Here is a 105,837-nt window from a genome sequence, read left to right as displayed (position 1 = left end):
ATTTTCAATTTCGCGGGCTGGGGAGTTTTGGCCTTTATTTAGTACTTTTGGACCTCTGGACTCAATTCTATGTAGTAACAACTTCTATAGTATTTCTATTTTTATCCTCAATGTGATATACTGCAATAATTTGAAGCGAGATTGTTGGCGCTATATCTGAAAACCTGCTTAGCGAATTGGTTATATAGCAAGAACAGGTCCTTTTTGTGATTAAATTGCTTTTTTAAACCAGGTCGCCATGTTTCCACCTAAATTTATCATCACAAATAATTAAAAAAAAAAGCGTTTAAGAAATCTCCCCTAAGCCCCCAAGCATCATATCTACAGGCAAATAAATAGAAAACAAACAAGATGGGTAACCTTCAAATAGTGTACAGTGATCTGTTAATTTTTTTTTTAGTATTTATATAGGGTAGTACTATTTCAATTTTTCTTTTACCCGGGAGGTTGAATTACGTGAGATAAAATAGTTGTATTTTACTTTAATATATAAGAATAAATACAAGTAAATGTGAAGCTTAGATATATCCTTCGATTTCTTTCTCTGTAAATTCGTTTATTTTAAATTACATGAACGACTTACAGAAGATACAATTCCATAAATGTCTATTTTATTGGTAGAAAATATTCCTTCACGGTGGACATCTTTGGGAGAACATTATTGAGAGAGCAACGCAAGGTTACAGCAGGTTACACTTTTAGAGAGCTTTCCGCATAGCTGGCAAATAACAGGTTGTTTTCAATTTATGATGTGTAACTCAATGCAAAATAAAACTTTGAAATCTATTAATTTCAATGTTTTGTGTGTATGTGTGTGTGTGTGTTTTCCCCGTCATTCTGCAACCGTACCACACTGACTCGGATGTACTCCCATTTTTAATAACTGATTCCTATTGCCATTTAACTAATTTCGGTTAACCATACTATTTACAATATGGGATACACTGCCAAAAATTATTCATTTAGCTAAACAGAGTCAATTGCATAAAGAGTAATGTATTACAAGCCAATATTCAAGTTCCATTCGATGCAGAATGGTCCTATTTTTAACAAATATATCTATAGATATTATATTATATCTAATAGCGACGACTCCTACACTGTATAGCAACCTGTCAGACTTAAAGGGGATGCTATTTTGATTGTCTGGTCAAAATTACAGTAGTTCTTTAACAGTATAGTGTTGTGTAAGACGTTACGCAAACGCATACTTCGGAACACTTTGGCCGTTACAAGAACTAAACAAAACGGAAAAATACAAATCCAGGATCAACACCAGTTACTAAAAGGACTAGTTAAGTTTCCAAGCAAAAAAAACAATAGCTAATGCGCCAAAAACAGTAATACACATGTGCATTGTGTGCGTGTGCGTGTGTGTGTGTGTGTGTGTGTGTGTGTGAGAGAGAGAGAGAGAGAGAGAGAGAAAGAAGAGAGAGAGAGAGAGAGAGAGAGAGAGAGAGAAAGAAAGAGAGAGAGAGAGAGAGAGAGAGAGAGAGAGAGAGAGAGAGGGGGACTGCATATTTCTGCAGGTGTGGATGATATCGTCTGGAAAATGACTGCAGCCATTGCTCTAACAAAATGAGATTGTCTGACAACCTCGAACCATTACTGCTCTTGGTTAACATGTCGGTGCTAATTAGTAAAGTTTAAGCTTTTTAAAGTTAATTTAATCAAAAATTCTTAACACACAATCCTAACATAAGCATAATTGGAAACAAGTGATTTTTATTCTTTTTGTTTGTAACTATTATTTTATTCACCCATGATTACACAAAGTGAATTGTAATGTCTGTAATGAAAAATACAATAACGCGGAACAGTGGAGGTGCTCCCTATTACTTTATGATTCCAGTCTGAGAGTGAGTTGACAACACTCGTAAAAAGGTAGAAAAGCCAATCAACTGAAGCATAAAATCACAAAAAATCAAAAATCAAAATATGCTACACATTTAAGCTAACTTTTTAACACATTCTATTTACTTTTTTCTTTGATTTCCTGGATGCCATGCTAATTTAAAATCCCTTATTAAAATAATAATAATAAAATCACAAAAATCCTTTCTCTGACTGTGTAAATGTACCTGTTTTTTTTTAAGTTTTGGTTCAAATTGAAAGTACAGTCGTGAACAGTATTTGTCTTAGGGCAGGTCTTTCTACATGAATCAATATCAAAACCGCATGCATTGAGAAGGAAATGCCATCCAACCTCTGCAGGACGCTGACCTTTCACAGGTCACACCATCTCTACCTAAGCAGGTCAACACATAATTTGAAGTATGCCTTATCAAAATATATAATATATGTAATATATATACGGCGTACTATATCTAACACAAGGCAAGAAGTGAGCGTTTTAATTAACAGACAGAAAAGGGGGTCTTATGGGCAGCCCATAGGCAACAGCACATTAATAACCAGTGTTCTGGTTATATCTGAACGGACAAAATAGCTTTTCGTGGGTGGCATTTATAATGTACTAAACCTGTTTTATGTGAATGAAATGTGTTTATTTAGGTATACATTATGTAGACACCCATGTGCCCATCGTAGAACACTTCTGGCACCGGGTGGTAATTGTAGTGATTTTACAGTCAACAACAAGAAAAGTGACAAACTGTCTATCCCTTCCCCCAGGCTTTACGCACATGAATATTAATCTAATCCTCACAACAGTTACACCACATTGCTCTGGAGCTCTTACAGATAGTGACATGGATGCACATTGCTCTCAAGTACCTATAGTCTATTAATTATCCACGCTGTAAGATTGTTTTCATAACCCTTTTCATGTTGTCAGTGATATAATCAATGGCATAACCAGACATAACCAGACACTATATGCTTTCCTGTTGCTGCATCATGCAAATTCCCATCTTGAATTTTATATAGTTCTTTATGTACTCTGACTACATTTTGGCAACTAAATATTTATCTTATAGCTTCGTGAATACACGCATCGTTTATACGAAATAAATCGCAAATTCACGAGAAATTGAATCGGAGATTTAAGCTAAGTTACAGAAATCGTAAATCACCCCTTACCGCCGAGAAAGGAGTTTTAAAGCTTTAAGAGTGCCAGAGTCAAATTCAAGTTCACGGCTGCTTGATTTAAAATTCCATATTTACCAAAGCTCAGAATGGGTACGGAAGAGGGCAGGTGCAACTTCGTTAAAATTAAACATATCCGCTTTAAGAAACGATAGAAAAGTTTAAGAAAAAATGTCATAATTACATCAATTGTTGTCTATTAACTTGCTTCAGTCGGATGAGGATCGACACCTTATAAGTGTATTATTTAGGTGCTTCAATACTTATATAGCCTACATTGGGGCGAAATCTCTAAAAAATGCTTTTTGTTTTTAAAAATGGGAAATCTCTCCAGTTTTATGACGGTTCCTTTTCTTTGAAAATGTAAAAAAATACATTTTAAGACATAATTTAATATAATCTACTTGGCAAAAGAGTGGCTTTCTGAGTCACCAATTTGTTTTAAAATGAACATTAAATTCCGATTACATAAAAAACACTGATTTCAACAACGAAACTAAATATGTTGGAAAATGCCTAAAAGTTCCACATTTAAACTCATGTGGACATAGCGCGGCAAAGAACATGACGCATTGTAAAGATTATACACTTGCACCACATTTTATTATATCTGTATGCAGTTAAATTCTTATCACAATAATGAAGAAAACACTTCTCAAACTTTGAACAAAAACACATTTAACAAAACAACTGCCCCTGTTCAGCCCATAATTGTACATATTTATAGTAAAGAAACATTCTTTATAAATATTGTTTCATCTGTAGCAAGTAAATACCATAATTTAATTACAAATGGATAAATATGGCAGTCGATATTTACAAAAGAAGGGTGTAGTTACAGATATTTAACGGCACGACATTGATTTGCCCCACAATCCTCCAAATATATTTCACAATTCAAACTTGCAAAGCACAAAACATCACAAGTTAAGCCCAGCAAACTAAGATATACATTCACAAGCAAATATTGTGTCTGTCTTCGTTAAAGGTTGACTTTGGCACTCTTTCCAGTTAATAGATGTTAAGTTACAATCAGTTTGCCTTAATGGGATCACAATAATCATTATGATAATACAACTTTATGGTAATATGTGCACTAAAAAGTCCAGTTAGAGAAATAGCTACCATTGAAGGAACATCTATACACCAAAAACCGACGAAATCTATTACAACCATTGGGGAAAGAGAGTGTGTATGTACAAAAACAGTGTTTGGTGCATTTGCGCACGTTTCCTCTGTTGATGCGAGTATATTAAATCCTGTTGGACAAGCGCATAATATAGGAGCGTTCGTTTGTACAAGCTGTATGGATCTCCTGGTTTTCTGAAATGGTTCCTCTTGGGATGACACAGTCTTAAACATACCATTCACTGAAATTGGACGATAAACTGCTGTGGTTGTTGGAACTGTGCACCGCTGAGGAAGGCGACAGATTGTTGTTGCTTTGGGTCTCAGTGGAGGGGGACACCAAACCAGGGGGTGTTGAAGATTCATAACCAGAACTTGCCGCTGGCGACGAGTCAGATGCAGATGGAGACGATTCATGAACCTGAAAAAATAAAGATTTAAATAATTAATGACCCGCGGAATGAATTATGAGTAGCGAGTATAAAACAACTTGTTCACGAAAAAGCACTGTTAAATTTAGACATGAAAAGCTTATATGAATCAAGAGTTCCAGGACATTCAAAAGTAATATTATGCATTATATGAATCACGTGTGTTGTGTCTTTTATTAAAGTTATTATACATAAGAAATATAATCTTTAATCAATCTAGGGACCAAACAATTGTGTAATGTATTTTATTATTCAACGTCTGTATGAATTACCTTCATATGCTTTCGAAGAGAGCTGGGATGCGTGTAGGACTTGTCACACATTTTGCACAGATATGGTTTGTCCGACGTGTGAACGTGCATATGTTTCTTTCGGTCACTGCTGTTCGCGAAGCGCCGATCACAGCCCTCATACTCACACTGAAATGGCTTCTCTCCTGCGAAGAAAAACGTATAAAAATGCACGGGTTAGTTAAAATCAACACAATAGTTTTCAATTACAAAAAAACTGTAGCTACAGGGAATTATGAAGAAACTATATTCATTTGAACAATATTTATTCGAAAATATTTAAATTCATTGTTTTTGTTCTTTACATATACAGACGTACGGAGCCTACTAATAGTGCCATACGTCTTACAACAACACAGGGGGTCTCTCACACAACCTTATCTACGAAACACAATCAATGTGACAACAAAACCACAATAAAATAAGAAAGTCAACTGCTAGAATTCGCTTTGTTGACTAAAACCAAGATTGAAATAACGGGGACGTGCGTCACTAAACATTTTCCTACAATCACCACACAAAACTTCACCATTTGGTTAGAAATAATCAAAATGTAATTAACACATTGACAAATAGAAGGCTCGATGCCGCCGTCTATTCTAAAGAGGAAATTGCAACCCTGGTAGTGGCCTGTCTAACACATCGACTGTCAATGCAATGGAAAGAATAACAATAGGCCCACATATCGCCCATTCCTAGGATACATTCTTATTTCAATGCCGTTGTCTTTATGCTGGTAATGTTCTGTATTTACTTTTAAATTACATATGCATGTGCATGTCTGCACGTGCAATCTATATGGCCTCTGCAAAGTACTCTGTAATTGTTTTTAAATGTTCTTCACTTACAGAATTTATCAGTATTGCTGTCTGCTACTATAATGCAATCTTTTTATTTTACTAAGAGCGATTAAAATATTCATCATGTGGGCAAAAATATTGTCACAATTAACACTAGTATATTTCTTAATCCTGACGTAGTTACCCGAGTGCCAGAGCATTGGTACACGCGAACATTAAACCGGTTGAAGAGATTTACGGCTGCTCTGCTCACGCGATGAGCCCTCGAGTAGCCTTTGACCCGTTTAAAGTTTATGAACCACAAACCCTCGACAGTCTCTTACATAATTCACTACATTGTTGCAAAACATCGCATTTACTCTCTACTAGACTAGAAGTGATCGTTTCCAGCCGTGTTATCAGATTTATGCACAGATTGAATACTAAACAATGCAACGCGTTTCTTTTTAAAATCTAAGTCTACTTTAAGCGTCAACCTACGTATATTTCAAAGTCTACAAATACATCAATCTGGCAAAATCAGCTTTTTTTTAATCGCCACTATTTACAGCATGATTTGGATATGGTAAACAGAATAATGTAGTTCCAAAACATACTCGCAACATATAAATACGAATGTGTCAAAACGAAGCAAATAAGTCATAATTACCTGTATGCGTTCTCTTGTGAATCTTTAGATTTTCTGATCTTGCGAAGACTTTGCCACATCCAGGGAACGGGCAAGGGAAAGGTTTTTCTCCTGTATGCACGCGGATGTGATTGACCAGTTTATATTTGGCTTTAAATGGTTTGCTTTCACGGGGACACTCTTCCCAAAAGCAGATGTGGTTGCTCTGTTCGGGTCCTCCAACGTGCTCGACCGAGACATGGGTGACTAGCTCGTGCATGGTGCTGAAAGTTTTATTGCAACTCTTCTTGGGATTGCTGAGCTGCTCTGGATCGATCCACTTACAGATAAGCTCTTGCTTAATGCACTGCTGCCTCATGTAGCGAAAGAAGGCACCGGGGTGATGATGATGCGCTGCCATATTCATCCCCATGTTCATATTCATGGAGCCGTACTGGTTATGCAGCTGAGCGGCTGAGTAGGGATCGGTCCTCGGACTGGAGACCTGGTGATACTGATCTGTTCGGCCAAAAACCTCCCCCGGTAGTCCGAGACGCATCTGCCCGTTAAGGACGTTTGGAGAGCCGTGAGATCCATGCTGGTCGTGGATGCCAGGGAACAAAATGTGGCCTTGGCTGTCTGTATGGGAGTGATGGAGGGAGCCGGCAGTGGGGCCGAAGAGTGCGTGTTGACCGCCCGCCGGCGATGATTCCCCGAATCCACGGCTGCGAAAGAGAAAGTCCCGCGTGGAGTTAAACGGCGAGCTCGCATATGACGTGACATGAGCCGCGTGCGCACCCAGAGCCGCTGCGGGGTAACCGGGCGCTTGGCTCGTGAATGCAGAACTCTGTCCGGGAGAGAGATCGTGGTTCAGTTTGAAGGCGCCCATGTGCGCCGAGTCGACGAAGCTGTTCTGCGCTAAACTCAAGTCTCTTTCTTGCATTTCACTGGAGGAGTGATGATGCCTAGCAAATGTGCCCACTCCCAAACCAGGGAACTGATGCCCAGCGTCCAGTAACATGTTTTCGTTAACCAAAACCTGTTATCTTTAAATCAGTCTATGCACAACGCTTCTTCAGTAAAACAAAATAAAATCTAATGCACTACGTGAATATTAACTTCCAGATTTGAAAACACGACATGAGGCGACGAAGTTCGATCCGTTCACAGGAAAAAAAGCTTTTCGTATCGAGTTAGTCTATATTTTTCTTGTGGATAACTTGTTACTCAAAATCCCCAATGCACCGAAATGAGAAGATTCCTTTGCGCTTGTCCTTGCAAACTGAGTCGGTGTCGTTATTTTAAGATTGCACGAAAAGACGAGTAATTATCTTACTGTGTCTTCTCTGTTCTTGAAGCATCTCGAATTGGAATGTTTATTTCTTTCGCTTGTCTATGTTTATCTCGGAGGGTCCCTCTTTCTCAGTGGACTGGCACTACCTCCTCTTACGCCCCCTTTAACTGGAACCCGGTCATTCATTTGGAGCGCTCTCATTGGCCGCCGCTCCTCATCAATCCAAGGTGCCCCTCCAATCGAACGCTCTCCTTTGGCAACTAATCGCTGATCGCCATCTTCCACCTACAATTACCGCCTACTTTTCGGAGAGGATTTTCGGGGAATAGGTTGGAAAGCAAAAATGTTTGCATTTTAATCAGACCGCTTTAAAAGTGTAAATCGATGTCCTAACGGACTCAATGCGTAATCCACAATGCTTTGCATGAACTATAAATACAATATATGCATATTTAATATTAATATAAAATGTTTATGAGAGAATTAACTTATAATAATGACTTAAACAAACAAACAGACAACGATAACATCAATAAATACAAACTCGAAAACATTGTTCAGGGTGCTTTGAGCCATCTGCACGTAAGTATCCAAATGATAGGCTATCGTATGAATTTAGACTGTAGAGGATTTAAAAACGAGTCTGCTCCCAGCTATGCACGCAGTGGTCAGCCAACATCTGAATAAAGGACGAGAGGAAGCTAAATCACAAATAAAATCTGATTTATAAATAACGTTCATACATTTAGCTATGATATTGAAATTTGTTATAGGCTACCAAAAAATACATTAAAACGATATAGTTGGGGGAAAGAAGGCAAAGGAAGTGTATGTAGTATAAACCAATATCATCTTTGTCGCTTCTACAATAACTCTTCTTGGATTAGAAAATGCACTGTTTGTTAGACTGTAGCAAATATGCATAAATAAATAAATTACTGTAGCCCCATAATGTACACAATTTTATTTCCTTTACAAGAATATACATCATTACAAGATAAAAGGTTTAAAATGCATTAGCAGATTACGTGTGATGTTAATGTCCTATGTTTTGACCTGACATATGAACAAATGAGTTTAAGAATATTATTTCTCTAGATTACTTCATTTTTAATGCATGTTGGTTTATATCCGAGCATAATCTGGTACACTTTTAATAGAAAAATGTGACGTCACGGACCAAGAGCCTGTCATTCCGCTTGAAAATAATACAAATAACTTAATTGTTTAAAACATATATTTTAATATTATGTGTTTCAAATATTTTGTGGTTATGGTCCCAACGGAACAATATATGCGCTTATATCTTACCTTGCAGGTTACCTTGTTGTACACTCCCTGACAATAATGAAACCGTCCGAGTGGAGTTATCCAAAACCATATGCTAGAGGGTTATTACGTTATAGAGTCCAAGTCAATGCACATAAGTCACTCGAGGGACTATTTAGGGTCTACCAAAAAACCTTTCACATAAAGCATCCGAGATTGTATTTAAATGCTGACTTTAAGTAAATGGAATTTTACTTACAATTTATATGAACCTATTAGTCCAATAAAGTCCCATTCCTACACACTTTATGTTTTCTTCGCCTCCAAACACTTTAAGTTGTAAATAAAAGAGCGAAGGATGTTTAAAACTTCGAGAATTCTGTGTGCCTCAGCTCAAAGCCATGCTGTCTGAACGTTATGTACCATTCTTCCAAGACTATTTCTACCCTCTCCACAGGAAACGCAGGATCTGATCCAAGTTCAAAGTCACGTTTACCGACCTCTCTAAGAAGTTCTTTATTTCTCCAGAAAACCACAAAACCTTTCTCCTTTTCAATGGGCAGTGAGAAGAAGAAAAATTAGACAGAGTGCAGTCGGGCTGGAACGCATAGCTGCTGTTTTTATTCTTTCCACTGTTTCGAGGAAGGGAAGAAGTTCCAAAAGACCAAACTGAACGGTTCGTTGCGTTATAAAAATATGTGTATAAGGCTATATATTGTTTCTCATGTGAAAACTGACATTCCAAGCTGACCTTTAAACCACTATTTGTGCACAGGAATAAACATAGGCTACCTCTAGTTTAGTCTACATGAAATATGGCTTTCCAAAAAATTTGAATGCTCTTAGACAAAGCGACACGACATTTCTTTCAAGTCTGACATTATCAATATGGCAACCCATTGTTGGATACTTTTCGTGACCTTTTTTTAAGGGTGTTTGACCTCCGACCCGTGGAGACCACATATGTTACCCTTTGAACTTATTATGTTAAGAAATCTTCTCTGTTCAAAGGTTGAAGGCGGACAAGTGCTAGCCATCTCCCTCCGTTATGTCGTTTTCATAAAAAAAAGCTACCGAAAATTCTAAATGTCCCCTCACAACTTAGTTTTAACTATATTATTTATTTGTTTTGTATTTATCAATTTAGTTGTAAATTGCCTTGATGAATATGATTTTTTTACAGGAGTAACATTCACTCGTGACTAAAATACTATTCTTAATACAATTCAGAGGTACATTTTGGGATGTCTTAAATATTAATGCTTTGGGTTGTATTAGAATTAACACTGGCAATTGTTGCACTTTCTGTTTAATTTGAACGAAAAACTCATTTTCAAATAAGCCTATAAAGATAGTTTGTCAAGTCCTTAGTCAAAGCAAACAAACAACATTTTTTACAATGTTTAGTATTCTTAAAAGGAAATAATATAAAAATATAATACCACATTTATGTATTTTTTTCATTTAAAATCAATCTAAATCTAAGCCTGCTCTGCAGTTTAACCATTTCGTGTTCTTACTTAATTATTTTTTTCAGTCATTTTTTGAAATATGGTAACAACTGCCCTGAAGCATTTTGAAAGCTGTGTTTGAATTAAGACATATTAAATCAATGGCATACACTTCCTGCTGAGTTTAACATGGGCTCTGTAAATTGTGGACGTGCACGGTGACACACGCATACAGCACACACAAACAAACAAAAAGATGAAATTATGTCAAATCTTTCTTAAATGTTATAGCCTATCCACTGATGGCGAAGACAAGTTTAAAATACGCTTGCAGAGTTTTAGTAGGCCTAACGTTTTTTAATAGGCTACAAAATGACAGCTTATTCTGACTACACTGGATTTCACCCAGGAATATCTGAAGGAGACAAGTGGATTTTCCCCCAAAAGATGTTATATTTACACAGAATACATTTATTTGTGTATTTTAATATAAATTTAACTGTTCAAATATATATTCACGTTGCTGCGTTTAAATGACATTACAATAAACCTATCTTGACAAAAATGCATATTGCGGGTTGTGTGTATTTAGCCGTGTTCCCTTTTTTGGTGGCAGAACTTTGACAATCAAATAGTGTCTTGATTTTTTAAAATGTTTTATCTTACTATACTTACTATACATTAGGCTGTGTTAGTCTACTAAAATCATCCATGAAGGAAAATATGTACAACTGAATTTTTCTGTATAAATTGCTGGGTTCACACTAAACAGCGTTTTTTAAAATGCATTTTATTTTATGGATACCGGGAGGTATCAATATGTTCAATATGTTCAATATGTTTCATGTATGTCTGCATCTCTGTTTCGTACATAGAAAAAACATCCTTCCACATGTGTGTGTGTCTTGGTAAACAGATTTGCCTGTAACTTTGCGAGCACAACTTTCTGGAGTGAACAGTGATGAAGAGAGTGAGGGGGCGGAACCCCGCTGAGCCTCTGCGCTGAAAGACAGCCAATCGCTTCGTTCTCTTAACTGCCAGTCACCGAAATCTGTCCAATACCCGCAGTGCCATTTCTAAACTCTATTCCCCACTGTGTCCTCCAACTGTTGTATGTTCTGCCAATCGCTTGAGGACAGAGTGGGAAAAGGAGCAAGCAGAGTTAGAGGCAGGACAAAAGAAGTTCTATAGACGGCCATATACATATATTTTAATGGTTTCAGAAGGCCTGTAGTTTGGGAAAACAATAGCAGTGAGGGTGGACATGACAGCGTAGTGATGGAGCCCCCTTTAAGCAAGAGGAATTCGGCGTTAAGATTAGCGGATTTGGCATCGACTCAAGCCCTTCCTCATCAGAATATGACAGGCTTCCCGGGGATAGGGGGGCATCACCCGCACTCCCACCATGCCCACCTCCACCCTGGGGAGATGGGCAACGACCCCGGAGTGGCTCTCACTCCATTTGGACCCGAGCACATGGCACAGACCAATGCTCTCAAACTTAGTCCCTCTCAGCCTGTTCAAAGCCATCTCGAAGCCCAGACCGCGGCATCTTTCACGTCTTCTCAGACCACAGTTGGTTTCCCCGTGGCTCACCCCCACACAGGCTACGCCACCAGCAGGGACTTCATCCTCAGGAGAGAGCTCTCAGCCTCTGCTATGCATGCACTTGGCGACCAGCATAGTTCCGCCTCCTCCCCTCATCACCATGGCATGTTCATTTCCCCAACAGGTGCTTATGGGCACGCGGAAGGTGGTGCCCATCCACTTTTCTCTGGACTTCACGAGCAAGCGGCCCCAGGTGCCCACCACCACCACCACCATCACCATGCCCTTAACGGGCAGATGCGTCTGGGTCTACCGGGGGACATCTACGGCAGGCCAGAGCACTTCGGCCACAGGCCCGAGCACTATGGATCTTCTTCTCTACACGGCTACAACTCCATGAACTTAAATGTGAACCTCGCCACGGCTCCTCACGGAGCCACGGGAGCGTTTTTGCGATACATGAGACAGCCCATCAAGCAAGAGTTAATCTGCAAATGGATTGATCAGGAGCAGACCTCGAAGAAACCCTGCTCGAAAACTTACAGCACCATGCACGAGCTAGTGAACCATGTAACGGTAGAGCACGTAGGGGGACCGGAGCAGAGCAGTCACGTCTGTTTCTGGGAAGAGTGTCCGCGCGAGGGAAAGGCGTTTAAAGCCAAGTACAAACTTATCAATCACATCCGCGTACACACGGGAGAGAAACCCTTCCCGTGCCCCTTTCCCGGTTGTGGCAAAGTATTCGCGCGCTCGGAAAACCTGAAGATTCATAAGAGGACTCACACAGGTTAGTTCAAATGCTCTTTGGGATAAACTTTATCCATTTACGATTAGGTAAATGTGTATACGAATGAGATGTTCCATTGTACTTTACGCGTAATGGATATGTTTTATATGTCGCGACAATATGTGGGAAAAGAAATACGTTCTTGTCCCCCCACCCCACGCACAAATTTTCCCCTCTACAAACAGAGTCGTTTGTTTACAGTGCGCATTGCCGAATTCTTATGCATCCTGCTTTGCCAAGCAAATTGATCGTCTGAAAAGAACCGTGTGATGTTGATTAGTCTCGTGTTATTTTGCAAATGCAATGAGATATCAACTTGCATACGAATCGTAGCAACTTGTGCGTATGGCAATAGTTCTACACTGGAATGATCAGGCTAGTGCTTAAATGTGCTTTTATTGATGCGTTATTTTTTTAAGGAGACAATACTGTAAGGTGAAAAAATTAAGCTGCAGTTGAGAGCGTGTTTCATAATTTAAATGTTTCGTATGTGAAAACTCCAGAACAAAACAAGTGCGAATTTTTTATTCTCCATGGGGAAACCATGTGTAAAAGTTAGTAGCTTTCTGCACGTGTTGTCTTTTTTGATTCCACACGAGAACTGCGGTTAGTTTATTAGTTCCATACTAATGCAAATGTAACTTATTTTGATCCACCAAACTGTGTTGGTATTACTTCGCAGAGCAAGTAAGGCCTATGCCTTCGAAGGCAGAATCCTAACATATATTGTTTAAATAAACATAGTCGCTTTGGTAGCTGTGCTTTCTAATGAACTAAATCATGTTAAAATGGATATAAACAATATAAGTTCTCAACTCATCTGCGAGTCAGAAGTGTGTGGGAGTGCAAGCCAATTTGTTATTGCCAGTTGTTAAGACGTTGCATTTTTTTCTAAACTATATTTAGCCAGCATTATGTTCTGCTCATAACACGTGCTGACATGAATTACCCCCTGAATATGTAGGCTACCGTATCAAACCCACCCAGAGTAGATATAGATCATATGCTTATGCTGGCATCTTGAATTAACATTGAATATGCGTCAAAGGGTACATGTTATAATGACCCACGTTTTCACGCAATGACACAGTGATCGCGTTCATTTTTAACATTTTTTATCCTTGAAAATATGAAGCCGAGGCAGTTATTATACTTCGGGCATATGGCGGGTCAAAATGTTTGTGCAGTTGCTGATCTGTCTGAATCACTGGCGTGTCCTGTAATAACAATGGACGAAAAATACAAGACGAGATTTTGGCAAGCTTCAGTTGAAAAGTATTTACAGGGAACAACAATGTGGTATGTCTGAACATTCAGATGTAATGACAGAAAATAAGTAAGCCACTGTTCAGTTAATGTGTGATATTGTTATGATTTTGCACAATGCTCTATATTCCAAGGACAAGCATAAATAATGCACTTAAGCCATGCATCTATTTCTGCTAGTTAACAAGGAAAAAAGGCTTTATTTTCTTAGGAAAACAAATGTCATTACTTTCACAGGACCTCTTAATTTAAAATATGCATGGATGGTTTCTTTATCAAAGCTATATCCATATCTTCTATGTTTTTCTTTTCTCCTAGGTGAGAAGCCCTTCAAATGCGAGTTTGATGGCTGTGACAGGAAATTTGCCAACAGCAGTGACAGAAAGAAGCACTCTCACGTCCACACGAGTGATAAGCCTTACTTTTGTAAAGTAAGGGGTTGTGACAAGTCGTACACTCACCCAAGTTCTCTGCGCAAACACATGAAGGTTCACTGCAAGTCTCCTCCGCCCCCTTCCGCCAACACAGGCTCATCTTACCATCCCTCGTCTACGCCGATGGGTGATGCCCTTTCACCCAACCTGGAGCCCCACAGGAACCGATCGTCGAACCTTTCGCCTCAGGTGACCAACCTCAACGAGTGGTACGTGTGCCAAGGAAGTGCCGGACCAAACAATCTACACACACCCTCCAGCGATGTGCCAACATCGGAATCAGACGACGAGGACTCTTTCAGACACACAGATCCAAGAGCAATGCTCTGATTTTAACAGCAAGGAATATATTCATTTGGAGTGGTCCCTAAAACACACACAACATTTCAAGTGATTTAATTTGAAGGACACGGAAGAGCCTGTGGACAACAGTGTGTGAAAGAGTAATTGCCCCCATGTTTGCTATTAAAACAGAGCACTGATGCAATGGATGGTATGATGTTAATACATTCATAAAAAGTTGTTACATGCAACCTAATAGTGAAACGTGGAATTTAAATGTTACTCTTGAAATCATCACATTTTGTTAAAGTTTCCTGTGACATATCATCAAGTAACTTCATGAGCTCAAGATTTATGATTGGTTGTTTTTTAGCATTAGGCTACATCCCTAAAAAGTTGTTACATGCAACTTAAAAGTGAAACGTGGAATTAAATGTCACTCTTGAAATCATCACATTTTGTTGAAATTTTACATGACCTGTCATCAAATAACTTCATATGAGCTCTAGATTCCTGATTGGTTGTTTTTTAGCATTAGCCTACATTCCTTGTGTTCAGAAATCTTTTATAGAAGCATTTTACACGTGTAAGGGGCATTGTTTAAAAAAATGCAGTGACTTTTTTAATTTTCAAACTTGTATACTGTCAGTGTCAAAGAAAAAAAGAATTTTAAATGGGTTAAGTCTTGGTTAAAGTTTATACAACAGCTGTGGTCAGGGCGGTTTTTGTGATATTTAAAATATTTAAACTTATATTTTATGCAAAATCAGTGTAACTTTGATTAAAGAGTACGAATATGTCCATTGAGACCCTAAATAATGTATCATTGACAGGCCTATCCCTGACTGATTTGTAAATAGTTAATGGTATTGATGCTTGTGAATGTTGTCGTAGTGTCTCAAGTTTTGTACATTGTAATTTATTTGCTGGTATTTGTTGGTTAAACGTACAGATACACCAAAGAATAATATAATTTTGGTGAAATGAAGTGAAATATCGTGTTTTGTAAAAAGGTCTTACTTGAATAGGCTGTTTAATGTGAAGAATTATTCGCATGACCTGTGTAGTAACTTTTTTGAGGTGCATGATGGCGTTGATGGAAAACGTAAGAAGGCCGTGAAGAAATGTGATGTTTGTGTATAGTTATATGGAAAACTTGAATAAAAGCAGGACGTGTAAATATCGTCTTTTAAGTAAGAAGGCGTTTATTCATTTATCAATGTATGTATCTTTTTAAATTCAACAATCTACCAGTTTTGAAAACGCCCACTCATTATATGTTCTAAATTCTGATAATGCTCTTAGTTTATGTAAAATTTGGCAAACAAAAAACAACCAGATCAAAGCAATTTCGTAAGCATTCTTTCTATACAACTGTGCAACAACTGCACGTTTTTATTACATTTCCCCAAATACATACAAAATGTAAAATTGCGCAAAGCAACCACATGAATCATTCATGGAAAAATAAAACATTAAAGGTGTCTAACCATTAAAATAATCTTGTATGGAGAATATAAAACAAAGTCCCCCGTCTTTTATCCTTCATAAAGGATAAAATCGCACTTTCAAAGTACCCCCGTCCCAGACTATAGACTCAAAATTGACCAGTGCAAGTCCTGCACAACTTCAAAGAGATGCACATCAGAACGGAAGACTGCACGGTGCGTTAGGATTCTATGGGTTACATTTGAATATTTATGGTGGAAAAATACTAACTGCCACTTAATGGCCAATCATCAAGCAGGGACCTCTTCCATGAAGCATCCCCGCTCTCAAAATAAGTATACACAATATTTTATAACCGTGAAGAGAAACCTCGCTTTTTTGTGAGAAGAGTGTGTCGAAAAGTTAAGGTTTTAATTACAACAACAAAGGAGGGATATAATTGAATGAAATCACATTATTTACAAGCGTCATGCTGCTTTATATAAAGATAAAAAATGAATGCTGTTGCGTCGTAGGAGATCGTAGCTTTTCGTGTATAGGTGAAACGCCCCATTAATAGTGTGAAGTTCAAGGGCACTTTATAAAGTGTGTGATAAGCGGCCACTGGAAACAGGCCACTTGAATTGAGAGACACTCTATTAAGATACAGTCGCACTGACCTGTTGTTTCATGCTACGTTAGAGCAGTCAATTCGAACTCTATCAGAATTGCTCATATTTTGTTTTCAAATCTTTGAAATCCCTCGTGCGCATTAAGGTTTAATTTGGAGACAAGCGCGCGCTCTGCCCATCTTTTGTCCGGAAACTATTATTTGCCCAAGGAAAGAATGATCTTCTATTTATTTAAAACAAGTGTCCTTTGAATGGAGCAAAATAAACACGGTGAAAAATAACCAAAGGGATGGTCCCCTCGGAAAGAAAAGAGGGACTTTATAAAAGCTGCAGCAGTCACAGCTGAATAGGAGACGCTTTGAAGTAGAACTTATTATCTGTGGAATACTTTTCGGTCGTCCTAACGACGCTATTGAATCGAAAACCTACCCCTTTGTCAGCGATTTGTTCTCCTTTAGTGCAATGCCCGTGGAAATCACTTACATGGTCTACCTTAACATACAGCCTGCAAATCAGTAACTCTAAGAGTCAGACTCTCAGACGCCACTTTTCAAAAGACAAAGCAGAAGTCAGTGTGAAAACGCAGCGAGTTCTCTCCCGTATTCCCTTTATTGGACAGAATGATCACATCAGAGGAGCTGTTTACTACAGTCTAGTCAGATTTCACACCATCAGCTTCTCATTATGTGTTTGACGAGGGTTCAAAGTACCCGAGTCATTGTGCACCTCTTTTTGCCATGCAACAAGAGCACGTGAAACACTTGTAATAAAAAAAAAACATACAAACTTAAAATGTTGTCATAGCCTACTTATATTAAGAAAATGCGCTTCATGCATTTTAGATCTGTGTACCGTTTTGCGTGTTCAATTCCCACTACCATATTTATTCACAGAACCTGCAAACTCTCAGAGGTAAATTACGGCACTAATTAAATATTTGCCACGGTGTATGGGGGTCTGCAGAGAGAGAGGAGCGTTATAAATGTAGAAAAATTATAAAATGAGTCAAATACAATTTTAAATAATTATAAACGGATAATGCATGGTTATTTTAATGTATAATTTGGCTGATGCACGTCTAAGATATTCTTAATTGAACATTTACACTTGTCAACCACATCTTGATATTAGTGTAATTTTTATGTTCAACAACAAAACTATCAATCCATAATGGTTTATACATCAGAACACGTGTTCAAAAATTAGGACGTATTTGCAAGAGCTCAATGATATTAGACCTTTAACAAATCTAGTTTAAAGAGAGGCGGAGACTCTCAAAGACAAACACGGAATAACTGTGCAGAAATATCCCGGCTCTATAACCACATTTTAAACATAACAAAATTTACTATCTTCTTAATTATGTTAAAAATTATTACAACTTCAAGTAGGACATGTGAGCTATTATAAATATCGGTTAAATGTTTTACCAGAGTCTGCTTTGAAGACCAAGAAAACTGGGCACATGTTCATTCTCCAGGCAAACTGCCAAACTCTTTGCGAGCACCCTACCTGCCTACTATCTTAAGTTTCCCGAATAAGTGAGAAAACACAATCCAGTTGCAGCTGCAGGACTGCATGTTTCCTCCATGCACTCCGAGATTTAACTCTAAAACACGGACAGGAAAACTTTTGATGCACGGGCGAAAACTTATGGGGTGTTTATACAGTGCAACGTGAGTACATTTTTATGAGCTCAAGAGAAAATCTGTTGCATGCGTTTCTCCTTTTAACTAACAACTGTTTTAGCGCAGTTATTGATTACGATTCGTGCTTTTTCCTCGCGCATGCATGTAAAGAGGAGGTTGTTGAGAAGGTTTGCCGTCCCATTAAGTTAGAGGCCGGATGAGTAGTTGTTTGCTATTTGCTCTGAAAGCTCAAGCTCGACTCAGACAGCTGTGAGTTCACCTATTAGCCCCGATGTCTTTCCCAAAAGATTGCTTGAGTTAAACATCTGACAATGAGCGCTCAGGGGTGCCGCTTGCTTGACCTCCACTCGCTTTTAATGGTTTCGTAAGAACTTCATTAAATCAATTACTCGGCAAGCACATCATAATTTATTTGTTCGTTTCTAAAAGAATTCGTTGGTAACACTAATCTGTTGGTAACTTTAAAACATTTTATAAATGAGTCGTTCATCATAAACACCAAGCAATTTTAGAAATATGTCTTATAGTTATAAATAAAATATATTTGTAAATAAAATGCATTATATAGTGTTACAGGTTAGATTTTTTGTTTCCGTATTTAGCCTACACAATTTTAACACTTCAAAATTTGGTTAACAAAGCGTATGGTTTTGTTATCTGTCCGCAAACGTTAAAAATAGACAATGTCTGGCTAATGTTTCTAATGTTGAAAACATTTATTTGTTTAGCATTCTTTTCACTTTATTGTATCTTCATCATTTTAAATGTCTATCTGACATTTAAATTGAATACTTAGGTATAATGTACACATATGAATCAATGACCTAATAAATTGTAATCCAATGCATTTTCTTTCTAAGAAAAACTCAGAGAATGCTGAACATTTTTATTTAGTATTGTCATTATTAACTAAAAGTATAAAAAACTAAGTATGTGAGTATGGATACTAAAAAAAGGTAAAACAAGTTTTGATTTGAATGCATCTTAGCTCCAAGCACAATTTAGAGTATCCCTTTTATCTTTAAAACATGAATCATCCTGCCTGTCTGCATGAGAATACTGTCATAATGCCTGGCCTTTCCACAACATCTGTGGGCCTTCAAACTTGGTGCTGGTCCAAATATGGATCCCCAGGATTGGGAGGCTTTCCAAGGCACTTGGTGATGAGAGCAAGGTCGTCCACGGACATGTCCAGGAGACAGAGCTCTACACCTGGTCCATTCAGCCTATGCAGCACATGAACTGCACATCAGAGCCACGCAACTACTTCTGTTTGCCTTGTATTTGACAGGTCCTGTTTAAATAGTCCTAAATGCGGAATTGACTTCCAAGAAAATGTTTCCTTCTATGTGTTCAGAAGCATTTGTGGGGATGGGCCTTGTCCTAAGAGAGTATTCAAATGTTTTATATCAAATCTGTCTGATCTGGAAACATCATGGACAGTGTGACCTGCTTGAATGCAGGTCAAAAAAAACATCAGGCCTTTAAAAAAACATATTTGCCTTTTATCAGAGTTTTGGCTGTTGGGCAGTGGATGTTCCAGATTGGCAGAAAACAAAAACGTTTAAAAGGATTAGTTTACTCAAAAGTGAAAATGTGTCATCATTTACTTACACTCACGCCATTCAGGAAAAGGTCAACATTGAGTGTGAGGAAATCATCCTGCACAGCTGGACAACCACAGTGCTGGATCCTCTCATCTCAAACAAGAGGAGAGAGAAGTGTAAGGAAAAGGAAGGTTAATAAAAAAAGAGAAACGGTAAAAACATTGATACATGCTTTGAAGATCATCTGCCTTAAATATACAGAACCAACACTGTATATCTCTGTTTAATAGGCCCATAAGCGAACATATAGACTTCCCCAGATACCCTTCATGTGTCTGTGGTCACCAAAGACCGTGCCTGCTTCACATGAGTGCCTAGATGTTCTTAAACATCACAAGTCACTTTCTCTGTTTCAAGCTGACCTTGGAATGGCTTAAAGACGTGGTTTTGAACTACTGGAACTATCTTTCGTAAACCAGTGTCAAGGGTCCCCCTGAGTTGATAATGACTTGCTTTCATAACTGCTGTGACATTTCGTAAAGGTTTGCTAGGCTCGCTCGCAGGCCGTATCTCCAGAACGCATTGCTTCCTTCCTCCCTCAGCAGGTGCGAATCCAAGCTGGATAGGCTGCGATTTGCCTGGCTGTGTTCGCGCATCTCAGAATAAATACAGGACTGAGCACACGCTAATGTCCGATATGGATAAGCAATTTGGATTACGATTGCTACTCAGAATAACCTTAAAATTGTTTCACACTTCAGAACTGTCAGACTGGGAAGTTGCCTTTAAAAAAAAGTAAGGTCCATTTTGAATGTTTACTAGGAAATATGTACAGTAACTACTGTACACTTGGTTGTTCACATGACCAGTCTTTACGGACATCATTCTACACTTGCATGCTTTATAACGGTATATCAATGAGATTAAGGCCTGATATTGGATGATATTTAAACATGCAAGGTAGTCTTTGAGGCCACAGAATGCCTGCGTGACTTGTCTAGTTCCTGTGGATGAAGAAAAGATAAATGAACTCGCTCACTGTGCCCTCACATAAATGAGGGTTGATGAAACCGATGATGGACTCGGGCCGCTGAAGATGTGATCCCAGTGGAGACTTTACAGAGTTCTGTCCCACTCACAAGACAAATTATATAATTAGGCACAACTCTTAGGGGATGAGCACCTTTGCCCCGTTCTTGACATCTTCAGTGGTAAATGACAGCATATCTTGCTAAAATAACAGAGCAAATTCATCTTGGTGACAAGAGCGGAATTCTCCTTACAATTGTATTAATTGTCTAGTTTTGGAAAGTCCCTTGACATGTATTTCTTACATGACAATGTGCACCTGTGGGAGAACAGTACATTTGATTATAAAGATAATCATGATTCCTGAGCCTGCCTGAGAGATTTGTACATGAATGAAAAGCAAATTGTTTAAACATTATAGTAATTTGCATACATAGTATTGGATGATTCCATGAATAAATTGCAAAATCTTAAAATGGCTTAAGAAAGGGAATGAATTTATATCATATGATTTAAAGGAAGAACCCTTAACCCATTGCTTACGCATTTAAAATTTCATGCTTATAGGATAGTTTTTAGGTTATTCACATGGAAATAAATGTGCAAAAAGGTTCTTTGCAGCGATGCCATAGAATACATTTTGGTTTCATATAGAACATTTATTTTCAAATACTTCTTAAAGAAACATTTCTATCTGTTTTTCACTACAAAGAACCTGCTCAAGTTTTTTTATGAAACCAAAAAGCTCAAAAAAGAAAAAGTATTTTTTTTTAAATCTTTTTAGCATAATGTTTTTGGTAAACTTCAATATTTTATGTCCAAACAATGGTTTCGGAATGTTTGATAACACTCAAACCCCAAAAGAAATGAGACCGGCTTTCAGGAAACCCATTTGAGCAGCAAGCAATCTAAATAATGCAACAAAACAGACACACTCTCAAAGATGACTTGCTTTCATCACGTCGTGTGTATCATCGGCATTGTCAAAATGTTCATTGAGGGCCACATGCCCTGCAAGGGGCTCCAACTAAAAAAGCAGAACCCGGGCTCCTGCCTCGCCTAGGCAGGGTTAAGCCACCTTTCCAACAAGGCAGCCCCCAGCGGAACCCTCATTACTTTGGCTCCTGGAGCAGTCAGCTGTGCCGTGGCTCAGAGAAGAGTAGCTCCTTACCTGGGCATCACTGCCTTACATGCCAATATAAGTGCCTTTACCAGCCTATGACAGCCCATCCCCAACTACATCCTGCTGAACATAGAAATAATTAAGATATAGTTAGTTGCCATTCGTTGTGAAATGTTGCTGACTGAGATGTGTGTCCATGCATCACATCACTGTGACTTTAGAAAGATTTTAGAGCCAGTTAAGTCTTATTTGGTATTAAGTTTATAGCATATGTGTATTTAGAGCATTCTTAAAATAAATCTGCAATTTCAGCTTACATGGCTTGAGGTTTATTAAGTTCAATCACCCCATGTGGTTTCTTTGTTGTAGAGGCAACATTTTTATTGATATGCAAACGGATTTCCATAGACATTGCTGTTATGAGAGCTTACAGAGACAGAATAGCAGAAAGGGACACATAATTAGCCAATTTCCCCAAAAATCTAAATACTGGTTGCTTATAGAACAAATGTTTCTGAAAGCTTTTTGACATACTATAAATATAAATGTGGATGCAATAAATAACTTGTATACAAGAGGGTCAAGCCTAGTGTTGCCAGATTTGAAATTGTAAACCAATTAATTGATGGCTGTCAATGAAATAGTGATTCATGTTCCTTATTCCATTTTACTATACAATGTGCTTTTAACTCACTGTATGAATTAAAATCTCCCGAAATAAGTCTTTTTATTTTACAATGAGTTACTTAATTAAGTATATTAATACAGGAACAGATTAGATGTGATCAAATGAATAAAATAGTTTTTACACTTTATTAATCAGAAGTGTTGGAGATGTTGGACATTTTAGACCAAAAATATTGTTTTAGACGTCCTGTTAATTCTTGAAGCAAATTGAAGCAAATACTTATTTTTTAAAAGTTCAATTTAATATTTCAAATAATGAATAAAGACACACATTTTACGACGCGTGCTTTTCCTTCATAATTTTATTTCCATAATAGTCTATACTTTTGAATAAATCAATACATATTTCAATTATGGGCAAACGTTTTCAAAGTTGTTCAGAAACTATTATGCCAATTAAATTAAGTAAAATTCTTTATATAATTATTTTAAAATATGTACCTGGTCGTGAGCTTGTATAATACGTTTAAATTATTTAAACAATTTCAAATAAGAAAGAGAATAGTCGTTGGAGTCGCCAGAAACGATGTGAATATGTGGAAAACTACAGACAAAATACTGCCTCTAAACTTGATTATGCTAGATTATAATAAAATAATTTTGATTCTTTCAATTGAATACATAAAAATTAGGCTATTCAAACAGGTTTGGAAGATACTACTTTCACATATATTTTTACTTTTCCCTGTTTGTTAGTTTTATTAGGGAAAAAACGACTTAGACAGTACATTACATTAAAAATTCGATATCAGTAATAACTGCACTTTTTGAATAGCATTTTTGAATAGCTAAATAAAATAAGACGTTATTTCTTTTGATGTGTTTTGCAATAAATTAATTTACGAATTTACGAATTTCACCTAAAAATTGTTTTCCTCCAAAATAGGTAATGCAATAAAAGTAATGGAGATGGTGCACGAATGCAGGTTCAACATATCAAATGTATTTGATTCATTCAAAGCCATAAAATTGTCAGCCGCCTAATAGTTAAACAGCGGTATTCACTCTTCATTCAAAGTTCTGGGTCTATAGGACAAACATGTTTAATTGGATTAGCAGAGATGATGTCATAAACTACAATTTAGAGCTTGACTGTGCAAACACAGGCACGCGCTTAACTTGTTAAAAGAACAGTTCTATGTAAAAAATTATTATTGGTCGAAAATAAATTACAGATTTTAATTTATAAATATATATATATTTTTAAAATACCACAATACTTTTTTTCATGCAGTTTAAAACTAAACTATTATAGAAAAAGAAAAAAGAAGTACACAAAAGGAAATCATTTCATTGAAACATTTACAAATTGAATTAACCCTAAATCACTATCGAAGGGAATAATGACAAAAAAACATCAAACTGAACACAGATAGGCTAATGTTTAGTTGTCCCATCGGACCAAAGTGTCTTCCACTCTCTCCCTGTCCAGCAATGGACTTATGCGCAGCAAAGTTAAAATAGTAAAAATCAGACGTGAGTTCATGTTATTTGGGGAGTTTCTTTGATCAAAATGATTGTAAAACGCTACTAAAAAGAAAATATGAACGGGCCAGTATTATAATTATACAAAAAACATCAATGTCAAAATATTTATATAAACTTGTTATTTTGAGTACACATAAATTGTCTCAGCATTATGTTATGTTTGTTAATGGACCTAATGGAGGCTATTTTTACACTTTCCGTCTTACAAAGAAGAAAAATCATTTTTAAAGGTATAAGATTGTATGTCTTTCCTGTATGGCTTGTTAAGCACTAAGCACATGTCAGGTGGACACGGTTAGTCGACTTCTACAGAACTTATCTCAAGGAAAGGCGAGCAGCTCGGTTTCACGTGCGCGACAAGGATGAGTCGATACCTGACAGTTAAATCAATGAGTTGGAAAGGGAATGGGTGGTAACAGTCACAACAGATGTACCGAGGCTAGAGAGTAGCATAAACTCTTCGGCTATAGGCAAACTTTACGTGTAAAACAGGAAAATATTTGACGAGTAGGCAATAACTGAACCAATGAGGCCTTTTTTGACTTATTTTATTGCTAATAACATGCACTGTAAACTTTGCTGTAGTTTTGCGGCAGGTTTGCCAGTAACTTACTGTAGATTTGATTTACAATTTTGTTTTAAACATAAACTTACCTAGATCTTATATATTATTAAGACTAAATATCTTATGGAAAATTCGTGTTTTAAAACGTTTAAAATATTTTTACTAATAAACAAAACTAAATTGCTCAGGAAGAATGACACTTTTTTGCATAGTATAATGCCAGTAATGAGACCAGTCTGTGCTTGCTCATTTCGAATGTCAAAAATCAAAGTGTTTCAATTTCGATTTAAGTAAAGTTTAACTCAAAATAAAAACAGTTCTAATAGGAAAATATTAAATCTACAGCAAGTTACAGGCAAAACTGCAAAATTACAGCAAAATGTTACAATGTACAGTCTAATATAAATACAGGTACAAATTAAATCTTTGACTTTTCTCCAGTACACCTGTTATAATAAAGGATATATAGATAACTGGACATCAAGCTAAGAGCAGACTGATCATATATTCCTCTCGATTGGTCTGTCTGGGTGCATCTGCACTGTTCAAAGGGGGGTTTTAACAGCATAAGTCTTAACAGCCAAGAAGCAATAAATGTCGCCTTTATGAACAGCCATTCTCTTTTTGCCCCAATTTTGACAGCATCCGGCGGCACACTTCTTAAAGTTCTGTTCTTCTTTCATCAGAAAGCCAGTGGGTGAGATGGTACTAGCTGCGCCATGCAGTCAAGACACACAGCAAGCTCACCAGCACTCAAAAGCGTATCTGTTTTATCGCATCCATGAAAGATATCGCGCAATTGTTTTAATTTCTCTCTAATTCATGAGCAGTTCTGTGATAATGAGTCAGCCGCCATAATATACATAAAACCACGATGCTCTGATTATCCTGGAGGCTACGCGACAATTGCACAATTTTGTCACAACAGAAGGAAAAGTGGATTTAAAGGGGGGCTGCCATGGGCCTGTAATTGGGGAATCCACCCATGGGTTGCTCCTAAGACTGAACAGTGAGGTGGAAATTACATCTGCCCACAGAGCAACAAAAAATATTTAAAAATAATCATCAGGGTGCAGGAACAACTTAGACAATATTTTTTTATGATGCAGTCATTCACATCTGTCAAAAACCTTACTTAGTAACATTTGCAGTTGCTTCAAAATGTTTACATATAAATTATTATTATTATATATATTTAGATTAGCATTATTAAAAACTACAGTGGGCTTATTAAACTGAATAGGCTATAATGAATACATCATTGTGACCTTTAAATGGAGAAAACAAGAAGGCAAAAACAGAGCCTTTGAAATGATGAATAATTGTTCATGACAAGAAAATAAATATAAAGGCTACACAGGGTCAGGCCAACTAAAAATGAAAACGTTTTTTGAGACTTTTTGTCGCACTGTAACGAGTCTGATTTACGTGGCCCCTCCACTCGAAGCCATAGCAACCGCAGACAAAAGAGCGGAGGAGGTTTGCTGGGGTTTGTCCTTTGATCTGTCTCCATTTCAAATAAAGAGTCAGCTCAAAGTCTCCGCTTATTCAGAGGGAACTATCCTTCACACAAGCAGACACATCAGTATTCCACCAAAACATTCAAAATATAACAGTGTTGACAGGTTTTATTACTTGAAAATTATGGAAAATCGGGCTATTTTTGATGTGGAAATTAGTTTAATGTTATAAACACTGTTGTCGTTTGGCTGATGCGTTAATCAACAATATAAAAAGTTAAGTGTGTATTAAAATCAACTGCTGAAATATAAAGAGAGTCCTCAAAATATGTATTTAGTAAGTAATTATTAAAAATACATTAAAATATATTTGGTGACATTTGATAAAAGCACACTGCGTCTTTACAGAGAGATTACAGCGTTAAAAATGCGTCTAATTCATTACCCAAATAAGTTAGATTTTTGCTTTCTAATACAATTACCACCAAGTTATATTCCCCAGAGCAATGTAACATTATTTGTATTTTAGTGTTTTGTACGCATTTCTATTATTTTTAACACTTTCAAAAGAGCAAATAAATTGTAATATTGGCTAATAAATTAGAAGCAAATATTCTTTCTACTTCTTGTTAATGTTATTCTAGCAAATTCACATTAACCTTCAAGCAAAAAAAAGACATTTTATAGCATTATTAGAGTAGCAATTTCACTCATTACCCCAATTGACAATAAATTCAATTTCATTTCAATTAGACATTATTTGCAAAATGGTTCCCGCCTGCTCCTGTTGTAAACGATTGGTTTTTATTGCAGGGGAATCATCTTTGTCGAAATGACTTTGTCATATATTGTCTAGTAAAAGAATGAAGTCATTATTGGGAGATCCCTTGGCGAGAAATTAGGCGAGCAAAATCCTCCCTGCCACACGGGTCCCATTGAGATTAATGAAAAATATGTAAAACGTTTCCTTTTAATTTTCCTCAGAAAGCACTTTGCATACATGCATTTTCTCCGCTGGGTTGATATCAGATAATTTATGAGAGCAATCTCAGCACATAACCATCAGGACTGTGTTTCAAGCCTAATTGAGTGCTGTCAAGATTAGGTAAGGTCCTATTCGTGTTAATTGTATTGTACTCTCTTTGGGAATACTAGTAAATGTATTTAAATAATTCCGCCTTGTGAGCTGAAAAGATTATGTCAAGTTAGAGGCATAATAGAAATGTCATGACAAATGACAAAGAGTTAGAAATAGCATTTCGCTGTTCTGTGGAGTCTTTTAAACCCTGCACAGATCAGTTTCAAGATATTTAATAAAATGAATGCTGCCTTTGGGGTATGGGTCAGGATTAATTCTGTTACTTAATGTAATTTCACTTGACATTAAAAGTAAAGGGTAAAATAATAAAAGATAGCATGGTTACGAGCTGTAATGAAAAAAACTAATTTGCGTGCGAAAAAGTCAGCTTTAGTTTCATATCAATCAACAATTAGATATCTTTCACAAATTCAGATGTCGGCATCAACCAAACCTTTGTGTGATTGTGTTTATTCTCGCCGTTACTTCTTAATAATGTGGAAAGCTTTTTCAAAGAGATAAAACTGGTTTTCAATGAAAAACAGTTGTGGATGAGTCTTACAACCATTCACATGTTTCAGCATCTATGTGCATTAACCTCTTGATAGTACGGCCCCAAACTTTGATTGGAAGTCTTCAGGACTTGCTTAAAGAGAGCAAAAGGGCTTGTCCAACACGAGTCCAAAAAGTAGACTCCAAAGAAAATGAAAAATAAATGAGCTCAAAAGGCAAGGAGCATGGGGGAGAGTGTACTGGAGACAAGCGTGGGCCGAGTGCCAGGCCGTCAGCTTACTGTTGGCCCTTTGGGCTGCTCACAGCAGCGACTTCCATCTTTCTGTCTGCTGGCACAGAGCTCGACCCGAGACTCTCGCCACAGACACTATTGATCACCGCTTTATGTAGAGGCCTTCATTACCATAGTGACCAACTAAACCATCAACAATTCCCCCCACCCCCATCCCAGACAAATCCATCCCAGTCATTTCTGCCAAAGATCTCATCAGCCCGTGGGAGCCCAAGACCGGCAGCAAGAAGTGGGAACGGAGTGAACTCCAAGATGTATTTGTGACAAATGTGACATACAAAAACAACAACACGCTCGAGGGTAGAAAGGATGGTCATTCACTGGAAGTGACATCCTGGAGTTTTATTTGAAAAGAGCCATTCTTGACAAAGTGTGTGCTTGGAAGGCTGATGAAATGGGCAACGGCGGCATGTCTTTTCAGCTCCCAGGCGCATTCGTGGCGATTCACAAGCTGGATGGAGAGGTGGGACCTGCTGACCGGATAACTACGCCAAGGAAAGAAGGATAAACTGCTGATATTTACATAGAGGGAAAAGGACAAACTGCAGAGGCCTTTGTGAACGTGTTTGTGAGCGGGTGAGTGTGAGGCGTGCCACTGAGCGGGTCAACCCAGAGACAGACCGCAGATGCATTCAGGCCTTCTATTTGAGGGAGTACCCTGAAACAAAGGCCTACAATTTAGAGCGAGCTCGCAGACTTATTCTCTCTCTGCTGGTTTTGGTAAATTCATGGAGGCTTCTTGGCAAATAGGACTTTGATGTGCAGGGCCCTGGAGCAGCCTTCAGGCTGAATGGAGGATCGACTGCAGGGCAGCTCTGTTTGGTTGCCCTTTCAATGGGCACACACAACCTTTGCCATGGACAATAGTGTGCTCTAACACAAGACAGAGGCAGGGGTTGGGCACTGCACACACAAACAATAAATCAACGCATAAAATGGTAATGCAAAATTATAATAAATTTCAGCGATTTATGTCAATTAGATATAAATATTCAACACAGTAAAATTTAAAGGATCTTTGAAACCAAAGAGTTCTCTGCTGCTGGTTAATGCACAGGTACATTTGAGGGTGTTGAAGTGAAGCTCAAGGTACGACCAGCGTGGTACAGATTTTGATGTCTGAGAAACTCGGGTTCGCATCACTTTCCTTGAACAGCCGAAGCCAACGTGACAATGTTTTGAGCTTGCTTCAGAGATGGCATGTCAATCATACTGCCATGAAAGGTGAAGGCCCCCTGAAGAGAAAAGAATAGAGTACTGGATGAATAAAATAAGATAACTGAGATACTTTCTCAGAAGGATATCCTATATATACATACATAACATGCTTCCAGAAAGCTTTATTGCCATACAAATATTTGCGTTTTTTTGGAGACCCTCAGGCAACTGCATATATGTAAAGAAAATACAAATATCATAAATATGTAGGATACGTTTAAAAAGTATTCTTATCATTACAGTATGTTGCAGTGAATCAAATATTATTTATCACATAACAAAAATACACATGATATACAGATACAAAACTGTTAAAATGTTGAAAAGTACAAACATTCCAAGTATACAGAGGTCCAACGATCGATTTATTTGAGGAACAGACGCGAAAGCGATCGCCATCTGCTGTCTTTCAGTTTCCCAATTTTCAAATCTGGCACCAAGTTATTAACTATTAACATCAGCCTTAATAGTGAAATATCATTGGTTTTCGTCTATCTCGTGACAGACACCATCATTGCGTCAGCGTCTGAAATGCTATTGGCTCTCGTCGTTACCGATTAGGTCATTCTAATGTTCCGGTTTGTTTAAAGATGTGTTGATGTTTGTTCCCGGAGTTCCACGTATAAAGTTATTGTATAGCTTCATTTCAGTAGGTTTGCAATGCGACTTGTTTGTAATACCCTTATACTGTTTGGCTTATTTAATGGAATAAATACATGTGACTGTACTTTTACTCAAGTGTTGTTTTTAATGGTTGACAAGCAGTAAGGTTTCGGGTAAGGGGAGGGATTTAACCATTAATAATAAAAAAAATGCAAATATAAATGCGTCTTTATCTGCTTGCAAAAAACGCCATGGGGTTGTTTTTTATAACAATCGCTAGAGGGCGCTTAAATTTAAAACGTGAACTGTTTTCGTAATAAGCTACATGCACATATTTACTTGGAGGACAGGCTGAAATTTAGTATGTATCTTAAATCTAAGTTTGTTACTGTTGGTGTTCTGCTAAAAATATTCAGGTGCATATTCTGCAAACATGTTCTGTTACAAATCTTAAAGCAGATTGAAAAGGGCATGGAAAAACAATGGGAAGTCTCAAATAAATCGAGCAACTGGGTCCTGGAATCCCGGCTTGCAAGTGAAGAGCTGAGTGAGGAAAGTGATGCTGACGCACCCCCCAGGCCATCCTTAGCGTAAGAATTACTGGCAGATTGTACATTACTAGCACATCTCAGACACGAGCAGCCCTACCGAGCAGAAAACGCAGGACTCAATGATGCACTAAATTAGGAACTATAATATTCGACACCTCATTTGCTTTCCTTCCACGAAAGCTGAAAAGATACGGTACAGCATGGGTCGTGGAAGACGTCTTGATGTTACGTCACGCTGGAAAATAGTACAGAACTCTGTATGGAAGCTCAAGGAGTAGCGAGTGTTTACCTTTCCCAACTTCTGATGCTCCTCGAACGCTGCGATCAGTTCCATGGCCCACTTGATTCTCTCTGGGCTGGGGGCAAATTCTTCTTGAACAGCCTTGATCTGATTGGGGTGGATGACTTGCTTTCCTAAAAGGAAGAACATGCATGAAGGAAATGAATCGATTTAATCTGCATAACATCATAAACACTTGATCATTTTAATCATGTAGATACTAGATGACAAACTATTGACAACACAATATTTTAAAATGAACAAAACTTAAAGTGATAGTTCACCAAAAATATTCCTGTGGCTCTGTGGTAAGAGCATGGCGCTACCAACACCAAGGTCATGGATTCGATCCCAGGGCATTGTACATAGTCAGAAACAAATGTATTGTATAATGCAATGTAAGTCACTTTGGATAAAAGCGTCTATTATATGTACTTACCCCCATGTCATTTCAAATCTGTATGACTTTCTTTGTTCGCAGAAAACAAAATAATATATTTTGAAGACTGTTGTTAACTGGCACCCATTTACATGCATTGGATTTGTGTCAACCAACTTTCTTCAAAATATCTTCTTTTGTGCTCTGTAGAAGAAAAAATGTCATACAGGTTTGAAATGACAAGACAATGATTAAACGATGACAGACTTTTCATTTTTGGGTGTACTATCCATTTTAGGTCATTTCAGGCCATAATGTGTTCTACCAAATCTAGAGACCTTGAGAATAAATAACTGGGGACAGGGGACAACCGGGATGTTTAACATGGGTCTGGGGCTGTGACAAATGGATAACACTAAAGTACTCTATAGTATAGCAGTGTTATTGGGCCCAAGGGAGGGGGGCAGCAATAAAGATTTTGTTCTGCACCCTTTAAAGGGTCATTTAGGCAACGTCCCTGTAACCAACTACTATTGTGCGAATCACAGGTTGTGTGTGGGTTATTTAAAACCTAACAACAGAGATTTCAATAGAAACGAATCATGCTATAAACATGCAGAAATCAATACTTTAAAATCAATGTATTAAAATAAATAAACTATACATCGGAGATAAATAAAAAAAAAAAAAAATAAAACCATTAAACCACCCTATATAATGTGAAAAATTCTGTGTAAATATAATCTTGATATCTTAAATATTGATTGAATAGTCCCATGTCAAACATTGAAATCAAAGTGAGATTAATCATATAAACCAAACTTTGATGCTTGTTATCTCATGATTTTGAGACTTAAGCCAGGTTTTCACAGATTGGGTGACAAATTGCTTTAAATCACTTACCGTACCTTTAACAATATAGGACTAACTAACACACTATTACAGATAGTGATTGAATTCAGTGGAAACCTAAAATGTACATAGGATTATTGCTGTAGTCTTAGAGGGCTTTGGCTCAGTAAAAGGACGGCCATTGGTTGGTATTGGCTCTTCTTTGTCCAGGAGTGAATTGTAAGGGACACAGCAGGTACAGAGGATGCTATGAATTATGGGTGTCATCCCGATTTTCGTCTTGTGCCCCGCTGAACTCCGAAACTTTACTGCACGCTTAGTTACACTCCAATCTGAGTCAGCCTCTGTGAGACTTCACTCGCTGCTTTTATTACACGACTGTGCGAGAGTCACAGAGTACACACACGGTAACCTTAACACACACACACGCACGCAAATATAGAGGTCACGGACAGTGGCAACTGATACTTCTCATGAGATCAGTTATGTATAAATTATTGCCTCAACATCAGATTCAACTTTTCATGGGTTAGGGTAAGTCATGACCACTGACAAAAAAATGTTTCATTTAACACAAGAGTATTTTAGATCATTTAGTTTCTCCAATTTTGGAATAGATTTTACAATTGTTCAAATGTCACCTAGGGCCATTTTCAAATCTCTTCTGCACAATTTTGGAGCATCATTAAGAAGCTAAAACGGATTACGGCCAAGGCAGCAAAAACCTTACTCTCAAAAATAACATCTGTCCAGTATTACGCCAAGATAATCAGCAATCATGTTCCCAGATAAAACTTCTGGGTTATGAAACTCCATTTGAAATATAACATCAATCCAAACTCTAGCTTGTCTCTAAAGAATAAATACAGTAAGGTAGCTAGCTGCCCGCCCCAGAATTTAATACATGAGAAAACCATTAGCTCCATCTGAGTGTCTTACCTCGGCTGACCCCACTGAAACAAGCCTCTGCCATGTGTTATCCATTTCACTTCCCACATTATTCAGCACACAATGTTACATAAAGCAGCATAATGTCAGTCACATGTTAACACGCTCTTGCGATACACAGGTGTTGCTGCTACTTTTACACATTGTCATGCCAAAATACATCACGGCAATATGCTCCAGCCACGTAACTGACAGTGAATGAGGCGTCAAGGAAATGCATCTCTTTACCAATGACAGCTAAAACATGAGCTTCGATCTAAATATACCAAACCAGCTTGGTGACGGTGTTTTCTTATTGAGCCAACAGTGCCGCAGACGGACAAATCATGGAGGCTGAGGACCAGCATGTGTGTGTACCGTCCCTCCGCGGCTCTGGAGGAGACGGCCTGTTGGATCAACACCCTAAAGCTGAGGCTCAAGGTCCATGTTTGTGACGCCCATCCCAGAAAAGACTGGCAGGGGGTCGTTCCCTCACATCAACAAAATATGCCCCCTTCCCCAGACTGCCACCTGTTCAGGAGCAGTCTGTTCCGAGCCAGCTAGTGACAGAGCGTGCAAAGTGGGCGTGGTGAGGCCTTACGCCACACTGCCATTGGCCGATTGGCATTAGGGAGCATTAATGATGTGCAGTGGCAGGCCAATCATAAGGTGCCATCTGGTTTGGGTATGTCTGGTTGGCCCACTACCATTTAACAGAGTGCGCATGAAAGATGATTTTCAGAAGCGCGCTTAGAGTGACAAAATCTATGAAAGACTGGCCAAAAACGGCAATTTTTTCAAAATATTAAAATATGAGGTTATAGTAGTTCAATATTAATGAACTGAAAGAGCTATGAAATAAAAAGGAATCGAAATAATTAAACTATTATAAAATTGTATTATTTATAATTAAAAAAATACCTTTCACCTTAATCATAAACATTTTATTGTCTATTTTACCAGATATTAATACATTCTTTCATACAACTTCATACAATCATTCTTATTCATTGCACAACACAGTATCTGTGTACTCAATAATGCATCTAAAGGTACAAACAGGTCTAAACATGATTCAAGGTCAATTTACAGGTGGGGAGTTCAGGGGCAATGAAATAATGCTTAGACACAGTATGTGCAGTCATACATACACAAAGAGAAAATATATGTTGGTACTTGTAAATGTACCTCTCCTCTTTTGTAGCAGATTAGATTGTAAATAAATGGTTAAATTATTACTAATTTTAAAGGGTAAATTTTATTAAGCCCAGATTATAAAATATATAAAAATAATAATGTAATAATACAATATTTGTCCATCATGCAATGTTTGTAATAATCTTAGTCCTAAAACATCAAAATGAATGTAAAAGTGTGGTTTAAACCAAGCCTCCAATTCTTATAATTTCTAATAAAATGTGTCAGTAAAGAAGTAAAAGACGCATCAGATCAATAGAAAAACATCACGCCTAACATACTAAGGGTATTTATTGCCTTGTATTTCCAATATCCTATTTTCCTACATACAAACACACTTCACACTGAAAGTGTAACAATATAAACAGTGTTTCTGCAGGCCTCCCCATACAAAGAACTTAGACTAGCAGTGGCAAACGGGGTGACATGAGCTCAACGCATGCTATCCGAGAGCTGCTCCGATTCAGACTCGCACAAGAGAGTCATCAAACCCGACCCCACCTGCCTAATGACTGGCTGCTGTATTCAGCCCCGACTGATGGAACGCAACGTGGCACGATCAAGCCGCAGGATGGCTGCCGGGAAAATACAAACAAACGTTATTCCTTTGACACCCGATAGATTTCCTGAAACACTACAAACCCCAAAATAATAATAAAAAGTTCTCCACAAAAATATAGCACAGTTAAATACTATAGTTACAAAAAAATTTCAAGTTGTTTTGCTAATAATGCAACAATTAATAAATGCTCCTAATTATTTTCTGCATTAAAAAGTAAAATGTTTAAGTGCTTGCTCAATTGCATTTATTAAATAATAATTTTAAATAGAAAACTTGCATATTTAAATAAATTAGTGATAGAATTATGACATAAAAAAGGAAGAGTGATATTCAGCAGAGGAGGGTTCTATTCGGCAGGCAGGACAGTTCTAGTGTACACAGGGATGTGCAGAGAGAACAGTGTGCATTCTGCAAACAGCAATTATATATTCATTAGCAGAGACTCAGAGGAGGGCTGTGTCTGGCCACCCGTGGCCAGTTACTCGCTCACCAGGACACACACACACACAAATAAAGAAACACATATGCATACAAACAAACATAGTAAACTTTCTCTCAACCTCTTTTATTGTCTGTAGCACAAGAGGCCAAGTTCCACACATTTGAAAACACAAAAAAGGATTTAAAAAAAAATTGATTTGATTGATCAGACCAATACATTTTTTTAATAAATAAATAAATATTTCCCATTCACACTTGCGTAACTTCCGTTAAAGGTTTATATATTGTGGCTCGGTCACAAGCATCTCAGACATGCAATCGATTACCATTTAACCCTAAATTTTCCTTTAAGACAGTAAATTTATGACGTCAACCACCTCACAGCCAATCACATGTTCTCTAAATGATGTGGCTTAGGCAGTGGGCATCTTCTAGACAAACCAGTGTATGACCTTACTAATCCTAACATGCATTTATAAATGCATGTGAAGACCTGGTCAGATCAAAAGCAGAGTGTGTGAAAAGAAATGTGAGAGTACCAGTGAAGCCCATGAGAGCTCCTTCTCTGGCCTGACGCCTCAGTCCTTCCACATCCTGATAGTCGATGTAAACAAGATCAATCGCCTGGAGGCCGAACGCTTTCGTGGTGACCACCACTTTCTGCCGCGCGTACAGGAGCTCTTTAGCATCTTTGGTGCGTGTGGCTCCTTTAGTTGAAACACAAATAAAAATGATTGGTTAATCTGATATGTATAAATGCAAAATGGCATTACGTTCATATAATTGTGTATTGAGAATAATGTTTGGGGTATTCTCCCGCAACAGAAACCGTGAAATAAATACATGGTAAATGGTGAGATAAAGATAACAGACCTATGCTGGCACAGAAGTCATCTGAACCGAAGACAACGCCATCGTGATGAAAACCTGCCTTTGGCCCCAAATCGCGAAGAGCTTCACACACTGCCTTTAAGAGAATGAGAAAATAAGAAGCTGTGTCTAGTGTGTGTGTGTGTGTCGTGCTTTGGCACTCAATCAAGTCACCCAGTCAGTCGGCTCTAATTTTCCCCCAAACTCCCTTAATCGCCGTCCATGCCTCTGTTCTTCATATACTGTTTCAAAATGGAACCTGATCAGTTATTCTAAAGAAAAACACGCACGCACACACAATTAACGGCCTGATGCGCCTCTGTCTCCGTGGATGGAGAAATCTAGAAATCTGTGAAGACGCTCCAAAGCTGAAACTAACCCCAGAACTAAGACTGGTGAAAGAAAGTCTGGAATGTGATGTGACCGTGTCAGGCGTGGAGCAGATGGAATTTCCTGAATGCTTTTGTTAGGTTCCAAATTAATTTTACTTCTCGCTGTGACTCTGCAATATTTCCCTGTCTTGCCTCTGTGATACTGTCTAGCCAGCACAACAGAGGGTTTGGGGGTGGGGAAAGAGGAAAGAGGAAAGGAAAATAATAAAGAGCAAAAAGGAACTGCGGATATAATAAGTGGACAAAAAATGTCTTTTTTGATTATTGTATTTTTGAATGTCATGTGAAAAGTAGTGAAAAATATATAGAAACATAAAAAAAAAGAAAATTAAACATATACATGTATAAAGTTTGCAGGGTTTTTATTTACCTTAAAATTTAGCAGACCTACAGCCGTTTCCACAAAGGTGACCAAACGGATGGGTTCCTTAAGCTCTCTGCCTTTTAAATACTGTTGAAACCTGTCAACAAACTGAAAAAGACACACATTCAAAATTATTGAAAAAAAACGCTTCAATCTCTTGCAAACTGACAACACCTTACGCAAATTGAATTTAAAGACATCTGACTCAGGGTTTAGCAGAAATAATAAACACAAAAAAATCAAAGACTCTTTTCTTCCAAAGTCGTTGGACAACTCCTGTTTCACAGGGGCCCTCGAGATATACGACACGTTCCTGGCTGAATTTACAAAGAAATGCTGAATATGAAAGGTAGAAAGGGATGAGAATTGAGCAGTCTGGGAGTGCGTTTCATTTCGGTTTAATGCCGAGCCTCTGCTTCCCCCGGTGGAAGGACTCGCAAGACATGCGGCGTGTGATACGAAACTTCTCCGCTCTATTCATTTTCCCGCTCATATTTGAGCTCACCTAAGAAGGCTTTAAAATGAAGTTTGATTCTTTGAAGACCAAAGCGTTCAGATTTTTTCCAACAGACCAGTTCACAGCTAGCTGTGGACTGCCAGTGGGGTTGCCCAAATTCCAAAATCTATCATCTGGAAACACACAAAAGCTCCCTCTGTCAGATATTTTCTTTTAAAGCCTGTACCAAAAAAGGGAGGGGAAAGGGAAGGGGAAAAAACTCAAAGCAGAAAAGTGTAATTCCCTGTTCCCCATTCGTCTCTCTTTCACACGTCGGGGACAGCAGATTAAAATAACCTCAGGTACGTCAAGGCTAGTTTTCCAAATAAAGGCAAAAATATCCCACACACACTTGTTTTATTAGCTCAAAGAATATGCTTTCATTGAGGGATTTTTTCTAATGGGGGAATTTTAATCATCTCCCCATTCAATCTCAGTAGGATAAATCATATCTGAGAGATTTGCATAAATATAAACCATCAAAGACTTTTCATCTTCAAAGGGGTTTTCAAGACCCAATAAGCTTTGTACTGTAATCATCTGAGGTCACAACCCTGCAGGGGTAACGCTGCTATGGCAACATAAAAACGCCAAAGGCTTAGCATAATATTCCCCTCGAACGCAAAAAGGGAGGGAGAGGGATTGGCTTGTTTAGTGGCCCTTCCATTTCCTCACCATCTCTTTTATCACACATTACACTGCCCTCTCCAACGGCCCCGTATTTTTGCTCTGCAGCAAAACAAAGCATTTATGTAGCCCTCAATAAAAAAACGAAAACCTCTGCCCTAAACAATCCCCGACACGCGCCTGCCGTGGCGGACGGACGTCGGCGAATGACACATTACAGGTGTGCTTTCATTGCGCTGAAGTATCGGGACCGAATGGCCCCATTCAATATTTACACAGCCCCTGGGATCTTGGCATTGAACCATAGTCGCTTAAACGGTAATACCGCTCTCAGGTGTCAAGTGAAGAGGGCTTTTCCGGTTGTCAATAGGGCAATAGAGGCCAGGCTCCTTCAGTCCTCGTTCAGCCATCTAAAACCCACACTTCTCAACAACAAGTGCCACAAAATCAGCCCCTTCCACCGGCGCCGGCTGGGAACGACGAAGGGATTTCGGGCCGAGGGAACTGCTAGAGCGAAAAAGGCGGCAAGTGGATAAGTTTCAATTAATTCTCTTCAAAAGAGGGCCAGATTAAATGTTTCCGGCCTGCTGAAGTGCTCATTTCACCGTGTGGGGGAGAAGAGAATTAGGAGCGGACGGGGAGGGACGGGACTCGGTAGTGTGGCGGCCAAAGAATGCTCACGGCTCTGAATCTGTGGGAGAATTGTTTGCGGACAAAAGGAGGAGGGGGGGAGAGTTACGCCTGTTATAGTCCAATAAGCCTTGTCAGTCAAATAAGCAGGGAGAGAAGACAGAAAGGGAGAGCAGAAGATTTTCACACAAAAGGAAACAAGTAAGTCCATCTTTTAGCAACAAATCAGTCTGGAGGTTCCTTCGCTCAGCTACGTGAAAAAAGGGAAGAAAATAAACAACAGAGGGATTTAGGGTCGGCTGCAGAGAAGAGAAGAAGAGGAGGAGGAGAGAGAGAGATAATCAGGCTTGTAGTGGTACGACTTTGTGTTGTGCGTTGGATTAGATACTCGCTGACTGCCTATCACAGACACAACACACGCGCACAAAAGACGGGGAAAGAGAGATATTTAATGCAACACAATAGCACTTGATAGCAGGTGATCCTTTTCTGGGATCAAAGGAAAAATGCTGCAAATTATTTTCTTCGTCACGTAACAATGCCACTGGATTTACAAAACCAAGATTTTTTGTTCATTTCAGTTTTATAAAACTAGTATTTTGGTAAATTACAATGTCAAGGATTTAAACATTTTTTTTTAACACCTTGATATACAATGTACCAATTCTAGGGGTTCTGCAAAAAGATAGATTTCAAATAATAATAAATTCATAAAGGATTGTCTTTCAAAAATGCCCGAATCAATGTGGACATTTTGGGTTTTATGTTTAAATAGAAATGTCAAGAGGTCAAAGGTCAACAGGTTCCCCCAAACTCTCCATCCATCATCCATTGGTTGAACAAATAAGTCGTTCCGCCTCAAACTCACACCATTGGTTGAGTCGATGTTGCTATGATGGAGCAAACAAACCTAATCACTGCATTTACACTCTTCAGGAAATAATCCACGAATGTCTTATTTACACATAAACACCAAACTAGGACACAACAAACCATTTTAACATCTGAAAATGACAATAATTTCCTTAAAATCATTTTTATGACAGTAATGGTTGATTCCACAAGTTCCGCAACACTACAGATTTTCTGTAGCAACACTAAAATAACCGACAAGGGATTCTATTAAACCATGACAATGTAACTAAAATCAAAGTCGCAAAATACAGCAAAGAGAAGAGAATCACTCTCTCCTTTCATGTTTGTCTCACGCCACTTTCAAAGCAGCGTGCCCATGTCAGGTCAGTGCTACACGACTTCCTCTCTGCTCACAATCTACCATATCCTGCTGCGGCTACGGGCTCAACCGTGTGCAAAGCATGTGGAGAGCATGTTCTAACCCCCGCCACATATGTGTGCACCTTTTTTTAACACACACACACACACTGCTTGCTGTGTGTTAGCCAATGTGACATATGTCTGGAGGTTGTATTGATTTTTGAGTGGCTATGTGGGGAGTGAATGGGTGATGTTGTGGTCAATTTTATTTGGAGAAAACTCTCAAAATGGGCTTGTTTTGATATGTGGTTGAGAGAGGATTCCTGATATGTACCAAAAGAAAAAGTATATGCTTTCTCATATAATTTTTTTTAATATCAGCAGGCCTTAAACAACAGTGTGTTAAAGGAAAGCTAACAGGGGATGTCTAATATTTTTGGAGGAAACAAAATCAGACAAAAAACCCTAACACAAGAGAACGGGAGAGAGAAATATGAACACCTGTCTGCAATTAAAAGGGAAAAAGCGGCCCAGGAAATATATTAGCACTAATTAAAACCACTAGTTAAAAACTTCCTGCTCCGAGCCTAAACTAACTGTGAGCAACAGACAGGGGCCCCTCCATCTCACTACCTCCGTCCCTCCCTCTCTTCATCTACCTAGTTAAGACATAGTGGCTTCTTTAGGGCCCTTTCAGTGCCCATGCCGAGCAGCTGAATACTGCAGATTTGGGCTGGGTTGGCTGATTGGGAAAATGGGCTGGAGGGATTTGGGGGTTGGTGTGCTGGCCATGCTGGGTGCCGCCGGGGCCTCCTGAGGCCGCCCCGCTTTGATGGATGGACAGAGGTCCACAAGAATCCCTAACACCTGTTAAAAGACACACAGGTGTTGGTATCACTTGAATAAAGACCTTCAAAGTAAGAACTGCTTGATATCTTCTGTACGATAATTTTGATTACGATAAATACTTCAGCATCAAATGCAACTAATATTTTGTTTTCTTAAAGGTCCAGTGTGTGACATTTAGCGGCATCTAGTGATGATGTTGCGAACTGCAACCAGCGTCTCACTCCACCCCTTCCTTTCAAAGCACTACGGAGGATAACACAGGACTAAGATGTTGTCACGTTTACGGGTTTTTTTGCTGAAGGAGATGACATATTTGTGTGGATAGAAATAGTTCATTCTAAGGCAATAAAAATATAACACTTCATTATGTAAGGTCAAAATATAATATGACATTTATATATATTTAATATAAAATATACACAATTTATAATACCTCTGAAAACGTAGTTATATGTATTCAAATACACACAGCACCTTTAATGCAAAAACATGAATTTAAAAAGGGATTTAAACTATTTTTAGGACAACTGTATGTGAACAGGGATGTATTATTTTTTGCCCCCTAACCTACACATAATTTCTCAACGTTACCAAATGTATAGTAGGTTTATTCAAGTGGCTCTGTGTGTCTCCGGGAATCGAGGTTGATAGAGTGTATTTGGTGACATCTGTCTTTTCAGGTCAATTTCAAATGTCATGGCTTTCTTGAGCTGATGCCAAGAAATACAGCCCATCTCTCTCTGGGCTGAACTAGAGACATCAGGCCGTCTTTAGAGTAATGGAAAAGACTGTTATTATTGCTTTGAAAAGACCTGCGGTTTCCTCTTACCCTGTGAGTTCCGAGGTTACTGTGTTCTTTACAAATGATGGAAAATGCAAAAGCACATAATAGGTATTTATACTTTCTCATTTTTCTAATGAAGTAGTCTTCAATTTTTGGGATAAAATATAATTATTGCAACATGAACTATAATCTAACTGTAATCATCCTACATTTGATATGATGTGCTATTACTCTAAGATTCATAATAGTCTCGAGTATGATTCACTCACCCACTGCACCTCTCCCGTGTCCTCCACCTTTGGCAGCATGAGTGCCGTGGGCAGCACCTTCGCCTGCAGAATGACATCCAGGTCGGCTTCGGCCAGGCCGCTGGACACAGAGTTGACTCTGACGCATTTCTCTGTTCGCCCCAGATCCAGCTCTGCCAACATCTTCGGGATGGTTTTGCGGGCTGCCTCCTGCCAGGCACACAAAATAAACATTCAGGTTCAATGGTTTCAAAAGCACTGAACTCTCCGGAATTGACACTACAGAATTGAAATGACTTGAAAATGCAAGCTGGTCACCAAAATGACCAGCTTGCATCTGGTAGGCTCTATTCGATGACGCAATAATGCATAATTTGCTTGCAACAGAACATTGAATTGCAGCGTTACATAATTAAGGATGGAAAATTCTTCCTAACTGTGTGAACACCGTAAAACACAGTCAGATTTGTGGGTGGCCGGCATGGATATATAAAAGAATGTCAAACTCTTTTGGTGAGCACTCAAAAAAGAAAAATAGAAGGTGTGGCCACATTTTCTAATAACTCAAATCCTTTATCTGCTCTACTGTTTAAACTTACCATTTAGACTCTATGTAAAATCAAAATGCTTTAATCAGGCAATTTTATTTATGAAAAAAGTTTCAATTACCGTCAAAATCCGTCAGTGGAGCTAAGTGTGCAAATCTATTCACATAACACTAGACTTTACGATACCTCTCATCTCGTACCATTGTTGTAATACAGTCAAATTCAAAGGACAGAGAGGCTTTAAAGCTCAAACGTGTGTATAACATGTCATGATCCACAAACAATGTCAAACACAAACTGAGGTCCAGTATGAATCAAACTACTTTGTAAACCCTATTGTTTTATGTTTTATAAAATATAGTATAAACACGCACAGTTTTTCTTTTCAATTTTGTGTTTTATTTATTACGTTTACATTTACATTTAGGTATTTGGCAGACGCTTTTATCCAAAGCGACTTACAGTGCACTTATTACAGGGACAATCCGCCTGGAGCAACGTGGAGTAAAGTGTCTTGCTCAAGGACACACTGGTGGTGGCTGCTGGGATCAAACCAGCAACCTTTATTGTTTGTTGTGTATTCTTGTGATGTTCTTTATTGTATTTTTTTCATAACAATCAAAAAAAATGTGCACACCAGTGAAAGCGTTTGTATGCCGATTTACTACTGGACGATTCTTTGCATTTAAAGGGACAGTTCACACAGAAATGAAAATTATTTGATCATTTACTCATCCTGTCATTTCAAATCCCTTCGGCAGAAAACAATTTTTTTTATTTTGTATAATAGTGGTAATTGAACACCGGCGATACCCACGGACTTGCATTGGTTTTGTATCCATACAACAAAAGTCAATAGGGCCCCAATGTTATTTGGTTTAACCCACATTCTTCAAAATATCTTCTTTTGTGTTCTGCAGAGGAAAGAAAGACATACAGGTTTGATTGGGTGAGTAAATGATGATAGAATTACTATCATTTTAATGATAACTATTATTTTAATGATAAACATTTTCCAAATATGAGATATTGTAATAAAACTGCAACCCCGGAAATACCACTTTGGCCACTGGTGCACTTGTAAAAGATGCAAGAGTTTGGAAGCGCAGACATTACGTGAATTTACAGGGGAAGTTGTAGTTGGCGCCTGGGATTAGAGAACAGAGAAAGACCTAGCGAGAGGGATCGACCTCTCTAGTGACCATAAAGTGAAAATCCCCGCAAACAAGCCTTCCCCACAAACACCAAAAACACATGACCAAAGGAAGTGGAGGAAGGCAGAATCAAAGTTAATGCCAAGTTCCAGGGCCTAACTGTGACACAGCAGCACACGCCAGGAGATTCAAACCAGATGCGGCCCAAGAAAACTGAAGGTGGGAGGGAAAAAGGCGGAACAATGAGGTTTCCATTGGTCTGAACACGACACTGTCCAAAGGAAATGTGGTCTCAGTTAAGGGGTAAGAGGAAACGGTAGCTCAGGACTTGTCAGCTTAGATCAGAGGAGGGATGAGAGTGACCACGAAAGAGAGAGGAGGAGAAGAGAGGCCTTGGGGTTAATTCAACTTGAATGAGGAACTCCTTATCCTAGGTCATCTTCACACCATCCACAAAAGAGCCCCAGCCAGGGTCAACTCCACCCAAACAGTGTTTAACTTCAGCCCAGACCATGACGGCCACGTAATAAATGGTATTGAAGTCAGTCTACATCTGTGACTCCCTCTTTTATTCTAGTCTAGTCTCGACCATAAAACCCTTGTCATTCGACCTGGTAATAACAACAGCATTGTCAGTCATTTTTACAAGAAAAACACAGAATGTTCAAAGTTCTGTGAAGTCAGACTCCTACATGATATCTGAAGTGTGGAATATCCTAGCAAAACGGATTAAACCCAACATACAATCTAGACGCTCACATGTCAAAACAAACATTATGGTCCTCAACTTACATATGGTAAGAGTTGTTTAATTGCCAAATGATCAAAAAACGTCTTCTCAATAGGCAGTCATGGGTACGCTTGAAGCCTATAATTTATTTGGTGATAACAGTAGTAATTTTAGGAGGGTTGATGGATTTATGAAGCAGTAAGTCAGACTGGATCCCCCATGGAACAGCTTTATGAATGTTGAGTGCTCAACTCTCATCTACTGATCCGGTGTTGAAGATACTGCAGAACCAGTTCAAACTGGTTTCACATTTATATATGTTTGATGTTCAAAAAAACAACTCTACAGGAAAAGTGAAGACAAACCAATCAGATTGAAATAACCATTGCCCCACACTGAATTGTGTAATGTATCAAATTTCATATCCGACAATTTTGTGCTCCTTTATCATCACTTGTATCTCTTTGTACTCATATTCCAGACAGCAAAATATCTTAATTGTTATCAGTGGAAAGGGCACACTAACTCATCCCCCCAAAACAGAAAGAAAATGATTGAGAAGAGCTCGGCTCCTGAGGTGCCCCAGCCACCCAGAGCCGGAATAAAATACTTTGAAAGCTAAAATGTTTTACATTAATGGAAGCCCATCCAACTAGTTGCTTCAAAAAAGACCCTTCCCCCAATCCCCCAGCATCCCACAGAGTGTCCAGGAGAATCACAGGTTCGAGGGATCTTTGATTCTTTCCATCATTAAAGCTCGACATAGTATCATGACAGCAGGTCCACAAAACACTCCAAACAAAGGATGGACTTTCAAGTTTTAAAAAAGGCCAAATCCTTCAGATTTGTCGAGAATTTGGTCTCCAGCTGTGTGGTATGCCAAGAAATGGATCTACTCGAGGATTATTCAGTGTCTAAATCAAAGCAGTTGAAAAAACGGTTTGTTTAACATCTGAAATGCATAATGGATTCCCTATACAGTTAAATGAGTGAGGGGGGGAAGAAAAGCTAAAAAGAGGCATAAAGAATTTTAAAACATTCAAATCACCTGAGAATATATATGTAAATTTGGTCATCATTTACCATTGTTTTTACCATTTGTCACCGTTGTGTGCTCAGAATACAGTATACATAGTGTCTTTCTTAAGCATAATATATGAAATATTTGGGGTGACCTATATATTTAAACGCACATGTACTTGAAAGCAGTGGGAGACGCCCCACCTGTTACCTGTTATTCTCAAGTAGCCATTAAATTAGCTTTAATTTCTGACATTTTGCATCCCACCATGACACCTGCATCACTGGTGATAATAAACTGTAACTACAGTATGTGGGGGCAAGTGACCCTCATTCTTTACACGTGAAATCTGTGCAAACAAATGTGCCACGGACAGGCTCTGACAGGTGACGCACCAGGCATCTGGAGCTCCATTCCAGCTGAATGATTAACAGATCCAACATCTGATCCTCTCCTCATTCCACATTTGTCCAGTTCCGCATGAGAGGGAACCCCCGTCCCCCTAGGCTCCACGTTAGATGCTCTCAACCCCCTGAAAACCGCCACTTTTCCTCACACTGTGAGGTTAAAGAACAACCCAGGGGCTGCTACTTTTTCAGAGTACTGCTTGGGCGGCTCGAATATTACACGGCTGTGTGGCCGGCTGGCTTTGCCAATCAAAACAGGCGGCTGAAATTTGATAATGAGAGATGACGTTTTTTCTCTGAAACTCGGCGTATTGCGATACGCGGTGCTGCATTAGACGCCCAGTGTCAAGATGATAGAAAGATTCCAGTAAACTAGCCTTCAGATGGGCCCACCAGAATGCCACATTCGGCATCTGCATCCAACCATGGAGACTTACTGTACTTGGTTGGTTGATGTGCCAGGATGTTAACTAAGACCCTTTTTTCTCTGCGTTTTGGCTTTTTGTCCTTACTGAGAAAGAGTTTTCTTCAACAAAAACGCAGCTTTTTGAAATCGCAATCGAAAATGGATACTTTTAAAAACGCTGTTTTCGCGTTGTCGTGTGGATGAGGAAAATTTACCAGTTTAAAAAAGATGACGTGTTGTTTGGCTGCTCTCCTGACATAATAATGCAGGAAGTAAATAAACGCCTGAAAGAAATAACACATGCTGACGTGTCTTAGGTTTAACATGGACATAAGTGTTTTCAGACGTTTCAGTGTGGATGGGCAGTGTTTTGGAGACTCACTACGCACTAGTGTAGCCAGTCAACATGTGAAAATGAAATTTGAAAACGGAAGGAAAAATGTCTAACAATGCTGGAGATGAGTTCTTGGGGAATGTCGCATTTGGTAAAAGCTTCTGGTTATTTTTTTGTTCCATCCATGTTTTACCAACAAATTAATCTGGATAAATTTGTAAACAGCTTTATCCTCAAGGCTTTTAAAAACACACAATGGGACAAGTAATGGACCACAAAATTTCTCTTTACACCAACCTTCAATTTATCCTGTTTCTTCTCGTAGTGAAGTGAAATCACTAGAGAATAGATTATTTGCTGGACACTTACAGAAGCATGGACTGTATTCAATAAAAAAGTGACATATGGAGTACATGGGGTCCACGGAGTGTCAGCAGTAACTGACTTTCAATTTTCAAGCCATTAGAGTTTCTCACACCTGCTGCCAGGGTCAGAGCTTTCTAACAAAGTCTTTCTATGTATCTTGTGCCTTTGAAGCACAAGCACACCAAAAAAATAATAAAAGATATTCTGATCGGATTATGATAATCTAACTAAACAGCAAAAATAGCGCATTTAATGACCTGGTCTTTTTTTTCAAAGACAAAACTAAACACATTTAAAATGTATGAACGACCCTAATACAGTCTTTAATGGGGAAATAAGTAAAAAGCAATGTTCTACCAATATTTGCCCATTTTAGGCACTCCCTTTTAGCAGTTTACATAGTGTACACAACAAGCTATATTAGGAAGATTTCACTTGCACTTGCACTGAAAAATAACTTGTAATTTATAATATGCTAGGATGAACGACTCTCTGTGTGATAGGCAATACAGTCTTCTCATGGACGTTGCTGAATTTAATGTTATGTGTAATAAATAAATGTAAATAAATGTGTACATAAATCAAGCAAAGATTTGATTCTTTGTCGTTTGCAACCTTTCAGAATCAAACTTTTGGTGCAACAGTGAAACAGATGACTCATCTCTTTCCAAGTATTCTCATTCTGATTAGCAAGCATGCACTTATTTAGTCTGACTGAAATGGTTATAACTCCTCACCTTAAGCACATCATAAAACCTCAATAAGCCTTCCTTAATAATCATAATGTTTCTTTTGCTCAATGCAATTGGGACAAACCCCCTTATCGACCTCCTAAACCTACAGAGCTTCTGCGATAAAGGTGTGACATACACACACCACAAGCTTGACTGGGAAGCAGTTTCAACTGAAGACTACTAAAGTTCACAAATGCTGGGGATGCATTTTCTGTGTGAAAGCCTCAGATCGCCGTTTGTATTTCTTGGCAGCCGATCGCCCCGTGTTCCTCTGGAACATTCCTGTGCCGTTTCGGTTCTGGTAAAGAAATAGTTCGAAGAGAATAGACTTACAATAATGAAAACTCTGTCATCACCTTCATCTCAATCGAACCTGGGTGATATTCTTTTTATCCGTGGAACAGCAATGGCGTTTAGCATAATGTCCAAGATGCAGTCCTTAAAAATATTATGCATTATGCACAACACGATTTATTTTTATTTTTAAGTAAAAAAAAAATATTTTAAGTTTTTACTTTTTTTTTTTACTAAATAAATATACAAAAATATATACAATTATAAAAATAGCATTTTCTATTTAGTACTACCCTGAGTAAGCTACTTTACAGATTACATAAGATTTAAATAAGATTTACAAGTCCACTACATACAATAATAAATGAATTGAAAAAATAAAATAAGACTTTCCCTAAGGTACAGTTAGATTTTGAGATATTTCATTATTTGCAAATATCATTCATATTGATAGATATAACCAGAAGAAGCAGGTTTGGAAAAACATAAGCCAAAACACTGCACTTTTTCTTTTTCTCAACAAAGTTTCCAGTACTTCGGTACCCGTGAGTACCATGAAGATGGCAAATTGAAAAGGCGAAATGCAGTATTTGTCACGTGGACTCGCACACATCTACACATCACTACGCTGCTGCGATCCATTGTGGCATTCCCTCTTTGAACCGCCCCAGTGAGAGTGCGGTGGAAGAAATCCGAGATGTCTTCAAAATAGCGACATTGGATTTTGGACTTCTATATCAGATAACAGTTGGTTGCATAAATTATGGTAAGTTGGAAATGTTGACAGGAAGCCAAAGTATTACACTTTCAAATAAGCTCAAACTGAAATCCAACACTATAATAGTGTATAACTGAGCCGGTCCTGACACACAGAAGATGAGTACTGTACTTGTGAAGGCATACATGAGCAAAAGACAACAAAAACGTTCTCACGCAGGTATAGAGCTGTCTGCTGCGAGACACTGATGTATGTACTGCAGATTGGAAATGTAAAAATATAAACAGTGCCACTTTTTTCATATCATTTCATCTACTGCCACCACCAGGGCTGACAAAGAACACCAAATATAAACAGAACATCAACACCCTGCTGTCAAACCAGGTTATAGAAATGGAAATAAAATTTGAACGTCTGAAAATCAAACTCGTTCAGTCAATTATTAACTTAATGTGCTTCTTCTTGTGCTTGAGAAACTTCTTGAAGACTGGTAACAAAACTTAAAAAAGTGATATCTGGCCAAAAGAGAGTGAAATACTTGATCAAACATCCATCAAATAAATAATTGTAGAAACATGCAACGTTGCAAATCCCTAATATAGAAAACCTGAGCCCTGAGAAGTACCAAGCGTTTCTTCCATCAGGCCACGCCGACCAGCAAACCTGTTGCTTAGCAAGATATCTTGCACCTGCTCCGAGTAAAGAAGCAAGTGGTAGGAGACAAGGTGAGACAGTAAGAACAAGGGAGAGACAAATCAGAGGGAGCGAGAAGTCGAAAAAAAAAGAGGGCAGGGATAACTGTCATGATTCCAAGCATCAGCCGTCACCACCCGCAGATGAGTGCATCGGATGACACAGAGCCTGATGTTAGTGACACTACACCTCAAAAAACCCAACAAGGGCGCACACACACAAGGCGTACAGACAGCCATCACAGCTCGGGTGTGCCCGTTAGCAGGGGGATTTATTCTCTACATACGTTGCCGGGTGGCTTCAGGGAGCTCGGAGCTGATCACAGAGGAACCGAAAACAACATCCGTCCACTTTCACACTTCAGTGGAAGAGGTGCCCCCCCCCCGGCAGGGCTGCGTAGTCTTGCCATCTGGAGAATAAATCGAGTGTGAAGTACAGTATAGTTTGGGACCAAGCTCCGTGGCGGCAGCTCAGCAGTCAGTTCATTAGTTCCAAACTTCCAGGGATTGGAGCTGGGGGGTGCAGTACGGAGCGAGACTGCCGCAGAGAGAAGGGGGAGGCGGGCAGGGAAGGAGAGAGGGGGAGAGCCGCCCGGTGGAATGCCCCAAACTGAGCCGCCGTCTATAGGGCATCTATGCCACAAAACACAGAAATAAACAAACTCGCCCCCGGAGAGAAAAAGACAGGTGTAGCCATCCGACCTGCCGGAGGGGGAGAAAGTGGACTTCCGACCCCTCCTTATCGGTAAGGAGTGATGTTTTTAAATAATACGTGTGTGTAAGTTAAGTATGTAGCCAGACTGGCAACTAGCTGTAACCGGGCAGGCAGCCTGAACTGTCTATCATGTGGCACTCAGGGGGCGGGGCTGGAGACTGGCACAGGTTACAAAAGGGAAACAATACAAACCAAAAGAATTAGCAACTCTTTTAGTTTGTCAGCATGATGAAAAAAAGTGGGTTTTAAAAAAAATTGAAAGTAGTATTTTGACCAAAAAGACTGTCAGTGATTCAATTCCTTTTAAAATAAAAATGATTCAATTCCTTCAAATTCTGTCATAAATCACCTTCATGTCATTTTAAACATATACAGACCACAGTGGCAATTCCAGTCAAGTTTTTGTTGAATTTCCACAGAAACAAAACTCAGAATTAACAAAGCCACCCAACAGCAATGTGAAAGACTGAGAGAATGCAGAAAAAACTTTTGATTTTGAACTGGTCTTAATATACATATTTAAACAACACAATACTATTTTTCATATGAATATACATTTGGTAAGCAGTTTGTCCCATTTGGCTTTTCTGCAAATATATGAAAATATTTTTTTTTTTTATTTGGAATTGAATGAAAAGTTGTCACTTGTTCACGGAGTAAAAAACACCTTAAACACATAGGCCTACCTAAAAATCTGTACATTAAAATAAAAACAATTATAATAATTTTGAGGAGGTCTCTTAATTTTTTTCCACTGGTGTATATGACTATTTCTTTTGTGGAATACAAATGAATATATTACAGTGATTTTGTGTCCAAACAATGGAGGTCAATGGAGGACCAAAGGCAATGTTGTTTGATTACCAACATTCTTCAAAATATCTTCTTTTGTGTTCTGCAAAAGAACGAAAGTCATACATATTTAAAACGACAAGAGAATGAGTAAACTCTTCATTTTTGGGGTCTTTAAGGTGTGTTCCTTATTACAACAGTGCTTAACATAATAGTGGCAATAACCGTTCGAAAGGACAAATCAGCACTGTTTCAATATCCATTGAGCTGCTTTTCTGCTTACAGCAAACATACTGCTTTCGAGGGTGACCAATTTGGTGACCAATTTGGAACGCTCTACTTAGGCCACAACTCCTGGGGCCACTTCCGTCCGCTCACCACTAAATAAAAAGAGCCCCTAAGGTCACAAAATGCTTTTATATGTGGAATTTCACAGCAATAATATATTCCAAATGATATCAGCCTTTCAAAACACAATCATTTCAAATAATGAGTCATCAAAATGTCCTGAAATATTTCGGAAACCTGTTGGTTACATCAGCGCCTCACCTAAATAACTCTTAATCAGAGAAGCTATTTTCAGAACCAGTGCGTGAGCATACGTGTGATGTTTTCCCACTCCGTCATCCACGCAGGCCCATGCAAATGTAACTGAGGTGCAGGAGGAGTGCCGTTTACTAGCACAGAAAATAAAACACCTATCTATAGGTATACATAAACCCCTGTGGATTTACAATTGCGGGAATTTGAAAAACAGCCGAGCGTGTGGGAAGTGAAAGAGCGAGTGGCGAGGAGCAAAGCGTTTTATTATTGAGTTAATAACTCATTTTTACATTACGCAGTTGCGCGCTAGCAAATAAATAATAGATCGCAGCTTTCCCCGTTCTATGCCAGGCTCTTTAAAACTAACATATGGTCTTTCAAATTGACTGTGTCTAGTACGAAGGATTGCAAGCGCTTACGGCCCTAAAAGATTTATGCCATCAAAAAGCTGAGGAGCAATGGGATTATATTTAAGCTCCTCGCAAAGCACAATGTTATTTTCTATAGTGAGTTATTAGCATTTTTTTCTTGGATGGTACAAACAGCGTTAATTTGATCAGTCCTGACAGGGACATGAGCTAGGAAAGAAAAAACGTTCAGCCTAGAGAGGGACCCAAGACCTTCTCTAATGTTATTTCCCCCCTATCAGATCACCTAGCATTAATATTCCTCAATGAAATAATCCTATCTGGGCAGAACGCGTTTTAAACTCAGAATTACTGTTCGGTGCTTTAATCTTTTCATACAGTTCTTGTAAAAACAACCATAACTTTTGTAAAACAGACATGCTGATCTATATCAGTTAACAATGCCATGTTTGGAGAGCCGAGAATAAAATACAAAACAGGACACTTTGTACATCTTTTTCAACACTTGAAGACTGTCAAGGCTGGATTAACTCGAAACCGAGGCACTGAAACTAAACAAAAGACTAACAAAAGATTAAGCTAGTTATTTTTTCAGCTTTAGTGTATACTTGATGTATCCTTTTGAGACCTTTTCCCCCTCTTAACAGTGAAAAAGAAATTAGTGGGTGTTACAAAACATAGGGATCCTTCACCTTTTCTCAGGGGTCATAGTTTAGCTGTCTGTCAAACTCTTTTTTCCCACTCAAGCAGGAATAGCCTCTGGCCATATCAATCATCTTTATTAACATGACTTAAAAACCTTTGTTAGCAGACTCCTTTCCACCGCTTCTCCTTTAGCTCCTGCACCAATCACGATTTCATGGAGAGGTAAACAGGGCCAATTGGCTGGCTGTGTGGGCGGGTCGAGAATGCTTTTAACCTGCAGCATCTGCTGACTTCCCGCTGTTTGCTCTGTGTGAAGTGGGCACCTTGTTTCAAGGGAATGTGATAGGGGGGCATTTTTGCCTTTATTGGCACATAATGGGACGGAAATGTGCTTGTTTTAGGCAATGCGCTTAGGTAGCTTTCTTTGGAGCGATTAAGGGTCAGCACCTGGCTAAAAGAGAGCTTTGAATGATGAGGATTTTGAGGTTACGTCAGGTGTTGGGTAAAGAATGGGGGCAGTCGGTACCTTCATGTTGAGGGCGACCCCATCCTCACAGTCGAGAACGGCACAGTCCACGTCCAGCGAAGTCAGTTTCCGCAGTTTTCTCTCGTCGTTGCCCGGCACGTAGAGTACGGCGCGGCGTGGTATGTACTTTAGAGAAGTGCCAGAAGTATGGTGAGCACGCTGATTACTTTGACACCAGGGCACCGCTGCCAAGAGTCGGCGACTGATCCCCCTGAGAAAATACACATTAAAACACACAAATTGAATATACTGTGAAACTGTATTTACAAATTTACCATTGTAAAGGTTCAGTTTATAAAAATTTTGAGAGACATTTTCAATGAAAACAAAACTCTTAATCTCAAAGCCCTCCAGACATACAAAAACTTAATTTCCCTTACAAATCTTCACAAACTGACAAAACAAGGTTTGTTTTCCTCTTTGTCTCCTAATGGATAAGCACCGTTGACCTGAGGCTCTTATCTATGACAACATCAGAGCGAACGCTTCTTCTCTCATGCTAATTCACAATGGCAAGCACAGCTTAAACATTTTTTTAGGCCAAGCCAATACGATTTAAGAAGGTCTTACAAACCCCACCACAACAATAATAGCTTAATGGTATAGTTCTCCCAAAATTAAAAATTCTGTCATCATTTACTCAACCCGTGTCATCTTAAACCTGCATGGCTTTCTTTCTTCTGCAGAGCACAAAAGAAGATACTTTTGTTGGTAACCGAACGGCACCCATTGATTTGCATTGGTTTTGTGTCCATACAATAGAAGTGAATGGGTACCACCGTTGTTTGGTTACCAACATTCTTTAAAATATCTTCTTTTGTGTTCTACAGAAGAAAGAAGGTCATACAGGTTTGAAATGACAAGAGGGGGGTAAATGATGACCTGAATTTTTATTTTGGGGTTAACTATCCCTTTTGGTTATTTACTTCTTAGCATTTATTTAAACAGAGAAACCGAGATGCTCTTTTAGGACTTCAAACACATTTTATCACTAATAACCACACACACATTTAATTGTTTTCTTCTGCAAATCGGGGTTGTTCAAACAATTAGCATTAATAAATGCGACAAATAATTGGTATCACATACAAGTAATTACCTCCGACAACATTTGTTGGTTGCTTGCCACTGCTCATGAAGGGACTGTATTAGTTGACTGTATTCCTTTCCTCCTTGAAATAAAGAAGTGGGTAGCAGTGTGATTTTGGAGAGGTGGGGGTTTAAGAATTCTCTTTGGGTCTTTGTTGTCGAAAGAAGCTAAAGTCACATCAATAGCCACTTAATCCCATCTTTCAAGCTTACAATTGCCCTCAAGAACCAAGCAGGCATATTCTCGACCGAGATGATGTAGCTACACCAGGCAATTAAAAGCAATTCAGGTAGTTATGGCTGTGAGTGGGCCTAAGTACACAGAGTCTCGGTAGGGATTCTCAATTCTATAGTGTTCAGATTTGGTCAGTGGCACTACCACAACATGCAGGAAAAAGAGGAAATGAAAAAAAAAACTATTGCACTTAGTACGAGGAGAGAAAGAGAGGGGAGAGGAACTTGATATTAGTCAATACCTCAAAGCTTACAATGCCCGAATTGGCAATAAAGAATCTAAACAGAGAAATTGTATAGGGTGTATAGAAATTGTATAGAAATTGTATAGAAATTGAACATGTGTATAGGGGTTTGAAAAGACATGGGTAAACCAAAAGGGGAGGGAGGATCCAAATTAAATCTTCTAAATTCGATGGATACTGCTGCAGGGTGAAATGTTAAAAAGGCATTTTAAGTGGGCACTTGAAAAAGAAATAAATTACCTTGTAAGTAGGAGGCTTACAAAATTATAGCACTTGTAATTAAAGAATAGATTTCATAAAGGTAAAGAAAAAAAACTCCATGGGGGAGAGGGTTTTCATGATGGATCTTTATCAGAGAGAGAGAGAGAGAGAGAGAGAGAGAGAGAGAGAGAGAAGATCGCTTGACGGAGGTATGAGGGGTCTAATAGAGAGACACCATTCAGCGCTACTCTCTCTATGGCTTTTTAAACACAGTGGGGTTCTCACTTTGCTTCAAACTAGCTGCCATGTGGAAAGAGAGAAGTTTGCTATGTTTAGTTGTTACTGTTGCTTTTATGTTCGAAGGAGATAGAGGAGGAAAAGACAAACCGGTAAAATCAGTAAAGGTTTCGGCGTTTTCAAAAGCGCAGGGCTAACCCTCACACGTGTGCTGTGGTCGACCGTGATGGTGTGTGTTCAGCGGGGGAGCCCTCTGACTGTGTATTCCTAAGCTGTAGACATGCACATGACCATGTTATCACTTTTAATAACAAGAGATTTCATCCGAGCTGCATGAAGACACACAGATGTACAGATGATTGTAACATTAATAAGAAACATTCTCCCACCGATAAAAATATTCTCCCACATTCTCTTTGACTTTTTATAAATAGGCTTTTAGCGGTTACAACATAAAGGTTGAGTGGCCCAAAATTAACTTCTGGTAGACAGCTGCAAAGAATCAATAACTGTTGAGTAGTTAATTAAATTTCCATCCATCCATTTTCTACCGCTTGTCCGAACTACCTCGGGTCACGGGGAGCCTTGCGCCTATCTCAGGAGTCATCGGGCATCAAGGCAGGATACACCCTGGATGGAGTGCCAACCCATCGCAGGGCACACTCACTCACTCATTCACTCAAGCACTCACACCCTACGGACAATTTTTCCAGAGATAAATTAAATATATAATTAATTGTTTTATTATAACCAAACACAGAACGGAAGTTGACTTCGGGTCAGGCACGTGCGTCCGATGAAACCGTCCATAGGTTAAAGTACAAACTGAGAAAACTGTCAAAGTGCTCCAATGAACCTGCATTTAACCACATTAATTTCCTGTCAAAACTGTAAATCATCCAGTGATGGTTTGCATGTTTAAGCTGGTCAACCAGCTGGTCTCCTAGGCTGACCAGCTGAAAGGCCAGCAGCCTTCTTAAACCAACAAGCAGACCAGCTTAACAAGGAAACCATTTTTAGTTTTATTTTGTTTATTTAGCATGAATTCTAGAAACTGCTTGATTAATTCATTATTTTTATTATATTTTAAATGTGGCAAAACAACCTCATCTACCTTTGAAAAGCTCATTCTTAACCTCAATCCTCGCTTAAGTTTTTAACTATTATACATTGTTATGATGAAGAAAGCTTACTTTAAAACAGAATTCCACTTAGCACATTTGAAAACCCTTTTGTTTTAAGCGCTTTTTATTCAGCCCAGAGCATTAAAATTCACTCTCACAAAGGAATTCATTTCTCAGGTGGAGGAATTGATTGACCGAGACCAGCCAAAACAAAAAGTGTTATTTGAACACAGAAACCATCTCAGCATCACAGCCATGTCACCCAGCAAAAAACGTATGTATCCATTAATAAAATAAACATATAAACGGTTTTCAAAATCGCGTAGTTTATTGAGTGTTTCATCAGACACGCGCGCCTGACCCCAAGTAAACTTCCGGTTTGTATTTGGCTGGTGTGAAATAATAACGCTATTTATATTTTATTTTATTTATGTTAAAATTAAATAATATTATTATTTTATTACAAAATAATTGTTTTAAATAACCTTTTTTTGCATTTTATTGCATGTTCATTTTTTTAAATAAACAATTTAAGACCCATTTTAACAAACAGTATGGTACATTTGAAATCTATAGGTTGAGCTTGGTATCGGAGTCTAAACTCAACATATTAGAAAGACGACTTTAGCCAAGTTACGGTTCTTCTTGATTTCTTTTGATTGTTTTCAGAAATAATATCCGGCACTCTATTGTTTGTGAATGTGTGCCAGAAGTTCACTTGGGGTCACAAAAGAGCCCATGCGCAGTAACGTTTGTTTATGTTGTTAAGATGAAACCGTCTATAATATAGCACTTTTAAGTTATAATAACTGCTAAGCTGAAACACTGCAAAGCTAATTAGCATTGCTGGCTTACTTAGCCGTGGAAGTCTTAAAACTTTGTTGCATACCACTTTTACATTAAAAACCAACCTAAAATTCCATTTAACAATGTCTAATGAGCTTTTAATACCACCATTTAACATGGCAATTCATTCACAGAGCTCACTGCAGGAAAATGAGCTTTTCTCCAAGTGATTTATTTGATTACATGATTTGGCCGTTTCTCATTTGGACCCGCACTTAGCTAAGAAAACTCTGAAATTAATAAGCGCAATGGTAACTCAAGTGGCCAATATTATGTGTACAATAAATCACATAAAAAGCAACACAGACCATGAGCAATAAAAACAAGCAATAAATGTTATTACAGCGCTACGGCAGCTCTGGAACCATTTGGAGAGAGCCGGTCTTCCCAACCAGATCCATACAGAGCTTCCGAGTTACGCAATCTGGACCGCTTTATTGATACATCTGTCCGGCATTTTGCCTTGTCATTAAACTATGATATATGTTTTATAAGTTCAGCAATCCCCGATGTATACAACATTTCTGCAGTCCTCAGTTTTTGGACTTGAAAGGCTATGATAGCACGAGGCAGTTAGTTTAGCAGTTAGTGGATTTACTGGTGAGAGTTCTGAGGTTTTCTGCTCTTTGCGGTTTTTATAAGCTTCAACACAGGCCTGGTCCTCATTATATGCAAGTCTGGTTTCCCTACATAAGGAGGCCGGAGAGAATACAGAATCCACTGGTGTTTTGGTCAGACATTGATACTCGCCTGTAGCTAAGTGATATGCTACAATTGCCTGAAGAGACTCAGAAAATGAAGATGCGTTAGAATTAAAAGGATCATAAACATTTCTCTTGTTCTCATGGAGTCTATACTTTACTTTCTTCACAATTTGAGATTAGACCACAAGTAGAAGGTGAGGGTATGTATGGGTTCATATGCCCTCAGTTTGAAAATACCAACGTACCAGGAAACGTGATTTAAAGATTTACTGCAAGACTGTAGCATCTACTTAAGTAGCCATTATAATTCTCCTAATGATACTGTAGCCGAACAAACTAAGATACACTCATTTTACCGCCCACTTAGTTTGTCCAAACTAAAAACATGTTGGTGACATTTAGAATAATAAGTGCTACAACACAACTTTAGATTAAGAGTGCATTTTATGATAAAACCAAAAGACAAGCATTTATCTTTTCTAACACTGACAAAACAAACAATGGGCCAAATCGTCTTCAAAGAAGCAATGGAAATCACATAATAGACTTTTAGTCGGAATAGTAATAAAAATGTCAGTTTCGGTACAGAATAAAGAAAATTACGTTTTGTTTTAGCTGTCTGCTGCAGCATTGTATTTCCTTCAAACTCCTCTGTTTCATGTATTCATAAACAGCTCTGGACACGGAACCATGGATAAATATGTTGTCCAATTTAACCCCCCCTCACTTTCCTGTCTCATACAAGTCAACTGCAGTCCTCTCAATATGCAGATTTCACAATTATTTCCAGCGTCTGGCAGCAACAGCAGTCGCTGTGTCTAAAATGCACAAAATTAAAGATTTGTGTTTCTACTCTGCGATAATCAGCATCTTTTTAATATGCAAACTATTTTCAGGATCTGTCGCGTTCGGGCTTTTAAATTAAATTTGGAATTGAGGGGTAGAAGGATGAAACAGAAGGGGGGAAACAGCAACACACAAATCAGTGCTATGATGCATAAACATGAAATAGTTTGGAAGACGGAGAAAAAAATAAACGGTCAAGCAGTCATCAATATTTATCCCATTTCCAGGCCTTGTCTTGCCCCCCGCCTCTTCTTGGCACCAGGCTAAAACAATCCCAGTAAAAGCTGCTTCTCAGCATGGGATCGGTCTTGTTTTTTTAGTCGGAGACACGAGGGCCAGCGCTAAAAATCCGGCCAAATTAACCATTGGGCATTGATGATGGTCAGGAAGACAAACTGAAACTCTCTTCTCTTCTCTGCCTTACCATCCCACCCTCCCCTTTCCTCCTGTCCCTCAAGGGGCCGTCAGACATATCTGATCCTCTCGTAACAGGATCAGCTGGTGGCTGGTGACCTTGGCAACAGTATCTTAGAAGTCTCCTGTTCTCCGTTTTTCCATCGTCCCCTCGCCGCTGCCTCATTAGAGTGGATTTTACGCCCTAATCTGCACAATGAGGCTGAAGTCATAGCAGTTATGCGCAATGGCCAACGCATCTACCTGTAATCCTTCTGGAATAGGGCTGCTCGCTCTTTCTTTCTGTTCTTCCACAAAGCTGCACACACACAAAGACTGACAAACCGCAAACTCTAAGCTCTAATTCTTCTCCACACAAAGGCTCAGACTACAGACAGCTCAGCTGTCAAGCATCACAGTGTTTTTGTTTCCTGGACTAAAGACTCATGACTGCCTGCCCGGCCGCAGCACAAGAAACGTCTATATCCAATTCACTGCACCAGAGCGGAGACGGCAAAATAATGACGGCAAGACGTTGACAAAACCTGGTCGCCCCCAAACAAACTTTTACCAGGAGCTGCAAATCCTGACGCTAATAAACACGTGAAAAAACGAAAGTTACAACCCGATGTGAGAAACCAACTGCCCCGTTGTATTCTCTTTCACAGCAGGTTGGAAACTGAAAATTTTCCCATTAATTTTTCTTTTGAAATAATTGAGAAGGCTCCTTCAAAAGGAGGGAGCAAGTGTAGGGTGTGGGGAGGGCAACGGGGTTACCTTTTAACTTAGCATTTTTATTGACTCCGGGAAAACAAAATAAGGGATCCTACTAAGAGTGTGCACTCGGCAATAGCCATTCAGGCCTTTGGAGCTCCATTGTAGCACTTTGAAGGGTCTGAAAGGAAACCCCACTGGTGAAAATCCAGTGGAACATCTCCACAACAGAGCACAACTGTTCCCTTTCGGTTTGAATGGGAGGGAGATAAAAGGGGAGATGGACTTCTGAGGTACAGCCAGAAACAAAGGCAACAAAAGTGCTGATCATGAGGGAAAGACACAACTCGTTGCGGCGGAGGGGCGCGGAGAAAAGGAGCTGTAGACAATGGCCCTCACGGCCAAATGACACACTGAAGAACTGAAAAATCTACACAAGAAGTGCTTCCCTCCCCACTTCACAAAAACCCACAAGGAACTGCTGGATGGCCGAGGGGTTGGGGCGTCTAACAGGCGATGGGGACGAGGGAGAGAAACAAACGCAAGACTGACAGCGGAATATGGGCAGAGGAGTGAAGAAAACCGAAACAGTCAAAGAACCTGGCAAGAAGAGGGTGACAACATCACCATTTTTGAGGGAAAGACGAAAGAGGCCGACCGACAGGCTGTTTGAGAGAGAGAGAAAGTCGTTCCTGTCTGGTTAGGCACTTTAAAGGTGACGCTGTAACCCCGATGCATTCCCACAGCTAGAGCTCTGCCTCAGCGGCAATACTCCTGATGCCTGCTCTGTTCTTTTCCAGGACTTTTGAAGTACCTCTTTGTGCATCAACACAATTAGCTTTTAACCCCCGGAGTAACATTCATCCCCACCCACTCACCCATTCAACATGTGGACGACTCTTAAAGAGCCGTTCGCCTTCATCTCGTCCTGACAAAAAGCCCTCGTGACTCCAGACACAAATACGGCCCATCTATAATTATCATGCCCTCCGCTAACATTTCCCCCGCTTATTGCAGACACTTTGTTGGAACAGAAACGATTCTTTTAGCGGAGCCAGGGTGTGCTGTCCATTTTAATAAGTGGCAGGGCTTCATTTACAGTTAAATCGTGTCACCTCCAAGACTGAGAGCATCTGAATACAAGCGGGCGAGGAGGAAAGGGGGGACTGATTTGTTTGACATGTTTTTATAAAATCTTTCCAAACGATGGCTGACTCCCTCTGCACCAGGTCATTTGCATGCTCCGGCACACAGCCTCGGCCTGAAAGATTAATGCTGATATGCATACAGAAAGAACAATTTTGAGATATGCATAACGTAGTTTGAAATGTTGTGTGCGTGCCTGTCCTTAGAACTTAGAAGTAAAGAGGTATAAAGATCAACTATCATAGTGACGTTTAATTTAAGAAATGATTCAAGCATGAATAAATAATTTAATGACAAGATGTAAATATCTGCCCTTTTCAAACTCATCACCGCAATATTGTTTGTGGTTACGAAGTCAAAAATCAAACTGGATCGAAAAAGGTTGCAATCTTATCCATGACCTCTATATTTCATCTTTGCAAAAAACACATAATGAATCAAACAGTATTTTACGCATCAATTCAAAAGCTGATATATTTTACAATATTATACACTGATAATAACAGATCCGAGCATTCCCAGGCAAACAGTTTTGCCGAACAAGTCACTGCTCCGGTGAAGCACTGCCCCAAGCAACGGAGAGGAGCCACTTTTAGCCCACGGCTCTTTCTTTTCCTCTCACTTTAGCTGATTAATGGATCAACGCTGTAATTGATTAGCGGCAAGGTGTGAATTTAACCAGAGTTCAGCAGCAATAATAGTCTCCTGACAATAGCAGCCGACGTAAAATGTAAAATGATAGCCTGCAGCCTGATGGCCATCAAAGGAGTGCAGCCCACATAAAGGGGCCGGCTATTCTCTGGAGCGCTGAATTTCTCTGGGCCCTTTTCTCTTGGTAATGCTGTCAGTTTAACTGACAGGAACTATTATGGACGGTGCTTGTCAGCTCACCTTCATAAAACAAGCTATAAAACAGCAAATAACAGGCTTATATGGCTTCATTATCTGGGGCACTCTAAATCACAGTAGAGGCGCTGGGTTCTCGCGCATGTGCGTGCACATTTGTGTGCTTACCGTCCCTTCGGCTCTACCCTCAACTGAGAGGGCAGACGGGGCGTTTTGAGAGAGTAAAAGAGAGAGAGACAGAGAGAGTTGAGTGGGTCAGTCTCTTCTGTAAGGACTAATAAACCTCATCCTTTTCATCAGCCACGACGCAGAGAGAAGCTCCTCACCATGTTCACCGATCATTATCCGACAAGTTATTAATTAGCCCACATCCATTCACCTATAGTTCTGAACCCATGCGATCTGGGGCGGCCGACGTTAAGATAAAACGTTCTCACAGCGGGATGCAGCCAGAGTGGAGAGAACGGAAAAAGGGAGAAAAGATCCAGAAACAAAGAGGAAAAAAAAACATCACAATGTAAATAAAAGTAGCGTTCTGGTGAAATTATTTGAGACGTAATGTGACGGAGCGGGTGGCCGAGGCACAGATGGAGATTGCATCTGGGAGAGGAAACCTTTTGCCACTGCAGCATGCTTGACGAGCGATCACTTTTATTTATTTCATGCAAATAGATCCGGGCCTTTACTATCCTGACAGCGGGGGCCGCGAGGTGTCGGTCGTCGAGGCGCTGAGCATTTTTCACTGCTCGCTGAGGTGTTGCAGGGTTGCATTGTGGGATAGTTGGACTGTTTAACTGGAGTTTGTATAATTTGTATTAAAACAATAGTGGGCTCTCACAATATCAAGTTTTCACTTTGCCATTATTGTTGCCAAACGATTGTACGGTGACGCTTATCACCATTTCTAATAAAACATTAAAATCGTCTTTGAATTTGTATATTTTGTGTTTTTTATCAATCACGCTCAAACTAAGTATGTAAGGAGGCTCTTAGGGCAACCTATTATTTATGATATTATAATATGTGTAGAATTAATCATGGGATTCAATATGGCTGTTACTGTCAATACTAGTTTATTGAGAAACCTAGAGTTGTGCAATTAATCGTAGTCGCAAATTCAAGCAGAAACTAAATAATCAATATGAAATTATTAATGAATGCCACTTACAATTTACTTTTTTTTTAAGAAATTAAAAAGTCATTTGATTACCTTGTTTCAAAAGTCAGTGATGAATCTCAATATTGGCAAAAACATTGTGATTATGATTTTTGATGCAATTTCTCTAAAATGAAATGTTTCTAAAAACTCCCTCAAAAAATTGCCAGATCTACTAAACTTAGGCTGGATTGGCACATTTGTGACCCTGGATGACAAAACTATTAAATTCGAAATTGAGATTTTTAAATCACATGAAAGCTGAAGAACTAGGCTTTCTATTGATATATGGTCTGTTAGGATAAGATACTATCTGGTGGAACAACAACTGTTTACAAAGCTGGAATCTGAGGGTGCAAAAAAAGCAAAATATTGATAAAGTCGCCATTGAAGTTGTTAATCTGAGGCATTGTAGCAGGCCACCCACTCACAAAAAAAGAAAGTTTTATACATTTACGGCAGGAAATTAATAAAATATCTTCACGGAACATGATCTTTACTTAATATCCTACCGATTTTTGGAAAAAGAAAAATCTGTAATTTTTACCCCAACAATGTATTTTTGCCGATAACTAAAAATGTTCCCGTGCTACTTAAGACTGGTTTTGTTGTCCAGGGTAACATTTGAACAAAAATGTCACTATATTTCTGCACGCCCTCATCCATTCTTTATGCGGAACAACAAATATTGATACAGTACAACATTTGATAACAGTTGTTAAAATGAATATGAATGAAATGAGAAAATAATTGAATGGGACAACAAATCAGTTTCACTGATAGTCTACCTTCGGCTGAGATAAACAAATGAGGTAATTGTTTGGCAAACACTGCGATCTGAGCGGTGTGGTTGCAATTGTTTTAGCGGCAACAGTGAACGGAAGACAGAGAAAGAGGAGGAACCGGAGGACAGTGTGACTGTCTCTTTAAATGGAGAGAGCAAGAGAGAGAAAGAGAGTCACAGGTTGAGAGGGTTTGACTGATTAGTGTTTGTTTTAAACAGCAGTGCCATGATTGACGAGTCACTGCCAGAAGCCCCCGAGTTGTCCCTTACAATGTCTCTCTCTCACACACACACACACGCGCGCGCGCACACACACGCAAACACGCACACACACACATGAACAACAACAAAAGAAGGAGACATTAAGGTTACCCAAACATTTCTTCATCCACCCAAAAAGACCTAAGCTATTGCTCAGCAACTCTTAATATTAACTCATATCCATAACACAAACACTGCAAAACACTAATAATTAAAGTTTGCCCAAATCTCTTAGCAACACATCAAATCTGTTTAAAAAAAAGTCATCACAGATGTAAAGGTGCGTGTATGTATAAACATGTGACCACGTACCCATGAACTCCTGCGCATGCACCCACACACAGCTGGCAAAACAAATCTAACCTACATACAATCTCAGAGGAAGCACGCACACATTCTGTACAGACGACTCTTACACTCATTCAGTTTCAGACGGGCATTGCTTTGTCATACCTCTGCTCTCGACAGGCCCTGCCGTCCCCACGCCACGCTCAACTCTTCTGGCTGTGCTCCAGAGCACCTCAAACACACGCCTCACTTTCTCCCTCCGCCAAATGGACAGATCGGAGCCCTTTGTAGTCATCTCTCTATGGAGGGCCTACCTGACTAAAGCCCAGCGGACTGCGACCTGCAGGGACGAGCAAGCCAGCGCCTCCGACTGGCTCTTAAACATGCTGTAACACAAACCATCTGACTCGCGTAAGACTAGAAGAACTCAAGAAAATTGAACGTAATGCAAAGAGAGAAAGAAAATAAATGATATGAGGATATGACGGTGTCACAAATGCCCCATTTGGTGTTGCTTTTCCTCGATTTTATTTTATTTTTAAGTCTTTCAAAAACTGTACACACAAGAACTGCTGAGATATTTAACAATTTGATCCTGTCATCATTTATTCACCCTCAAGCTGTACAGAACCTGTATGACTTCTTTATTCTATGAAACACAAAACGGGACATTTTGAGAAATGTCTTAGTGGTTTGTGTCCATGCAATAGAAGTCAAAGGGGGCCAATGTTGTTTGATTGCCAAAAAATGAAGAAAAAAGTGAAGCATGCAAAACTTCAAAAATACTGACCATTCTGACTTATACCAGAACACTGCAGTGGTCATAACTTCAAATAATGGCCAATGATTATATTATCCCAAACAGATAAATTAAGAAGATTTTCCTTTCATGCCCCATGGAAGCCAGAAAGCCATACATGTTTAGAAACACATGATAGTGTTCTATGTTTGGGCGAATTATTCTTTTAAATGTTACATTAAGTCATCATAATGCTTACTGAATAACTATTGTCAGGGGGCAGGGGGCATAGCACTGTGTGCGTAGGGGGAAAGATGGATGATCTAGCTGCACCACAGGTGGCTGAGGCCCAGTATTAGGACGATACTCCGTCTCCAGGTGTGTGGTAAAACATGTTATACAAAGACAACCCATCTTCTGCATACCATGGGAATACTGGACAAATAGCGAGAATGTAGTCAAAAACAGAGAGACACATCCTAGCACAGGTAAAATCTTTCCGTATACCAGCTTAAAGCTAACTGGATATCTGGGTTTGGAACAGAAGTAGACCAAATCAAACAATCAGCTTTGTTCTGACTTTGTATTCAGGTTATTTCCGCCTCAGGCATCATGTTTGTGTGACAATTTGCTCTGTTTTTGGAGGCAGCTCCATCCAATCCAAAACACTTCCTTTAAAGCCTCAAGGCACCAGCCTGATTGGTTTACTCCGCCCTCTAGTGGTGGAACAGAGAACAGCAGGTGTTTCTGTTGCATCGCCTAAAAATTTTTTATGGTACAGCAAAAATATTGCAGTGTTTCTTTTACTATAAATGTAGGCAATTAAGTATTAAAATATGAAAAAGTGAAGAAAAATTAACCCTTTTTGCTAATTATTTTCTAGAGTACAACCTACATCATTTCTCACTATTAAAGCAAAATGCGTCATTTATTATAATGCCATTCTTCTTTTAATCAAGCAATGCTGAGATTGATCATGTTCTATATTTTTTGTAAATCAATAATACACTGATTTTTAAGACAAAGTTTTTACATTGAATCATTTAATAATAATATTAATAATATAATTTTATATATCACATCAATTCATTTATTTTATGTATGCTTAGAAGATAATTTTTCAAAATCATAAATCAGCTCAGGTTTTAAATCAGACATGAGCTGGGATAAATATAGTGGATATAAATGCTTTAAAAGCACATTTCCTTAAATTGGCCCAATGAACCAGAATGCAGTCAGACACTGAAAATGAGAGGTGCATTTTTCACGGGTGTCCCGTGCGAAAAAGGCACTCAAAGACGACACGGAACCGGCTACTACCATTACTGAACAAAGAGCCTGTGACACACACTGACCCTGAGGTAAGCGGGTAGAGTGAAACCTGTCATAAACTATGCGCATTTACAGCATTATTATACATTTACGCAGGATTCAGATCCTCTCAGGCATGAATGTTTCCACCAGACCTGCACTAATAACATCTAAACAGCTAATATCAACAGGACAACCATTCAAACGGTGCACGCATGGCTGGTGCAGAGCTATAACTCCGTATCAAGCCAAATTTGCGTGCCTGGTCACATACACATTTATTAGGATTCATAATCACAGAATAGTGGTGGAATAATATGTGACCCAGTCTGTGAAAACCAGCCTGAAGTCTCTAAATCTAATTTTGGGATAACAAGCATCAAAGTTTGATTTCAACAATTTCACTATGATTTCAATTTTTACTCAGTCAATATTACAGATATCAAGATTATATTTTTTTTCACAGAATGTTACTTACATCTTATGTTAGATTTTATGCAGAAAAAAGTAAATCACAAAATGACTTTAGCTGGGATTTTACAGACTGGGTCACAAATGTAAGGGGGTAATATCAACCAAAACTGAATATTGTGTGATGATTTAGTCACCCCTTTTTGTAACTAAGCGCTTATGATTACGTTTTTAAGGATGTTCGAATTCTTCTCTTCCACACAATAAAAATGGATTGGGGCAAGGGGTTGTAAAGCTCAAAAATGAACAAAAAAGCATTGTAAAGCAGTCTATCGCTGGTGAATACACAATAAATATTCATATAAATCAAGATTAATATAAAACATAGTGTTATAGTACTATCCACAAGCTGACAGATAAACAAACACAGGCAGTTAACTACGGGCCAGGCGTGTCTGTTGAAACCATCTATAGTCTAAATAGTCTGAAGTCACAACATAGCTTGTGTGATAATCAGACTGTTAGTCATTAAGCTCTACAATTTTTGACCTGAAAGTTGTGGTCACCATTTACATTCATTGTAATGCAGATTGCTTGGACATTCTACTTAAAAAAGCTATTCATGTCGGAGCCGATAGCCTAGTGGGCAGTGCTCCGACATGTGGCGCGGTTGCGCATCGGGCCACCCGAGTTCGATTCCCATCACGTGGTCCTTTCCCGAAGCCACCCCCTTCTCTCTCTCCCACTTCACTTCCTGTCCTGTCTACCACTAAGCTGTACAATTAAAGACAAAACGGCAAAAACAAATCATCTTCATACAGATTTAAAAAGTGCGGAGTAAATAATCATACGATAAAGAATTATTTTAATAATGATTTTTGATTTCTAACTAAATCATAAATTAATAGCAAATTCTCTATAAGCAAATAAAGAACAATCTGTTGAAGTTTCTTTATTGGACCATGAGAGAGCAAGGGTATTGTTGTTGTGTGCGTATTCGCATTTGTGTGTGTGTGTGTTTGTGAGTGTGTGACCCAGCAGCCTCTGTGACTGCAATAGCGCAGGCAGGACTCCCCCACCCACCGCCCTCCCTTCGGCCCAGTCCAGATCCTTTAATTAATACTGGCTTAGACCCGATTGCTTTTGACACTACAGGGAGTTTCCTGAGGCCCAGCCTACTTTTGCCCCACAACACAGTGACCAAATCCACAGAGGCCGCCCACCTCCGCTCACATACAGGACCTTGTGAGGACAGTAATTAAAATCCAACCATATTCTAGTTAAGAATTACCTCAAATAACAGCCTTTGGTTCATACAGTCTGTCTCGAATGGAAAAAATAACGAGGTTCAGCCTTTAACAATGTCCGGCACGCTCTGACCGAGTGTGACGGCGGAAAATGTGTTTACTCGCAGAACATACGGCCTGAATTTCAGTCTAACCTGTGAACTACAATCTGTGCCAAATGCACAGCTGAAAACTTAATTTCCTCTATAATTTAAGGCTCTGGGTTCGTGTTAACCACAGAGGGACGTAAGCTAAACATTTTCTCTCAGGTTAACCACAGTGACAGCCGTAGCACTAGGGGTAGCAAATCCAGCAAGCCGACATTTATCGCTGCCACATTTTCACCCAGCGAGCCTCACGAGGAGGAGCGGAGAGCGTTCGTTGCGGCACAGTAGCGTACGGCGCTCCACGTGGGGCCAGCACGTGCGTGTCAGACATCCAGCTTCGCTCTGTGTGTAGTAGCCGCTGCGATCCTGAGATCTGCGGTCTGTACGATACGGCGCTTCACGCCAAACATATCATTACATCAAACGGCTTACCGTACAAGCAATGTTATAAATACTTCACTTTAGATAATTTATAGGGTTGTTATTCAAACTGGAGTAGCATGTGAATTAAGCAGAATTCTAAGCAGATGTGTATTTCTGGAAGGTAAATACTGGGTATTGTTTAATTAGTGTGACAATAGCAACATGACTGAAGGCGATGGTTGTAATCCAACATTCCAAACCACTAAAACCAGTCTATTTACATACTGAATCGAACAGAAACTGGAATACAAATGCCGAGCGGAGGGCAGGAGGGAATAAAAGTGAACGTGGAAAGCAGAACGGCGGTGGGAGGGTGGAAAAGGGCAGCTTATTTGTTTTCTTGCCTCTGGCTAATGAATTTACTAAACTGCCAGGTGGATGCAAATAGCGGAGCAGGCGCCTCGACTCTGCAGACAGCAAACTTCACAGCATCTGTAGAAACGCCGCAGTAAATCCAGAAGGCCTACATCAGTGTGTAACCGAGGGGGCAGGGGGGCTAAAGATCCCTAAGGAGAAAGGCATACAGTCAAATAACTCTTTAAAACAGACTGTCAACAGATTACAGCTAACACCAAACAACTAAGTGGAGTTCCACAGGGCACAGGAGTTTGTTTTATTAAACGATGGTCACCTTATTCAACATTAACAACTCTGTTCAAACAGCAACATTGGACAGGCTAAATATCCGAATATGCATGGAGGGATGACCCAGACAGTTAGCACACAAGATATCTGCTCCAGTTCAATGCAAACTAGAGTGGGCAAGTTACACTGCATGAAGACTTTAAAAAAAGGTTTCATGTTAAAAAATATGTGATTGACATGCTGCAAAGCTGCAATCTGCAAAAAATTATATTAGTCAGTTATTGAGCATGTGCATGAAAAAAATATTTTAATCTTTCTTTTTTCGTTACAGCGATTCACAATAGTGAGCTTATGATGTAAATTGAGTTGTTTGGTAAAATTTCACAGGAAATGTCATTTAAGGGAACAGTTCCCCCAAAAATGAAATTATGTTACACAGAATAAAGTTTTGTGAGTTCTGAGTGCTATTGCTTTTTTTCTTTGGTACTGGTTATTTTTAGTTCCTTTAGATATGGTAAATGAACCTTAAAGGAACAGTTCACCCAAAAAAAGAAAGTTCTGTCTTCATTTACTCTCGCTCAAGATCGGTATAAATATTTGTTCTGATAAACACAAAGAAAGATATTTGGAAGAAATGCTTGCAACCAACCTGTTCTTGGCCACCATTATCTACCAAAGTAGGAAAAATAATTATGTATTTATAAATGTATAATATCTTAATAAATATTTATGAATTTCTTTGTTCTTTTGATCACGAAAGAAGATATGAAGAATGTAGGAAACCAGAACAAAAAACTTATAGATTTGGAATAACACGTGGGTGAGTAAATGATGACTTTCATTCTGAGGTGAACTATCCCTTTAAGTAATTTACTTCAACCCACATAAAGATGAGTATACAGCATAACCTGGATTTTTATTTTTCAATGTGAGATGGTAATATAGAGGCAAAGTTGCGGACTGCAGCTTTAAATAACTTTCATATAAGACTATGTTTATTTAAGAGTAGGAGAAACCCTCACAAAAGAAAAACTATATAAACACTGAAAAAAAACACTGGAAATATACTGGAATAAACTGGAAAATACACTAGGAAAACAAAATACAATACATTCAATAATACAGTATATTGGAAATGGTGTTTTTTTTTCAAAATATGAAAAGTATCAATTCCTTTTGTATTATTCAATATATTGTAATAGATTAACAATGTATTATTATGCATTTAAATAATCAATGTATTTAATCACTTAATATATTACTTCATATATCAAATGAGATCATATATTACCAGATAATAGTTAGGAAAATATATGTTCTTTGTTTATGAGAATCTAATTTACACACTTAGAAATGTATATAGTAGCTTTTAAAAAGTTTTACACGAGAATACGTATGACTTTTGCCGCAGCTCATCTGGTTGCAGGGCTGCAAGAAATAAAATGCAGCACAAAATACATGTAAATTTAATGTAGCATTGTAGAAAAACTATAGCGGCGTTACTCTCATGCTAGTGATAAAAATTAGTACAGCTTTCCTGTAGCTCAGCAGTAGGAGCCTTGCGTTTACAACACAAGGTTGTGGGTTCGATCCCAGGGGATTGCACATACATATGTATAAATGTATTATGCATTATGCCATGTAAGTCGCTTTGGATAAAAGCGTCTGCCAAATGCATAAATGTAAATGTAGTACACACTCTCTTAAAAATAAAGTTCCTCCTCAGTAGTGTCAGATTTTAATATGGTCAGTAAAATGAATTCTCACATGATCTCCAGTAAGCTAAATAAAGTCTAGATAATCAGTATGGTGGAGAGAGGGTGATAGAAAAGGAGGGATAGAAGCTGTTGTGCTTGGCTGTGGGCAGCATCCAACCACCTCCCTTCCTTCTCAACTCCACCTGGGCAAAATTTCCACCACCTGATACACATCAACACGGAAAATACGCATCAAGCATTTAGAGCAGGTATGCAAACCTGTGTCTTTGGCCTAGAAAGGATGTGTATAAAATAGCACTGGCTGCGGTGACTTTGAAAGCCAGAGAAAAGCAAGGCCAGGAGCGTCTTTCACTGGAATCCAGCATTGGCACCTTCGGTTATCTTACTAACCGCCGGCAGCACGGCTCACGGCTGAGAGGAAATTATTTAAAAAGGTTCCATATTACATTTCAGAAGCTTTCCTGTGCAGACGGAATATTGCGCTCTAATGATGGAAACTTCAACCGAGTGACACCCAGGTCAGGCAGGATGGCACTGAACACACGCTATTTTGCTTGGATAACACTGGCATTTCACAAACCATCTAACGGTGTCGTCACTTGATAACCTTTATCATTATTGTTTGTGCTTTGACAGGATTCCAAAAATAGACGGTACTGCATCACCCTACACCCACCTCCGCAAGTCAAACCATAAACAAAACTGAGCGCCGTTCACAGTGCGTTTCAGAACTGAGCTTTACCACAGAGTAACTTTAATGAAGTCCGGCTGCGTCTCCTTAACCCGAGTTAAAGGAAGAGCAGCAAACTGGTTTCAATTTAGACTTGTAAGGGACAGAAGCTTTCCAAAATCCCAGGCCTCATGACTTCCTTCCGTGGATGTAGAGGAATGCTGCGTCTGGCTTTATGCACTGCTGTAGGACTACAATAAAGCCAGGAGAAGCGAAGGGGGGCATGTTTTTAACTTCATCTATGAGAGCTACCGAAGCCTGGGAAAAAACGTAAACAGATGCAGAGCTGTAATCTAAAGTTGACCCCCTAAAAATCATTACCTAGAAAACCATCACGTGTCTAATGACATACAAGGGCAACATATGATGGCAAAGAGTAAATGTGCCTCAATTCTGAAAACAAGTCATCAAATATAACAGTCTTTCTGTCTAAATCAAACCGCCAAACATTTACCAAGACAATTATGCTAAGGCAGGCAAAAAACAAAAGTCTAACTATCTTTGAAATTGGTGTCTCAAAGGCACTCGGCACTAACAGGCCAAAATGCTGAAAAATAGCGATGCAACCCAACCGCCTAAAAGTCTGTATGTGTACCTGCTGTAACACACAAATGAAAACTTACAAAAAACAAATGACAAAATAGACTGCAAAATGAACAGCTATTTACTAAGCCAGTGCAAGGCTTGACTTCAATAAAACAATATAGAAATAAATAATATTAAAACCTTTTTAATATTCTGTAAAACGTTCTGTGCTTGTTATGTATTTCAATGCTTTATTCAGCAACAATGTTTCTCAATAATCCTTCTTTGTCGGCTTTTCCTCAAATTTACATATATAGTTGACTAATTAAAATTACTCAATAGTTGAATCTGTATATTGTAACGTATTCACTTAAATTTGACAAAAAATTACTGAAAGCCCTTAAACAAACAACAAAGTTAAATGCTTCAGTAAAATGAGCACCTAAAAAGTGACCCCGCTTTCATGGCAATGAAAACCACACAAAAGGGCGAAATCTAAAAATCTTGTTCAAAGCCAACTCGCCATAGCCTGTATCAAACATGCAGTGGTTAAATCAGTGGAACAAGAAGTCCCTTTTCTGACCACGGCTGTATCCTGTATTTTCCAATTATCACCTTTTAAAGGCCAGCTGGGTGCATTCCAAACCATCAGGGGGCAATTCCATTTGCATTGCTCTGAGACAAAGTCATGCTCAAGTACGCTCGTAGTAAAGTTCATTAGGAGTGGAGAGACACCATCATTGCTTTCATTATTTTGGGAACAGGTTTCCTCATTTTCTGATCCCGGGCCTGTGTTATTGATCCAATCTTTCGCGCTCTCTCAGCTATAACACCAATCAGAATCTGCACAAAATCGGAAGGCTGAATGCAAGCCACAGGGAAATATACTTCATTAAATGGGAGAAAATTGTCATTCAGGATAAACTGGGCGGTTTGCTTCAAGGCAGTTTTAGTCTTCCCTATACGGCACTAAATGTCTTGCTTTTAGCAATGACTATGACATCTGCTTATATTTGTATAAACACTGATTTAAATCTTGAAATATCTGCACTTCAAGTCATTATATTTATGGTTTAAAACTATTATCAATTATGGTAAGTTTTGGGCTCAGTTAAATAACGACCATGGTAAAGTAAATGTGACATTTGTTATAGGCTAATACAGTAGGTTTTTGCAGTATTTGACCATATATAGCATTTAACCACAAAAAATAATCAATCATGTTCTATAATTGTTGTTAAAGGGACAGTAAACCCAAAAATGAAAATTCTGTCGTCATTTACTCACCCTCAGATTGTTCCAAACCTGTATAATTCTTTTCTGCTGAACACACAGGAAGATATTTGGAAGAATGTCAAATATGCCCCATTGATTCCCATAGTATTTTTTCCCTTCTTTGGCAGTAAATGGGTGATATGATCCGACATTCTTCCAAATATCTAACTGTGTGTTCAGCAGTACTAAGAAACTTATACAGGTTTGGAACAATCTAAGGTTGAGTAAATTTTCATTTTTGGGTGAAGTATCCCTGTAATAAATGAAAATCAAAAATAATAGTGGAACTGGGAAGCACAATATTGAAATAATACGATGAAGGTTTTTCAAAAAAAAAATTGAAATATAAAAGATTTATATAACAACATATGTTTTGTAACCTCCCACACACATAATTCATTATTACATTATATACATTAGTGTTTTCAATCATTTTAATACACTGTGGTATTTATTTTTCATCCATTTTTTTATTTAAACAGCTTCTGCTAAATCACTGATGGATTTGCAGTGTATAATTCTGTTAAAACTTGTGTTGACTATGAAAAAGGCCTTGCATAACTCGAGGACTTAAACACTACCTGGTCTGCGACATACATTCAGGATCTGAGCCAATAAAGTCTTACCCCTATAACAGCATTTACCTCAAAATTAATTTTAGAGTTTAGAAAGACCCTGCTGCGGTGCAATTCGGCTGCCGTACAATAAAAAACTGCAACGCTTATAGGTATGCCTGTGCACACGGAAAAAGTCAACACAACCCCAGGTCAACATAATAGCAGATCAAACACGGTGTTCAAAAGAAAAGAAACAAACAATGGGCACCAGTTCGCACGGGCAAAGATACATCTAAATCAGGAAGCTACCGTGTGAATGGAGAATGGGGGGACAAAGCCCCGCTTTGAGCCTTCGCAGAGTCGTGGCCCCTGATCTGTCCAGACAGAGGGAAGGGGCCGAGGTGTGAAGGAGGAGAGAGACGAGGGCCCCTGGGACATGCACCCACCTCCACACCAGCAGCCTTTTAATGTACTGTGTCTAATGTGCCCATTTATGTTTTGGGGTGCAACAGTGCACGGACTCAGGTTTTTGGAAGGCCTCGGGGCGAAGAGCACGGCTATCACCTATCCCAACAGCTGGGGCCCAGAAGGGTAAACAAAGGGCCATAGGAAGTAGCGCATGGCTGCAGCCGGGTCTGAAAGGCATGTGTTTACTGCGGTCTGACAACAAGCAGAGCGAGATGGATACCACGTGCCACATCCAAGTAGAAAAGAACAAGGAAGACAAACAAAAGGAAAACAAAATATTGAACAGAATCAAAGAAGACATCCCAACAGGTGTCCAAAACAGGAGGGAGCTGACTTTTTTTGCTGTTACATTTAAAACAAACAGCCCATCCCTAACGCATGGACCACAAGAAAGGCTCCCAAATGTTGTTTTGTTCCATTTCATATTTAGTGTCCAGTTGCCTTAATTTGCAATCTTGTGATGGGCTCATTATCAAACGGACAGATCAAAGCTGCGCCAACTGGAATAAGGGGGGTTTGTGGGGACAAGTCAGTGACTAAAATTAAAGGCCTCAAAACGCTGTTACTCCAAAGGCTTTCGTGCCATTCCCAGGTCGTCACTTTCAAATGACCTGGTCTGTAATTCACACGTCTCCATAATCACGGCCCTTCGTGCCGACTGAATACAAATCCTTTCGGATCAGACGGATGATTTAAAAAGGCCGGCTGTGGCAGCACCAATCTCAGTTCAATTTTGGTTTGTCTGGGCGGTCGGGAAGGTTAAACCATTTAGAGGACCCTTTCAGACAAAATAGGTACGGAGAACCACCGCTGGCTTATTCATACTTTTCTTTGTTCTCAAGTAACAAAAAATATGTCATAAGTGGAGTCATCATCTGAAACAATGAATATGTGTAAAGCAAAAATTAAGGAAACACCCTCAACTGTTGGAGCATTTAGCAGCTGCGGCACACGGTTCTAATAAAGAACGCTCTTCTGGGGAAATTTACAAAGGTGTTAAAATAATTCACTTTGTGCTCTCGCGGAAGCAAAATCAGAGAATAATTAGCCTAGTTGTTTGTTGGCACATCAGCTATTAGGTGATAATGAGTTCATAAGCAAACTGTTTGAAACGGGCCGTTTGATCAACGCACTAGCTCCCAAATGAATCTTGTGTTACAATTAAACCTTCCCTTAGATGCACATCTAAACGTCAACGTTATTTATAAATCGAATAAAGTTAAATATTTTTGAACCAAAGCCTCCCAGTTAAAACTGGTCTAGAACAAATACCCACCATGCATTGCAAATAACACTTGAATTTTTTTACCTACATGCAGTCCCATCTGAATTACTGGTTCTTTGCGTAATGGAAACAAACATATTTGCCACGATTCGACCTTCGCAAAATTGAAAACAGCCCCACCTTTAAGCACTTCCTGTATCACACCCAAGCGTGCCCTAGACAGGTTGCACATTGATTTGCCCGTGTTATTATTTGCGTAGTCTAGAGACCGTTCAAACATATTTTAGTCGTTGTGGTGAAAACCACCAAATAAATTTTTGCAAATAAGGCTCAGCCTTACTCTACATGTCTATGTGGATTCCTATTGAAAATCCAATAAAAAAACAACTGCCGTACAACGCTGGATTACTACTGACAACCTGATTCAACATGCTTCTTTTAGCCAGAGGATTCCCATCTATTTCTAGGAGTCTAGGAGAGCATGACATGATAATGCAGTTCAGAAAAAGTGCAGCCAAGAGTCACTGTCCTCTTCCCGACCCAAGCCACCGAGCGGTCAGGGAAAAGATTAAACAGACAGCGTGGTCTGGAGAAACAACAAAGCTTGTACGTTATGGTCACACCTCTCCCTAGGGTCAGCCTCGGGGCAGACGGCATTACAGTGGTGTTACGCTCGATACTGTATCGCAGCTTTCTCGGCACCTAACAACATGATGATCCCGTGATTAAGAGTGACATGAGATAAGCCCTCCCTGACACTGTTACCATGACACCTCCGCGCTGACACCAGCTGCATGCAACAGGAAAGCTTTTCTGGAGAAACTGTCTCCGGTCGATAACAAACAACAAAAACGACAACAAAACGGCCCTTTATGAGCCGCGGTCTATGAAATCGGTGGTTCAAGCCCTGAGTTCAATTAGAAGCAGAGATGGCATGCCAGAGTAATCACTCATGTACTAGCAATGAAGAAAAGACCCTCTAAGGCATGACTGGCCCCCTGGTTTTAACCGTATCCAACGGACGAGCCGTCCACCCCCCTCGTTTACAGCAGACACTTACCCCCTGTATTCCTGTAAATAAGTGACGTGGCTTTAACGGTGCCCAGATTCCACCATGGGAAAAGGTTTCCAGCCTCGTCATCCTTTCTCATAACAAAAGGGCCACATTTCACTGCACCTCCATGAACAAAGGGGATCTGGCTGGTGCCCAACACAGAAATAAATTGCGGTGAATGAGACGCTGCCTTCACAAGTGACCCTTAAACCCAGGGTAAACCTCGTGGCGTCATAACAAAGCTAGACTGCACCTTTTCACGGTGGAAAAGTGCAGACAGCTTTTGACAGTCGTCCCCGGTTTTAAGGTAAAAAAAAGCGCCCATCATAAAGCGGGGTCTAGGAAACAGGATAAGCACTCCAGCCAAGACTATAAAACGCTCGCTGGGAACTTGAAAGCCACGCAGGCAAACTTGAGGGCTGCCATCTGGAAACAATAAACAAACAAAAACTAACCAAACAAATATTGTGTGTAGTAGAAAAACTGAGGCACTAACTGTAACCGAACCGAAGGCTGAAAACAGAGGGTCAGCGATGCGGATGGACGCGTCCTACGAGGACAAATGTGATGAGGTATTTGGCTCGGTCTACTTCCTGTGTGTGGCAGGACCTTGGCCTGGTTCTAATGAGCTACAGAGCTAGCGGGGCAGCGTCGGCCCTTTATTTCCACTGATGTGAACAGGCACCCATCACGTTCCCTATTAAGAGGCGCAAGCAAACGGTCTGCGCGGCTCCCGTGCACCTCCAACGGACCGCTGCCAAAATGACACAGAGTGAGATTAACAGGACCAGGCCTAGTAAACAGAGAACATAAAGAAGCCAAAGGGCATGAGGGGTCAGAACCGACCTCACTGTATTTACACTGTTTAATAGCTCATCTGAATAAGCTTTCAGAGTAATGGATGTTCTGCAGGGACAAATCCTCTTTGCTTGAAGCATCAGAGTATGTGCTGACATTGGAAACAAACTACTTTCTTTAGTCTTAAGCTAAAAGACACATAACAGAGAGTGCACAAGTAGCGATGGGGAAAGAGGAAGTGAGGTGTAATCGTTGCGGGGGTGATATCCATAATGAGTTGTTTTTTCAGGTTCGCCGTGCTCCTAACACATGTCTGCCGAAAGCAGAGAAAACTGATTAGCTCCCTCCAAATCCCACAGACGTGTGAATACCTGAAAAGATATCAGGTTCAGCCAAACCTAGAAAATCAAACAGGAGAGAGTTTATTGCACTCATGGCAAAAAAAGTACTAATTATCTGTAAATTGAAAGTGGCAGGTGCTTTAATAAGATTTGAGGGATTTTTTTTAATTAGGGAAATCAATACGCATATTCCCGTAGGAATCTTCAGGATTTTTTCAGATCTATGAATCACATTTTGTGTTCTTTTTATATTGTCAAAATTTGAAATTACTAGCTTGTCTATATTATTACAATAGTGTGTTTTAAATTGCAATGCTCACAGGAAACATTTGCTACATAGAATAGTGTTTCTGTCAATCTAACAAAAGCGGTGTTACTCATATTATGAAAGTGTGAACTAGAGACGGCTCCCAGAGGAAAGAGAGAATTCAAAGACGGGAGTCCTTTTCCTCACGAACAACAAAAACCTAGAGCATTTTAAACCTATTATGAAAAAAAGGATCAATAACCTACATTTTACATTTAACAGTTACTATAAAAATAACATTGATTCACTTATTTAAAGCCATAAATATATAAATAAATACTCCCATAGCAACATGAGCCAAATGTTCTACTTGGGATTGCGATAGTTCATCCAAAGCAGTAGGGAAACAAAGTCTTAAACCAATAAGAAAATTCCGAAAACATTTATAAAAACAACAACCGGTGTTTTAAAAGTCCAAAGCACTTTGAAACACGGTGAGAGTATGCAGCATTGCCAGGCTGTAAATAAGCTACAGACCCTTTTCTAATATCCGAGCCATAAGACCGTTCAAGAGGCAGAATTTAGGATCCTCAGCGCCACCTGTCTTTCAAACCCTGCTGACTGCAAAGCTTGAACCTCCCGCTGTGTACCCTGAACCCCGATGTGCTCATTTCCAAAGCTAATGAGAAACGGTAGAACGTTGGCGGACCGGTGGAACCGTGCAGACGCAGAGAGAGGAAACCAGGCTCAACCTCAGGGCTCCTATCTCCCCATTTACATGTGCTGCACCATGGGAAATCTGCTCCTATTATTATCTCTTCTCTTATTGCTTATGTTCTTTTAATATTTCATTCAGCCATTAAAAAAAGGGATGGATATCATTTCATTGCACGCTTCATCGCCGGAGACTAATTTCACTGTAAGTGTTGTTTGCTCTGGCCTTTAAATTAGAACTTAAGATCCGTGCTTCTACATAATATTTGCAGTCTAGTGATTCAGGAGGTGGAGTAAGCGCAGATTACTGTATTTTGGCATATGCCAGCCACGCACTTAATACCGAGTCAAATACTGTACATTGAATCTTAAAATACTAATACTGAATACACAGTCTATGTGCTGTTTTCTTAAGGATGACCTTTGCTCTACAGAAACACACAAATCTCCAAAACATAAAAAAATATAAGAATTTCCTAAAATAATTAATTTCATATGAAAAAACTGTGTGGGGGGATATCAAATAAAAAATACTGTGATATGCCTGTCAATAAAACAGCAAATTAAAACTTTTCATTGACTTGCAGGGTTATCTACACAGCACAACCAAAGAGCAGTCAAACTGAGAACATTGCAAACACTGACACCATGGGGACACAGAGAGAACTGCTGCAACAACAAAACTGAACAAATGCAAAAAACTCTCTCTGCTGCCTGCTGTAAACTCAGCACTAAAGTTAATGATTATGATGTATAAGACAGGAAATGCATGGTGATTACTGCTGATCTTGGCACAGTGTGGCATTCCCAGCAGAGGCTGGCTAGTCCAGGTGTCTTTCCAGAGGTCTGCCTGGAGTATGATGAACTGAGCATGGCAGACGCTGTGGCAGGAGATCATGCAAGCCAACACACACACCTCACACTCCAGCCAGTTCACCTGATGCAAGCGGTGACTCAGTGGTTTCTCTATAAACATTTTCTCAGAAAAGGTCTGTTTATTCCAGCACGCAGTGAGGCATGTTTGTTAATCAAAAGCATTTAGACAGCTAATAAACAAGAGCCTAACGTGACTCTTATTGTTTTACTTTTAACAATCGGATTGCAATAGTGTAACTGTTTTCCCTGCTAGTAATACCAACACCAGGAATAATCTTGCGAAAAAGATGATTGTATACTGGGTTGTTAAATTCGACAAGCACTTTTTAAATATTTTTCATAGCCTTTATAAATTTGATAAATAATGATTTATGGCAAATAATAAAAATCACGAAATCAACAGTGATTTGCAATACCACTGTGTTTATTGTATTTAATTTTCCTTTATTAATAGTCATTTAAAATAATAAGATAATAATTTCATTGTCTATACTAAAATGTGTTTTTTTTAAGTTGCTTTGCAACCATGCAAAATTGTGAAATAACATCATACAAATAAAGTATCGTTTGAGAGCTGGAGAATGTGACTCCAGCTCACGGAATGTGAATATTATTAATATTTTATGCAACTTAATCATGACCTAAAAAATGTAACATGAGAATTTCTCATCAAACAAATCCCCTTTAAAATTTTAAATGGATCTCTTATAACCATTTTGTAACAACTGCTGCGTCCAAATTCATGTGAAAAGTCAAAAAGTTTCAACATCCCATAGCTGTTATGTCTGAAAACAGTGCATATTCCCCAAACTGTTCATTCAATCCTAGCAGCAAGCTGGATCCCTGAACCACATGAGTCCAGAGGTCTGGCTCTAGAACAAGATTCTATTGTTGCATTGTTCACACATTCCTGAAAGGCCATGTTTATACAGATGCTATTCCACGGGCTATCTGAGGAGCTGCTCTCTGGCTGAGACCCTCCGTTGATCAAAGGTTTTAATGCAAGAGCAGAGGCACTTGTTTGGGTCGGTGGGGACCCGGAGCACAAATCTCCATCTGTTGGCCGTATGGACCTTCTCAGTTACCTCTGAGACAAGAACGCTTCAAAAATGCCATCCCTCTACATTCAGTTTACTCAGCTGGCTCTCAATCCTGTTACCTCCTCTTTGTTTTCCCCCAGAACATGTGTTAAGTTAATGCTCTGTAACAAATTTCAAAGGCCAACTTAGGGGGGTTCGACAACAGGTAATAGACCGATTTATTGATGTACTGATCCGAAAGGCGAGAGCGAGAACACTTTATGATGGAAGAAAACTATATTGTTTTTTTTCACTCAGTCGTGTTTTGGGGTTATGTGAACGACACGACAGAGAAATAAACATGGACTAAAACCACACACATTTTATGAGGGGGAAACCAGAGACAGCTCGGAGTACAACGTACTTATAACGCACTAAAATAACCTCAGGCTCGCTTTGATCGCACCGGTCAGCTGGTTGACAGAGAATTCAGTCCAAAAGCTCCACACAGGTCATATTCTGTAATCCCGACAAACTTGCAGAATTTGGTTACAGTAAAGCTCAGGTTTAAATTGGATTAAGGCCACACACCTCTGTTCCTGCTCCCAGCACCAATCAACGTGGAAATGAGTTGTCAACACATCACTATTTACTCAGCACTCATTTATTTTCCTATGGGATGCCTAAGGCTGCACCTACACTAAAAGGCACCAGATGAGGGGGACTGGCGGCTTTGAACATTTAAAATGATCTGTCCTCTCCTGTCGACTTTGTTCGGAAATGTCACAGTCCTTCCACACACACACAGAATATTAGAACAGGAAACAACAACAACCCTAATTTATCCCTTTCATGCACTACCGAGTTTGAAGCGGTTGATATAAAATTCCAAACGTGTGCTGAGGGTGTATATTTTATCCAGTGGTAGTTAGACAGCAAATAATATGGAATCCAGCGAGTTAATTCTGAAAATCATTACAAATGGGAGTAAAAAGTTGAGCATAAGCAGGATTGGATCCAATAGGAGTAAAAAAATTTGAATAAAACGATACAAATTTCCCTATATGCTTTGTAAATGAAGGCCCCTCTAGATTTATGTCAAATCAAACTCTCAAAATTTGCTCTCCACTGCTTCTATAAATCAAGCATTTGCTCATGACTGAAAAAGTTATAGTAGCACATTACACTTCATGGTTTTATAACCCGAACTATAAAGCCCTGGCAGGCCCCAAAAGGGGAAGCTGCCCATTAACTTATAAGGTCCAGACCCGGGAAGTGTAATTGACAAGCTCTAGGCTACTTTCATCACTTGTCGAGTTCATAGCTGCGATCCATGTTTCCTCTGGGATGCTGATGCATCTTTAACATAAGGGTGTTTGTGACATATCCCAGTCTACCTCCAAGCGAGTGGCTCTCAGCTCTCCATAAAACATGCACACATATTACGCTCGCAGGTCTCAAAATTGAGTCCAGCCTGTGCAGTTAACCATGTGTTCGAACTTCCTTCCGATCCAAATCAGTTTGCTTTGAGGCTTTTGGGGAACGACAGTGCCAACAGTTATTGAACAAATGGAAATCCAGTTTCTCCACATCTGTGAATGTGCTCAAGCAAACAGATTTAAACATGAAAAGCAAACTAACTAAGCCCTCAAAAGTGTGACTCTAGAGAAGCGAAACAAATGGATTTGTCTTCAAGGGCTAACAAATATAAACTACTGGTATAATTAACAGAGCTAAACACACTCTCTTGGACGACCTCAGGCACCAAAACTGTCATTGGATGCACTTCACATTCACATACAAACTGCAAATATGACAAACCCTGGCGTGACAGTCACTTCACACTGTAGATTAGCTGGTCTATCACCAGAGCGCCTCTGGAAATTCATCTGCTATGAATTACAGCCACCTGGCACCATGTCCTGATGACCAATGCCCAATACACAGATTACTAGGACCTTAAAACCATGCCTTCTTTGTAATTGACATTTAAACTGTTTGAAGTTCCTCATTAAAGTCTCTCAGGAGAAATTAGACACAGATGTACCATGCAGAAGTACAGTACTAATTTGCTTTAGAGATCTCTATTGGTAATTTGAAATAGCACAGGATAAGACAAGCTTTTCATATATCCTCTAATTTGTAAGGCTACATAATTTCCCTTTTATACATGATCAGTTTAATTATGCGATCATTTAGGAGAGCTCATGCTTTATTATAAAGTCAGAACTCAAAGGTGATGTTCACAATACAGGACATAGAGAAAACCAATAAACATTTTAAAATGTATAATTAAAAATAATAATAAACCATAAAAATGGTTTTCTCTGGGCAAACACAGAATCGACCATAGATAATTCCAAGAAACACCACGTAAATATAACATAAATTACGTGATTAGGAAATCATCTATTACATTGCTATCTTATTCTTATCTTTAAAGACTTATTGCTGTCACCAAATGGCGTAAATATAATCGTGCTCAAACAACATGGTTTAATTAGGACTATGGGACAAGTGCTCAAGATTTCTGAGAAACTTTTAACATTTATCTTCAAATTGATTTATCAGCAAACCACACACGTGGTGGTGTATATATAACCACGTTAAGCTCCGAACACACAACAAAGTGCGCAATATAGAAGAACAATTCAATGTCAATGTCATGATGATAGCAATCGCGTTAAATTCTCTCCCTCTCCACACATATGACGACCTTTCATAAGATACAATGCATAATAACAACGTACATTGAATTTAACCCCTTTCGTGTGTATATAAGGTATCATTTGAAAAGAAAACGATGGAAAATCTTGACTTGGTTCAAACTTACAGCACTGTTTCTCTTCCGCAAGCACAGCCTATGCGCAGCGCCATGTTTCCAGCGTCCTTGCACACGAGATTCTATTGGCTGCTGGCGTTGCTGTTGTAAAATTAAAGACATTTGATTGGCCAGGCAGAAAGCAGGTGCCTTTAAAGAGCCACCTCTTTTTAACTCACAGACCACGAACATGTATCTGTTCTTTCATTTTATTTATTTATAATTTGGGTTTTACGTTATACTGAAATGTCTCGATGATAATAGAAATTTACGATGAACAGTTATATTGTGAATGTAATGTAATATTCAAAAATATATTATTCTTTGTACTATGTTATTGTATTTGTATTATGTATTTTGTTAGAAGCAATCAAATAAATCAAATAAAAAAACATGTATCTGTTCTGGGCTGGAAAAATTGAAAATGAATTATTTATTCCAGATATAAAGAAATCCCTTTTCATTCTGGCTTATGTACTATTCACTAGGCTACTATAAAATTACATTCTTGTTTTGTTTTCTAGTAAAAACATGTTAAATTACAGTACATTGCAAAAAATTGACTTGTTTTATGAAAGAAAATATAAGAACTATGTAAGTTTATGTTTAAAACAGAATTGTAATGCTATCTAGAGTAAGTTACTGGCAAACCTGCTGCAATACAACACCAAAGTTTTACAGTGTTCCTCAAGACCCACCAAAATATTTTAAATGGAAATATGGGGGGAAATACACATAATTTTTCTGTTAGTGCTTTTTCTTGTCCTTGTCATTGCATAAATGCATTTTAAATTAAATTTTAATTGCAAAATATCTAATGGCAAGATATCAAAATAATTGCAGTGAGAACAGAAGGGCCCTATATGCACATTTTCGATGATCTGCATTCTCTGCCAATATGTGCAGTATGCAACCAGAGCAAATTGCAATGAGTCTGAATAGCTGAAATAAACAATTGTAATTTTGTGTCTTTTTTGAGTCTTCATATTTATCTTGACAAATTTTCTAACCAAGTATCATCCACTATTAAACATACATATAAAAAGGTCATGTGACAATAATGTAGAATACTACAATATTTATCTTTTGAAAATATTAGTCAAAATAGTGTATAGAGCAGTGTACAGTAAGCTATAGTCTTAAATTCCAAACAATTCTCAGTTTGGTGGTGATTCTGGTTGTCGTGTCTATGCTCTGATGTGCACGACACCATCACTGGAGCTCGCTCCAGGAGCTGGCGCACAGCAGTGGTGAATTACTACTACTACCATCAGCCAGGTCCGTGCGTGGCAAACAAATGACACGCAATATTTGCCATGATTAAATCAGCAGGGGATTTTGAGAAAATGTCAGGTTTCAAAACCCTTTCTCTGGGTATGCAGTGGTTGTACACAGCATTACTTGAAGGGGAGGAACTTTGAAAGATCCAAAAAACAACTGTTATGTTTCACAGTGATTTACTGACCAACACAATATAAAGATTTAAACATGTATTATGTTATTTTAAGATTCAGATTGTTGGTACTCTAATTGACTACGTACTACACATTATGCAGAATTATTTCCCTAATTACAACATATATTTCTACTGGCTTAAAAAATAGTAATGCACAAGTATGCTCAGCCAAACAGTATATTTAACACACAACAACTCTAAGAGAGAACAATATTGTGGTGCAAGCTTAATCAATAGCATATCTCATATAAATCATAAATAATAAAATTATCATAACACAACCGATGCAAAATGAGAACTAATATTGCAATTTATTTAAAATTCCTTTCATGGGTAACTAGGAAACACCCTTTTCGCACCCAAATCTTTTCATCAAACTCAATTGTCTGTGTATCCAGTTTTGATACCATTTGGCACACTTACTTTGGAGAGCAGCACAATCCACAACTTCTATTCTGGTCTCCCCTAGAAACCACAGTGCCACAGTTCTGTTGGACCAAAAAAGGGGGTCTGTGCGGTCTGATGAAAATACGCACCTAGCAAGATTATAATTTGACTGTTTCACCTTTTATTCTAAAAGTAATACACATTCAGCATTTTTGATGCCAATAACAATTTGAAGATTAATATTGTATTTTGACGTAAAAATATACAGAACACATATTTTGTTCTCTTTTAATCCATCCTGGTAGAAATAGACAATGAATAAACAGGATTTGGTGTTGTCGATGCCTGGGTTTATTGGAAATTTTGACAAACGTTGTATGGAAAGTCACAATCTAACACTAGCATTTTAAGTAATGAAATACTGTGTTTAATTGTTTGTTGTTTTGATTAATATTATATTCGTAAATTAATTACAGTAACTTTGTCTAATTATTAATTTCTGATGCCTCCCAAAAAACAAGAATAAAACAAAAGTAGGCAGGGTCAATAAATGTAAAGGCAAAAACATATCGAACATATAAAATAAAACAAATTAGAGTATGGAAAATTCAAATCTCAAAGCTTGCCTAAAAGTGCTATCAATGCTCTACCAGGGTTGGCAACGTTCACCGAGGGGAACATCCCATCACAGAAATGTCACAGGATTTGGTATGAAACCATGACATTTAGACCTAAGATATGCATTTTCAGTAAGCTTGTTTTTTTTAAATTAGAACTTGACACACATGCTTAGTACACGCAAGTATATATACAAGAAGTAAAAACTGTAAACTATATCATAAACTATACAATATATTTCTGCAATGTTACCTACCTAATTTTGTGTTTTTGAGATAAGTGTTTTTAATAGAGTTGAAAAATAAAAAAGAGATTAAGAAGCATTAAAAATATTGTTACAGAAATTAACACACAATCTTTTATTTGAACAAACATGCCGTAGAGGTGCCCCCCTTTCCAAATTGTGGGTCTCTGAAGACTTCCAAATCAGTACTGGGCTACAGTATATGATATATCTCAAGACATCAGCAATTTGTGACATTATCACTTATCATTTAGAGTGAGGACCCCAACCTAAATTCAAAGCAGGGCCACATGTCACAAACAACCCATGTCATGGTCACAACACCTCCAACCTGTAAAATTACAAAGCCAAGATTATTTTTCGTTGCCTTCTTGCATTAGCAGGCATTTCAGTTTTGTGCCGCCAGCAAAGGATGAGTGAACGAGCAAGAGAGGGAGAGAGAGTCCATCATTACTGAAGTACATTCACCCACAACTCAGATTAGGTATTACAAATGATATCATGGCAATTTGTCACGCTTCCCAGTTCAGTGATGTTTTACCGACTCATTTGCTATGATACCTTGTTACGGATCCAGCTGCGAATCAGAGCCTTGTCATGGGCTTGGGGCAGACCCCCCTCTGCGGCTACCCAATGACCTGGAAGGCAATAGGGGATGCCAGTGCCTGGAGCATGTGCTGCACTGACAGAGCAGCAGGGCTCTGTCAAAAGGCCTCCCATACAAACTTTCCAGATCACTCTGTTTTTAACAGATGAGTAAGCAGCCACGGAGCGAGGCTTCGGATTTGTGAATAACAGGTTTCCTTTTGGTTTTTGGTGGCCCTTTTTGACACACCCTGTATCGCCTGCCTTCGAGGGGATAGAGCGCTGGTGAATCTGGATGAAGGGGGGGAGATTGCATGTGGCAGGGTCACTGGTTGGGTTAAGCAACAATTCAGACATGTGCTTTTAACAGACAAACGCCTGTGATGGTATCTTGCCCAGATTTTAGCACAAAGATATTGATCAATGCCAGAGAAACACCTGCTATTTAGGGTAGTAACAGTATAGTATTAGTAACAGTATTTAGACAATCAATGAGTATTCTATGTATATTAAAGATTAGTCACTGTAACAAATGTAACAGCAGCCAAATCTGCCTAAGCATACTGTTCGAACTTAAATGATTTGAGCATAACTGGCAATGTCACAAAACATTAGCCCCCAGAGGCCTTAAGTAAATGGTGTAGAGCAAAGACTTGCAACAAGATTGTGGTCATTGACCCAGTAGTTGCTTGCACTTGGGGTCTGGAGGACCTGGTCTACGCATTAACAAAATCACAGGAAACGCTCTCAGGAGCCCCCACCCCCTCCACACTGAAAACAACTTTCTCACCTCATTTAACTAAATTAATGAGCCACATTCTGGACCATGCATTTCTGAAAAAAGAAAGAAAATAAACAGGCAAATTATAAAAATGACCAGCATAGCACCTGCCATGAAGTAAATGTGCATGTATTCTCAGAATTAAATTTCATTATTATTTAACCTCATTAAAGGCCCTTAATTTTTGGTGGACTAAAATAAACCCCATTCAAGTTCAAAGAAGTTCTAAGAACTAATATACTTCAAATCTTGTGAAACCATACATTCTTAGAGATTTATATATAAAAAAGATAAAAACAACATTTGCTTTTAACTGACATGAGAATAAAATGTAAGATAAAGATAAAGATAAAGTTCACATAAAATTTAATTTGTCGTTTATTTGCAATTATATTCACCGTTCAAAACCTGTATGACTTTCTTCATCCTGTAGAACACAAAAGAAGATCATTTGAAAAACATTGGCAATCAAACAACATTGGACCACATAGACTTCCATTGTATCGGCACAAAATCTGTCAATTCTAAATACATATTATTTTCTGTTCCACAAATACTGATATTCAAGCTAGACAACATATTTATTCTTGGGTTAAATGTTCTTTCCAAACATTCAGATGTGATTTATTTTACTGAATTTTTTACATTGCATTTTGTCCCATTTGTCATTTTTACACAGATTTTCTCTGCTGTGTTGTTAACAACCCCTCTCTTGATAAACTCACTCCTCTCATTTCTTTTCTTTTCTTTCTTTCTTTCTTTCTTTCTTTCTTTCTCTCTTTTCTCTCTTGTGACCTTCTCCTCTCATCAAACAGACAAGGACAATATGTTTGCTTATGCCATGGTCATATGATCTATGAATTGATATGAGTTCATTCATTATTCATGCTCAGTTTTGCATAAGCATTTCCCTACCATGCCTGTCACTTACATAGTCAACATTATGAAAGCAGCTCGTCTCCTCACAGTGGTCACAACTAGCTAGTTAGTACAGACATGACTTGCACAGGGGACATGCACCAAATGCCACTCCACTGACCCGTGAACTATAAAAACAAGCAAACAGCGACAGCAAGACAAGTGGTGGCAGTATCTGATTATTAATATATTATTGGAGCGAGGAAACATGTCCCACTGCCAAAGCAGTGGGTAAGCCTGAATACATTGGTCCTCTAGCACTCTGGCTGGTGATGAGGGGAAAGATGAAAACAGGTCTTCCTCTTCTGGCTGAACTGGTAAAAGCAGGTCATGTCACAAATTGGTTGTAATTATTGTGGGTGCCAATGAAAGCTTATTCTATGAATTCTTTGAATTGACACAAAGTGTTATCTATAGGGATACAGCTCAGAAATGGTCATCATTTTTATCTTAAACATGTATTTTCAAACAGTGCCAGAAAGCAATAAACAAATGTAAAAATTTCTGACAGGGATCCAAACATACCTATAAACCTTAAAGCAAGGATCTTTGGGTTACCATCTGCTTTAAAAATAGGCTCTACATTTCACAATATAGATTTTTATGAATTGTAATGTGTATACTTTTACGAAGAAGGCAAAGTGTCAACCCAAGAGACACTTAAGCATAATGTTATTTTGTTTATGCCTGCTTAAACAATTTGCTTTTTGTTATTGCGCCACCTATTGGATACACCACTTTACTCAACTTAACACCACTGACTTCAACTTAGGTCACAAACATGTTCACAGATATTCCTCGAGCCAAACACAGACCAATTCACACGATTCCTGAAGTGTTTGCATTGTGTCCATCTATCAACTAATAAAATAACATAATTAACACTTAAAAGCGCTTAAGGTACCAAATTTTCTCGAGCTTCTCAATAAACCCTCAACACTGACTTGCCGATCTTTAAAGCTCTTTTATGTTCGCACCTTTTTGATATAAATATCCTCCCACCCTGGGCATAAGAAAGCTGTCAGCAGAACATTTGTTTTCCATTTTTCACCACTGAGGGCTGTTCAGGAGGCTGGCGTTTGACAAGGCGTTAAAAATTTACACCAACACTTACTATTTGCCCTTCAGAAAATTTTAGCAGCTCAGCAGATGGGGTTTAATCTGGCACCATTTATTTTCTTCTCATTTTCTATCATTCAAATCAATGCCACTGAGTTTACACACTCTGCATAAAGGTGCACGCTTGAGTTCACCGAAAAAGCTCAGAGAGTAATATGCTTTACTGCATAAGACTGTACATTGTTTAATGCATAATATTTATAAAGAGATTTAAGGCAAAGTTGAAGAGTTCAAATAGATGTCAAAATGCTTTATGTAGCAATAAACAACTCAAGCACTAACAGTGATTGACATGTGATTTATTTTTGGTACATTTTGCTCACAAAATAAAAGCATTCCACAGGTTCATTCAATCAGCATTTCTAGACAGGTTTTGGCTATTCCAGTCCAGTTATTGTAATTCAACATCCACGTGAAAGACTAACAGCATGACATCACATGAAAACTTTGACAAAAATCAAGGTTATCACATAAATATTTTTTGTATTGCTTATAGGTGAATTTAAACTTGTTTTCTTTGCATTATATGAGTTCTGGAATAATACAGATAATCATTTTCTGCAAATAAATGCACATAGAAACTACATTTCTATTTGATATGTGAGAATTATTGTATACGTCAGAGAATAAAACTTAATTAATAATTTCACCTAAACACATTCTCATAAATAGTATAAATGTAAAAATATGATAGTATGCAATTGTGAACTTTTCAAATATATTTATTTATCATTTTTATTTATATATTTGTCATTTTAGATGTCTAACACTGTCTAATGTTATATTAGGCATGGCTTAATATTGCCAATGTTAACATTTTACAGGAAGTCTTTAAGACAAAACACAAGACTGTCTGGTTGAACTTATTTAACCATAGATTGGCCTATAGTCAAGTCAAGAGGAACAACACTGAAACTAGATTAAGTTCTTGCTGTTCTTCTCATGCAAGCATAATAGCGACATCATTTGTTGCTGTTTTACCAGAATTCCTGCCAAACACCAAGTGCTTCAAGTTGACACAGAACGTTGCTGTGTGGTTTCTTTTCCGACTATGTATGTCCAGCAATTGAGACACCTTTATTAAACTGTGAAGGCTCAAGAGGGGTAAAACTAACAGGGATCACACCTCACTAATATAAACCACCTATGAATAGATCAGCACACATCTGTTCCCTTCAGTGTCTGAGCCTCCTAAAATGAGTCTCGCTAGGGCTGAAGGCAAGCCCGTTAGAGGCTAAGCAATCTAGACGTGAGAGATGCCGAAACTCAAGGCCGTGATGAAAGCACCAGGGCACACATGGAATTCCGCATGTCAGGTGGCGAGTCAGACTGAAATAGATATCACCAGCACAGCCCGGAGAGTCAAATCCATGCCCGCTTTTGACCTGATACCAGCAAGAAGACCATAGAGTATGGCCGAGTGACCGGGCAGGGCTTGAATCGTCCAGTTGACACATCCCTGATGCTGATTCGGTTTAATGAGCGGCATGCTGTCACCACACATCGCTTCTCTGTGTACGCTTACAATCTGGCAGCTGTGGAACCTGCTGAAGCCTGTGGAACGCCTCTGTACTGCTAAAGAACCTCGGAGTGTATTATGTGTTGTTCACAAACAAATAAACAATACGGGAAATCAGGGGTATTTGCAGGCAAGCCTTTCGCAAGGTTGGGCTTAAATGTGTGTAAACTCTGTGCCATAACCTGACTTGAATCTTTAGAAACTGTGTAGTACGAAGGTGGTCAGTATAGAATGCGGATGTTGATTTCATTAAAGTTTATTTGGGAGGGACATGCTGACTTTAATCCATAACAATGAGAGGCTTACTAATTGTTTTATCAAACAGAACAACACATAGAACCTGCTCAATAGATGATAAATCAGACATTGTAGGCTTGAATCTATCTTAAACAGAAGTGCACAGAACAGGAGAAAGATTATCTTTGACTAACTTTAGGTTTATTATAACTTTAAAATGTCTTTTTTTGCCTCTGAAGACATTTCAACGAGCCTCCACCCTAAATTCCTCTTGAGCATCCTTCCGGAAAATGGCATAAGGTTTACAAAACATCATTGTGGCTGTGGCACCAATTACTGTTAATATATGTCAAATGGGTAAAGCACAGGCTTGAAAGCGGACTGATCACTCCGATAACGCCAACTGTCACTCTGTTAGCCGCAGCGCAGCCCCACTGGAATAATTAGTCCACTCTCTGTGAATGAAACAAAACGAAAAACAGCCAAAATGACATCCAAAATATGGGCCAGCCTTCCCTCTGATGACCTGAAAACCAGCTTTGCACATACCAGATACAAAAATATGATTATTGGTTCACTTTTGTTTTTATGGTGTGCCTTTTTGCTTCACTGTAGATTTGCATTTTGCTCTTTTATCAATTAAATGTCCATGGACTGGATAACTAAACGTAATCGATCAAAACACAAGTAAATTTGAAGATAATAAAAACAAAAAAAGTCAAATAAAAAATACACATATTGCATGTAAATGGTGGCATAATGGCTTGCCTTAAACGGACAGTTCACCCAAAAATGAATATTCTATCACTATTAACTTGTTCTGTTGAACACAAAGAAAGATATTTGGAAAATATCCGAATATATACAAAGAATGCTAGCAATGTTCAGTTCTAGAACAGCTGGGACTTACTGTTCTGTTGAATACAAAATGAGAATGCAGGAACGCTGGCTTTATAAACAAGTAATACACCAACAAATTAAAGTTCTAAAATAATAGTTTTTAGTAACTTTCATTTAAAGTTCATTCAAAGTAACTGCAAACCTTAAACATTAATGGGATTATATCTTAAAATCCTAAAACTAAGTTTAGTATTGTAATACAATGTACAATATGTGCTAAAACGATAGACAAGAAAAAGATTTAGTGCTGTAAAATCACAATATCACGATGAAGCATACTTAGCAGGGAACTGTAAATTTACATTTACTAATTTATTTTTCCACTTCCTTAATGCTTCAAACTAAATGTTTATATAACTATTGTTTTGATCTTAAGAAATGTATTTATATGTCTATTACACAGTATTTTATGATATTATTTAAAAGAGCACTTGCAGGAAACCCCACGAGTTATCCTTATAAAACTCTTCGAATTGTTTCTTTTTTGTAGGACTTTCTTGCAGTTGGGCCTGGTTACTTAATAACATGATGCTTCAGGAACTAATTTGGTTTAGTTCCTAATATAATATAGCTAAAAACAGAAACAAATAACCTCTTATCGCCAAAGGATGAGCTACATCTTTACATAACATGAATAATCCCGCTGTTTCATTAGTTCCTACAAAATATAAAAAACGACTTCATGTAACGAACTGGTCTAATCAAACGCTTGGGTAAAATGCTCCATGTCTCTCGCTCTCTCACAGGGCAGACAGTCAGGCCACCGCTCATCTGTGTGAAGCCAGCTGGCTGCGGGGTCCCCGAGAGCAGGGAACTTGTCCCCCGCTGAGTGCAATTGAGAACCGCAGACCTGAATTTACTCTGCACACAGCTCTAAACCAGACCTGAAAACCACAGTCTAAAATACGGCAACGCGGAGCTCAAACATACGGACAGCGCGCGCTCATCTCGTTATTTCTCTACAGATACATTGCGTTTGTGAAATACACTGTAAGTGTCTCTTTCATGTAAGAGCGCAGACAGCTAAACGTTACGCTAAATTTGACAAGCAACTTAATTTACGAGGGGGGTCTTCAGGCGAGTGTAAATGAGTGACATCGCTAGAAAGGCGCGTCAGAGAAAGCCACGTGTAATTGGTGATGATAGGAATGGACACAAGCCACATGAGGCCACCGACAAAGAACCGCCATCGTCACCAACAAAGGGCTGGCGGGAAAGATGACGGCTCTGAAAGGGGCAGGGCAGCTTCAAAGCCCACCGGAGTCAGTCTTTTCTTCTTCACACATCCAGAAAGCTTTATGAAAAGTGATTTTTCAGCATATCATTATCATTCCGCCTAAATGAATTCACAATACAGGATCAAAACTACTGCATGAATGAGAGATGTCATAATTACCCTGCCGTGAGTCAATAGAAACATTTAGATGGTCTGGTTATGTGTGGAAAGAAGTTAAAATGAGTTAAATCCTAACCTTAATTTACACAAAGTAATCTATGATACATCTTAACATGGCTGGAATGACTACAATTGAAAAGAACATCACAAATTTCTATGGGCATGGTTTGGGTACATGAGGGAGACATAGGCCTAAATTGAAGATAATTTTACTGTTTGAAATAATGTACAAAATGCACACAATATCAGAAATTTTAAAATATAAAATTTGGGACTGTCATTGTAGGTTTGTTTTGGAAAGTTATAGGTACAAAAATATTGCTTGATCCATCTTTTCAAGCCAGACAATACAAGTGAAAAATAATGAAGATACGCATTCCCCCGAACATAACTTTTTATGACAACATTCTTACAACAACAGAGATCAGAACAATATGGCAGTATTGAGCTGTAAAATGTATGTGTTTTAATAAAAATGACAGTTTCTCAAGCGATTCAAGATTCAAGCACATTGGCTGGTGCGCTCCTCCCTCTAGTTGTCAAAAAAGGAATGAACATGTGTTTGTTCAAATTTTTATGCTGCTTACACTCTTTCTTTACCATAATCTTTTATTCTATAGAAATTTGGTAACAATCTAGTTTTGCATATCTTATATTGAGTTAACCAATCTGACTAGAAATAGTGCTGCCAATAACATGCACAAAGGCGTCATCTGGTAGCCATGGCATTTGACTTGGCATTTTCACGTTCATTAATAATTACTATCTGCGTCTTAGGTGCTGGACTCCTGTGTGAATTGATCGAGACCATACTTTTTATAACGGCATAAAGTGTGAAACAATAGCTACAGTAAATACGACTGAAGTGGATTACACTTGTGTTGTAAATGAATGCACCTCTAACATTTTCTGTTTTTTGCAACATCTTCTGTAAAATCACATTTAAGATCAAATAAAAGTAAGAAAATTTTAGTTGTTGCATTTAAATGCATATTTCTCTCCAAATCAGTTTCATCCAGTTGTCCCTCCCCTCCCTAAACAAACAGAAAAAGGTCAGACTTCTAACAACTGACTTTCATGTTTATCTCATGCTGGGTCATCATACAATTTCCAAAATCCTATTCTGTCACTTAGCCATCAACACATCATTCACAGACCCAGGCTCTGCGTATTACACAGAGACTTGTCCTGCGAGCTCCCTTTTCTCACATTCATTGAGCATAAGCATGGACCTGGATTTTTTTCCTGCCAGAAAACAATTGAATTATACTTTAAAATGTTTGAAATTCATAAAATCAAGACAAGCACAAGTTAGGTTAAAAATTAAGTAGCCGGAGACTCAGTTTTGTTAATTAGTAAAACATTTCTATAGTTAAGTAGTTAAGGGGACCTTTTCACAAAATTAAACCAATAAGACTAGGTCAAAAGAAATGGTATAGAATCAAAGGTATGGTCTACCTTTATTTGATTTGGTTTGACATAGAAAGATATGATACATTTTGTTCTGTGGCTCAAGATATTGTTGGGTCATAATAAAATTGAATAATGTTCATTTTTATGTAGAGATGATAATATTTTTTCAGGAGCAGGAAGAGTTTTTTCAACATTGTGTCAGTACTACTGATCTAATGTGTGGTATTAGCTCCTGTCCACACAAGGCACTTATGTTATGACATGCATGTGTCGTATCATAACTGTAAATGACTGGTGACGATTACTGACCTTTTGCTGGTCTCAAACTATTTACTTCAATAACAGTACAGCAGTTATTGTGAAAACCAGCTGTCACCATGCCAAGCTGCAACTGCACTTACAGTAACTCATATCTCATGACATACTGAAGGTAGCCAAGCTGTGTAAAATTTTTTTTATAAATGATTTGTGCTTATGATTCATAAATGATGCCTTATCAACACATGCAAAAATAAATGAATAATCCTAGCTGAAATACTACATTATAGGCACATTTTTTGTAATGTCTTTTTTATGATATCTTTGTGATGTCTTTCTACGGCTTGCAAAAAAGATACTCAATTCAAAACATAAGGCTGTATTTCTAACAGCTTATTTGGATAAAAAATGCTTCTTACTCCCATAATAGTGCAGTTTTGGCATCTTCCTTCATAGGCTTAGTGGAATAACAAATCAGCAAAGTGTTTGAGGAACATTTTTAGCACAATGCTTATTTTGCAGTTCAGTTCAGTGACATGAGAACCTTTGAAAATTAACTACTATGGGTAGACAATCCATGATGTCTTTGATGAATGAAAATTACATGGTTGAAATTCCAGATGTAATGAAAAGGTATCCCGTAAGGTGCCCAAGTAGTGCCGGACAGATTGATCAACTCTACAGGCTCAATAAAGTTACCTTTTGGAGTGGGGTTAGAGCCTTAGCCTGTCAGGTTCACTACACGGCATTTTCCTGTACAGACATCGGCAGTATCAGTATGTCAGTAGCCAGGGGCGTAGCAAGCTTTTCAAAAGTGGGGATGGATGTGGTTTGTTTGTTAACAATGAAAACGATGAATGTAATGACAGAACGGTTCAATATGTATAACATACAAGATAAGCTATGAGTGATACTAGAAAAGTATAAAAACACATTCGGAACACATAAGATAAGTCACAACTTTGTTGTTAAAATACATAACAGTAGACTTGCTAATGAATCAGAAATACTTTAATAATACCAGGGGGAAAAGACAGTGGAAAGCTTGATAGTGAAATAGGTCTGACAGGACTGTGACTGCTAAAGTTTGCTTACTTGCACCTTGAAAATGGGAGATATAAAAAAACACACACACAAAGCTTTTTCTCTGGTGGTATAAATAAATCTGTTTTTAAACATTAAAATAATATTAACTTTTCTTTCATAGTTGTTCAACAGGTACAGTCAAACATAATAGGTAAGTATCCACATAAGTATTCAGCTAAACAAAAAAAAAAACAATGCTCAAAATATCAAAATCAATAAACCCATAAATACACTGCTTAACATGGACAATTTGTCCCTCCTCCTCATCAATTCCCTGCCTTCATCATCACAGTTACTTTATACATTACATGCCACATAAATAACCGAATTTATCTAGCTTTGAACAATATCCCAATTGGCAATTAGCATTAGTCTAAAAACAAAATATAATTCAGAAAATACTCGACATATCAACAAAACATAAACTAAACATCTTCAAAACACATATCAAGGTTATTTAAAAACCTCAAAAGCATAAACACTCATTCAAAGTAACTGGAATAGGGAGGCGTAAATAACCATAACCGTTCCCGCCTCCTCAGCACGAGCTGACCGATCAATCTAAAACATCAAGAGAGGCGGGACTTGAGGCAGAACAGCCAATCTGTTTGAGTGGGAGGGGAGAGGAAGCAGCCGCATCGACCGCAGATACAGAGCTGACAGAGAAACGGAGGAGCGACTGCTGTATTGCGTTTGTACAAAACTGCGGAAAACTGCAGAAAAAGTGCGGGTGTTTAACCCTCCAGGGAAAGTGTGGGTGTTAAAATCCCTTGAAGGATGTTGGATAGTGCAAAGATTATGTAAAGGCGCAAATGGACAAGTTGACAAGTCTTGCAAAGTGACCGTGTGGTTGTGACCTTTACATTTAGGCATTTGGCAGACGCTTTTTTTTTAAAGCGACTTACATTGCATTATCCTATACATTGATTTCTAAGTATGTGAAATCCATGGGATTGAACCCACAACCTTGCGTTGTTAACGCAATGCTCTTACCACTGAGTTCAGGGAGTAACAAACGATGTCAGATCTTTTCAATATGCAATAATACAACAGGTGCTAATACAAAGTTACTAGTTTCAACAAAAGCTAGACCAATACCTGTTGAGACCAAAAGAGTGAGGGTTAGTTTTTTTTTAATGTTTTTTCTGTCAAGTATTCAAAGAAGTGATTGGTTTTAAAGCCACAATATGGAAGAATTTTGTTATGAAATATCCAAAAATCACTTGCATATTGTAATATATTTCATGCAGTTGTGTCCTTGCACTATCCCAAATGTTCCCAAGAATGTGCAAATCCAGAGAAATTTCTATTTAAAATAATGGCCCGTCTCTTGTCTCCCTTGTATTTGTTGCATATCAGTGACTTAATATCCGGTGCTCTGCACTACCCTCAATTTCCGGTTGTAGGAACTACGGCAACACGCAAATGCGGAAGTGGTTATACATCATCTGGGACGCAGCATCTGTTGTTCTTTTATTATGGATCACGACTACTAATGTAATGAAAAGGTTACTACTACTAAATCAATTTACAAAGTCCAATATTTGTCGCGGGCTAACGTAGCATTACATTCCACGTTTCTTGCAAGCTAATTCATTACGATGACATAAAATAAATTCATTACCTCGTCCGTGAACACGATGGGCGACCGCCATACGCCTCTGGATGGTGAAAACGTAAAGTCCCATAATTCCAATCTCTTACAAAGCTTCATATAACAAAGCATTTGTTGTTGTTTCGAAAGTGCGCCATAGCGGTCCAAATATACCATATTGTGGCTTTAAGTAGTTTTTTGAATGCCGTGAGAGATGTGGTTGACCTGACTGAGCAGAGGTGGAAAAAGTACAAAAATATTATACTCAAATACAAGTACTACTACTTTGATGGAATTGTACTTGAGTACAAGTAAAGTTACCGGTATTAAAACGGGTTACAAATGCACTGCAACAAATAAAGATTTTTTTGCCTTGTTTTGCAGAAATATCACAGTCTTCCTATAGCAGAAATATAAACAAAACAATTTTTTAATCGATAAATATTTTTTTCTGAAGCAAAATTAAGCCTTTGAAAAGATTGTAAGCCTTATTTACTTAATAAATAATCAATGGTACATACTGCTAAGTTTCAGCAGTGAAAACACAAATAAATGGTTCCACGTTTGTACGGAATTAAATTAAATGATTGACAGTTGTAACCTGATCATTAGCATAGCAACATGTTTGCCGTTGATCGCAGTTAAGAAGAAACATGAATCTCAAGAGTTTAATCTTTTTGATTCAGTTTGCAGTCTACTGTTTTCGGCTAAAGACTGGTTAAGTGAGGCACAGAGACACTGTGTTTTGTTTACGTTCAGAGCTTCACAGTGCCCTCTCGCTGTGTTGCAATGTTTACATATTTTTAAGAGCTTCGCATTTGTTGTTTAGTCTTTTCGTATGAAGCTGCAGATACATTATATAGTAAGTAAAGTGAACAGTTGCGCGTATTGTTTTTTTGCCTTATTAAATGTGTCAATACGTATGTTTATTTTGGGCTTGTCATTGTTTGCTTTTCAACAATATGATCTGGCAACATGGTCATTTCCCGGCAGGGCTGCGAGGCTTTTCAAAATGCATGAATTTGCAAGCACATTTTCTTTTGACTTTCTTGCACCAGGCTTAAAGAAGAGAGAAACATTTGATGCACATTTAAATTTGTCATTAAAGCCGAAGTAGTTTGGTTCCATTCACACTGCGTAAATGTGGTCAGACACATTTGTGAACTGTGCATCTTTAAAATGAGATTAAACACTTATAATATAAAGCATTATGCACCAATGTCGTTTTGACTTTTACTGTACAGTTCAAACTTCTTATTAGTTACCAATGCAACAAGGGTACGAGCAGTAGGCCTATTTAAACAAAAATGTTTTATCATACCTGTACATTCTTGCACATTAGTAATTTTATAAGATGCTAGTTTGCACAGCATCCATAATCCTGTCTTGAAGCTGAAATGGTTGCTTAAATATGGCAGGATAGGGTTTCAATTTAGGACAAGTGCAATATAACAAAGTTTCTGGTATCAGCGCAAACTCAAACTCGCGCACATTGTTCACTGGAGTAATTTCCGGTCATGTTTTTTTCCTTGGAAAGATTTCTTTTTTTTACTCAGTAACGGATGTGATTTTAAATATAAAGAAGTACAATTCATCACACAAATCATACTTGAGTACAAGTAAAATAACAAATTTTAAAAGCTACTTAAAAAGAACAAGTAAACAAAAAACCTGCACCATACAGTAACGCGAGTAAATGTAAACCGTTACTTTCCACCTGTGGGACCGAGATCCACACAAAATTGACCCACTACACAGAGAGTGAAGGAAGTGTCCTCCATTTTCACAAATAAATAAATAAGCAACCACTTTCAATGAATCCAGTATTTATTTAACAACACATACTCCCAGCACAAATGTATTGAATTGATAGAGCCATCACTATGGAAGCCCGTTTCCGCCAGGGTTGGGAATTTTTTTTAGAATTAGTAAGTCATAATAATGACTTAGTATCTCAAAATAATGAGATACTAAGTCGAAATTTCGACTTACTAAGTCATATTAATGGCTTACTAAGACATAATAATGACTTAGTAAGTCATAATAATGAGATACTAAGTCGAAATTTCGACTTACCAAGTCATAATAATGACTTAGTATCTCATAATAATGACTTAGTAAGTCATAATAATGACTTAGTATCTCATAATAATGACTTAGTATCTCATAATAATGACTTAGTATCTCATAATAATGACTTAGTATCTCATAATAATGACTTAGTATCTCATAATTATGACTTAGTATGTCGAAATTTCGACTTAGTATCTCATTATTATGACTTAGTAAGTCGAAATTTCAACTTAGTATCTCATTGTTATGACTTAGTATCTCATTGTTATGACTTAGTAAGTCATAATAATGAGATACTAAGTCATAATAATGACTTAGTATCTCATAATAATGACTTAGTATCTCATAATAATGACTTAGTATCTCATAATACTGACTTAGTATCTCATAATAATGACTTAGTATCTCATAATTATGACTTAGTATGTCGAAATTTCGACTTAGTATCTCATTGTTATGACTTAGTAAGTTGAAATTTCGACTTAGTATCTCATTATTATGATTTACTAATTCTAAAAAAAATTCCCAACCCTGGCGGAAACGGGCTTCCATAGGAATTCAACAGGACAATCAAGTTATAGTCCAATATAAACATTTTGAAATCTGCGGTTTTCTCTCAACGACAATAAACAATTTACAGCATTTTCATGGATCCACCACAAGTAAAAAATAAAATGCAGTATCATCTGCTCCTATACTCGTTTTAACTTGTTTTAAAACATTTTACACTGGCATTTTTCTGGACTTTGAATGTGCAAACTGGTGTAAGAGAGAAAGTGCCCAGAGCCGTGTCTGTGGTACAGAGTCTGCTACTCGACGAGCGGTTCAGATGACGGTGAGACTCGAGACTCATCACCGCTTCCATCAACGGTCGCACTCGCAGCAGAATCCGGGCCGTCGGTTGAAGATGCTGCAGAAAATGTCCTGACTAGCAGAGCTGTCCTCGTTGACGGATGCTGCCTTAGCAGAACAGTAGCTAACGTTTACTTGTGTGAAGAAATTCCATATTTTCGGTATATATTTTAATTATTTTGTGCGTTCCTGATATCCTTCTGCTGTTTAATTTGCGTTGAGCGCTCCCACTGATCTTCTCCATGTTTGCATTTTTGAGATGTGTTTTGTAGCGGCGCTTGGGCCGCTACAAAGAGGCCCTTTAGAGGTCGTGGGCCCCTGGGCAATTGCCCAGTTGCCCATATGGTTAATCCGGCCTTACCCTTATGAGAAGGTAATACCAGGCGCCGCTGGTTTGCTGAACGCGGGGTTCTTGATGGGGTGTAAGAGTGTAGGAGGGTGTGAAAGTATGCCGGTGCGATCCATTGATAGTCCTGTAGGCGAGCATTAGTGATCTGATACGTGCTTCAACCGGTACCCAGTGAAGAGAGATGAAAAGAGGGGTCACATTATGTTCACATGTTCACATGTGACCATAATGTACTTTATCCAAAACTGTTTTACATTTTGCGCTTTACCATTATTTTGCATGTATTTTATGATTGTATTAACAGAGAGACTATAGAATATTTCTAATTCATGTAAAATAACTAGTGAATGTCTAACAACGTTTAACAGGATAGCACCACAGTTTCTTTGTCTTTATCCATTCATCTAAATTTTGACCTAAAGTCTTGGACTAGACTAATAGTTGCGGTCATTTTCAAGATCATTTTCTTACCACAGAAAACTATTTAATCAAACATCTAATACATTCCTAAACCCTTTTAACTTTGTGGAACAAGTATTTTTTTTGCCTTTTTCATCAACAACACTGAGCATGAGAGTGAGGTACATTGTGGTTAGACACCACAGATGCTATCAGTAATCTGATCTGCTCTCTGCAGAGTACCTGTGTACTAATACAAAATTACGCATGGTTGTGCAAACTTTGATTTAAATTCAGTTAAAAAACTGCTTAAAGCAACTTCTGTTCTGTTTTTTACAGCCGTCAGGAGTATATGCTCTCTGAGGATAAATGTTGTGACAAGCTGTACCAACTTGTTGGGATGTTAACTGGGTCAGTACTTTTTTGCTTTCATGCCGTAAAGACTAGAGGAAGAGGTTTCACCACAGGTGTTAAAATGTATTTACTGTTAAAAACAGAATGACTTAAAAGACCCAACAAAAAGAAAGGCTACAAAAAGATATGAACAATAAAATAATTAGTATAATTATCATTATCGTAGGATTATCATTATGTTAGTAAAGCATTTGAATAACATGCTTTGAATAACATTTTACTCTACTAATTTGTTTAACCACATTTGTCAACAACCAATCAGGTGAAAGGGGGTGGGTTTATAATGGAATAATCCAGCATAATCACGCAATGACAAACTCACTGACTGAACCAAATCACCTTCTGGATTAAAGAGAGGCAGACTGTCGAATTTGCTGTGAGTATTCAATTTGTATTTGATTCAGTTATGGTAATGTTATGATGTAAATTTTTGAATCATAAAGTTTTGTTTAGTGATTACTGCTTGTTCTGTAAGAACAGCTCAATGTTTTGCGTGAAAAATATAATCCTCTGCAATTTTAAATCTTTAAACACAAAGCATGTGCAAATCATTTGGTAAGTGCTTCCTCTTTAACCAAAGTTCCTGTTCCCCAACAGTCTCAGGAACATTTTCCACAATGACACTGAACGACAGCTCCACAAACCAAACTTGCGATGTGTTCATCTACAAGGAATCTGCTCGGATCCTTTTTCCCATTTTTTACTCTCTGGTTCTTATCATCAGTGTTGCTGGCAACAGCCTGGTTCTCTGCATCATCTGTCAGAGGAAACATAAGATTAACTCCACCATGATATATCTGATCAACCTGGCCATCTCTGACACGCTTTTCACATTGGCTCTGCCCGGCAGGATCACTTACTACATCCGTGGCTTTGACTGGCCTTTTGGAGATTTCTTTTGCAGACTGACGGCCATGATCTTCTACAGCAACACTTATGCTGGCATCGCCTTCATGACCTGTATCAGTGTGGATCGTTACTTGGCCATGCTGCACCGTCAGCGATGTCAGAGATTGAGGAAGACCACGGTGGTAAAAGGTATCTGTGTTCTGGTATGGATGGTTGTTCTCATTGAAACATCCCCCCTGCTCTTTCGAAGCATGATTGAACAAAGACCCAGCCATAGGACATGCATGGAATTCTCCAATTTTGTGGAAAAAAAGATGGCATTCGTTCTTCTGGTTGCTTGCATCATCGGGTTTTGCATGCCTTTGGGACTCATTCTGCGCTGCTATAGCCAGGTCAATTCCAAGCTATCCAGGACGGCCAAAGAGAACCCGATGACAAGCAGGTCAGGAAGCAGCAGCAGGGCCAGATATACAATATCACTCATTCTTCTGAGCTTCATAGTGTGCTTTACTCCTTACCACATTAACGTCATGCAGTTTTCAGTCAGAAGACTGTTCACTGAGCCCTCCTGTGAAGATCTGAAGTCTTTGAAAATGTCCCTGCAGGTGACCGTTGCCATGATGAACTTTAACTGCTGCCTTGACCCCGTTATTTACTTTTTTGCCATTAAAACCTATAAGCAGAGAGTGATGAGCCTTTATAAGACCTACATTTCAACTAATGCATCATCTAAGAGCATGCAGGAGAACAGCAGCAGTAATACATGAGTGCTGTTATTATTCAATTGAGGAAGAATCGGATGAAAGAGTTTTATTTTTTTTAAATCTTTCCATTGATGGTTTAAGTCTGTTTTGGATTTTTGTCCACAAGTTATTGTTTAAAAAGACTATTCTGTCACAGATCACTTTTTTACTAAACATTATTCCTCAGTTGTGTAACATATTTAACATAATTCTTTGAGTCAGATTCTGATCATTTTATAGGTGATGAAACAGGGATGATACATTTCAGGGGAAATCCCATATAAGGTCAAAAAAGACTAGAAATCGTCTTACAATTCTTAATGCTTACGGAGGTGTGTGACAGACATTTTGTAATACTGAGTTTTGCTTTAACTGTGTAATATCAATGTGTAACCTTTTATTTTTTTTCTCCCATTTTCCATGTAATAATCATGTACCTCTAAACATGTTTAGACTGTGACTTTCACTGACTGAATATCAATTAAAGAACATCAGTTTAATCAGATTGTTGCGTCATTTTTATTCGTGGTCAAAACATTTGAGGGCCTACTTGATGGCAGTTACTTAGTAACTCAAGGGAAAGCACGACAAAACACTAAACACCACAAAAAGACAATCTAATCCATATCACATCTCCACACTTCTCAGAATGTGTTGCACTTGGTTTATACGTCCTTTGTAGTTCTGACATATGAATCATCACACAGATACCTAACCGAAAAGTTACTATGCAATGACTTCACCATCACATTCTTCGGCGCGTGTATAGAAGTGCACACTGCACATGTGTTTGATGGATGTATGTGGGTGTCACATATGCACATGCGGGAGCGCTATTCTTCTTCCTGCTTAATTTCACCTGAGCTTCAGAACAGGATATCGACAAACCCACAAGCACGTGAAGTGTTTTTTTTAGCTGCTACAGGTGGTCTACTAAAGGCTTTGTTGTGTATTCCATGAAGCTACGCGTTTATAAATAAATGTGACGAATGTGGCAGGCATGAAGCAGCCCTACAAAAAGCAAGGATGTAGGTGGCATATGATGTGGGTGATAAAATCTTCTTTGTGAAGTATATATGCTGGAAGACTTAAATCTGAATATGACATCAATTCTGCTAGTAGATTAAGTCTCCAAATGGTAGCTGAAATGTGGCAATATGTTCTCTTAACCTTACCACACTCCAGCACCCATATATTATATTTGCCCACATTAGGGTGGTAAAAGACACCTATTTGACTAAATATGTTAAGTCATATGAACACGACAACACTCTAATTGTTCCATTAAGACTAGCTGAATTTTACACAGAAAATGTAACGCATTTTGGATCATTGACATGATTTTCCAGATTTCATATATACTGGAATAAACTGACTGATATTGGCACAGAATTTAATGATACAGCCTGGAAGATTCAGGCAGGTCTAAACCAAAAGCAGCAAGTCTTACAATGTTGTGCATTGACTAAATAAAGACATAAATAACTTTTAAACACAAAAATCCCTAACATTTAAATTTGAACAATTTCTTGTAATTTCTTTCTCACCACAGTTGCGTTTCCTTTTTTTTTCAACCTCTTATGAACACTTTTAATACTAACACACAAACAAATGTTATGTTTCTTTCATAAAAAGCTGTTATGCTTTTTATTAAGAGATTATTAATTCTGTGCTGAATTACCTACATGCACCTATAATATTGTGCAATGGAACTTTGTCAAAGTTGCTAAACATCTTCAAACTAAGATCAAATCAGGCTGATATGTGTTTTATTGCTATGCAGCTTTAATTTCAACATCAGTTACGCAAAACAGAATCAAAGTTTAAAAGGTCACTGGTCAGTGAATTTGTGAATTGTGGATGCATCCGTCATACATAGGACTAGCACATCCTATAAATAAATAAATTAAGTCCATGAATACACAAATGGGCTGCTTACTAGACATTCGTCATCTCATTGAAAATAAATTTAAAGAATGAAATTTGCAAAAAGGCAACTGATGAGCTTATGTGGAAGCAAACTAAATTAGACTAGAAAAAACTGTCAGTAAGCTTTCTCTTTATGATTCACTTGTTTTGCACATGCACAGAAAACGCTCTCATATTTCTACAAAATTGCCAGTATAATTCTGTATTAATTTTTTTACAACCTAATCAATTAGTAGTTCTTATTGAAGAAAACATCACTACTTGGCTTGCTCATACTTATACTCAAAAAAATGCTGGATACCAAACAATGAGTTGAAACAACACAGCATTTGGGGTAAAAAACAAACGAACATGGGATAGATTATAACCCAGTGATTGGTTTTGTCCACATTTTGTAAAGTGTATAATACAGTGGTTCCCCAACTTTTTTGCCTTGCTCTCCTTTTGTAATGAACCGTGTTATCGAACCCCACCGGCAGGGCCGGCCCTAGCATTTTGGGGGCCCTAAACTGATTACAAAATGAGGCCCCCCATCATCTAATGTACACAACATACTAACCTTACACAGATTATATCACACTGAAACAAAATCTGACAATGTCAAATTAACAACACAATATTATCCCATTACTGCTTTCCTGTAGCTCAGTGGTTAGAGCATGGTTATAGCAATAAAATCATACACAGAATGTATAGTATAATGTAATTAATGTAAGTTGCTTTGGAAAAAGAATCTTCCAAATGCATAAATGTAAATTCTGATTTGTAAA

General features: G+C 38.5%; 4 protein-coding genes across 7 annotated transcripts; 2 read left to right on the top strand and 2 right to left on the bottom strand.

Annotated features, from left to right (window-relative positions):
* Nucleotides 1-3,620: 3,620 nt before the first annotated feature.
* zic2a (zic family member 2 (odd-paired homolog, Drosophila), a) lies at nt 3,621-9,299 on the bottom strand. Of its 3 annotated transcripts, none has more exons than XM_056754589.1 (4): nt 8,910-9,299; nt 6,347-7,899; nt 4,880-5,043; nt 3,621-4,597 (listed from the first exon to the last, which is right to left on the bottom strand). In XM_056754589.1, the coding sequence occupies exons 2-4, from the start codon at nt 7,323-7,325 to the stop codon at nt 4,403-4,405; spliced, it is 1,338 nt and encodes a 445-aa protein (XP_056610567.1). In that variant the 5' UTR covers nt 7,326-7,899; nt 8,910-9,299; the 3' UTR covers nt 3,621-4,402. The 3 variants fall into 3 exon arrangements, with proteins under 3 accessions (XP_056610567.1, XP_056610569.1, XP_056610568.1); XM_056754591.1 differs by having other exon boundaries at nt 6,347-7,896; XM_056754590.1 differs by having other exon boundaries at nt 9,127-9,299.
* Nucleotides 9,300-9,563: 264 nt separating this feature from the next.
* zic5 (zic family member 5 (odd-paired homolog, Drosophila)) lies at nt 9,564-15,086 on the top strand. Its single transcript, XM_056754588.1, has 2 exons — nt 9,564-12,653; nt 14,238-15,086. Exons 1-2 carry the CDS (start codon nt 11,597-11,599, stop codon nt 14,681-14,683), a joined length of 1,503 nt encoding a protein of 500 aa, XP_056610566.1. The 5' UTR covers nt 9,564-11,596; the 3' UTR covers nt 14,684-15,086.
* Nucleotides 15,087-26,552: 11,466 nt separating this feature from the next.
* On the bottom strand, nt 26,553-83,014 carry clybl (citrate lyase beta like). 2 transcript variants are annotated; one of them, XM_056754436.1, is made up of 8 exons: nt 82,961-83,014; nt 52,605-52,815; nt 41,633-41,821; nt 36,769-36,870; nt 36,010-36,103; nt 35,676-35,843; nt 30,788-30,912; nt 26,553-29,361 (listed from the first exon to the last, which is right to left on the bottom strand). In XM_056754436.1, exons 1-8 carry the CDS (start codon nt 83,002-83,004, stop codon nt 29,266-29,268), a joined length of 1,029 nt encoding a protein of 342 aa, XP_056610414.1. In that variant the 5' UTR covers nt 83,005-83,014; the 3' UTR covers nt 26,553-29,265. The 2 variants fall into 2 exon arrangements, with proteins under 2 accessions (XP_056610414.1, XP_056610415.1); XM_056754437.1 differs by lacking the exons at nt 26,553-29,361; nt 30,788-30,912 and adding an exon at nt 31,405-34,708.
* Nucleotides 83,015-101,829: 18,815 nt separating this feature from the next.
* On the top strand, nt 101,830-103,539 carry si:ch211-184m13.4 (uncharacterized protein LOC798560 homolog). The gene is made up of 2 exons (XM_056755526.1): nt 101,830-101,922; nt 102,144-103,539. The coding sequence occupies exon 2, from the start codon at nt 102,164-102,166 to the stop codon at nt 103,160-103,162; it is 999 nt and encodes a 332-aa protein (XP_056611504.1). The 5' UTR covers nt 101,830-101,922; nt 102,144-102,163; the 3' UTR covers nt 103,163-103,539.
* The last annotated feature ends 2,298 nt before the right edge of the window (nt 103,540-105,837 follow it).

This window comes from Triplophysa dalaica, chromosome 8, assembly GCF_015846415.1.
Source record: "Triplophysa dalaica isolate WHDGS20190420 chromosome 8, ASM1584641v1, whole genome shotgun sequence".
Classification (NCBI taxonomy): Eukaryota; Metazoa; Chordata; class Actinopteri; order Cypriniformes; family Nemacheilidae; genus Triplophysa; species Triplophysa dalaica.
The sequence above is the reverse complement of the archived record's forward strand: the minus strand, read 5'-3'. Positions and strand labels throughout refer to the sequence as shown.

Bases quoted from the DNA above. Each gene is read 5' to 3' on its own strand.
- zic2a (XM_056754589.1), bottom strand. From the start codon at position 7,325: ATGTTACTGGACGCTGGGCATCAGTTCCCTGGTTTGGGAGTGGGCACA. The intron at 5,044-6,346 runs GTAATTATGACT...TTTTCTTCGCAG, and splicing joins TCACAAGAGAACGCATACAG to GAGAGAAGCCATTTCAGTGT. The intron at 4,598-4,879 runs GTAATTCATACA...TTATTTTTTCAG, and splicing joins CTCTTCGAAAGCATATGAAG to GTTCATGAATCGTCTCCATC.
- zic5 (XM_056754588.1), top strand. From the start codon at position 11,597: ATGGAGCCCCCTTTAAGCAAGAGGAATTCGGCGTTAAGATTAGCGGAT. The intron at 12,654-14,237 runs GTTAGTTCAAAT...CTTTTCTCCTAG, and splicing joins TCATAAGAGGACTCACACAG to GTGAGAAGCCCTTCAAATGC.
- clybl (XM_056754436.1), bottom strand. From the start codon at position 83,004: ATGGCGCTGCGCATAGGCTGTGCTTGCGGAAGAGAAACAGTGCT. The intron at 52,816-82,960 runs GTAAGTTTGAAC...GTATTTTCTCAG, and splicing joins TGCGGAAGAGAAACAGTGCT to GGGGATCAGTCGCCGACTCT. The intron at 36,104-36,768 runs GTAAATAAAAAC...ATTCTCTTAAAG, and splicing joins TAGGTCTGCTAAATTTTAAG to GCAGTGTGTGAAGCTCTTCG.
- si:ch211-184m13.4 (XM_056755526.1), top strand. From the start codon at position 102,164: ATGACACTGAACGACAGCTCCACAAACCAAACTTGCGATGTGTTCATC.